The sequence below is a fragment of the Rhinatrema bivittatum genome, chromosome 6 (assembly GCF_901001135.1).
Source record: "Rhinatrema bivittatum chromosome 6, aRhiBiv1.1, whole genome shotgun sequence".
Classification (NCBI taxonomy): Eukaryota; Metazoa; Chordata; class Amphibia; order Gymnophiona; family Rhinatrematidae; genus Rhinatrema; species Rhinatrema bivittatum.
This window is the reverse complement of record NC_042620.1, coordinates 267685843-267830021: the sequence shown is the minus strand read 5'-3', so window position 1 is coordinate 267830021 and position 144179 is coordinate 267685843. Positions and strand designations below refer to the sequence as shown.

The 144179-nt window shown below is 43.7% G+C and overlaps 1 protein-coding gene across 1 annotated transcript; it reads right to left on the bottom strand.

Moving 5' to 3' along the window:
* Positions 1-45901: 45901 nt before the first annotated feature.
* Positions 45902-143856, bottom strand: LOC115094705 (zinc finger protein 85-like). The gene is made up of 8 exons (XM_029607957.1): positions 143679-143856; positions 140105-140231; positions 112931-113044; positions 92350-93568; positions 72076-72103; positions 59700-59826; positions 52418-52534; positions 45902-51255 (listed from the first exon to the last, which is right to left on the bottom strand). The coding sequence occupies exons 1-8, from the start codon at positions 143802-143804 to the stop codon at positions 49775-49777; spliced, it is 3339 nt and encodes a 1112-aa protein (XP_029463817.1). The 5' UTR covers positions 143805-143856; the 3' UTR covers positions 45902-49774.
* Positions 143857-144179: the final 323 nt, after the last annotated feature.

Sequence of the window (144179 nt, the reverse complement as noted above, 5' to 3'; positions counted from 1 at the left end):
GTTGATATCTGGCAACTCTGGGCATTAGCATTGTGCCTTTGTTTGCAGACACATGGTTTTTTGTTTTTGGGTCCTGTAGGCCCACTGCAAGCATTTGTTTTATGTTACTGGTTCAGCAGACCTGTGAAAACTTGTAATATACTTTTAGTATTTCAGTAAATTGTTGATTCTCATTCGTCAAAATTACAACTTGTATCTGAATAATCACTGTATATTTTTCCATCAACAAGCAGAGCTGAATTAGTCATATCGTTTGAATGATGTCATCTAGCTTAGTAACTGTTTACTACTGAACATGCGTGGGAGTTCCCAGGCATTGCCTCATGAGCCCCCTCAGTCTTTTTTTGTCTAAGCTTCTGCATGCATATGTACCCTCTCTTTTTGTTTCATTTTTCTTCTGCTATCTGAAGTTTTTCTTCAAAATCAGATCTTTTTTTGAGTTGCCTCAGCAGCCCCTCACTAGCACTTTTCAGTGCTACATCTAAAAAAATAATGAATAATTTGAGATGTAAGAGCGAGACTGTAGATGATCGGTGAGTGAAACTGGTATTTTACTCCAAGGCATGGGGAGGGTTGAGGGGGGGCACCAATTTCAAGTTGTTGGTAGAGCTAGTCCTGATTTGGACACCCAAGCTGCATTGTCATCTAAAAGCAGGGAGGTCCTGAATTGTCTGCAGGGAGAACTGGTAACAGAACTGACACACAAGGGAGTGGTATTAAACCGGATGCTCACAAATGGGGAGAGTATTTCTGATGCTATAGTGGACGATCATCTGGGATCCAGTGATGGTCCCAGATGTCAGGAAAACTAATCTTGTTAAAATGGGAAGTACCTCAAGTAGGCAGTAACTGGATGCGATACACTCGGGGGAAGTAGAAGAGCAGTGTGCAAAACTAAAAGGAGATATTGTAACTACAACACATTTTTTTGGTGAAAAGTAACTAAAGGTAAGAGGAAGAAGAGGGCACTGTGTTTTTCTAAAGAAATGGCTGAAAATGTAAGGAAGAGGTTATATTTTATTTTATTTAAAAACGTAATCACTGCATAAATCAAATATATTGTGTTAAGCGGTTTACAGGCAGACATATCATCAAACACATCTAAAATAAAAGATTTACATAAAACACAACCTTAAAATCACAATAAACTAAATATCATACTCATAGCTGCTACAATAAACTGCTTCAGAAAATAAAAACAGTTATAGTTAATATAACTATTTTTTGATGCCGTGGATTTATAAACATAATTGTTGATGGTATCACTTAAGCGGTTTGGATATTCAAGGACACTATATATATGGAACTGTTTCATTTTTTTTTTTGTGCAGCATACACTGTTTTTAAATTGCTTAAAAAATGTTTTAAAAAAAATAGTACATTTTTGGAAGGAGGTTGGCAGTTGATGGATAGACAACGGCTCTGATCACCTGGGGACTATCAGCGTTAGCCCTAATATGAAACCACCAACCCTTTCTATATAAAAGTTTTGAGATAGTAAGATATTGAATTTTGTCCGTTTTTTGTAAAGTTCCAAGAGGGCGCTGGTTTTGAATTTAACTGTTTTTCGGAGTTACACCTTCCAGTGGTGAGTTTTTTGTTTCAGCAAATAAAAAAAAAAAGCATTAAAGCTGCTGACGATACAGTTTGATATCAGAGATGAAGAGTAAGTCCTTTGGACCAACTTCCACAAAACTGGGCCAATCACAGAAAAAGCCCTGAAGAAGGTTTAACTAAGCAATTCTCTTTTAAGGCAGGAACAGTTAAATAGTTTTTCATCCTAAAACCCTGGCGGGTAATGCCTCATAAACGAAAAGGAAGGGTGAGGGGGTTCCCATCCGAAACCCACCCTTCCTACGGATCAAAGACTGATAGGGGAGTATGCAGTAGCTACTATAGAGCAGAGGGCGTTACCTCCCGCTGGCGGAGTAGCTAGAGGAGACTTACTTTCGCCAGGAGAAATATTTCTAAGCCCTCCGGACCCGCGGCAACTGCTACCAGCTTCCTTCTCAGGAGACACCGAAGCTACTGGAACACTTGGAGGTAACCCTAGAGATCAGATTGCAAAGAGATCTCAAAACCTTTAAGAAAAGTTTAAAAACATGGCTTTTTAAACAAGCATTTTATAAAGAGACTGGAGAATGAAAATATACAGGAATAGGCAGAAGAGCACCAGCACACAGCACTATTCTAAGAATGCACATTTCAATAGTCTATGAACTCTACCTCACAATAAACGTAATTGTAAACACTATATATATGATTTTTACCCGTTAACAGTTCCTTACAGGTACACCTGGTCATGACCTACTTCACTAAACAAGTGATTGTCTTTAACGATTTATTGTAACTGAACCTTTTGTGGCACCTGTTAGAATGTACTCCAGTATGCACCCACCTACATTAATTTATGTGCCTACATGTAAACCGTTGCGATGGTATATTAGCGACAGTATAGAAAAGATTTTAAATAAATAGTGTATTCCAGTCGGATGGAGCCGTAAGAGTTACTCCTGAGCTAATGACGACATCGACCCCGAACTGGCATCATGAAGTCTCCGGAGGGATTAGAGAGGAAGGCGGGGATGCTCTGCTGGAGGCAGTAGAGGGGATTTGTTACTACGGCTGGAGCCAGCGAGGTGAGTCAAGTTGCACTTGGGATAAAAAAAACCTTCAGTTGTCACATTAGACTCCCTATGGGATCTTATGGCAGGACTGGCTATCAATCTTCAGGAGCAATCCCAAAAGTTGCATGGCGTTTCCACTAAGCGTGACCTGATTGCACATGACCACCAGCAAATATTACAAGATCAAGGGACAGGTCTTCAAAAATTAGAAGAGGAAGTTAAAAGCTTGAGAGATATTGCTGCAACATTTTCCCGAGAAAGGCTGGCAACATTAAGAAAGATGGAGTTTCTTGAAAATTCGATCAAACATTTAAATCTTCGAATCTTAAATTCCCCCAAAATAAAGGATGAGCCAAGCCTGTTAACTCTTAAAAAATATATGGGAGATATCCTGAAAATCCCCCATGAAAAGATTCCTGTGATAAAGACGATCTTGAACCTTTCTCAAAGGCAAAACCCATCTAGAGTTAATTTGATGGAAAATATTGCAAATTTGACTCAATACCTAGAGGAATCTGGATTGGAGATCACAGGCAGAGAGACACTGCTTGTGACTTTTTATACAGAGGAAGATTTGAATCTAATTATGCGTTCTTATTATAAGAATTTAACAACATCATTTTGTGGTGAACTGGTAAAAATATATCCTGATCTTGCCAAGTCCACCCAACTTAGATGCAAGGCATTTCTACAGATGAAGTCTGAAGTTATCTCTTTAGATGCAAGTTTTATTGTGAAATACCCCTGTAAATGTGTGGTGGGATTACATGGCAATACTTATATTTTCTTTGATATGCCGCAATTGAGGGACTTCCTGAATGCTAGACGGCGTGAAGTCATTACTAATATAGATTTGTTCCTCTTTGTTTCAGTACGCCCCTAGCTTTTTTCCTCTATGATGTTGATAAGTGCTAAACTTAGTTTATTATTTTATTTCTTGATGAAGAATATATGATCAATGTTGATTATTTTCCTTTTATAAGCACTTTATATTTCTAATAACAAAGAGTGAAATTTTTGTTGTAATATGTTAAAATGAATAAAGAGATAAAAAAAAAACCCTGGAGGGTTGATATAGGGATAAAAGTTCAGACAAGTATGGAGGACCAACACCTGTAGTAATCTTAAAAACAAGAACCAAGATTTTGAGCTTCATTCTTTGTTCTACTGGCAACCAGTGCAGCTGAATCAGCGACGGAGAGATATGATTATCATTTTGGAACAACTGAATAGTTCTCAGATGACACTTGGGCAAACCAACTAATAGGGAGTTACCATGGTCAATCATAGTTAATGTAAAAGCCCGACTTACATTTCTAACGTCAGATACAGATAATAAATATTTTAGATTTCTTAGCAAACGTACCCCTAGATTCATCAAAATGCTATAATTTTGCATGGATAATGCCCACGATAAGATAATTTGAGAATCTGAAGAAATCTCATCTTTGTGTGACTTTACTCACTCCAAATGATGCCAGTTCTTCACTGAAGTCTACTGTGCTCTTCATTTGTCTCTGCATGTAAAACTGGCCTCAAAACTAGACCATCACCAAAACCTCATCTCAAGTTACTAGCTGGCCCTCCTATAGCAGTATGAATAGGTGACTACTATGTGTGCCACCCAGAGTCTCTCTCATTTCACACAGCTTAAAGGTGTAGTTATTTCTGGTGTTAAAAGTGTGCGATAGCACCTCTCAATTGTATTAATTATCCATTTAAATCATTTGCATTCGCGCTACCATAACTATCGCATGTACTATGGCGTTAACTCCATAACGCATTTTGATGAATGACCCTGGTAGTTTACAGAACCCAGCTCACAATAATTAATAACTTAAGTATATGATGTATAATGGTCACATTATATTCTAAGCGGAATCCTAAATTGCAAGTTGAATCTAAAAAGGGAACAAAAATTCCAGCAGTGCTTAAGCCCAGACACACTGCAGGAGGAGGAGCATAAGAAATCCACATGGCTTCTGTCTTCAAAAAATTCCGAAGTAGTTGGTTAAACCTCATCCAACGTTTGATGAGCTGTAAACAATTCAATATTAGTTTAATGGCCTTTATCTTTATTTAAAATTTGTTAATCACTTATGCTTGGTGCGCTAAGTGATGTACAAAAATACAAACATAAAACGTAAAACAATAAAGTACAAATAAGATAAAGCATAAAAACAGGAAAATACAGATAGCGTTTGAATGATGTCATCTAGCGGTGCCATCTCTAGCTTAGTAACTGTTTACTACTGAACATGCGTAAGAGTTCCCAGGCATTGCCTTGAATAAATTATACAGACCAGAGATTTGCTTACAGTAAGCCTATTTTAAAAGGAACTGTCTTTAATAAAATTTTAAAATTCTTCCCACAATCTGTTAAACATAAGGTCTCAGGTCATCATTTTACATAAAACTGTACACACTGGGAATTTGCTTAAAAATAGGCCTTTTTATATAGAAACGTCCTTGAAAGAGCTTTAAAATGTTTCCCACAATCTGCCAAATGTAATGTCTCAACAAGTTCCAAAGAGTAGGAGCTGCAATGGAGAAGGCACATTCCCTTGTTTCTAGCAGCCTAGCCTGTCGGATGGCTGGTATATCCAAAAATCCTCTTTGGGAAGAACTCAAGAGACCATGTGAAACAATACATACGTAATAAAGCATTTCTCCATGATGAATCATTGGAGATAATTAACTTAAAAACTGTCCGACAAATTTTATATTGAATGCATTAGCTGACAGGCGGTCAGTGTGGGTCTCTATCAGATCTTTATAAAAAGGAATATATTTATCCAAAATCACTGTAAGAGGACTAATTTAAAGGATAAGCAGCGTAGTCGAAAGTACGGATCCCTGATTCACCCCAACATTCAAATTATGCCAGGCGGAGTATTGCTGGTTTGCCAATACCTGAAATTTGTGGAAGAGCTAATTAAGACATAACACAATTGTATACTTGACCCCCTAAGGCCTATATCATGTAATCTAGCTAACATCCTTGCGTGCATTAATATCTATTTTAAAATATAGCAGCAACTGTCTTATGAAGTTCCACTTTACGAAGCAAGTAGTCAAATACAGATTCTAGAAGCATTTCAATGCTAAGATCTTATCTAAACCTGCACTGGTGGAGACTTAAGAAATGGTGATTGTCCAAATAAGCTATTAGTTGATGCAAGACTAATTTTTCAAATATTTTAGCAATTGTGGGCAAATTGAAATAGAACTGTAACTACAACAAAGATCGATAGGGAGAGGCTTTCGTTTTACCACAGGATGTACTATAGCCTTTTAAAATGCATCCAGAAAAATTCTACTCGATGATGGACCTTGTGCAATATCAGTAATAGTCTTCAGAACTGCTTTTTGCCCATTATTATTACTCCTACAGGGCAAGGATCAATTAACTTGAATGTCTAATTTGATAAAGAACATTTTAAACCTCAGTAGATGAAGGTAAATCAATGTATCCCAGTTGGCATCAGTAATCGCAGACAATGGTTCCACAGATGGGAAACCTAAAGAATTATCAATTTTTTTGCAGAATTGTATCAGTCTTAGTTACACAATAAGATGCAATTTTTCACAATCTAGCTCTACCTTACTTGTTTTAGACTTTGGAAAACTGGTTAAATTCTTCACCTGATAAAAAAAAGTTATTTTGGTCTATTTAAAGAGCTATTCAATAGCTTACTGTAAAATTCTTTTTTTTTTGACTGATTAAAAAACCATCTATAAATCTTTTGAGTGGCAATAAATGACTCCTTATTAAGCAGATTGGGATTTTTCTGCCATTTCTGCTCAGCTTAAGTCTCTTACTTTCAATCAACTGGTTAGTAAACCATGGCACAGAGCTACAGGGAAGGATAACATTACAGATTTTTTGTTGAATTCACATCATCAAGAATCAAAGTTAACTGTGAGTTAAAAGTATCAACAAGGTTAGCGTTAATGAATTTCAAGAGATTCCAGGTGACGATATCTGGAAAAGCTAAGAGAATCCGGGAAAGCTGTCAAGCGAGTGAGGGTACTAATGGAATTAACAAAATAGCTAATAGGGTAAAACAGGGGGACAAGATTGTTTTTTTAGATATATTGGTGACAGGAGGAAGAGCAAAAATGGGATTGGAAGACGCAAAGGTGAGGATGGGAATATGTGGAGGCTGACAAGAAAGTGTAATTGCTTAACAAATATTCCTATTCAGTAGTCATTGAGGAAGGGCTTGGAGTAGGACCACAAAAGCTGACATGAACAGAAATGGAAGTGAGATAGACTTGAATCAATGTTTAGAAGGCTGTGTTTGCAAGATGTTAGCACAGCTAAAAGTAGACAAAGCAATGGGGCCGGATGGGATACATCTAAGGTTACTAAGGGAACATAGGGAAGTTCTGGCAGCAATGTTGTCTAACCTGTTCAATGATTCTTTTGAGTCAGTCAGGAGTTGTTCCTAAAGACTGGAGACAGGTAGATCTGGTTCCTCTTCACACGAGTGGAAGTAAGGAGGAGTCTGAAAACTACCGGCCACTTAATCTGACCTCGGAGGGGAGTAAATTAATGGGATTGCTGCTAAAACAGAGGATAGTGCAGTTTCTGGAATCCAGTGGATCTTCAGGATCTGAGATAGCATGGCTTTACCAGAGGTAGGTCTTGTTAGATGAATCTAATCCATTTCTTTGGGTGACCGGAGACAGTAGGTCAGGAGAGAGTGTGCTAGATGTAGTACTTGGCATACCTGGGAACTCTCAGGATTTCAGCCTAAGACTTAGGGAATTTTTTTATTTCTTTTAATTTATAGTTTTTATTAAACACAACAGAACGTACATTGAACCATATACAATGAGAAATTGTTCCAGTCATGAGAGACAACAACATTTCAAAAAGACAAGTGTGCTTCATACAGCAATAAAGACTCAGGGAATTTTCATCAATTGCAGGGTCTCAAGAGAAACACTAGAAATCTCAGGGCCTCTCTGTATACAGCTCAGCCACTCCCCCTCCTCAGTAAGCCTGCAGAGAACAGGAGAAGTAGGGCGAGCCTGGAGCAGGCACTTGCGAACCCCAGCCACGGGTCGCTGCAGCCAGGTCCCCCTACCTGTGCCGGCAGAGCCGGCTCCAGCCTCTCTCCGCGGCAGGCTGCCCTGGGGCCCTGCCACAGCGTCCTTTCCACGAGGCAGATGCCGCTGACTTCTTCCAGGGACCTGCCCCCCTAGGAGCACGCGTGCGGCCAGAACTGCCTTTTAAAGGGGCCGCGGCGGAAAACCTCAGCCCGGCCCCCAAAGAGGATGTCATCAGCTGGGGCTATTTAAGCCCACTCCTTTCGTCCATTCCTTGACTTGGCAACGGGTCTGCTCTTCGGAGATTCTAGTTGCTGCATTCATGTGTTCCTGCTTGTTCCAGTTCCTGCTGTTCCTGATCTCCTGTTCCTGTGGTTCCGCTTCCCTCTCCTGGTTCCTAACCCTCGGATTGTCTTCTCGGTTCTGACTTCGGCCTGGTTTCCTGATTCTTCTGACTGCTGCCCGTCCTGACCTTTGGCGTGTTCCCGGTTCCTGCTTGTCTTCTGCCTGCCTCGACTTCTGGCCTGGTTCCTCGTGCTGCTTCTTCGCTGCCTGCCCTGACTCCTGGACCGCCCTCGTTCATCCGGATCTCCGCAAGCCTCAAACCGGACTGTCTACACTGCTTCCTTCCTTGGTCTTCTCTTCGCCAGGAGACCCTCGCCTAAGTCCTGAGGGCTCAACCTGAGGGGAATGAGGGCTGGTATAGGTGAAGTTCCTGTCGGGTCTCCTGGTTCTGCTCCGCCTCCCGGCTTTGAGTCCTACTGGGGGCCTTACCTCAGTAGAGGTTCCAGCTCTCGTACTGGCTCAAGGGTCCACAGCGCTGACAGACACTGCAAGCAGCATGTGGGGAGAAACTGGAGAGGAGCTGCAATACACAAACAACTCAGTCTGCAGCTGTGATTCCAGTGCTTGGGAATCACTCAGCGAAGGGTAGAGTGAGGATACAAAAGTCATGTAGCTGAGACTTTGGGGGTGGGAGAAAAGAGAGTGCTGAGGTCGGGGAGAGATGGAGGGGAAATGAAGGGGGACGTGATGGTGACAGGTGAGAGAAAAATAAAGTGTGGATTAGTTGGGTGGGAGGGGGTGAAGAAGCAGTGGAAGAAAGAAAGCTGGAGCATTTTATTATTCCATTCCTTCCCCCTCCCCGTCCTCTGCTAATCAACAGCAATCTCAGGGTGACCTCAACTCTAAAATTCCCAGGTGATGATCTTAAGGTGGCCAAACAGGCAAATAAGAATGCTGCAAAAGACAGAAAGTTGCTTGAGTGCATAAAGGTGAATTTTAAAAGCCTGATGCGCCGAAATTAAGGGATGTGCGAATGTTGGGTTTGTGCATGCCAAGCATATTTTTAAGTGCCAGGATGTGTGCGTACATGCCACTGTGCACACAAAAAGTTTCCAAAAGGGGGTGGGGCATGGGCATTTCGGGATGTAACCATGGAATTTGTGTGTAAATATTCACAGGGTCCCCTACTGCTATGGATGACGTGTAGGTTGTAAAACAAAAAGTTCTAGGCAGACAGCGGGGTTTTAAAGATCAAGGCTAACAGGGGAGAAGGAAGGCTATTAAACTAGGGGGGTTTGGAAGTTCTGTCCCTTAACTGGGTGAACTGGGAATGAACTGGGAAAACGGCCAATAGCGTCAGCACATGAGGCTTTTAAAATTCCCCCACTTACGCGGTAGAAGTGGCATTTGCGCATACAGGCATGCGTTCACTTAAAATTGTGCGCACATGTGAGCGTGGTCAGGCTATTTTATAACGAGCGCATATACGTGAGTGTTATGCATGCTGTCCGCGGCAGACCCGCGGCACGGCCCTCTCACCTTTCTTTAGTGACTCCAGCTCCTGGTTCCTCTTCGCTGGTGGCAGTGGACTATCAGGTTCGCCCTCGGGCCTCCCCTGGTGCCTCCGGCCTAGCTGTAATCCCTGGCATTCCCGAACCTGCTACCACTTCTTGTCGGGCCTCTCCACGTGGCCCGCGGAGAGGCGTTGCTACTCGTGCCATGCCCCTCCCTAGGCGTGTGCACGCACCACTGATCTTTAAGTAGGGACTGCGGCAGGACCTGGCCGTGGCTCGGATGATGATGTCAATGTTGCTACAGTATTTAAGCTCAGGCTCCGCTCCCTAGCATTGCCTTTGCAACAGGTCTCCTCGCTGGTCGAGTACTCGTTGCTTCCTAGAGATTCGTCTCATCTCCTGCGTCCCTGCTCTTCATTGTTCCTGGTTCCAGTTTCCTTGCTCCTATCCTAGCTTCATCCCTCGAATTGATTACACAGACTTTGACTCTGCTTTGCCTGACTTCGCCATTGACTCTCTCCAAGTCAGGACCTCCGCTTCGCCTGACTACGCTATTGCCTATCTCCAGACCCAGACCTCCACTTCTCCTGACTACGCTATTGCCTATCTCCAGACCCAGACCTCTGCTTCACTTGACTATGCTACTGACTATATCCGTGATCAGACCTCAGCCTTGCTTGCCACTGCCTTCAGATTGCAGCCAGTCCTGACTCAAACCTGCTCTTTGACGCCTCTTCAGCTTACCCCCTGGATGTGGTTCATTCAGGCTTTGACCTGTTCTTGCTCGAGTGCCCCCTATCTGCCTCTGTTCCATTGGCGCTCGAGTTTCCCGGACACTACCCTGTCCAGAGTAAGACTGCACCATCTTTCACCTGCTGTCTCTGGGCTGAATCGACTTTCACCTCGAGGCCCACCTAAGTCCTGCCGGCCCTGGCACACAAAGGCTCAACCCGCGGGGAATGAGGGCTGATATAGGTGAAGCTCCAGCAGCCTCTGACTATCAACTCACTCCACCTGCCGACGGTGGGGACCCGAAGGTCCCTACCTACGGGTTGCATCAACCCCACCTCAGCCTAAGGGTCCACCTCCAACACAACACGAGTATGTTATAAAATGACTGCGTCTCTGGGTGCAGGCCAATGAATGCATGCACATGTGTGCTCGTGCACCGGTTTAAAAGTTACTATCCCTGACTAGGGATGTTCATTCGTTCAGGACACTGAATCCTGAATTAATTTTCCCTAAAATTTTGGGGAAAGTTCATTTTCGGGTTAGCGCGAAAGCCAAAGGAAAAAGGAGGTAATATTGCCTCTGTGTCTCTGATGAGACCAAATTTGGACTATTGTGTACAATTCTGGAAACCACACCTTTTAAAAGGAAATAAACCAGAGTCAGTCCAGAGGGCAGCTACCAAAATGGTCAACAGTCTTCTTCATAAAGCATATGGGGACAGACTTACAGATCTAAACATGTATACCCTGGAGGAAAGGAAGAGGAAATATAGAGACATTTAAATATCTCCAAGGAGGTGTGGGCCTCTTTCAACTGATAGAAAACTCTGGAATGAGATGTTATGGAAAAGGGTGGAGGAGTAGCCTAGTGGTTAGAGCAGTGGGCTATGAACCAGGAGACCAGGATTCGAGTCCTGCTATTGCTCCTTGTGACCTTGCGCAAGTCACTTTACTCTCCATTGCCTCAGGTACAAGCTTAGGGGTGGATTTTAAAAGGGTTATGTGCGTATATCCACTCCTGTGCGTGCCGAGCCTATTTTGCATAGGTCTGACAACATGCGCAACCCCCAGGACGCAAGTATGTCCCGGGTCTTGAAAAAAGGGGTGGGGGCCTCCCATCCCATCCCCTAGGGCCTCTAGGCCAGGGGATCAAGCGCCGGCACTCGGCCGGCGTGCACAACCTATGCCTGCCCAGAGGCAGGCGCAACTTCTTTAACAAAGGTGAGGCGGGGGGTTTAGGGAGGGGAAGGTGGGGGGGGGGGGGGGGGCCGGAAGGAAAGTTCCCTCCGAGGCCGCTCCGATTTCGGCCTCAGAGGGAACGGGGAAAGTTATTGGGAACGGGGAAAGCCATTGGGGCTCCCCTAGGGCTCGGCGCGCACAAGGTGCCCAAGTGTGCATCCCCTTGCGTGCGCCGACCCCGGATTTTATAATGTGTGTGTGGCTGCGCGCGCATGTTATAAAATCGGGCATAGATTTGTACACGCTGGGTTGTGCGCAGAAATCTACGCCCGCACATAACTCTTAAAATCCGGCCCTTAGATTGTAAACCCTCTGGGAATAGGGAAATACGTACAGTACCTGAATGTAATTCACTTTGAAGCACTGAAAAAAAAGTGCAAAAAGCAGAATATAAAATCTAAATAAATCTAGAGTGTAAGGAAGTAGATCTAAGAGTATTCTAAGGAAGTATTTCTTTACAGAAAGGGTGGTGGATGCATGGTACAACCTCCCTGAACAGTGGTGGAGACAAAGATAATATCAAAATTCAGAAAACATGGGACACACACAGGCAATCTCTGAAAGAGAGGAAGGAACTATAAAGCTGTGCAAGGGATATGGATTGGCACACTGGATGGGCTGTATGATTTTTATCTGCTGTTATGTTCTATATTTCTATGCTTTTTTTCTGACTTTTTCAGTGAAGGAGGACCAAACACACATTTAGGTTCTTAAATTTGTTTTCATCCACAAGCAGCAGTGCTGTATATTATTGCACCGCAGGAGTTCTGTAGAGGTGGAGACATTGCTCAGGTGCTACTAGAGGCCATATTTGAGCTTGCCATATAGCTTAGCATGAGAGATTCAGCGATGTGGAGGTCAGTTTTAAAAAGCCATTTACCCAGATAAATAAAGTGTTAACTTGGGTGATTTGACATCTTAAAATTGTGCTCCTCAGCCTGGCTAAAACCAGGGGCTTTCACAACATGCATATATTCAGCCAGATTGCAAGGAGGTATTCCTGGGAGCGTCGTTAGGTCGAGGAGGAACGTGGCACATCTCCATGTGATTCTCAAAAGTGCAAGCACTATTTTACACCCCCTTGCTGAAACAGTTTAAAGATAATAGTTTTCATTGGAAAAGGCTCTATATTGGTTGGTTGGAAAGGGCCAATGCAATCCAGATGAATTGGTTACCCAGGTTTTTATTTTTATTTAATATGCTGCTTTTGGCACTGCCCCTTTTTTCTTTTACTCCCTTAACAAGATTGTTACTGGTCTATTGTGGAACAATAAGATTTCTAGGGTTAGTCTGAAGACTCTACAGAGAACTAAAGTAGATGGGGGTATCAACCTTCATAACTTTTATGAGTATTATCTAGCCTCTTTATTTAATTTGCTTTCTCAGTGGAATAATCCCAGTGATAACCAGTATTGGATAGAACTTGAAGAATGGGTCCTGGGCACTAAATGGGGATGATATCCAAGGAGTTCAAGACCTACTAATATACCATTTAGTTCTGCATTTGCTTCAAGGAAATGGTTGTCTTTTCTGAAATTAGGAAAGTGGATTCATATCTTGGGAGTACCCCCAATATTGGATCGTAAGGACGTACGAAGCATTTGGGATTCTATTATCTGCAAAATGATCCTGCATTCAAAGGTGAAGGTTTTCTTTCAGCTTTTTTGAGAAAGGAATTTACTATAAATGGGCTGACTTCAAAACTGAATTTTGAACAAGAGAATTTTCCCCTTTTTGCTTTTTTTCAGCTTTGAGATATACTGTAGCTACAAAATCAGAGTCAAGGAATGTTGGCTCTAGTTTTCCTTCATTACTGAAACATAAATTTCTTAAATACAAATTTTAGAGGCTATATAATCAAAATTTATAAAGTCATATAGTGGCTCAAAGACTTAAAACAGTTAAATATATGGGATGTATGGGGCAAAGAGACAGGATGGGAGATTCCACAGGAGAACTGGGATCAAATCTTAGATGGGATCTGGACTTGCTCTAAATCACTGAATATTGTAGAACAGCAATTCCGTATCTGTATGAGGACTTCTTTGACACCAACGTGCTTGAAAGCCATGGAACCAAGCAAGTCAGAAGACTGTTGGAGAAGCTGTGGTATCAAGAAGAACTTTTCACACAGGCTGTCTTCTTGCCCGGTCATTGCATCTTTTTGAGGCAATGTTAAACGTGCTGTTGTAGCGATGATGGGGGTAAAGATGCCGGAAGACCTGAGGATTTTTTTTACTCTGCTTTTTACCCTCTGAGTTGGGGGGTGGAAGACTACAAGAATCATAAAGAACTCTTTGCAGTTGGAAAGAGATTGCTTTTATTTTTTTTCCAAAATATTTTATTGGTTAACATTTCCGAATACAGCAACGGGTATACCATCTTGCAGGCTCCAAATAAAAACCAAGAGATACATCAAAAGAAACACAGGACCAACAGACAGTCGGATACACATGCATGTTAACAATTTTTTTTAACTATTTCTTCCCAAATATTCACCCCACCCTCCCCCTGTATTTCTGGTTTAAATTACCATTCATAAAATAAACACATGAGAGAAACCTATCTATTACTTGATATCTCCATACTCGAAGAGGAGCCACTCCCGAGAGGTTATGGAAATCATACCGTTATTACATCCCAGAATCAAGGGCACCCAGGTGAAGCAGTATAACTGGAAGCTGATGCATTATTGGATCTCGATTCTTCAAGAGGAAATAGTTGTCTAATAGCTAGTTGTAGTGTCAAATAGAAATGGTGCCAAAGATCCCAGAAAAGACCCTTTTTCCTATAAGACATATTAGCATACAGGGACCCATATTCCATCTGAAAGAGATGTGACATCTGTGTAACCCATAGAGCCCTAGTTGGTGGAGTACTTTCTATCCATTTCAACAGGATACATTTTTTCACAATCAAACATACTTTAGAAAAAAATATAATATTGTCATGGTTCAGCGAGGACTCTCCATTGTCAATATTCAATAAACAAAAGGCCTGAGACCACTTAATGGACACGGAGACCATATCAGAGACAAGTGAACGAATCTGATCCCAAAACGCTTGAATGGGAGGGCACTCCCATAAGGCATGTATTAAAGTAGCAGGACCTTGGGAACATTTTAAGCAAAATTCAGACCTGGCAATTCCCATACGGTAAGCAGCTTGTGGAGTGTAAATGATTCTATGAAATATTCTCCCCTGTAGTTCCCTGAGAGACACATTATTTGTAATTTTAAAAATGGATAAATAGCCTTCCTGGAGCATGATATGGTCTAACTCTTCTGAAATATCGTCTCGCCATTTTAAAATTAAGCGGTCATATATAAGATATATAGTCACATTTTGACAGAACTTATATAGTAGAGATAACGAACCCTGTTTCTCTTTATATAATTTTAAAAGGAAGATATATTGTGAATTGTCTAACGGCCCCTGGACATCTTTCAATAATGTAGAGACATAGGCTCGTAACTGCGCATATTCCAGAAAAAGGGAGTCTACCAAACCTAGCTGATTCTGTAATTCCGGGATTGTTTTAAGACTCCCTGAGTTAGGGTCCAAAAGACTCCCCACCGTACTACTCGTTGGAGTTTGAGTACCCCCTGTAAACAATTTCGCAAACGGCGGAGTTAGTGGGTTGTTGTGCATTGGGTATTGAGAAGAAACCTGAACCGGTAGTTTTAACACAGTCCGTAGAACCATCCACGCCCGCCGTACAATATAGACCAATGTGGCCTTAATACCCCTATGAGCAAGTTCTTTCCTTGGTAAATGTAATATTAACTTGGGGTCTAGCGGATGACACAGGTCCACCACCAGGGAGTAGTCAGTAAACTCTGAAGTACCTTGCAACCAGTCACCAAGAAATCTGAGATGTGCTGCCCACGCATACTTTTTAAAATCAGGCAAGTTAAGCCCTCCCTTTGCCTTTGGAGCTGCCAGAGTCTGATAAGCCATTCGGGCTTTTTTACCTTGCCATAAGAACCGAGAAATAAAGCGTTGAAGGCGCCTTAAATCTTTCTCTGCTAAATAAATGGGCATCATAAGTAGGAGATACAGTATTTTGGGAGCAATAATCATCTTTATAACCGCTACTCTCCCGTGTAATGTTAAAGGGAAATATAACCATGCTTCCAATTTGCTCTTAAGTTTATCTAAAAGAGGAGGTATATTAGCACGATACCACTCTTGAGTATGCCTATGAATTTGTACTCCCAAATATTTAATCGTGTCCCCTGCCCATTTAACCGGTAACTCAGTCCACTGCGACCTCAAAGCTCCCCCTACATCTAGGGCCTCCGTTTTGTCTAGATTTAATTTGAAACCGGAGACCGTTTGGTAGTCCGCAAAAAGTTGCAAGGCCACTGGAAGAGATTTACGTGCCTCCGTCATTAGCAACAATAAATCATCAGCAAAAAGTAAAGTCTTATGAATGTGGGACCCCACCCGTATACCCGCAATATCCGGGTTGGAACGAAGTGCAATGGCCAAGGGTTCAACCGACAAGATGAACAAGAGAGGGGATAAAGGGCACCCCTGCCTCGTTCCTCTGCATAATGAAAAGGGATCAGACAAGGAGCCATTCACCATAATTCTAGCTGTGGGATTAGTATAAAGAAGTGTTACATATTGAAAGAAATCCCCCGCGATACCAAAACGCCCAAGCGTCTGTCGCAGAAAGTTCCACTCAACTCTGTCGAATGCCTTCTCTGCGTCACATGCTATCAATAAAGGTTCCGGTAAATTCCGAGAATGACACATCTCTAGAGCACACAGTACCCTGTGAATGTTTACAGTAGCCCGCCGTCCTTTAACGAACCCTACTTGATCTTTAACAATGAGGGAGGGCATGACATTTTTCAAGCGGTTAGCAAGAATCTTGGCATAAAGTTTAATATCCAAGTTTAACAAGGATATTGGTCGGTAGGAACCCGTGTTAAGCGGATCCCTCCCAGGTTTCGGAAGGACTACTATGTTAGCAGATTTCATAGTTTCTGGCATCTGGCCTTTATCTTTCATAGCTATGAAAACCTGGGATAGCGTGTCTGGGAGCTCGGAAATCAGGGATTTATAAAATACCGAATCAAATCCATCAGGTCCTGGGGCTTTATGTGACGGCAAAGCTTGAATCGCTTCTGTCACTTCTTGCACATTAATTTCTTTATTTAAATGGAGTCGTTGAGCTTCTGAAATTACTGGACAGGATATCTGGTCCAAAAATTGAGTTATCTGGACAGGATTCGGGTCTTCAGAAGAGTACAACTTCTTGTAATACTGAGAGAAAGCATTAGCAATATCTATAGAGGCAGTTTGTATCTTCCCCTGAGCGTTCCTAATCGCCGGTATAAACTTGCTAGGCTCTTGGCTCTTAAGCAGATTGGCCAAAATCCTTCCTGCTTTATTAGCATGATGAAATAGCCTAAACTGGTAATGTTTCATAGAGGAGATAGCCTTGTTATGTAAGATATTATTTAAGGCCACCTGAGCGGCCTTGTATTCCTCAAGTGTGGAATCAGTGACATTGCTGATGATCAGTTTTTTCAGGCGGCTTAGTGTCTTGGTTAAACGAATAATATCAGCCTGTTGCTTCTTCTTAACATAACTCACATAACTTATTACATGTCCCCTCAACACAACCTTGGCTGTTTCCCAAAACAGTATTGGCTGCTGAACATGTTGGGAATTATCCACTACAAATTCCGCCCACTTTTCTTTCAAAAATTTTGGAAATCCCTTGTCGGAAAAAAGAAAACTGGGCATTCTCCATTGATTCCCCCTAGCAGGTGGTAACATTTCCAAAAGAGCCGTCACCGGGCAGTGGTCTGAAATAACTAAGTCAGCAATCTTGGCATTAGAAAATTTGGACAAGATAGATTCAGATATCATTAAGTAATCAATTCTTGACCACGTCTTATGTGCCCTGGCCAGGTGGGTATAATCATGATCCCCTGGATTTAAAACTCGCCAGAGGTCTAACAACTTTAGTTGTGCACATAAAAAGGGGGGTCCCTTATTATCACTTACGGGTTGCCCCTGTTGACCTGGGCGCCTATCTATTTGGGGGTCTACAACACAATTTAGGTCTCCACCCAGAATAATAGGCCTATCTGCATATGGTGAAAGCTTAGAAACTAAATCCACAAAGAATAAATGATCATATTGATTAGGCGCATACACGGAGACTAGAACCACTGCCATCCCCATAAGGACCCCAAGCACTATAAGATATCTGCCGTTTGGGTCAGTAAGCTGTTTCTGGAACTTAAAGTCAAAAGTTTTATGTAGTAATATCGCCACTCCACGGCTCTTTGAGGTACCGGCTGCCGAAAAAACCTGATTGAATCCTTTCTTCGCCAATTTACTAGCTTCTTTTTGGGATAAATGAGTTTCCTGAAGAAAAATGAGTTTCGCCCCCACCCTATTTAAATGAGATATCACCTTTTCACGCTTGATAGGTGTACCCAGGCCCGCCACATTCCAGGTAAGTACTTTCCCAGCCATTATTGTAAGCAACTAAAGAAAAAGAAGCGGATATGTACCCAAACTGCCCTTCCCGAGAGTTTCCCAGAATCACCCACACCGGGATAGCGGAGAATTTCCCGCCCCTCATGTAATAGGTTCCCACCTAAAAGTATACCAAGAAAAAGAAACAAAAAGAATAACAAAAAGCAATACAGTCCATGAAGCCCCCCCCCTTGTCCTCCCCCACCCTCCCATTCCCTTCCATACCCCTGCCCAACACCCCAACACCCCCTATGATAACTCATTTCCGTCTCTATGGCGAGACTGGGAGTCATCTCATTGACGTGCACAGCCATCTCATCATGAAAAAGGAAAACATAAATACAATTTTACATCGGCTAACCAAACTGGGTTAGATGCATGTATGAAGTATAGAATAATAATTAACCATTAGGGACTCAGTCAGTAGAAAAACGGCTTACACTCACTGATAAGCATTAAACTCGGGAAAGCAAAACTTCGCCTTCCCCCAACGCACTTATGAGAGAAGAAAAAGAAACAAACAAAAAAACAAAAACGTCTCAAACGTGGAACATCAATCTTCGTCCCAAAACTGTCCCGGCACAATTTTAGAGCTTCATGATTGAAATATTAGAGAGTCTATTTCGTTCTAAGCTCCCTTACACTTGCACCACAAAGCAAAGGGTACAGCAAAAACACCACCCTTCGTCTTCGGTTGTGGTCCTTGGAGCCTCTAATCTATGCAGACTCTTCAGACTGTGGGATCTTGGAAATAAACTCCTGGGCTGTCGCTGTATCCTCAAATAGTTGTTGAGCCCCCTGGTGCCATACCCTTAATTGTAGAGGAGCGTAAATCGTACCTTCTTTTTTGCCAGCTCTGAGCAAAGAGGTGTAAAAGCCTTCCGCAGCCCGGACACATGCGCCGAAAAATCCTGAAAAATTAGTATTTTCTGGTTTCCATATTTTAACTCCCGATCTTTCCGAAAATGCTGTAAAATAATCATTTTGTTGACATAATTCAGAAATCGGGCTATAATCACCCTCGGCCTGGTCGTTGCTCCATCCACACTTTTTGGGCCCAGCCGATGAGCGCGTTCCATAAGCCCTCCTGGTGTGGTCTGCAATGCCGGGATTAGAGAGGTCAGCCACGTCTCCAGAGTATTCATAATTTCAGCATCTGCGATCGATTCGGGGAAACCAACGAACCTCAGGTTATTTCATCGCGCCCTGTTTTCTAATTCGTCGAGCTTGTCCCCTTGTTGTTTATTGGACTTTTCCAAAGTTAGAATTTTGCGTTCCAGGGCCCCTACATCGTCCTCTAAAAGGGACACACGCCCTTCGACTCGTTCCACACGATTTTCCGTTTCAACTAATGTAGAACGTACTTCTGTAATCTGCTCCGCAATTTGGTGAAGTCTTGCATCAAGAGCCAGAACCACCACCTGAGATATACGTTCTTCAAGCGAATCTTCCGTCGAATTATCAGGTACTTCAGGAGAAACCGGCGCCATCTTGGTATCAGGTTGTTTGGCTTTCTCCTTCTCTTTTCGCTGTATTTTGGTCGCCATATCGCTGCTATTCGCTTCAAAATGCGATTTTGTGGAGGGTGGGCACCGTATGAGATTAAAAGTGAGATAAAAAAACGAAAGTTTCGGTCACCCACCCGCTTTGAAAAGATGAGACGGCTGGAGCTCGGTCAGTGCACGTCCTGCCGAGTTCACCACATCACGTGACCCCAGAGATTGCTTTTAAAAGGAGAGAGGAAAATTAACTCACCCTCTATAAAGGATTAGTATCGAGCCATGTCTTCGGATTGAGATGGAATTGCTGCTAGCTAAATGTAAAGAAAACTATTCTAAGGTGCAAAAAGAATGGGAGCAGGTTTAAGGGATTGAAAGATTTCACTATTAATGTGTAGTATAAACATTTACATTTTTTTTTTTTATTTAGGATGGTATAGCTCTATAGAATCTCACACGAGCTGGGGAGGCAGGTTAGATTATGCAAACATAACTTCCACTGATGATAATCTGAACTGGTAATGCTGTGGATAGTGGGCTTTTAGGATAATGCAGAAACAAATACCTCATCTCGTGGCTTTTGAAAAGTCTCTGGATTCTATCTGGTGGATTCCCATCATGAAAGAAGCATATTTTCCACCTCAGTAGAAAGGCCTTATTAGTCTTTTGAATACCCTAGAGAAGAGGATTCCACTAAGGAACTTCCTCCACTTTAGAGTCTGTCAACCTAAGAGAAGTGACCACCGGAGAAATAAGGGAGGTGATTTAATTCTTGTAAAACAGATAACTATCATCAGTACCCTCTGAAGATAATTCACCATCCTCTAGAGCAGGGGTAGGCAATTCTGGTCTTTGAGGGCTGCAAAACGGTTGGGTTTTCAGGATATCCCTAATGAATGTGTATAAAATAGATTTGCATACTGCTGAAGCAGTGTGCATGCAAAGCTCAAACAGCAAAAAATTCTCCCCCTCACTCAAAAAAACAGTGGGTTAAGTCAGCAATTACCAATGAAAACTGTCCGGCACACTGTTAAACACTCTTTTTAAATTTTAAGAGAAAGGCAAAAAGTAGAGAGGTGGGCTGGGGGAGGGAGGAGAGAAAGGAGGAAAAGTTTTCTGCACAGAGGTTTTTCCAACCCTACCAAATCCCCTCTGGGGTGGAGTCTCCTGGAACGGCTCGCTGAACTGGTAACAAAAGCCAGCACCCTGGCCCACACGCCAGTTAAAAAAAAGCTCTAAATCAGGGTAGGCAACTTTGATCCTGGAGTGTCACAAACAGGTCTGGTTTTCAGGACATGATGAATATGTATGAGGCACCTTTGCATGCACTGCCTCCATTTTATTTAAATATATCTCAAGCATATTCATTATGAATATCCTGAAACCTGACCCTCTGTGGCACCTCAGGACCAGGGTTGCCAACCTCTGCTCAGGACCAGTGGATTATGCACTTCTACCAGCAGATGGAGATGGAGCAAACTGATGTATATATACCCCTGCAGTGGCATCAGCCTGCCAGTATTCTCTTCAAAAGCCAACTGTGGACAGACTAACAAAAACTTGATTAATAACAAATAACCATTTCAGTACTCAACCAACAGGAAACACTGAACTCAGGCAAATAATGTATGACTACTAATCTAGGGACTGGATGAACACTTACCAATAATCCCTGGAACACATAGCCACACAGGAGGACCATAACACAATCCTTCAGCAGCGAAGGGCAGGAAGCTGAGTCTACACTAAGGAAAATTAAATTATCAGGTAAGTAGTAATTTCTCCTTTCCTAGCTTGCAGACAGATGGACTCAGGACCAGTGGGATGTACCCAAGCTACTCCCGAGTAGTGTGGGTGGCTGCCCGCAGCCCAGTCAAAATGCACATGCAAAGGCTGCATCCTCCTAGGCTTGCACATCCAGAGGATAATACATGGAAAAGGTATGTAAGGAGGACCAGGTCGCAACTCGGCAAATGTTAATGGGGACAATCTAACCGCTGTCCATGACACTACCTGAGCCCTAGTGGAATGTGCCCTAATTTGACTAGGCAACGACTTTTCAGCGGCCACATACGCGGCCGTGATTACTTCCTTAATCCAGTGAACTATTGTAGCTCGTGAAGCTGGCTCACCCTATTTACCTCCACCATGAAGGAAAAACAGGTGATTTGTCTTTCAGAAAGGTTTAGAAACCTCCACATAAGTTATAACATGTCTCTTGACATCCAAGGGCACAACAGGCGATATTCCTCCATTTCCTTATCCAGATGGTAGGGAAATGGATTGATTCAAGTGAAAATCTGAAACCACTTTAGGCAAGAGGGAATGAACAGTACGCAGCTGTATTGCCTCTGGAGTCACTCAAAGGAACAAGACAAGGCCTGCAGCTCGGAAATACGATGTGCAGAACATATTGCCACCAGAAACACTGTTTTCAAGGTCAGTAACTGCAAGGAAAGGCAAAGCAGTGGACGAAATGTAGGGCCCACCAAGAAATCCGACACCAGATTAAGACTCCACAAAGGAACTGGTAACCACAAGGGAGGACGAAGATGCTTTAGTCCTCTCAAGAAACGGGTCACATCTGGATGAGCCAACAAGGGTCCATCATTCACCTGGCCCCTGAAACAGGCAAGAGAAGCTACCTGTACCTTCAAGGAATTAAGGGCCAACCCTTTATTCAATCCATCCTGCAAACATTTCAAAATGAGTGGTATCTTAACTGATCAAGGAAACACTCCTTGATCTTCACACCAAGCAAACACTCTCCAAACCTGCACATAGCCTAAGGAAGTTTAGTTTAGTTTATTAACATTTCTTGATTGCTTAATGCATATTCTCTAAACCAGCGATTCTCAGTTGGTGTGTTGCAACACACCAGTGTGTCACCAAGCACCGGCAGGTGTGTCGCGGCTCCCAGTGTCCCACTGCCCAGTTGTGCTTCCCTTATCCCTTTTTCCAGGACCCCCCCCCCAATGGGCCAATGGGAAGCCTCCTCCCTTGTGCCTGGCCCCGCTGGCCAATCAGAAGCCTCCTCCTTCTTCCTAGAAGGGAGGAAGCCTCCGATTGGCTGGTGGGGCAGGAAGAAGGGGCATCCCATAGCTAGGGGGTGGGGTGGTTTGAGGGGTCTGGGAAGATTGGTGGTGAAGAAGCCCAAGCCGGCCGCACTTAAATTAAACATGGCGGTGAGCTGCAAAGAGAAGAGACCAGCCGTGCCAGGATTTCCCTCTTCTAAAGAGGTAGAGAGCCACGATAGAGTAGGGATTCTACAACATGGCAGTGAGCCTCAAGCACAAATAGGCCGGTTACTCCCGGGATTCCTCCCCCCACAATGCAACTGTGAGCACGGCAGAGCCACAATTAAAAGAAAATTGGCACTCAGCCATGCTGGTTACAGATGGAGCCATTAGAGCTCCTAGCAGCCATAAAAGCAGGCAGATGGGGGCTGTGGGAGCCTGGAGATTGGATGGAGTTAAATTGTTTTCTGAATTATTATAAATGATTTCATTTCTCACCCGGGGGCAATCCCAAACATAGATAAGGAATAAAATTAAACAAAACTCTTCATCTTGGTCCCTAACATGCCTATATTGCAATTATGTTGCACTTCCCTTTATTTCAATAACTGTAAAACTTAGTTTGCACTGTGCACAGAAGTCGCATTATTATCCACCCGAGCAATAATGTTCTGAACTGATATGTTACCTGGGATGATTTGTGCAATATAGTTTGCACTGTGCACAGATATCCTGGCAGCCAGAAGCTCTCATTTACGCCCTAGGCACCCATTCTACCACCCACACAAGCTCTCACACACCCAGGCCCCCATTCTACCACACACACACAAGCTCTCACTCACGCACCAAGGCACCCATTCTACCACAGACACAAGCTCTCTCTCATGCACCCAGTCACTCATTCTACCACACACACAAGCTCTCATGCACCCAGGCCCCCATTCTACCACACACACAAGCTCTCACACACCCAGGCCCCCATTCTACCACACACACAAGCTCTCACTCACGCACCAAGGCACCCATTCTACCACACACACAAGCTCTCTCTCATGCACCCAGTCACTCATTCTACCACACACACAAGCTCTCATGCACCCAGGCACCCATTCTACCACACACACATGCTCTCACTCACGCACCAAGGCACCCATTCTACCACACACACAAGCTCTCACTCACGCACCAAGGCACGCATTCTACCACACACACTACCCAAGCCCTCACCCCATCTGGGCTGAACTGGGACAAAAGAACTGAGACCTACCGAAAGGCCAAGTCCTCTGAAAGGTCACTCTTCTATAGGGTTGAAAACGCTTGGATCCCCTAGCACGACCCCTCACGCTAAAGGAGTGCAGTATCTGCTTCTTATCCTCCAGCAACTAAGGAACCGGTGATTCACCCCACTTACTGGCTAGTTTCTCCAACTCGCTTCCAAACAGGAGTGAGCCTTCAAAGAGCAATTTCATATGGTTTCTGCCATAACTGACTCCTGGCCGTTATTATAGAAGCCACCCCTCTGGCTGAGGTGCGGACAAAATCGCAGCCCACATCTGCCAAAAAGGCGGCTGCTGGTTCCATAACTGTTCTGGAATTCATTTCAGAGTCATTGACCTCCTGAGAGAGAAATAAACAAGAGCAAGCCACCAAGGAACAACAAGAATCTGTCTGCAAAGTCATTGCCACTGCTTCAAATGCTTGTTTAAGGATGGACTCAATTCGTCTATCGTGTACATCCTTCAAGGCCGCTCCTCCCTCCACGAGGATAGTCATCCACTTGGAGACTGCACAGACCAACGCGTCCTCTTTTGAAAAACGCAGACGCTCTCTCACCACTGGATCCAAAGGGTATAGGCCTTCCAAAACCCAAGCCCCTTTCAAATTAGCCTCCAGGGCACTCTACTAAAGATCAATCAATTCTTGAATGGCCTCCATCACAGGGAAAAAGCAAGAGGATTTATGCAAGGAAACCAAAATGGGATTATTCTTTGGCTCAGAATTGGCATCCACCCCAGGTACTCTCCCAGCATTTTCAAAGTCTGGGAAATCAGAGCTGGCAGCTCATCTCTATGAAAAAATCACAACATCGTCCTATACAGTTCTAGCCCCGGAGGAATTTCCTTATTCTCCATCGAGTCTGGATCAGCTTCGTCATCTGTGCCATCCGGATCCTTATAGGGAAGGCCTACTGCTGATCTAGATGTACTTCGGCGCGTAACAGCAGTACTGGGCTGCAGTTCTGCCCTAACAGGATGGGGCTGGGCTGAGGACTGCGCCTGAAGAACATAAGAAATTGCCATACTGGGTTAGACCAAGGGTCCATCAAGCCCAGCATCCTGTTTCCAACAGTGGCCAATCCAGGCTACAAGTACCTGGCAAGTACCCAAGCACTAAGTAGATCCCATGCTACTGATGCCAGTAATAGCAGTGGCTATTCCCTAAGTCAACTTGATTAATAGCAGTTAATGGACTTCTCCAAGAATTTATCCAAACCTTTTTTAAACCCAGCTACACTAACTACTAACCATACCCTCTGGCAACAAATTCAAGCTTAATTGTGCATTAAGTCTAGAGGACGTGAAAGAAGAGTGGGTGGCTCGCGGGAATGACGGCTACTACCTGGAGATAATACCCTTATTCAATAAACATACACACGATTAATGTGACTCCAACATTACTCTAAGCTTCAACGGCAAGAGGAAATGTGGAAAAAAGGATTTGCATTCACAAAAAAGTAGGGAGTAGCTTGCTTGTTATGGTGGCTACTACCCCAAACCAAATAAGCCTGATACTTCACTTTCAATGCATATCCAGCATAGCTCTCTGCTTCAATGGCAGGGGAGAAAGTCTGATACCTCACTTTCAATACATATCCAGCATAGCTCTCTGCTTCAACGGCAGGGGAGAAAGACTGATACTTCTCGCAATCCAGCATAGCTCTCTGCTTCAACGGCAGGGATGAAAGTCTGATACTTCACTTTCAATGCATATCCAGCATAGCTCTCTGCTTCAATGGCAGGGGAGAAAGACTGATACTTCACGCATATCCAGCATAGCTCTCTGTTTCAATGGCAGGGGTGAAAGTCTGATACTTCACATTCAATGCATATCCAGCATAACTCTCTGCTTCAACGGCAGGGGGAATGAAGAAATGTGGATCTATATACAGACAACAACCAACAAGGACTGAATTATTTAGTCTGGGTGGGCAGGTGGGCGTGGGTGCTTATTGCGGCGGTTGCTACTCTAACTAATTGGGCTAGATATTTCACTTAGATGCAGTTCCAACACTGATCTCTCATTAATGGTGGAGGTGGAAGGGTGGAGGTGGAAGGGAAATAGAACCAAAAGGTTACTAAGAGCCAAGAGTAACATAAGTATGAGAAAAAAAAAGTGCAAAACTTGCTGGGCAGACTGGATGGACCGTTTGGTCTTCTTCTGCCATCATTTCTATGTTTCTATCTTTCTATAAACGTGCTACTTGATAATTTCATGGAGTGACCCTTGAAAAAACTGTACCCAAGAAAAGGCAGAAGGATCCATACCAAAACCAGGAGGCACCTATGCTGTGCCCACCAAGCTACCTTCCCCTGCTGACGAACCAGTTAAGAAGGTTCCAATATCAGGCATCTCTCTTGAAACATCTTTACCTTCATCAGACTGGGAAGAACCAGGCTTAGTAAAATCAGAGGAAGATAATTCTTCCTGAGCCTCCAAACAGCACTGGCACAAGTAAGAGGGCATGTCAGGCTGAGATGCCCGAACATGACAGCCAGTGCACAGAGAAAGGCACTTAGGTTTCTAATCTATAGGCCCCAATATATATATATATATTTATTTTTTCTATACCGGTGTTCGATTTTACATATATTATTAAATATATTTATTTTTATGTATGGTCCAAAATTTTAGGCATCCCAAAACTATGTGCCGCAAGTCTAGGCATCCCAAACTTAAGCACACAAGTAGTGCGTCCAGTTTGTGTGTGCAGGTAAACATACATCCAACCCAGACACCACTGTGACCTGGATGTCCAAACCGATGCCCGACTAAGCATCCAAAAACTGGATGCACTGACCGAACCAATGTCCTTTAGAGGGCAGCCGTACACTCAGGCAAAGGCATGTCCACCGCAGCTTATCACACGGAGCACAGAGAAAAGCCTCAGAGCGGGGCCTAGCTGATAAAGGCTCCTGAACCTGCCAGGATACCGATGTCCCCGACCTCCCCCGGACTGGGGCAAACGTTGGAACGGCGCCCCGAGCACAGAGACTGGGTAAGGAGGAAGGCCTACACAAAACTCTACTTCTCTGTGTCTGTTTTTTTTTTTAACCTTATCTGAGCTCAGCCCTTCCTGGCCAAGTACAGAGACAGTCTCCGGCTGCGGGGGGAGAGAGTATATGCCGTCACTGACGTGCTCTGCTTCCTGTACCTGCTGCCTTTCAGCTGTACAATCAGCTAAGTCCCTGCCAGCTGAAACCAGCTACCGGACTAAGGCACTCATCTGAGGGACCACAGAAATCACCTCAGGAATTCTCAACTGGGGGAGGGACCAATTGGTATCACCACAGGAGAACGGGACTAGATCAAATTTTCCTTTTATTTCTCCTTCTACAATTTGAAGCAGTCCCCACTAGGGAGATACACATCCAACATCTGCTGGAGACAGAGAATAATGGCAGGCTGTCATCACTGCAGGGGAATATATACTGTGATGTCAGTTTGCTCTGTCTCCATGTGCTGGTAGAGGTGCATAACCCACTGGTCCTGAGTCCATCTGTCTACATGCTAGGAAAAAATAAATAACTAGGCTCACTGGGGACTGGGGTGGAAGTTTGGGTATCTTCAGCAAGAGATGGCCACAAAAACAGAATTGACAGCACTGGACAGAGGGCACACCTTTTCCTGTGATATTGTCACTAGATGTTAATAGAGGTGTGCAGGGGTAAAACATGTTTCATTTTTGAGGGGTTTTTTTTCCCATGAACTTCTTTTCTGTTAATGTTTATTTCGTTTCCTTAGTTTTAAAAAATGAAATAAACATTTTAAAAAAATGCAAATAAACAAAAATGGAAACAAAAAGAAACAGAGCTTCCCGTCCCCATCACCCATCCCTCCCACCTGGAAAAATGCCGGTGCCAGATATCCTCCCTAGCCCCCACTTACCCGATCCAGTGGGATCTGCTGGTAAGGCCTCGGCCTTGCGTAGGCCTGGGCTGCGGTAGGTTGCTATTACCTCGATCTAGGCCAGATGCAAAGTCCAAGCTTGGAGGCCTGGTCCTGATGCCTCAATTGGCCCAGTCTGTAGGTCAGGTCCCAATGCCTGGGTCTCGGCTAGGCACAGGCCTCACACTGGAACCTGGCCTTGAGGTGGGTCCTGATTGTCCATTGTGAGATTGATGCCTTTTCAGGCCTTCCAATAAATTTATTTTTTTTGTTGTTTTTTTTAATTGAGATTTCTGGTGTTGATTGTTATTTGTTCTGTGTAGGTAGCTGAGGCCTTCCCTTGGGCTTACGAGCTAATAAGTCCTTCTTCCCAGGTTTGTGTGTGGTGTCTACTGTTTAGCCGGCTAACCATCCCTGTTCTGCTGCTGAACATCTTCTTTTGATCTGCATGCCATCATTGCCAATGCCTGTCTCCTCATCACCTGGGGTAGCCTTCTGCCAGCTCCGCCTTCTGCACCTAGAAGACTTCCCTAGTGTGGAAATTTAAGTGACAACAGCCTCTTCCCTTTTATAGCAGTGTCAATCACACTTTTCTGTGGGTAGCCAAGTTGGACAAAGTGTCTTTCTCCTTCTAATATGAAGTCCTGAGATGGACTGCAAAAGTTGTTGTACATTAAAAAATAGCATGCAACTTTTGTGATATGTTGTGTCACTCATCTGCATAATACATTAACATACAGAGGTATGTCAGCCCAAAGTTACACAGCATAAATGGTTTAGGGGCCAATTTTCAAAGGGTTTAAGTATTTAACTTTGGAAGTTAAAGGCCTAAATTGGCCCCTTTGAACAAATTCTTGGGCTGAGCACCTAACTTTAGGATCCTAAAAAGGGAGCAGATATGGGGTGGAGTTAAGACAGATAAAGAAATTAGACACTTAGCACTGATTTTGGCCCATAACTTTAATCCCTAACTCTAGGTAAATAAATGACATCACTAAATTTAGGACTTAAATTTTAAGGGAATGATATTCTGCTACTATACGGATGCACAGATTAGCCAGATAAATTTATCCAGCTAACTTTAGAGCAGCCAAATGGCAGCCTGAGACTTATCCGGCTAATTAAGCTAGGATAAAGCTGAATACTGGCATTTATTCAGCTAAGTTAGATGTGTGCTTCTGACCTTCACATAACCAGCTGATGTGCCCGGCTATTCAAATGGCATCACTTAGCCAGCTAAGTTCAAAATTATCTGGCTAAATGGCTTTGAATATCAGGCCCTTGATACCTAAATTTAGAAGAATTTTCAGCTGAAAATTAAGGTCCCTAAATTTGGCTGAAAATCCACCTAACCTTTTTTTACTTAAAATTTAGGTAGGTAATTTAGGGCTGAGGGGTCATTTTAATTTTAACCGGTTAACTTTGGGGTTAATATTCAAATAATTTATGTAGTTAAGATCAGTTTTGAACCAAATAATCTAGCTGGTTAGCTGTGTCTAAATATCCAAAGTAAACTAGTTAAAATTGACCCCTATAGAAACATGGCAGTGATTTATGCTGGCATAAATAGATGTTTATGTGTGCCTGTTAATGAACTTTAGTGAAGCAACCCTTTTCTTAGCATTCAGACAGGTTAATCCACACCACTGGGGTTATGCACCTCTACCAGCAGATGGAGATGGAGCAAAGCTGAGGTCACAGTATATATACCCCTACACTGACAGCCCGCTAGTATTCTCTGTCTCCAGCAGATGGTGGAAGTGCATCTCCCTACTGGGGATTGCTTTAAAAAAAACAAAACAAAATGAGAAAAGAAGAAGGAAGGTAATTCACTTTGCTTTCCTCTAGTGATACTTTATGGTCCCTCCTTCAGTCAAGTTTTCCTGAGGTGATATCTGCAGATCCCTCCCTCAGTAGCGTGCCTTGGTCCGGTAGCTGGTTTTCTGGCGTGGATTTATCTGTAGAGAGAGAAACAACTGAGAGGCTAGCGGGTGTAGGAAGCCGATCGTGGCAGTGAAGGCCTTTGCCCTCTCCCCATGCAGCTGGAGACCAACTCTGTACTTGGCTGAGATGGGCTGAGCTCATGTAAAGAGTAAAAAAAAAAGAGAGAAAAGGAATGAGGGTTTCCATTCGCCTTCTTGACTCCGGGGCTCAGCATGCTGATCTGACATCCATTCACACTTCTGAGGGAGCTTTGGGAGTTGTGGCAGCTTGGTGGATTGAGCAACCTTTTGGCTAGATTCCGCTGTCAGACTTTGCTTAGATGCTACGTGGTAGGCCGCAGCAGCGTTCACGCATTTTTCTATGTACAAGTCTGCCGCGAAAGAGTGTCTGATGTCAGTTCACGTTTGTGGGCTCAGGTGTGCGCCTACCTGGACTGCGTATTGTATGCCTATATTGTGGTTGCTTATTGGACAGACCTTGTTTTTGGGTGCTATGTTCATGCTCGCTTGTGTGGGCACACGGCTGGCCGCATAATTGTCGGGTGGTTTGGTAGCATGCTGCTAGCGGGTGTTTACCTTTGTGCTGCTTGCCATATTCAGGCACCTTAGCTTGGCATCCCCCTAACTTGTGTCAGTGCTAGTTGGAGGCTCTGGGAGAGTTATCTCCGGCTGCTTTTACTGACCCCATCCTTCCTAGCATGATGCGGGAATGGGGCTGTAGGGGGCCTGTCATAGGTTTGCCTGGTTTTGGGGCTCCTCTAACTGGTTCATCAGCGGGGGAAGGCTACTCCATGGGCGCAGGACCAACGCCCCCTGGTTCTGGTATGGACTGCGGTGGCGTTCGCGCACGTTTCTATACACAAGTCTGACGGAAAACAGCTTGGCGGGTTGAGCAGCCTTTGACTAGGCCGTGCTCTCAGGATTTGTTCAGCCACCAATATGGTAGGCCTAAGAGTTCAGGATCACAGACTGGTGCCACAGGTAAGCGTTGGAGTACATCTACACCTGCTGTGGGTGATGCTGATAGGGACCCAGGTGGCATGGATGATGAAGGCAATCCTTACTCCCTGGAGGATGGAAAATTCCTCAGGGGTTGGAGCCGTATGGAACAATGTGGCGTTTCTTTCATAGAGATGAGGTGCCAGCTCGGATCTCTCAGGCACTGAAGATGCTGGGGGTGCCGGGTTTTGATTCCATGTCTGAGCCAAACAAGAATGCCATTTAGATTCCTAACATAATGCAATATGGATGCAAGTCAAGAACTGATTGATCTTGAATGGGGCACCCCGGAAGCTAATTTTAAGGAAGGATGAGCCTTGGTAGCGCTATACTGTTATTATTTGTGATAATTGTGGGTGGATCCTTGGGCCGGTGGCAGATGACCACGCCCACGGGGGAAGATCCCGAGAGGGGCCACCGGTCAGGCTCAGAGTTGGGAGACAGACACACACAAGTTCTTTTATTAAACTGTTTCAGAGAACCACCAGAGGTGGCAGTAGTGAGCTGGAAGAGCCCGGCTGGGCTGTAGTCCCTCAGGCACTGGAACAGCGCGATCCCAGGATGGCTGAGCTGTAGAGAAGCTGAGATAGTGAGTAGGCAGAGTATGCAGAGTTCAGGAACAGAACCTTGATGGTAACACTCACACAATAGTCTCTTGGAACAGCCCAGGAGCTGGAATGAAGGAGGCCCTTGAGGAGCGAGTACCTGGTTCCAAGGAAAGCTCTGAGAGAGAGATGGTAACTCACTGGTGTTGTAGGCAGCAGTGAGTTCCTGGCAGAAGTTATATTCAGTAGCAGGTCCGGGAATGTGGGCCCTCGAGGAGCGAGTACCGGTTCCAGACTGCGACCTGAATGCAAGAGAGAGAGCGAAGCCTCCGAGGAGCGGGTACCCCTGGTAAAGTCCGAGGAGGCAGAGTAGCAAGGTAAGCGGAGAGCGAATCCCATCCGCAGCGATACCTGGAGGCAGCTAGGAAGGGCTTTGCTAACTCGAAAAGCTAGCAAAACAAGAGACCTTAAATATCTAGCGATGATGATGTCATCTCAGGGGGACGCCCCTGAGGTTCGCGCCACAGCTGGTACTTGAGTCGGGGCCGCACCACCGCACGCCCTTAGGCCTCAGGGGAACATGGCGGAAGGCAGCGTCTAGCTGGTTCGGGATGCCGGAGGAGGTCAGCAAAATGAAGCCGTGGCAGCCAAACTTCCATCAATCAAAGAGGGAGTCACCAAAGAGGTAAGGTGGGCGGAGTGGAGACGTTGGGCAGCGACGGTCGCAACATATACCCCCTGGATCTGGCAGAGAGAGAGCAGTTGCGATTTCTGAAAGTAGATGCACTGGTGTGTGCCATCACCAAGCAGCTAACTATCCCTGTGGAAGGGGGAGTGGCTTAAAGGAGGCGAAAGATAAGAGAATTGAGGCTATCCTTAAACAGGCCTTGAGGCGGTTGGAATGAATTGCAGATGGCCTCTTGCTTCTCCCTGGTGGATTGCTCTTGCTTGGTCTCTTCTCAGGAGGTTGATGAATCTGGTTTGAAGTTCAGGGCTATGCCCTATGGCCTCATCACCCTAGATGCGCCTGATCTCATCTGATCTTGGAAGCTAAGCAGGGTTGAGCGTCAGCTATGGCTGATGAATTGGTGCCAAGATAATTTCAAAGTCTATGCTTAAGGAATGGCCTTTTAAAAGATCACTGTGGTTTGAGAGCGAGTTAAAAAAAATGGCCAATAATTGGGGCGAGTCCCAGGTTCCTCAGTTACCAGAAGATTAAAAGCAGGTGCCATGCTCGTTCGGTGCGAGAGATTATGCTAGGGGTTTTTTAACACTTTCCTCCCTACAGAGGAACGACTTTTTGAGGGCTTGACCTTTGGGTAGGTCTCAGTCCTTTGTCACAGACAGCCCAGATGGGGCACGGACTCGCGTGGTGGTACCCCCTTGACCCCTCAATGAGGGTGTGCCGACCCACTCCTGGGAACAGGAGATAGGGGGTCATCTGTCTCTCCTTTTATAGAAGGTGGGTCGAGATCACATCAGACCAGTGGGTTCTGGAGGCGATAAGAGATGGCTATGCTCTGGAGTTTCTCAGTGTTCCTTGGGACATTTTCATGGTGACTCCCTGCAGCTCTCCACAGAAGAGATAGGCAGTGGAATATACATTTTCAAGACTTCTCAGTCTGCGGCCTGCGATCCCGGTGCCCATGTCACAAGAAAATACAGACTGATATTCCAATTATTGCATTGTACCTGGATCTCAAGGGAGTCGACCAGCTTTTGCAAGTGACTTGTTCCCACATGGAAACCTTACAATCGTTGATAATGACAGTATAGTCAGGAGAGTTTCTTAAGTCTCTGGATTGTCAGAGATTTATCTGCATATTCCCATCCAGCTGGAGCATCAATGGTTTTCTGCATTTCGCTGTTCCAGGGTGACATTATTAGTTTTTGAGCGCTATCCTTCAGTTTGGCCACTGCGTCCAGGACCTTCTCTAAGGTCATGGTGGTAGTAGCGGCAAAGTCCAGACTTGACGAGAAGCTGGGCGGAAGGACATTGGCACTATCTCTCAGGGCGCCCTACTCAGCCCACCTGCGGGACTGAGTCGCGGACCACCCTGTCCCACTGCGCGCCCTACACAGCCCAAGGAGGGTGGTCGCGGACCACGCTGAGAACGGGATGAGCGCAGGGAAGGATCCAGTTGAAGCAGAACTCCAACGACGGAGCCGGTGTCGTCCAAAGCTCCACCCACGGCTGGCAGGACATGACGGCTCAGGAGCACAGGACAACAGTCCACCTGCAGGCTAGTCTAATTTACACATGCTGACTTCAATGTAATTTACACATGCTGACTTCAATGTAAAACTTATTACTTTGTTTTTGTTCAATGTAAAACTTCTTTTATTCTGTTCTATGTAAACCGCTATTTGTAGCGATAGTTACTGTTCTTTGTGAACCGGGGTGATATGTATATTATACAGGAACCTCCGGTATATAAATTAATTTAAATAAAATAAATAAAATAGTCCATGCTTGGGCACACATCATCCGAGGGACCCTCGGCCAGACAGGTACCAGAAGGCTCAAGAGCGCTGAAGACGAAGACGCAGGAAGGGAACCAGGAACAACAGGAACAGAAGATCAAGATGAGACATGAGGACACCTGGACGGGGACCTCAGGCAAGACATCAAGACATGGTACGAAGGCAGACGAGATGAGGAGCTCCACGAAGAACAGATGACCTTACAAGGCTCTGGCAGGAGGGAGCCTCCAGAGGGAAGTCACATCAATGCCAGGCCAGGAACAGACTGACGGGGCAGCCCTTTATAGGGCTAGAACAGGAAGTCCACTTAAAGGTGGGGCCAGCATACTTCCTGTGCCTGGCCCTTTAAATCTGGCACAGAGGCGCGGGCCAGCGCCTAAGAAGCAGCAGGAGCAGGGCTGTGCAGGACCGTGGACAGTGGCCTGCACAGCGTCATCGCGTAAGACGTTGAAGGAAGCAGGACTGAGCCTGGACGTAGGCTCCGATGTTGACAGCAGCTCCAGCCGCTGCAGGAGGCCCCGGGGGCAGCTCCAGCCACCACTCGAGCCGGGGGATGCGGCCTTAGCACCGCAAAGAAGCTGGTGACGTCGTGGGCGGTCCCAGCCCCGAAAGCAGGTGCAGGAAGGCCACGGCTCCGACCGCGGAGCAGAGGAGGAACCAGGGCGGCCTCCGGGCCGCAGGGGCAGGCAAGACTGCGGCTCCAGCCGCGTTAGAGGCCCGACGGCGGCGTCCTGCCGCATTGGGGGAAGACAGCACGGCATGGTGAGTGAATCTGCTCACAGGGAAACCTGCAGGCAGCAGTTCATAACATCGGTGTTCGTTTTTGACACAAAACAAGACAGGATGTTCCTGCCGGAGATCCTCATTCAGAAACTGATTGCACAGGTGAGTATTGAGAGAAACAATTCGCCCGGTGGTGTGGTCTTATCTATAGGTGTGTGGGTTGATGGCAGCCATCTTAGAGCTGGTTTTGTGGGCAAGGGTGCATATGTGTTCTCTTCAGCGCACACTGCTTGCACCTTGGAGTCCACAGTCTCAGGATTACTTGATATAACTTCAGTTACCAGTGGCGATCAATATCCATCTGCAGTGGTGGTTGCAATTGGATCATCTAATGAACAGCATTCCCCTACAAACACGGGACTGGCTACTACACGTGATGGATGCAAGCCTCCAGGGTTGGAGGGCTCACTGTCAGCAGTTGGCAGCGCATCAATCGATTGGCATGTCTACAATTCTTCGAACATTGTCAGGGTTGAGCAGTCCGAATGATGATGGATAATGTGACAACGGTGGCTCACATCAATCGTAAGGGAGCAGCCAAGATTCAGCAAGAGTTGTAGGAAATAGTCCAGCTCATGGAAAGGGCAGAAATACATCTTCAGGAGATTTCAGCCTCACACTTTGCAGAAAAAGACAATGTAAGAGCAGGCTCTCTCAGCAGACAGAGTCTGGATCCCGGAGAATGGGAATTGTACAATGAAGCGTTCCAGCTGGGACCTCCCGTTTCTAGGCTTGCTGGCGACATCACACAATGTGAAGCTTACTTGCTTCTTCAATCGCAGAAGAGATCTGAAGAAGTCAGGCATAAATGCCCTCCTGCAGGAGTGGCCAGGAGGCAAGATTCTATATGCCTTTTCCCCGTGGCCCATGTTGGGCAGAATGATTCAGAGGTTCAAGAGTCACACGGGGTTGGTACTTCTGGTGGTGCAGATCTGCATACCACAGGAGGCTGTGGTATGCAGATCTGCAGAGGGTTCTGGTAGAATATCCTCTCTAATAACCAGTCCATAGGGATCTGCTATGGCAGTGGCCTATTATTCTCGAAGATCTGACTTGATTTTTGTCTTATGCTGTGGCCCTTGAAAGGGATCAGTTGCTGCAGCATGGGTAGTCCGCTGCTATGATTTCCACCTTGCTTTGAGCAAAAAAAATGATTCACTTCCTTAGCCTATGCTCACATTTGAGGCTTGGTGTGAGGGACGAGAGGTTCATCCTCATTCGGTTAAAATCCTGCTTGGATTTTTGCAGGATGGGGAGTTTAAGGACTTGGCCCTTAATTCCTTGAAGGTACCGATGGCAGCTCTTGCCTGTTTTAGAGTTCATGTGAATGGTGAACCCTTGTCGGACCATCCAGTTGTGGCACGGTTCTTGAAAGGGTTGAAGCATCTTCATTTCCCCTTGCAGTTGCCAGTGCCCTTGTGGACTCATAATCTGGTTCTGGATTTCTGGTGGATCCCACCTTTCCATCACTAAGTAGTGTATATAGGCCTTAAGCCTGAATGTGTATTTCCTGATTCTGCTGGCAACATATTCCACAACCATGTGCTTTGGCAAAGCTCAATACCGGAAGATGGCAACACCCCAGAGACGGTACCTGATTGGACAATAAAGCTACGTTCATAATTGGATATTGACTGAAATTAATACACCCAGGATGTGCATCAATGTATTTCTATTGGACAGTGCAAAAAGTTTAAAAACTCCAGCCGAAGAGCTCCGCATCTGAGAAGCAAGCTGATGCCCAGTTGCCACTGATCTGCGTCTCCAGAGAAACAACGACTTCCTCTTTCCTTGTTCCTCTTTTTAAATTGTCTATATTGTCTTTGTATTGCTATCAATAAATTTGCCTTTTAGATCAAAAAGCTGTCTGAAGGTGCTTCCTGAATACCCGCAGAAAACATATGGTCCTTTGAGCCGGAAAACGGAAAGGAAAGCCTAACGCCTGATGCGGGTATCGCGGGCTAGCACACCTTCAGGGATACCTCATTGCCAGCATCGAAGGAAGTGAGGGTGCCATTGATCGGGAGTGGAAAACCGCCCTGAAGCATCCTGAATCTACTTTGAGATTTTTGAGACCTGAAGCACTTCAGTAACCACTTTGAGGAAGTAAGTCTTACTCTCAAAGAAAAGAAAAAAAAAACTGTTCATTAACTTTTATTATCTCTCCACCAATATCTCCTAGACCTTAGCGCGCACTGCTATCTGGCAGATCTTGTACAGTACCAATCAGTTACCCCAAGCTGAATACTGCGGCATAACTACCTGGGACTTTTTACCTGGAACCCCCGAGGGAACACGTACAGGGACGGAGTGTCAGGTGGACCCCGAAGCGGGATTACATGCCGCACAACACAAAAGAAGCCCTCAGATCAAGCATTCTACGGAGAAACATACGTGGAGCTGACTGGAGAGGTAAGTAAAAACTTGTCTTATACGAGTGAGTCATAGGTTTTTCCGTTAGTGTACTAATAAGTTCGAAAACAATTGGCAGACTTGACGCTGCCTTTTGGCCCTATCCCGGTTGTTTCGGCGGTAACGCACTGGAGCCCAAGTAATTTAAGTAGGAACAGGTAACCAGTCGAACGGAACGGAAAGGAGTAGATAGGTCTTCAGTACTCGTCTGTCTGCAGGCTATCTCTCCCTAGTCCCGCTGTGAATACCTTCGTGTTTGAAGAAGTACAGCACACCGGAAGCGTGAATTCACGGTACGGTGAAAACTACAATTAAGGTAAGGTTGAACCACTCTTTCTTATAAGAGAGTGGCTACACGAAAATCATTTTTAAATAATTATGTCGAAGTTTTGGTCTGCAATATTAAGAGGTCCCAAGATAGCAGGGGAGGTCTGTCCGTCATGTCCCCTGAGCAGAGTCATTGCTCTGCATAAGCCCAATGAGAAATTAATTCGCAAATGCCACTCTAAGTGGGTTGCGTGGGCAGCAAGGGATAGTTCCCTAGAATGGCCAATAGGGGGCTCCTTTGAACCGTCCACGCTCACACAGCTAATAGCCTATTTTAAGAACAGATATAGCAAACCAAGGGCAAGATACAATAAGAGGCTAGCGGACCATATACTAGTGTCCAGATGGTTCGCTATGACAGGAACATATTTAGTTGCTATTACTGGTGATAGAGAGGTGTCACCACCCCCATATGATTCACTATATGTTCCTGATTGTTTAGAGCCTGAAGAAACAGTGACTGCAGTGGGTAATTTACATACAGATCCTGCTGTACCTTCAGAAAGGGAAGGAGAACCCCAAGTAAGTCCCACAGTTCCCACAAGCACACCCCAACTCAGTACAGTTGAAATTGAAGATGACCTTTTTGAAGATGCTGTTCCTGCATTTGAGGAATACGGCATGTGGTTAGTAGACCCAGTAGAAAGCCCAGCAATTGTAGATGTGCACAATTCAGCAGACACTGGAATGCCAGTAGATTCTGCACTGAGTACTATTCTTGTGCCAGAAGATTTATCACCCCCTCGTCCACCATCTCCTCCCACACCTCTTCCCTCTCCTCCTCCTTCACCTCCTCCTACACCGCCACCTCCAGTATTATCACCACCTTCCGAGATTCCTGAACTGCCATTAATTCCTGAACCTTTTGACCTGTCACACACTCCCTGCCCCCGATCCATGCCTATTCTAATTGCAGATAGCGGCGAGGATACGGAAAGTAGTGAGGAAATTGAACTAGTCACTGTAGCTTCAGCTACTGCTGGTCCTCCAGCAGCCAAAATTGCTAAATTAGATCATTCAATTTTTTATGTCACTATTTGGATTGATTCATTTCATGGATGGACACTTGCCTTAAGCCCACAGAAGAGAGTCTGTCCTCTAGAAGGATCTTTGACTGCAATTGCTCTGAACACTGTTCGGAGTGCTGGAAGCCGTAACCACGCTTCCAAATGCATGACCAGATACATGACCTTGGGCCAGATAACATCACTACTGACATCGCAGTGGCATAATAAACAGAAACAGTGTCGGCGTGAAATAAATGATTTGGTGAGACAATATAATGGTCTGTTTCAAACCAGATTACGCCAAGTAATGGGGCAAGCAGAAAACATGTGGAAGAAGTGCCTTTCATGGGCCCTTGTATTCCGTTACAGGAAACCTGAGTTATTAGAGAGCATGTCCCCAGATAAAGTGAGTTCACACCTGTCAGAGAAGGTATCTGCGTATGTAGGACCTTACATTGCCACCTTAGTGAAGCTTGGACAGAACACAGTGTGAACTTAATATAAAACACAGTTTTAAATGGAACCACATTTAGTACGACCATCCTTTAGGATGATCTCCTTATTCTGAGCCTTATTTTTATAGCTATTGCTTGCTTTACTGCAATATTCATTTCAGGACCAAGAAACTAAGATAAGAATTTGCTTACCTAGGATATTTGCGTACATAAGACTAGTAAATCCTTGCCAGCCTTCCCGATGTCTGTCATGTAAGCCGGAGTGACACGCGTTGCATACAGGAACCCCCGGTATATAAAATCCTCCGGTATATAAAATCCAAAAATAGATATGTCTCTATAGACTTTGTCTGACTAATTACGTGCTGTCCCTACTACAGAAGACAGCAGCCGTGCACTGGGATCAGATGCATGTGGTCAGTCAGTTGTTATCTGATTGAGAACTTTTGTAGTGCCATCACAGATGTTAAACGCTCTAAAAGTAATAAGCTTGTGGACAGATATAACGGGTTGCTAGGCTTCCCATGTTAATGTATTTACTGGTCTTATTGTTCAAGCTATTAAGATTTATTTGTGTTACCATTTGCAGGTATATTTTTAGTATAAGCATTTTTAGTATAAGTAAGTTAATTTTTAAATGGTACCATATAGTTTTAAGTTTTAAGTGTAAGTTCCTCTTTTCAATATGAATGTATTTTTATTAAGGTGTTCACCAAGCGCATGCGATACCTTCCTCTTACAACATGTTATTTCCTTTCTGCTTTAAACTGTACATTTGTGGTATAAGAGGGATCAAGGGGGGGAGCGAGATACATCTCCCACCAAAATAAATCCCCTTTGCTCTCAACTTTACATACTGATTCTTTATTACGTTACTGACTTCACATTCCTTTAATACTGAACTTGAGTACTGACAAGAACATATATTAGTGTTAGAATTTAGAGTCTGAGCTGCTGAATTATGATTCTGAAAAGAGAATTATGAATTTGAAAGGACATTTTAACTAAAGAGTCAAACTGTATCTTTACAAAAAAAAGGGAAGTTGTCTCTTGCAAACCTGCAGAGTACAGCTTATCTGTTCTGCCAGCACTAGCTGTGCTACGAACGGAAGAAAAAAAAAAAAAAAGGAGAAATAGTTTCTAGTTTAAAATGTAGCATATTTAAGTATTAATTATTTGATATTTGAGTTCTAATTATTTTAATTATTTGATATGACACATTGACTATAAGCTCAGAACATTATTGATTAAATTTATTTAATATTATTGGTTGGAAATCTATATGTACAATATTTGTTAATTTGATATTTCAATTGTATGCTAGTATTTACTTTTCAGGTCTTCAAGGACTTCTACCTTTTCGATAGGACTTCTACCTTTTTGACAGAATTCTGAACTTTTATTTTTCATACACATTTTTGAATTTTTGATTTTTGATCCACTTTTCTTTTGATACATTTTTTGATATGACTTTTGAGCTCAAATTATATGTTATCTGTTGTTCGTCCTCTGTGATGAAGACAAGGAAAGTATATTTGTTGGATGGATGAGTGTATGTCAGTCCAGTGTGACATATGTTTAATGTAATGTCTGAAATATTTGTTATTTGTGGTTTAGCTTACCACAGATGACTTTTCTTTAAATGCTTAATTTGCTTTTATGCTACTTTACCATATTAGGTATCTGAAACTATTAAAGAAGCACATATCCTCATTAGGCCGTGATGAATGAAAAGTTGATACATCTCACTGAAAGCGTGAAAACAACATTTATGGGACTCACTCCATTCTTCCCATCCCTTCTGTGGAAGTCTCGGCCTTAACACAGAATTCATCTTCCACTCATCATTGAACTTTATTACTCTTGCTTGATTATATTTTGCCTTTATGTTGTTGTACTCTACATTAATGCAGTTCTCATGATTGTGTGAATCTTATTGCCCTGATCAGATTAGATCCATTTCCAATTATTGTCATCTCTTTACACAAAGACTAACTGTTATGCATTACACCACACTATGCTCTGTCGAATGCCAGTGATAATTGATTGCCATATACTCCAAGCCCATATGCCATTTTGCAAATGCCATGATTTGGATATCTACATACATCTACATACACCTACATGTTGCACACCACATTAATTTAAAATACTAAAGTTTTGCTGCTATTCCCAGTTCTCTCATATCCATTATATGATTAATTAAGATGATCATTCATCCCTAGGTCCCATAGATAACTGGTTTGACTTACCATCTATGATTTCATTATTGCTTTCCACGTTATATTCATCTCCAGTTGATATACTCTGCCCTTTTTAGTCCAGACTTGTTCAGACATCTGCGTGTCAGTGAAAGACCGGCGCAGTGTGCCGCAACATAGTTTGTCAGTTCAGCCTTCACACCGTTCTTGGGCAGCTCATGTGAATAGGCTGCACAGACCAGCTATAGCTATGCCCAAATTGAAGAGAACATGCATGGCTAGTGATTCTAGAGGTTTAATGTAGTTCCAAAATGTTTATATAGTTATTCTTGGTGATTGAAGACAGAATTATGACATTTATTTGATCTCCCTATTCTTAAACATCACATTTAGTAGAGTTTGCAGATACTATCCCATTGGTTACTGAGATTTCTTATACCTCATCCATATTGATGTCTCCTTCGACATCCTACTCCTAATTTAGATTTTAAGCATTTGTTTATATTCCCAAAATGTTCAAATGCATGGTAGGCTAAGACATAAGTAATAGTACTTCCAAGCATGGTTTTGCTTCTATTAATTAATTCTAACTATTGCTTCTGCTATGTCTCAAATACTCTCAAGTTACTCTCATTTCACCGCAGTTAGACAACGTCTAATGATGAACATCTCCTTCTGAAGCTAATCTCCTTCTGAAACTAATGAATGAGATTTTCCAAGGGAAAAGATTGCATTTCCACATAATTTGGTTTAATTGATGGGAAACACAGTTTAAAGTGGCTTACATTTCTAAAGTGAGTTTGCAATGGTTAATTGTGAGAATGAATGAAATTTGTTATTTTAATGGCCTACGACATCATCCTGCATTACTGTGAAGACAACTATGAACTCCTATACCATATTAAAGGAGGCCTTTCATTTATCAGCAGCAATGTTACCTCCTCAGGCTGTTATGCTTAACGATGACGGGTAAGCACCAGGTAGCAAATCATTAGGATTGCGTACCCTGGGCAACCTAAGACAGTGGCATTAACCCTGAGTAGAATGATGGATTATTGCTTCAACCATTCTAACCATTCATTTACAATCAATAATCAATCATTAAGTAGATCTATTGATTTATATGCTGCTAATAGGACCACATTACAGAATCTCGGATCAACTGGAAGGAGGCCAGAACAATACCTGAATGAAGAATGAATGTGAGATTGAATGACAATAAAACAAAGTACAAAATGAGTATGACTGAACAATTGTGATTGTGAGTGTGAGTTATATAAAAATAATGATTCAACACCATAAAGAATATGGAAGCCATTTTTAACAGTCCAAAGGGTGGGTCATACTAAATTGATGCTATGACTATTACAATCCAGGAAATACAATCTCAGCCTTTCATTAGTGAATCGTTCCCGAACGATTCAAGGGGGGGAATGTATATAGGCCTTAAGCCTGAATGTGTATTTCCTGATTCTGCTGGCAACATATTCCACAACCATGTGCTTTGGCAAAGCTCAATACCGGAAGATGGCAACACCCCAGAGACGGTACCTGATTGGACAATAAAGCTACGTTCATAATTGGATATTGACTGAAATTAATACACCCAGGATGTGCATCAATGTATTTCTATTGGACAGTGCAAAAAGTTTAAAAACTCCAGCCGAAGAGCTCCGCATCTGAGAAGCAAGCTGATGCCCAGTTGCCACTGATCTGCGTCTCCAGAGAAACAACGACTTCCTCTTTCCTTGTTCCTCTTTTTAAATTGTCTATATTGTCTTTGTATTGCTATCAATAAATTTGCCTTTTAGATCAAAAAGCTGTCTGAAGGTGCTTCCTGAATACCCGCAGAAAACAGTAGCCTCTCCTTGAGGTTAATTTTTAGAGGATGTTGTTCTGCACGTAGAGTTTCTGAACTGTGGGTTCTGATTTGCCAGGAACCATTTCTGCGAGTGACTCTGGGGGCGGTCCAGCCACGAATTGTTCTTTCTTTTTTGCCGTAGGTGGTCTCGGATTTTCATTTGAATCAATCAGTTCCCTGCTGACTCTGGACAGGAACAGAGATGTAGATGAATTTCCCCTTGTTATGGACCTTGGATGTCAAACTTCCAATATCATGAGGTATTGGAAGTTTCTAAACCTCTCAGGAAGATGGACCGGCTGTTTATACTCTATGGTGGGAGTAAACAGGGTGAGCCGGCGTCGCGTACTATGATAACCCATTGTATTAAGGAGGTTATCACAGCTGCATATGTGGAGCTCAGCAGCTGTTGCTTAGGCAGATTAGAGCTCATTCCACTAGGGCTCAGCCAGTGTCATGGATGGATTTTAGATGGCCGGCTCCTGTGGAGATTTGCCGAGCTGCGACATGGACTTTCTTATGCAACTTCCAGGCATTATCGCTTGGATGTGCAAGTCTGAGAGAACGCAACCTTCGCACGTATGGTGTTTATCAGACTGTGTGCAGCCTGTTCGGGAGTAGCTTTTTTAAATTCCACTGGTGTGGATTAACCTGTCAGAATGCTAAGAAAGGAGAAATTACTACTTACCTGATAATTTCCTTTTCTTAATGAAGGCAGGTTAATCCCCCTTCCCATCCTTGGCTGCAGGATGGTGGTGCTATTGTCCTTCTAGGTGGCTGTGTTTTCGGGGATTACTGGTAAGTGTCAGATCCAGTCCCTAGATTAGTAATATTACACTCCTTGTCTGACCTCAATGTTTTTCTGTTATCCACAGTTCTGTTATCCACAGTTGGCTTTTGCAGAGAATACCGGCTGGCTGATGTCAGTGCAGGGGTTTATATACCGTGACATCAGCTTTGCTCTGTCTCCATGTGCTGGTAGAGGGGCATAACCCACTGGTGTGGATTAACCTGTCTTCATTAAAAGAAAAAAAAAAGAATTTATCAGGTAAGTAGTAATTTCTCCTTAGGCTGGCCAATTTACTTCCTGTTAAAAATGCCATAAAATTACCCCATCTTCATGATCCCAGACTTTGTCTTCACAAATAAGGATTCTTTGTGCTTATTCCATACTTTCTTGAAGTCTGTTATTGATTTTGCCTCTACCACCTCCGCTGGGAGGCTGTTCCATGCAGCCATCACTCTTTCTGTGAAGAAATATTTTCTAATACTACTCCTGAGTATTCCCCCCCTCGAGTCTCATATCATGGCCTCTTGTTCTAGAGTTTCCTTCCCACTAAAATGTTTTTGTTTCTTGTGCATTATATATAATAGATTTCGGGAAGCCTTGCCTTAACAATCTACTAGATTTTTTTGAAGGTGTTAATGAACATTTGGATAAAGGTGAGCTGGCTGATATGCAGAATTTTTAAAGGTATTTGACAAAGTCCCTCATGAAAGACTCCTCAGGAAATTATATTAGACATCAGACATTCAGAGTAGTTAAATCACAAGCGGACTGTGATACATTACAGGACCTTGCAAGACTGGAAGATTGGGCATCTAAACAGCAGATGAAATTTAATGTGGACAAGTGCAAGGCATTGCATATAGGGAAAAATAACCCTTGCTGTATTTACACGATGTTAGGTTCCATATTAGGAGCTACCACCCAGGAAAAAGATCTAGGCATCATAATGGATAATACTTTGAAATTGTCGGCTCAGTGTGCTGCAGCCGTCAAAAAAGCAAACAGAATGTTAGGAATTATTAGGAAGGGAATGGTTAATAAAACGGAAAATGTCATAATGCCTCTATATCGCTCCATGGTGAGACCACACCTTGAATACTGTGTACAATTCTGGTCACCGTATCTCAAACAAAATATAGCTGCGATGGAGAAGGTACAGAGAAGGGCAACCAAAATGATAAAGGGGATGGAGCAGCTCCCCTATGAGGAAAGGCTGAAGAGGTTAGGGCTGTTCAGCTTGGAGAAGAGACGGCTGAGGGGGGATATGATAGAGTTCTTTAAAATCATGAGAGGTCTTGAATGAGTAGATGTGAATTGGTTATTTACACTTTCGGATAATAGAAAGACTAGTGGGCACTCCATGAAGTTATCAAGTAGCACATTTAAGACTAATTGGAGAAAATTCTTTTTCACTCAATGCACAATTAAGCTCTGGAATTTGTTGCCAGAGGATGTGGTTTGTGCAGTTAATGTAACTGGGTTTAAAAAAGGTTCGGATAAATTCTTGGAGGAGAAGTCCATTAACTGCTATTAATCAAGTTGACTTAGGGAATGGCCTCTATTACTGTCATCAGTAGCATGGGATCTTCTTGTTTGGATACTTGCCAGATTCTTGTGGCCTGGTTTGGCCTCTGTTGGAAACAGGATGCTGGGCTTGATGGACCCTTGGTCTGACTCAGCATGGCAATTTCTTATGTTCTTATCACCACCTAAGAAATTAATTTTGAAGTTATTAGCAAATAGAAAATAGGGAAGATTAAGAAAGGAATGGAGAATAATATGGAGACTATCATAATGCCTTTGTATCAATCCATTGTGCAACCACATTGAGATGGGGTGATGAGAAATGCACAGTACTCAAAAAAGATAAAATGGAACTAAAATGTACAGGAAAGGACACAAAAAATGATATTGGGATTGGAGAAAGGTTAAACAGGTTAGAGCTCTTCGGCTTAGAGAAGAGGTGACAAAGGGGATATGATAGAGGTTTATAAAATCATGAATGGGTGGAACAGCTAAATAGGGGACAGTTATTTACCCTTTCAGATACTACTAAGACTAGGAGACTCTCAATGAAACTAATAGATAGCAGATTTAAAACAAATTGGAGAAAGTATTTTTTAACTCTGAGTGCAATCAAGCTGTGGAATTTGTTGCCGAAGGACATGGGGTTTGGGCAGGTTCCACAGGAAAAGACCACAATCCATTATTAACCAAGTAGATTTGGGAAAGCCACCACATATCCCTGGTAGCGAGCAATAAGAAGTGGATCTCCTCTTTCAGATTTGCTGGGGTACTTGTGATCTGGATTAGCCATTGTTGGAGACAGCATGTGAGCTCAATGGACCTTTGGTCTGACTTGGCATGGCATATCTTATGTTCTTGAATATCTAGCATACACCATCTCTTTTTCATCTTCTCTAGGGTACACATATTTAAGTCCTCAAGTCTCATTTCATAAGGTATTTATTGCAAAATTATTTACTGATCTGGTACCCCTTCTCTGAATTGCCTGTCTTTATCATTTTGGAGGTACAGCCTCCAGAACTGGATAACAATATGCCAAATATTGTCTCAACAATGATTTTTACAGAGGCATTATCATTACTTTTTTCTAAATTCCAGTTATGTCACTGCCTTGTTGAACTATCTTGCCATCTTGAGATCATCAGATATGATCACTCTGAGATATCTCTCCTGTTTGATACACATCAGTATTTCACCACCTATCACATACTGTTCCCTTGGATTTCTGCAACCAAAATGCACAAATATACACTTTTTAGCAATGAATCTTAGTTGACAAGTAGTTGACTACTGTTCACATTCCTAAATTACTCATGTTATTCATTCTATCTGGTGTATTCACACTACAAAAAGACAAACCTTTTTCTACTAACCTTTCTGCTCATGAAAATATTGAACACCAGTGGTCCTAAGACTGACTACTGAGACCTCCATTGATACCCCCTCTCTTTGATAAAAGGAGTTCACTTTAAGTAGACAGGGGGTATCAGTTGAGCACTGCAGGGATTAGTGCTTGGTCGATTTAGATCTGTTTTTCTACACTAGGACTATAATGGGTTTTATGTAATGAAAGTTTCTTCATACTGACCAAATTTGGACAGTTCTGGTACATAATGGTACATAGCCCTGAGAGTTTATACTTTCTAATCTGGTTTTACTGTATCTTTGTCTATGTAACCTTCTCTAAGAGCAACACATCCCATTCCAAGTTGGGAAACTGTCAGCAGTTCTGTGCTATAGAAGCTGTAATTGGATGTACTTTTCGAGATGCTGCAACTGATCATCCTCATGATCGCTACCCTTCATTCCTGCGCATTAGGTCTCAGTTCTGTTTAGCATGTGAAATCTTGGGTCTTCATCGGCAAGCAAGAGGTACATGAGGAGAGGGCGTTTCCTGCTGAAAGTTGCTGCATCTTCATTGGTTAGATATCTGCAAGTACCATGAAAGGACTGAACCTAAGTCTTGAGCCTGTTAATGTTTACATGTCTCTCTCTCTCTCTCTGTTTTTCTGCAAGGGTTCATTCTCATGGGATCAGTGTCTCAAAAGGGATTCATTCTTATGCATCCCACTCCAGGAGTAAGCCTCATCCTTCAGCCAGGGCTTCTTTGGTATGGTCATAATTTTAGCTTTAAAGGAGATGCATCCAGATCTAATAAAATTTATTAGGTATACCATGATCTTTGAATATGGCCAGTGAATCATTCCCAACATCAAAAGCCACTGAAGAATATTCCAGGAGATTCCTCGTCACTGCCCTTATTTTGTCTTTTACTGTACATCAATATGTTCTCTTCCTCTCTTTTAAGATCTCCAAATAGGTTTGGCAATGAACCTCATTGTTAATTCTAGGAATGTTGGTTATGATCTCAATCTCTCAAATTTGCCACTAGTTTGCTTCTCTTTTTTCAGTCTGGCAGTTTCCTTTAATCCTTTGAACTTCTAGCTTGGTCATAACTAGCCTACACTGGAGCTACAGTGCCATGAAACTTCATTCACAACTACTTGAGTTTTCCTTCCATTTTTAACCTCTTTTCTATTTAGTCTGGTCACCGAGATGAAAATCCTCAACTGAGCCACAGTCCTTAGCACCCTCTGGAGCCCAGTATGTGCGTTTCCCAGCTGTGCCCAGTAGATGCCACAGTTCTGCGATGGCTGGGTATCTTTCTCCTACAAGGCCATGAATATTGCCTTCGCAGGAACCAGGCTCGGCAATCAAACCTGGATTTTCCAAATGGCAGCGTGCAGCACTACCACTGCGCTTTCCTTAACACTGTTCTAAAGATAGCTTCCTTTTATAACTCATCAGACATCACAGATATAAGCAACATATATGCATCAGGCCTTTAGTGTTTATCTGGTACTAGGATGTTGTAGTATTTCCAGCAGATGAGCTGTGATAGCTTATTGTGCCTTTCTGAATACAGGTCTTCTGAAATTATCACATGGCATCCAGTGACAAAGTGGGAGACTGTCTTCAGTTTGTATTACATATTTTTTTCCCACCGTTTTCTGTGCTTGCGGCCTATCATCCTGGGTTGCTATTATCAATGTCTCATTTGTAGGTTTTTACTTCATCTACCTACCTAGACGGATATATTATATCCTTTTGTGCGGTATATTAAACTTTTAAATAAATAAATAAAATAAATACCTGTGGTGCCCTGAGCAATAGGGCCCAGCTCTGGTCTCAGAAAGGGGGTCGTCTTGTTCTCAGACGGGTAAACATACAACTGAGTTCTCGCAGTACTAACTAGCAAGGAAGTGTAAACAAAGGAATGCAACCTAGGCCTAACACTAGTTGAGCTTTGTAAATCTCAAAGTTCAGATAGAACCAGGTTAAAAGTCCTTCTCTGGTCCAGCAAATCCCTTTAGCTATTCTTCCTGGCATAGCAAAGGTTTCACCAGCAAGTGAGCTCTCCCTCCTGCTCCTTTTGTGTATGGACAGAGGCTTTTTATCTAGGAAGGGAAAAGATGAGGTCCAGTGACTCGGCAGACTCATTTGTCCCACCCTGTGTGTGTTTATATTTAAAGGTTTTGCCCTCTTTCACTGGTGCTTCTAATCAAGCCCTAGAATCCTTCACACTCTTTTTTGCCATTTGTGAGTTGGGTCTTAGTCTACATGTGGTTGGTTCACTACATTTTTGCATTTTCTACTGTATTTGTGATCTTTACTGGTTTAAATATTTTGCTTCTTTTGTCGCTTTGTGAATTCAGGTGTCTTTTATACACATGCTAGCGAGTTATCACACTTATCTTCACATTTTTTGGAAGGATTCTTCAAGTACGATGGTGCATATTTCCATGGGCTTTTTTCTTGGTTCACACTTCAAACCTTATGAACATTTGACCTTCCAAGGCTGTGGCTATTTCTAGAAAACCCATACCTAAGTTAACTGCTAGGATTATATAGTATTGTTGAAAACCAGCTGTCATACATCTCCTAGTGAGCATGCTAGTTCTCTTGTTCTTACATCCATCTGATCTAGCTCATTCTGGGGTTTATGATTCTAGAATTGTAAGGAATCTCAGGGAATGGAAGTCATTCTATTTGATTCTGTTCTGCAAAAGCACTAGCCAAGATAGTATTGGTTTCAGTTTAAATGCAAGCAGAAATGGAAAACAGAAACAGACTTCTGTAGTACCATTTGCAAAAAACATTTCTTTCATTGTTTTAATGTTGGATTACTGCAGCTTTCTGTATCTGTAGGCATTTCTCCATCAAGGTCTTGTGCTGCAGTCCTTAGACAGAGAGATGTTCTTGGTATGGTTCAATTGTTCTTTATTACTAGATGCTTCATCACACTTGTCTAGGCCAAAAGTTGCCTTGATCTCAAAGATGTTTTTTCATTGATTTCAGGAACTGTAGCATTTTAAATATTGTCCACAGATAGCAAGAGAGATGTTACCTGTGGTTCTTCTAAGTTTCTGGAACCAAGACTAAAAACTCATCAGTCAAGGATTTAATGAGAAAACTCAGAGGGTTTCGTGCCAGATAGAACAAGAGCAGTGATGGAATACCCCTGAAATATTCCTCCACTTATATTCACTAGTGTACAATGAGAAATGTAATTAGATCTTTTCATTCTGAACATAATTTTCTAGCTATTGCAAAGGATATTTATTTGAATTGCCAATACCATCACCAGAATGCCCACTAATCATACCGCTTTTCCAAAAGGCAAAAAGGAGTACATTTAAGATGATCATAGGCTAAATCTGAATTGAAAATAAGGCTCCTTGTGCTGTTCTGGCATGGAGAAATTTTAGCATTTAATGAGCTTCCGAAGAAGTCTTGCTACTTTGGTTCATGGATCTTTTTGTGTTTATTAAGACCAGAGCTCTGACTGAAGCTTTTATCACAGTCTTTACACTTATATGGTCTCTCCCCAGTGTGAGTTCTCTGGTGTTTAATGACAGTTGAAAGATCGCTGAAACATTTTCTACAATATGCACATTTATATGGTCTTTCTCCCGTGTGGATCCTCTTGTGTCTAATGAGACTTGAGCCATCACTGAACCTTTTATCACAGACAGCACATTTATATGGTTTCTCTTCTGTATGGATTCTTTTATGCACAATGAGATGGGAGCTTTCACTGAATGCTTTCTCACACTCTGAGCATTTGTATGGTCTCTCACCTGTATGTGTTCTTTTATGTTTACTGAGAGTGGAGCTGTCACTAAAACTTTTTTCACAGTGTGTGCATTTATATGGTCTATCCCCTGTATGAATCCTCTTGTGCTCAATGAGGTGTGAACTTCTGCTAAAACATTTTGTACAGTCAGTACATTTATAGGGTCTCTCTCCTGTGTGTATTCTTTTGTGCAGAATAAGGTGGGAGCTGTCACTGAAGCTTTTCTCGCAGTCAGTACATTTATATGGTCTCTCCCCCGTGTGGGTTCTTTTGTGCACAATGAAACTTGAACTATTACTGAAACTTTTCTCACAGTAAGTGCATTTATATGGTCTTTCTCCCGTGTGGGTTCTTTTGTGCACAATGAGGCTGGAACCATCACCGTAACTTTTCTCACAATAGTCACATTTATATGGTCTTTCTCCCGTGTGCGTTCTCTGGTGTGTTGTGAGGCTTGATTTGTGGCCAAAAGTTTTTTTGCATTCCTTACACTTGTGTGGTCTCTCTTTCGTATGGGTTATCAAGTGTGATGCGAGCCCTGATTTTTGGCTGAAGCTTTTCTTACAGTCTTTACATGTATGCCATTTCTTTGCTCTGTGTTTTTTCTGGTGCACAGCAAGTCTAGATTTTGTACTGAAGCTTTTTACACACTCTTTACATTTATATTGTACCTTTGGGTGGGTTTTCCGGTGTCTAATATATCTCAATTTATAGCAGAAGCTTTTACTACAAACAGCACATTTATATGGTTTCTCCTTTGTGTGGGTTCTTTGGTGCTTCATGAGAGTTGAGCTTTGCCTGAAGTTTTTCTCACATTCAGTACATTGAAAGGATTTTGCATCTTTGTGGTTTCTCTGAGCTGTAGCTCTGTTTGTATACGTGCATTTTTTGGCTCTGTTGTGGCTTGTTTCCTGCAGGACAGTAGCCTTGGTTGCTTTCCGGTAATTTCTTTTATGCATAATAGATTTATCCAGATGTTCTTCCATGGGGTTTCTGTGATGCTGTTTCATCTTTGGCTTTTCCCCATGGGTTTTGGTCTGGACTGAGCAATGATGAGCATTCTTTTTGGCTGCCTCTGACAAAGTCACTGTATGTTTTTGGTGATGCTTGCCCTTGTTTGTGCTCCTGGATCCAAGCTTTGCTGGATTAAAGTAAGAACAGAGTCAGTATGTATTTTATTTAATCATGATGCACAATCATCAGCACATAGTGTGCAGTAAGACAAACTTACCCACACTCTCAGAGTGTGGAGGAATCATGTTCTGCTGCTGAGTATCTTATACCAACTTGGGAGGTGTAATAAAGTCTGTATTATCAAGACACTCAGAGGCAGGTAAAGAGGAATAACAATTAAATCAAAGAAAAATCTTCACCTTACAGATTTAAAATATAGGGGCCACAAAAATTCAATGAAAATGGGAGGAAAAGACCTCAGAAATGACATGCCACATTGCTTAAAGCAACTGATGTGGTCCATGTTTCGTGGCGAGTTGCTTCACGGCTTAATCTAGAAATAAATCAGAGAGCAAAATGTCTGAAAGTTCAATTAAAACAATTCTGTCCACTATCTATAATAAAAAAAAATTACATATTCCACTTATTACTCGTGATTACTCATCTTTCCTTTATCTCAGAGCAACCGCTATCATGAAGTGTATCTTCCGAGAACTCTCACACATGCACAGTTACCCACAGCTTTTTAAAGGCTTTTAGTGAATACAATTGGAAAATGCTGTAATGATTAATCAAGTTTCCCTATGTGGCCTATGATCTAATTAGACTATTAATCATACCATGCCATGTCTTACTTTCATGCATAGTTAATGTTCACAGGTTTTAAATAAGTATGCTAATTCATCCAGGTAAATTATAACCCCCAAACCCTTAACTCTTTCCGGCATAAACTTATTTCCTACCTTTACAGTACGAGTGTCTCACACTCTACATGAGAGGATACCTTTATTGATCTATTAAAGCCATTTCCACTGAAGAAGTTAGAAGAAAATTCATCTTACACAAATATGGGCCCCAAGATTTGTATTCCATGTCTCATATAACCATTAGTAATCAGGTTAGGGGTTTGCTATCTGTCTATCTGGGAACTACCTGCTCCTTTTGGTAAAACTATAAAACACCAAGTCACTTACATTTCCAAAAATATACTCAAAAAAGCAAGGAGAATAAACAAACAAAAAAATAAGCCAATTAAATGTACCCATAAATTATTTGCAGTGACCCACAATAAACGCTAAAATCCTTTGGAAGGTGATGGCTTGAAGGACTGTGCCCCATCAGTAACTTACCTTTGGTGGGACATCCGATAGCAGGGCTCCCCTTTGAGCCAAAGAGATTGCTGCTGACCAGTGACTGTTTCCCTTGTTCAATTTTTGATATAACATCAGGTTTCACAGTGGTATAGCCTATATAGAATGGAAAAATAAATACAAGGAAATGAACTAAGTACCAGTATCCATGGATGTCACGTTCAATGGTACACACACACACACATCATTTTTCTGGTTATATTTATGTAACGACTGCATATTCCCTCATCATTTATTGTGAATCAAAGCTGTTATGTATATACCTCAAAATATTGCTGAGGGGATTAGCATAGGCATACAGAGCCTTTCATCTCTTAAAAAAAAAAGGGGGCCCAGAAGATTGGCACGAGACCTTTCACCTTTAGGTCTTCGGTTCAAATATGACGCAAGCTGTAGTAGCTGAAGTCATTACCGTCTGAAAGCTGTTTGGTGTCTGTGATATGGAATATAATGTTCAGTAGTGCAGCATGTCTAATGTTCAGCCAGAGTCTGTGTTAAATAAAGTTGTCAGCTAAGGCTCTAGGACACCAGCAGCCATCCTGGGAAATAAGAAAGATGGCCTTTTTTTCCTGTTCAGACTGTTTGGTCTAGTATCTCTGGAATGGGGGCCTATTATACCTAAACAAGCCGTTGAGCCCGTTAAAACGGGCAAGATATTGGTGCATTCGCAACACGTCTGTCAGAGCTCACATGTCCTTGTTTGCCACAATGAATGTCATACGGTGAAGTGTCAGCACCAGAGGGACAGACATGGTGGTTTGGTGGTTGCCTTGCTGTGCTCATGCTTGGTCTGATCGGAGATGTTCCTCCCTGGAGCTCTAGTTGCGCAGGTGGAGGAGGAGGAGGAGATCGAAGGGCATTGGGGCATGGTGCCATGTACTCTGCACTTGGCACTTCTGTTGATCTCGTTATCTCACTTTAAAAGCCTGTGTGTAATCTAACAGAAAATGTGCTTCTCGGTGGCTGCCCGGCACAGCACGTCTGTCAGAGCTCTCTGGTCCTCGCATGCGCGGCACATCGGTCAGAGTCGCTCTCTACTGCGCATTCGCGGCATGTCTGTCAGAGCCCATTTGTCTATATTTATTTATTTAAAAAGCTTTTATATACAGTTTACAATATTAGTCATTATCTAACAAATAACAAGCAACAATACAATAGTCAAAAACGTCATTCTTCATTCTTAAAAATTAAACAAAAATTACAATTTAAAATCAAGTTTGACTCATTCATCTGAACATTCGTATCTTTAGCAGTCTCAAAACCTATACTGCATGCTGTATTCACATTGCTACTGAGAGTATTTATTTTTTCTCCGTTTTGTCTGATAAGTGTAGAGCCTGCTGGGTAGAGATCATGCATGTCCTTTGTTTTATTGCTTCCCCATGTGGGCTGCTCTATTGGTAGTGTCCGGATTTATAAAAAAACAAAGACACCAATTTAGGGTGTGAATTTTTAGTTAAGCTTTTTCAGAAGGCAAGATGGGTTGCTTTGCTTCTGTTTTTCTTTTCTTTTCCTCTTGGAGGAAAGAAGGAGCTTAAACTTTATTGTCCTGAGGTCAGGGTTCAGAAAAAGAACAGAAAATATGTTCTTCCCTCTTGTAAAGGAATAGCAAATGTTGCTTACCTGTAACAGGTGTTTCTCCCCAGGACAGCAGGATGTTAGTCCTCACATTATGGGGTGACATCATCAGGTTGGAGCCCAATCATGGAACACTTTTGTCAAAGTTTCTAGAACTTTGACTGGCCCCTACTGGGCACTGCCCAGCATGGCACTAACCCTGCAGCCAGCAGGGGTCTCCCTTCAGTCTTATTTGAAGGCTACAGGCAGTGCCGAAAAATAAAATAACAAACATTATGAAACCCAACACCGCGGGGCGGGTTTCGTGAGGACTAACATCCTGCTGTCCTGTGAGAACACCTGTTACAGGTAAGCAATATTTGCTTTCTCACAGGACAAAGCAGGATGGTAGTCCTCACATATGGGTAGAGTACCAAGCTGAGGATGTCCGAACATGCACCAAATGCGCCCAAAGGCGTGCAACAGGCACAACGACTGGGGTGGAATTTGGTAGAGGGCATCCTGAACCCCACCGGGCAGGCGGAAGGGTGTGGTATGTCACGTTGTAAATAGGTTACGAAGGACAGGACTGGCCGAAGATGGAATCTTGTCTTCCGGCTTTGTCCAAGCAATAGTGGGCTGCAAAGTCTGGAGGGAACTCCAGGTGGCCAGCCCTGCAGATGTCAGGAAGTGGCACCGATCGCAGGTTGTGCTACTGAAGTCGCCATGGCCCTCACAGAGTGTGCTTTAACACGGTCTTGAAATGGAATGCCCGCTTGCTGGTAGCAAAAGGATATGCAGTCCGCCAACCAGGAGGAGAGAGTCTGCTTACCCCACAGGCTTCCCTAATTTGTTTGGGTGGAAAGAGACAAACAATTGAGTGTTTTTTCCTGTGGGTCGCTGTACGGTCTAGGTAAAACGCTTAGAGCCCGTTTAGTCAATGGTATGCAGAGCCTGTTCTCCTGGGTTGGCATGGGGCCTGGGAAAAAAAGTAGGTAGTATGATGGATTGATTTAGATAAAAATCCGAAACTACCTTAGGTAGAATTTGGGGTGAGTGCAGAGTACCCGCCCGGTCCTGCAGAAGTTTAGTGTAAGGCGGATAGGTAAACTAGAGCCTGCAATTCACTAACTCTGCGAGCTGAAGTGATAGCCAAAAGGAAAATCACTTTCCATGTGAGATATCGAAGTTCACAAGAGTCAGGAAGCGGCACGATCGCAGGTGTGCGACTTCAGTAGCACACCTGCGATCGGTGGCCGCTTCCTGACATCTGCAGGGCTGCCACCCTGGAGTTCCCTCCACACTTTTGCAGCCCACTGTGGTTTCATGAGCCGACCCAGAACTAGATTAAGGTCCCCATAGAAGGGGCCGGAGGACGCAACGGGGGCTTGATATGGAGCAAGCCCTTCAAAAAACATGTGACAAGGGGGTATTACTGATATAGAGAACATCCCCGATACCTTTATGGAAGGCGGCTGACCGCACTGACATGAATTCTAATGGAGGAAGTCTTAAGACCTGACTCTGATAGGTGCCAGAGATAGTCCAGAAAGTTCGGGGATTGGACAGGAAAGGGGGGTCAAGGGACCGAGAAGAGCACCATGACATTAACCTTTTCCATTTGTAAGAATAAGCTTTTCTCGTGGAAGGCTTCCGTGAAGCAATCAAGACACAGGAAACTGGCTCAGAAAAGTTAAGTGGTTGAAGGATTAACCTTTCAACATCCATGCCATCAGGGACAAGGGCTTGAAGATTGGGATGTCGTACGGTACCCGTCGTTTTGAGTGATCAGAAGTGGGTCCTTTCCCAATGGAATGTGCTTGCGGATGGAGAGATCCTGAAGTATTGGAAACCAAACAGGTGGAGGAATAGTGACGGTTAAAAGCCAGAAAGATGCTTGGCTGCAAAGGGAGAGGAATGGTCATCAGATAATAGGGAGGTGGTATTTCCCCTGTATTGGTCCCTGGTGAGACCCCACTTGGAATACTGTGTACAGTTCTGGAGGACTTCACCTTCAAAGGATATAAAACAGGATGGCATCGGTCCAGAGGTGTGGCTACCTAAAATGGTCAGTGGTCTTTGTTCTAAAGCATATGGGGATAGACTTAAGGATCTAAACATGTATATCCTAAAGCAGGGATGATGAATTGCAGTCTTTGAGTGCCGCAAACAGGCCAGGTTTTCAGGATATCCACAATGAATATGCATGAGAAAGATCTGCATGCACTGCCTCCACTGGATGCAAATCTTTCTCATGCGTGCTCATTGTGGATATCCTGAAAACCTGGCCTGTTTGTAGCACTCAAGGACTGGAGTTCGCCATCCCTGTCCTAGAGGAAAGGCGAGATAGGGGAGATATGATAGAGACATTCAAATATCTCAAAAGGTTTCCATGCACAAGAGGTGAACCTTTTTTAATGGAAAGGAAGCTCTAGAACAAGGGGTCAAGCAATGAAGTTGAAAGATGGTAGATTCAGAATTAAGCTAAATATTTCTTTACAGAGAGGGTGATGGATGTGTGGAACAGCCTCCCAGTGGAAGTGGTGGAGACAAAAACAACAATATCAAAATTACTGGTACATCAGGTATATCTTAAACACCTCTAAGGTTATCTTAGCCAAATATATGTAGGCCCCTTACTTCGAGGGTCTGTATTATGTGACAGACTCTACTATTGTGCAGGGTCACCTTACTTTAATTTTAATTTTCACTCATCAATCCTATCTTTTTAGTAGAAATTTTTCTTTATCATAAAATCAGTCATTGACTGTCAAGCAATCTTCACGAGTACACACAAGAGACACTAATACTCATCTACTCCATTCCTGGTAGTTCACCCGACACAGCTGTGTTTCGGACATCATCGTCCTGCTTCAGGGGGTATCCTTCAGTATCTCCTTATGAGAGCATTGTCACGGAGCCTTCTTTAATTTATTGGCTTGCTTCTTCTTTTAAATATTTCTTTACAGAGAGGGTGATGGATGTGTGGAACAGCCTCCCAGTGGAAGTGGTTGAGACAAAAACAACAATATCAAAATTACTGGTACATCAGGTATATCTTAAACAGGGGCTGTCGTGGAATTAAAAAGAAGAAGCAAGCCAATAAATTAAAGAAGGCTCCGTGACAATGCTCTCATAAGGAGATACTGAAGGATACCCCCTGAAGCAGGACGATGATGTCCGAAACACAGCTGTGTCGGGTGAACTACCAGGAATGGAGTAGATGAGTATTAGTGTCTCTTGTGTGTACTCGTGAAGATTGCTTGACAGTCAATGACTGATTTTATGATAAAGAAAAATTTCTACTAAAAAGATAGGATTGATGAGTGAAAATTAAAATTAAAGTAAGGTGACCCTGCACAATAGTAGAGTCTGTCACATAATACAGACCCTCGAAGTAAGGGGCCTACATATATTTGGCTAAGATAACCTTAGAGGTGTTTAAGATATACCTGATGTACCAGTAATTTTGATATTGCTGTTAGACAGTTCGGTACACTGGAATACAGTGGTTTTGGGTGAATGGGAGACAAAAACAGTACAGTATCTGAATTCAAGAAAGCATGGGATGATTACAAGGGATCTCTAAGGAAGTGATAAGAATTATAATGCTAAATTAATTGGATGGATGGTTAGACTGGATGGGCCATGCTGTCTTTTTCTGCCATCATGTTTCTATGTTTGGAACTTGTCTTCCGAAAGTTGGTGAAGCCCAGGTTTTTTAACCAGGTCTTTGGCGACCAGAGCATTGGTAAGAAAGATACCGAAGTTATATGTCCTTCAGTTGTCGCTAGAGTTGAGAAAGAGCACTTGGGTCTTGATTTACCATTAAGGTTTACTTTTATAACTATGATATTCTGTTTCATAGTGGAAAAAGGTAAACAGTGGAGTGCCTCAAGTATCTGTACTTGGACCGGTGCTTTTTAATAAATTTATAAATGATCTAGAAAGGGGTATAACAAGTGAGGTAATCAAATTTGTGGACGACATAAAATTATGCAAAGTAGTTAAATCTCAAGCAGATTGTGATAAGTTGCAGGAGGATCTTGTGAGGCTGGAAGATTGGGCATCCAATTGGCAGTTGAAATTTAATGTGGACAAGTGCAAGCTGATGCATATAGGGGAAAATAACTCTTGCTGTGGTTACATGATGTTAGATTCCATCTTAGGAGTTACCACCCAGGAAAAAGATCTGGGCATCATAGTGGATAATACATTGAAATCGTCGGCTCAGAGTGCTGTGGTGCTCAAAAAAGCAAACTGAAGGGTAGGAATTAGGAAGGGAATGGCAAATAAAACGGTGGATATCATAATGCCTCTGTATCGCTCCATGGTGAGACCACATCTTGAATACTGTGTGCAGTTCTTGTCACCACATCTCAAAAAAGATATAGTTGCACTGGAGAAAGTGCAAAGAAGGGCGACCAAAATGATAAAGGGGATTGAACAGCTGCCCTATGAGGAAAGGCTAAAGAGGTTAGGGCTGTTCAGCTTGGAGAAGAGATGGCTGAGGAGGGATACGATAGAAGTCTACAAAATCATGAAAGGACTTGAACAGGTTAATGTAAAACAGTTATTTACTCTCTCAGATAATAGAAGGACTAGGGAGCACTCCATGAAATTAGCAAGTAGTTCATTTAAAAGAAATCAGAGAAAATTCTTTTTCACTCAATGCATAGTTAAGCTCTGGAATTCATTGCCAGAGGATGTGGTTATGGCAGTTAGTGTAACTGGGTTTAAAGAAGGTTTGGATAAGTTCCTAGAAGAGAAGTCCATAAACTGCTATTAATCAATAAGGAATAGTAGCTTGGAATCTATTTAATGTTTGGGTGTTTGCCTGCTAGACACAGGATTCTGGGCTTGATGGACCCTTTGTCTGACCCGGTATGACACATCTTATATTCTTATGTAGTATATTGTTTAAGTATAAATGGCTGTTGGCTTTTTTTTTTTCTAGTGTTTTTATTTTATTTGTACCCTGTTCCGATTTGTGTCTAGTTACTTTTAAATTATTTATGTTCTCTTTGAAGTGAACCGCTTAGATGTGTTTGCAACAGGCAGGATATCAAAATGAATAAATAAATACTAATAACCAGCCAGGTTGATGCTGGAAGGTTAGTCATAGCCAAATACTATCCAGCAAGGTTATGGTACCTGAGGAACTAAATGTTCAGGCACCAGTTTCACTATTTTTGGTAGCTGATTAGATTATTAGACAGCTTGGTGGTGAGACATGGGATGTTGGGGACCGCTGGATATTGGATTAAGTATGGGAACTAGTGTGCTCATCTACCCGAGATGGTAGAGAACCGAAAAGGAAGGCCACAAAAACTAAGTTGGATAAGGAGTGATATTCTACAAGCAATCAAGCCTCTATGGCAGAGCTGGCCAACTCCAGTCCTCAAGAGCCACAAACAGGCCTGGTTTTCAAGATATCCATAACGAATATGCATGAGATAGATTTGCACACAATGGGGGCAGTGCATGTAAATCTATTTCATGATGCATAATCATTGTGGATACCCTGAAAATTAAGCCTGCTTGTGGCTCTTGAAAGCTGGAGCTGGCCACTCTTGCTCTATGGCTTCCAGCTGGGATATATCCTTATCAGGTAGACCAGAGTAACTAGGCAGGCTGAATTGCTAATTCAGGCATTTCAGAGATAGTGACTCCACTAGTGAAATACAAAACATTGTCACTTTACCCAGAGACATTAGAGTTGTATAGTTCTCTTTCATCACATTCCTGTATAGCTCCTTCTGCTGTTCTTCTAACAACTGCCACTCCTCTTCAGAGAAATAGACAGCAACATCACTGAATGAAAATTTCACCTGGAAAACAAAGGGTTTCATATTTGTTATGTCCTCAATCTCATTAAATTAACTATAGTTACAGTGCCTGGAAACATAGACTTAGGTGTGTTACAACGTGGATTAAAAACTGTCTTAGTCAATTAAAAAACAATGATTTTTGTCTATTAATATCTGGTTGTCAAATAGGCATCTGACACAGCTGATTTGGTTTGAATATACAAATTGTGTTGTCCATCTAAATATGTATATTCAGGCAACACCATTTGCTAAAAACATAAAAATGAATTCATTTTGAATGAGTTCTTAAAGAATATGCTCAAAGATGAATCCTAACAATTTCTGACACAGGAAGAAATTCAAAAGGAAACGTATACATTGCGAAATAGGCAGTTTGCCCTGCCCAGGACCATTAGTCTGGGAGAGTCTGATGTAGATCTCAAAAAGCTAAACCGCATCAGGGCTGGTCAGTGCCTGGATTGGAAGCCACTAGGAAACACCCCACACTGTGTGCTGAAGGTGATGATGGCAAACCTTTGGCAGTATCCTGCCAGGAGAAGAGGTCGCGGGGGCATTGTAGTGGGGGTTGTGAGTGTCTAACCCTCAACACCCAGAAATGAGGATAGGAAAAACAAACTTTGTCCTACTGCTGTAAAGGTTGAGCAGCTGCATTTTGGTTGGTTACTAACTTCATAACATGGCTACCAAAATGTAAATCAAATAGGGAACTCCTGGGCGTGTGCTGCATGACCTCAGAGGTCCTGGTTTAGGGAGAGACCCATGAAGGATTTAAACAGCACTTGCATTATCATCTTTTGGGAGACAATCTTGCAGTGACATATAGAGTAAGTACTAATATGACTTAAAGAGGCTGAGCTAATCCTTAAGGATTTTAGCAGAATTTTCTAATGTACTGCCATTTTTAAGAGCATCTAGTTATACCGTATTGGTAATTAAGAAGAAGTATTTCTGCTAAAGTTTTTTGGAGCAAGTGCTTAGGTGAGATTAACTAACATGTACAATGTAGCTCATTTGAATGTAACACATTTTGTGTAAATATTTTTGCATGCATTAATGCAGCCATTAATGCAAAACCTTACCTACACTTCCAGAGGGATAGTTAAGTGTATTAAATGTGTGCATTAGCAATGCTTTTAATGCACAGCTCACTAAAGGCTTTACAGCCTTTACAGGCATATTAGTGAAGGAACATTAAGCGTTAACATGCCAAAATGCACATTTTTAGTGAAGCAGTCTCATCTAGGTCTGTATTCAGAGGCATTTAGCCAAACTCAGAATATGTGGTTAAATTATAGCTTGGCATCTTATGATTTGGCTAAAATAATAATTATAGCTGAATAATTTATCTGGCTAACTCTTGTTACACCAAAGAATTGTCCGAAAGTTAGCCAGATAAAGCTATTCATTTATCTGACTAACTTTGCCACCCAGACAGTGACTGAATATGTACCCTATTGAAAATAATAGGGCCTGTGGTAAATAATGCACATTTTGGCATTTTAATGCTTAATGAACATTTATAAAAAAATATGCCCATTAATCAATCATTAGTTGTGCTGCTAATATGCATGCTAAAATTGCATATTAACGTGTGTACTTAGTGCATTTTGATTAATAGGCAGCAAATGACAACAGCAAGGGTAGAAAATTATGTTTTATTTTTGGTAGTTAGAGAAATATGTAGCAATCTGCAGTATTAAATTGTTATTATCTTTACAGTTTATAACTGCTTACATTTATATCTATAATAACTTGTCAAGTACACTGCTCTACTACTTAATAAGACATTTTTGACAAGCCATTTATCTGGAAACTAGAAAATATTGTTACCAAATTTTAAAACATTTTTTTGTCTCTACATGGGACAGGAAAAGCAGGAAGATCTTACCAGAGATGTATGCTATGGTCCTGGGGGAATTCTGCACTACTGTGGTGCGCAGAATTTGTGCAGAATTCCCCCCCCCCCTGCACAGAATTGCAAAATTCTGCGCAGAAAATAGCAGAGGAGACCCGGTCATGCTGCGAACAGAGCGCGTCCCGTTTGTGCTGCGGGATGCGCTCCATTCGCAGTGAAGATAAAGGCCCGGGTGCGCCGTTCGCGGCGAAAATGTAAGGCCCCCATGTGCCGCAAATGGCGTGCCCGGGCTTTCATCTTCGCTGCGAACGGAGCACGTCACGTGGCACACGCGGGACGAGCTCCATTCACGGCATGCCAGTGAGAGAGAATGTGTGTGAGAGAGAGGGGAGGGTTAGAGAGAGCAGGAGGGGTGTGAGAGAGAGCATGGGAGGTAAGTGGGGGGATGCTTGAGTGAGGGTTTCAGAGAGGGAGCCTATATGAGGAGATTGTGAAGGAGTGTGTGTGTGTGTGAGAGAGAGATTGGGAGCTCATGTGTATGAAAAAGGGATTGTGTGTATGTGAGGGTGCTAGCCTGGGTGAAGGGATTGTGTATGTGTGAGACAGAGCCTGTGTGAAGGGGTGCGTGAGAGAGAGACATAGGTAGCCTGTGTGAGGATGTATATGTGAGAGAGAAAGGGAGCTTGTGTGGGTGTGTATGTAAGAGAGGGCCCTGTATGAGGGGATGTGTGTGTGTGTGTGAGAGAGTGAGGGAGCCTGTATGAGGGTGTGTGTGTGAGAGAGGGAGGGACAGAGGGAGCCTGTGTGAGGGGCAGTACTGAGAACAGGGTCAAGGTCTGGGACTAGCAATAGAATGGAAGGTGTTGAGCCTAGAGGTGGAGGGGAGAGATACTGGCAGGTGGAAGAGTTGGGGCCTGAGAGGGCAAAGTGGCCAGGGGAGTAGGGAGAGCAAGTGGAAGGGACCCTTACTGTGAATATCTAGGGAAATTCTGCTCAAAATATTTAAAATTCTGCATCTCTAAGTAATAACTTTGCTCTGTATTAATTTAAAATGTAATTGCTTAAAGACTGTCATGTAAATTGTGTTATTTTGACCAATATAAAGTTTGCAGAATTTAGCAGAATTTTAAGTTTTTGTGCGCAGAATTTTACATTTTCTTGCGTAGAATTCCCCCAGGAGTAAATGCTAGTTTCTCAGAGGACAAACAGGATGGTAGTCCTCACACATGGGTGACATCATTGGATGGAGCTCGGTCAGATTCTAGAACTTTCAAACATGCCCTACTGAGCATGTGCAGTTGTAGTTATCACCTTGCCCCCTAGGCAATCAGTCTTTTTCCGCAGAGCCGTGTGGTTGTGGGAGCCGTATGTGTCACGATACTCAGTTTTACTCTTGCCTCACAGTTTATGTAAGTGATTTTTTTCTAGTGTTGCAGCTGTTTTTCTTTCCTTTACCTATCGTAGTTTTGGTTTTTTATTTTCCTTTTTTCTTCTTTCCACTGTCTGCCAGCCCCATGGCAGGCCTTAGCTGCTGTGCAGCCTGGCAGTCTAATACTATCCCTTATTAAATAAATACTGTACTTGCAGTTTAGTATCTGTGTCCTCTTCTTGCTCTGTCTGTTTTTGTATGTTTGTCAGGTGCTGGCAGGACTGACAGAATGCAGTCCTTGGGTGATTATATAAGCCGCTGACCCCTGGGGACTTGCCTGAGTTCTACCCAGGCAGGAGTTCCATATTGTTTCACTGATCGATCGGCATCGATGGAGGTTTGGACAGTGAAGAGATCGAGGACTATACCGTTCCTGTGGCAGGGGAGAGCTTATCCTGCCCACATTCAAAAGGAGCTAGTCTCCAGGGGCAGGAGCCCTGCCTCCCCTTCTGCTTGCCTGTGATGGCAGAGCAGTCTTCTTGTGAGAGAGCAGAAGCCTGGGCAAACAGCTTGCTGCTGCACTTTCGATGCCATGCCTAGAAATGTTTGCAAAGCACATTTGTGACCAGAGCACCGATGATCTGACATGTTGATGTCAGGTCCGCATCTGGGATCAGGACTACTATTGAGCGCCATGGTCACCCTTGACGCCGTTGAGGTGCTGGGGTGCCCTCGATGCCATAGAGGTGAGTGACTGCCCTCGATATTGTAAGGGCCTTCTGTGCCATAGGCATCTGTGGACACCGTAGAGACCCAATACACCGGAGTCATCGAGCGCCTTGGGTCTCGATGTTGCGGATTAGCAGCACTGACCTCTAGTGTCAGAACCAGGACTGTCATTGAGCACCATGGTCCCCCTCAATGCCTTCGGAGCTGTCCTCGAGTTCATCGATGCCATCAATGCCCCTCGATCCCATCAAGGTGCATGCATGGCTGCCCTCAATGCCATTAAGGTGCGTAGCCTCAATGCCATTGCCACCCTCGATGCCATCACGGTGCGGAACTGCCTCGATGCCATGGCCGCCCTCAGTGCATTCTTGGTGCGGAGCTGCCTCAATGCTGTGGCCGCTCTCAATGCCATCGCAGTGCAGAGCTGCCTCAATACTATCGAGGTGCAGGGGCCACCATGGAGGTCATCGAGCATGTTTGCCAGCGATGCCATTCATTGCCACTCTTGACGATGTCGAGCATCATCATTGAAACACTGGGATCATCGAGCCCATTAACCACCGGGGCTCCTGAGATCCCTCGAATGCCAGTAAAGCCCTTGGGCGACAGGGATTTCAGCCTTGGGTGACCTTGGGCCATCTACTCAAGGGACCCTGGAGCCCTGAGGCAGCCAAGTGCAGTGGTCCGGTGCCCTCGAGGCTTCTTTGCAGTGTCCAAATGAGGCACCAAGAGGCATCATGCTGTCCTATCACTGGCCTACAGATATCAGGTACCATGGATGCCGATGATCTCGGGGGCCCTGAGCCACTGGGTTCGGGAGGCATTGGAGGCCCCACCTGGTTCGTGAACCATTGATGCCAATGAGCACTAAGATTGCTGTCAAGGCTATTGTCAGCCATAGCCACTGGTGAGGGACACCATCAAGCTTGTAGCATCGATGCCCTCAGATGTATAGGTGAGCCGAGGGGAAATGTCTATGGCACCAGCAGTCATTGGTTCTTTTGGGCACTGATGAGGTGTTTCAGGGCTGTGTTGGGGCTGCAGAGCCTCTGCCTGCAGGCACCTCTGGCGTCCTCGGTAGCATCAAGCCATTGATGCCTTCGGGCACTGGGGTCTCTGTCAGTGCCGCTGGGCTGTCTATGTCTGCGAGCACCAGGGATGGCACTATATACTGTCAAACGTGAGATAACTGTGTGGCCGGGCTTTGTGCACACCGCAGGCGTTTTCAAAGATTCGTGGCCACGAGCTTATTTCCCGGTATGCATGGAAGAGCCAGTAAATAAAAAAGGGGCGGGCTGGGACAGCACCATTAGGCGCTGTCCTGCTGAAGCGCGTGCCGGCACCCAGCCAGCTTGTGCAACTTACTACAGCTCAGAAGAGCAGATAAGTTGAAAAAAAAAAAAAAAAAAAAGGGTAGTTGGGGAGGGTTTTAGGGGTCGCGGAGGAGAGGGGAAAAGGTAGGCAGGTTAGCTAGGGGGTTAGGAAGTTCCCTCCCAGTCCGCTCCAATAAAGGAGTTGACTGGGAGGAATCTGGGTAAATGCCCTGTCGCGTCAGTGTGCATTTCTTAAAAAATTTACCCCCTTGTGCACACTGGTTGGCACCCACACACACATGCGTGCATGTTATAAAATCAGTGCACCCATGTGTGCGCACCAGGAACCGTTTGCACATGGACACCCGCACATGGGTTTTAGAATTTACCCTTATATTGGGAATTAGTGTGACAGAGGAGTGCAGCACGCGCAGTTGGGTATGGCAAGGGTCCTCTACTCCATGCGCCTTGGGCGCTGGCAGGAGGCATTCTCTCTTTCAGAGCAATACTCAGCCATGCCAGGGTTCTGCCATCTTCGCATCAAGGTATCAGCTTCCTCGTCTGTTGTGCAATATAAGATTCTAGGGAGCACTGGCGACGAAGGTGCCATCACACATTCTATGATTGCTTTTTGGCAGCGCGCAGCCACTGACTCTAACAGGTGGTGCTCGGTCCTTACTGTACTGTGGGATTCTACCAACAAGCATGGCAAGTGGGGTTCATAGGTGTGCTGCCATCCGTGGGATGGGATACCACTGTATGAATACTAGTCAGCCAGTTGCCCTCTACAGTATGGGTGGGTATGTGTTTCTCTCATAGCAAGCACAGCAGTTGGCCACCACAACCACAGGACTGACCTAAGACTGCATTCCTGGTCAAACCCCTAGAGACGTGGATACTAGGAGGGTAGTGTCGGGAATCATCTCCTTCCTCAGAAGAGGACTATGTCTCTCATGTTAGAAATTCCCTTTGCGGGGAAGCCCCTGGGGCTCCGTCCCTCACAGATTTAACGCTGAACTGAAGCCTCAATTCTTTTGAGTTGGTGCATCTCCTTGTAGGCCAGGATTGGAGGACAGCTGCGGTAGTCACTGGACCATTTTTGCTGAGGTCTCTCCGTTCATTACCTTGGTGGCCTATTCCATCTGAGAGTACCTGCAAGAGTCAGATTTGGTCACTTCCGAACCTCAGGAATCAGTGACTGTAACCCAACTCTCACCTGGAGAGTTGGAAGGTTTTTTGGGATCAGGAGGCCCCGATTCCACTGCTTTCTTGTCCCTACAGGAAGGGGGAGATACAACTGAGTTTCTAGTGTGGCCCTGGTCTTTCACCCCATTCACATAGTTCCTCTGGATTTCTGCACTTTAGATGCAGGATTGAATTCCAGCTGCCAACCCTTTGACCATTCCTTGGGCTTTCTTCGATCACTTTTCATTCAGTCTACTCCTTCAGGTGCGTCCACTCTGTTGCACATTTTAGTGCCACCTGCACAACAACACTTTTCCTTCTAACCCTTCAGCTATGTCACTTCAAAGATATTAAACAGAACTGGCCCCAGAACCAATTATCACTTTTCTCTCCTCGAGTAGGTTCCATTTATTGCCATTTATGACTCACTGTCATCTGTCAGTCAACCAATTTGTAATCCATTCCACTACCTTGGGACCCACTACCAGGCTTTTCATTTTGTTCACGAGTATCCTATGCATGACCGTGTCAAAAGCTTTGTTGAAATACAGATAAATCACATCTAGTCCTATATCTAATTCACTAATTATCCAAAGAAATTAATCAGATTCATTTGACATGACCTTCCTCTGGTAAAACCATGTTGCCTTGGATCTTGCAACCCATAGATTGTAGATAGTAGACTATCCTTTCCTTCAGCACGCCGTCATTAATTTACCCACCACTGAGGTAAGACTAATCAGCCTGTAGTTTCCAACCTCTTCTCTGCTTCTTTTTGTGTGTAATGACTGTCAGCTGCGGCCAACTCAACTCACATCCTGCCATGCCTGGCCCTCCACTCCAGGGAAACTCGTGGCTCTGGCCAGCCATTGTCGCCGCACTGCTCCTGGCCCTCCTTGCTCCACATGGCGGCTGGGACTTCGCCGGCCCACGCTCCGACTCCGGAACTTCCTAGGCGCGCGCACGTGTCATCTCTTCTCTATTTAAAGGACCATTGGTGGGAATCTCTGGGCCGTCCCCGACTGATGACATCATCACCTTGGGATATTTAAGCACCGCCTTTGGCCTAGGCAAACTGACTTGGCAACGAGTTCCTTCGCCTCACTGGTGCTTGTTCCTGTGTCTCCAGACCCGTGGTTCCTGCCTTGGATCTCTACCTGCTGATCTGGACTCTGGCTCGGGTACCCGCTCCTCAGGGGCCTGCTTGCGCTTCCTTCGGGAGACCTAGTCTCCAGGCTTCCCCGTTTCTCGGGGTAGCTTCTGCGCTCATTAGAGGTCCTGCTGACTCGCTTCTCCGCTCCTTGGGGTTGCCTCAGCACTGCCTTTCAGAGATCCCATCTCTACGCTAGCCTGCTCCTCGGGGCAGCCCCTACATTACTTCATCAGAAACTTTGATTCTACACTTCCCCGCTCCTCGGGGCAGTCTCCACGTCACTTCAGAGACTTTACTCTACGCTCCCTGCTCCTCGAGGCAATCTACATCACCACATCAGAGGCTTGATTCTGCGCTTCCCCGCTCCTCGGGGCAGCCTCTACATCATCACCAGAGACTCTATTGCTGCGCTGCCCCGCCCCTCGGGACAGTCTCCGCATTACTCCTTCAGAGATCCTGTCTCTGCGCTCCCCACTCCTCGGGGCCTGCCCAGCACACCTCTGCCTTGGAGCTTCCTTCTCTGGTACATCGTACCTTCAGCCCTGCCTAAGTACTGTGACTTCTTCGGACTGTGCCTCTCTGTCCCGCTCCTCGGGGCACCTCACAGTATATCTCAGTGCAGGTACCTGCGATCAAGTGGCAGTGAAGCAGGACGTTCTCACTTTACTGAACTATAGTTGTGTCCCTGCTGCAGCTGACCTCGCCTCCCGACGGTGAGGACCTGTGGGGTCCATCCCCCTCAGGTAGCATCAGCCTCCACCTCTGGCCAAGGGTCCACGAAACCACGAATCCTAACATTGTGAAGTGGGATCATCACCACCACCCTTCTCCAGTCTTATGGCATCACACCTATTGAGCAAGTCTTTCAGCAAACCCACCAGCAACTCTCTGAGCTCTTTTAGCATTCTGGGTTGTATCCCGACAGGCGCCAGGGCCTTGTCCATTTTTAGTTTTTCTGGTTCCACCCAAACATTCTCTTCTGTAAATGGGATTGTATCTACCCCACTCCCAGCCATACTCTTGCCAACCAACAATGATCTTCCTCCAGGTTCTTCTTTAGTGAACACCTAAATGAAGTACTTAATATTTCTGCTCTTTCCTCATCTTTCTCCGCACAATGATCTGTATTGCCTTTCAAGTTTACAATACCATCTCTGGCCTTCCTCCTTTCCCTGATACATCTGAAAAATGTTTTGTTACCTCGCTTTACCTGTTTGGCGATCCATTCTTCCACCTGAGCTTTGTTAGCCTGATTTCTTTCGTCTATTCAGCTTCACCAGATATTCCTCCCTGTGTTTCTCTTTTTGAGAAAAAACACGTTGAAGGGCATCCACAGTTTCTCTTCTTCTTACAGATTCTGAAGCAAGGATACTCCAATCCACATTTTAAAGACACACAGAGTAACTTGCACAAGATACACCTTCTATTCGGAGGGTTATACGTGTGTAACCCCCTCTTGGTTTTAGAACACCTACTCCAGAGGCTAGAGCAATACTTAGGGCCTTTCTCACTGCTCTGTCCTCTAATCCTTCACTCATGCTTCAAATTTCTGGCCCTGGGCACAGAGGTTCCACTGGCGTGGAAGAGGATCTAAGCCTCCAGGGCCCACGGTGTTAGGGATAGGTATTTATTTATTTAAATTTTTATTTATTTATTTAAATTCTTTTAATATACCGATGCTCAAGACCATGTCTTATCGTACCGGTTTACAATAAACTAGGGGGGTACAACCGTTAACAAAGAAAGCAAAAAAAAAAAAAAAGGTATATCACTCAGTCTCTCACTCCTCACTCTCCCTGCCCAAATGGTATTCACTTAGGCCATCTCCAGCAAGCAGGTCTTAAATAGGAGATGCAAACAAAACCACGCAGCAGACTGGGAGTGGTGTTTAAAAGAAAACTTGTTTACTGTAACTTAAAGAACAATTTCCATGCAAGGGTAGCAAAATCGTCATCAGAAACAAAAGAATGACTCCCTCCAAGATCAGTCTTTTTGTCCATCTCCCAGCCTGAAGCAATGCACTTTTTCCAAAAGTTGAAAAAAGGGAAGTTTTGCATCAAAAATGGGGTAGAAAGGCAAAGGCTCAAGCAATTCCTCCCTGGGGAAATAAAGCTGGAAAGACCAACACTTCTCTTGCCCAATAACTCTCCTGCTAAGCACCTGACTTATATAGACAGGCAGTCTCAATCCTGCTCCTTCTAGGAAGGGAGGCTTCCCTGCAAGGCTGTTTAGGTCACAAAACAGCAGGCCCACTCTCTATAAGACAAAAATCTCTTCTCGCTTTTCTCCACACAGGGAAAGTCCCTTCTGGTTCGGGAAGGCAAAAAATAGGATTTCTCACTGATATCCCCTTCTGTAGGCTGTGGAGCCAACTGGGATTACCAGAAACATAGAAATGACGGCAGAAGAAGACCAAAACGGCCCATCCAGTCTGCCCAGCAAGCTTTCACACTTGTTTTTTTTTCTCATACTTATCTGTTACTCTCGGTCCTTAGTAACCTTTTGGTTCCAATTTCCTTCCACCCCCGCCATTAATGTAGAGAGCAGTGCTGGAACTGCATCTAAGAGAAGTATCTAGCTTAATTGGTTAGGGGTAGTAACTGCCTCAAAAAGCAAGCTACTCCCACGCTTATTTGTTTACCCAGCCTGTGCAATTCAGTCCTTGTTGGTTGTTGTCTGAATATAAATCCACCTTTCTTCATTCCCCCCTGCCGTTGAAGCAGAGAGCTACGCTGGATATGCATTGAAAGTGAAGTATCAGGCTTAATTGATTCGGGGTAGTAACCGCCGTAACAAGCAAGCTACACCCATGCTTATTTGTTTACCCAGACTATGTAATTCAGTTGTTGGTTGTTGTCTGAATATAAATCCACTTTTCTTCATTCCCCCCCTGCCGTTGAAGCAGACAGCTACGCTGGATATGCATTGAAAATAAAGTATCAGGCTTATTTGGTTTGGGGTAGTAACCGCCGTAACAAGCAAGCTATTCCCCACTTTTTTGTGAATGCAAATCCTTTTTTCCACATTTCCTCTTGCCGTTGAAGCATAGAGCAATGTTGAAGTCACATTACTGTGTGTATGTGTATTGAATAAGAGTATTATCTCCAGGTAGTAGCCGTCAATTTGTTACAACTGTCGCTGCCCGACATCTCCACTCCGCCCTCCTTACCTCTCTGGCATCTCCTTGTGTGGGTTAACCTTTGCACATACTTTATAAAATCAAAATGTATGCATATAAGTTTCAGCTCCACCCCCCAGAATGCCTCAATCCAGTTTACATAAAAGTTCACAAGTAACCAGGTTATATGTGCACTCAGCCCCTTGTGTGCATAAAGCACAGTTTCATGCACATATATGGCTTTGAAAATTCAGCCCCTAGAGAGCAATTTTCAAGAAGCCATTTTACCCAAGAAAAGCAGGCTTTGCCTAGGTAAAACTGCCCGCGCTTTACATGGCTAAAGTAGGTGCGTTGTTCCACATTGTGCAGACTTTAGGAGCACTGTGTGGAGGCATTTCTGGAGGCAGAGTTACAGATGGAAATGCAAAGTGTGCACATACTTTGCAAAACACACTTCTGTTTTGCACAGGAAAACTACCCACAGAAAAAGAGGGTGCATATTTCTGCAGGTATGTTTTCCTGCAACAATTTTCAAAGTGACTTCATATTGAAAACTGATGCAAAGTCCACAGGTAAAGAGTACCCCATGGGCTATGCACCAATACCGGTAATTTTGGAAATTCTGCTAAGAACTGGCAACCATAATGACAACAATACACATTTCAGTGCAATACTTATTTCCAAAACTGTATATCAAAGCTTTCAAAATTCTGCAAAATGTGGCAAAAAAAAAAAATCCACAGAAATGGTTAATTCCAAATTCTTGCAGTTAGATGTTGAAGGCTTCCTAGCCTTTCTTATCTTAATATTTATGTAACAGAATGTAGACCTTTCAGATTAGTTTGCACAAACCTCAAATTTGATGCAATGTAAAACGTCACTGCTCTAGTTACCTGCATCTTTAGAGTGGGGGCAGAGCAAAGGGATGGATTTTTTGGCCCACTCTTAAATCTGAATTCTCCTGGAGAGTCTCAGGAACTTTATCTGGAAATGTTGCCGAAGTCTTAGGAAAGAGTTTATTACTAAACATACTGTCCGGACGCATGAAGGATGGAATCACAGCACCTTACTCGCTATGTTAAACATGCAGAATTCATAACAATTACTATAGTAACATTATACCGTACTGATCAGAGGGAACTGTAAATAATGTTCCTCTGCGTACTGCTTCTCCAGAGTGCACCGGTCCATTCTGCTTACACATCCCTTTCTATCTATTCATCGCAAAATGTGTCCCTTCAGCTTTTAATACTTGCACTGAAGGTACTTCACCTACAGTGGCTGACTGCGGCAATCTCACGTCCCTCTCTGTGAACAATAGTCCTAGGGATTTAATGCTGATATTCTCAGGCTCGGCTGCTTCTCCGATTTCTGATGCAAAAAGTGATGTTTATATACCAGAGACAGATTAAATGTAGCCCAGGGATGACCCTGAGTAACATGGCTGGTCTTTCCTTCCCCCCACCCTCAGAGCAGAGCATTGTTCGGGCTCTGCCGCATCACACACACACAGCAGGCACTGCTCACCGTGTCAGACATCTTCCTTTCTGGCTTCCTTTAGAATTCTCCGAGCGTAGCTTTAGGAGCCCTGAGAGCAACCAGGACCCAGACAGCAAGAAACAAGTCCCGTCTGCATTCTCCTTCTATGCAGCAAGCACTCCGACCCTAGCTGACAAAAGCTCGGCCGGCCCCTGCCGTCCCTTCACTTTCCCACCCACCAATAGAAATCCTTGAGCGGGTCCCCTCCTGCAGAAGCTTCCTGCGGCCTCCTCCAGCCGAAGAGCCTATCACCTTCCCCGCCCTGAGATTTTGACATGCTAATTAAAATGGGAGTCCATGCTTTATCCAGACGGAAGCGCGGAGGGTGGGAAGGAGAAAGCGATCCGACACTACAGTATGCAAGGAGACAGAGCCAGGGGAAAAGCAGCTACTGTTAGAGAGTAAACCCACAGCCCCCTAAAAAAACGGGGGACATAGCTTTTGTTGAAATTTAGCTGTAAATAGTAAGTACAGGTTGGTATTGTTAATAAGAGAAGAGTAGAGTCACCTGCTAGTTAACCCTTTGATTGCCACAGTGTTTGTTACCTATATAACTAAAGAACATGCCATACTGGGTCAGACCAAGGGTCCATCAAGCCCAGCATCCTGTTTCCAACAGTGGCCAATCCAGGCTACAAGTACCTGGCAAGTACCAAAAAAACTAAGGGCTAGATTTTTAAGCTTATGCACGGGCGTAGATTTGTTCACGCAATCTGGCGTGAGCAAATCTACGTCCAGTTTTATAACATGTGCGCGCTGCCGCGCGCATGTTATAAAATACAAGGTTGGCAAGCGCAAGGGGGTACACACGTGCACCTTCCGCGCGCCGAGCCCGAGGGGAGCCCCAATGACTTTCCCCGTTCCCTCCAAGGCTGCTCCGAAATCGGGAACTTTTCCTCCGGCCCTTCCCACCTTCCCATCCCTTATCTAAATCCCCCCCCCCCCCACCTACCTTTGTTGAAAAGTTACACCTGCCCGAGGCAGGCGTAACTTGCACACACCGGCTCGCCATCCCCTGGCACAGGCCGCTGTGCCAGAGGATTTGGCCCCGCCCCTGGACCGTCCCCGAACCACTGCCACACCCCAGGACCCACCTCCAGACAGCCCATTTTTGAGAGCCCCGGGACATACGCGCGTCCGGGGCTTGCGCGCGCCGCCGAGCCTATGCAAGCCAGGGGCAAGGCAGGGGTAACGTATGTTATGCGCGTAACCCTTTGAAAATCTGCCCCTAAGTCTATCCCATGCTGCTGATGCTAGTAATAGCAGTGGCTGTTTTCTAAGTCAACTTCATTAATAGCAGGTAATGGACTTTTCTTCCAAGAACTTATCCAATCCTTTTTTAAACCCAGCTACACTAACTGCACTAACCACATCCCCTGACAACAAATTCCAGAGTTTAATTGTGCATTGAGTGAAAAAGAACTTTCTCCGATTAGTTTTAAATGAGCCACATGTTAACTTCATGGAGTGCCCCCTAGTGCTTCTTTTATCCAAAAGAGTATATAACTGATTCACATTTACCCATTCTAGATCTCTCATGATTTTAAACACCTCTATCATATCCCCCCTCAGCCGACTGTTCTCCCAGCTGAAAAGTCCTAACCTCTAGTTTTTCATCATAGGGGAGCTGTTACATCCCCTTTATCATTTTGGTTGCCCTTCTCTGTACCTTTCCCATTGCAACTATATCTTTTTTGAGATGCGGCAACCAGAATTGTATACAGTATTCAAGGTGTGGTCTCACCATGGAGCAATACAGAAGCATTATGATATTTTCTGTTTTATTCACCATTCCCTTTCTAATAATTCCCAACATTCTGTTTGCTTTTTTGACTGCTGCAGCACACTGCACCGACGATTTCAGTGTGTTATCCACTATGACGCTTAGATCTCTTTCTTGGGTGGTAGTTACTAATATGGAACCTAACTTTGTGTATCTATAGCATGGGTTATTTTTCCCTATATGCATCACCTTGCACTTATCCACATTAAATTTCATCTGCCATTTGGATGCCCAATTTTCCAGTCTCACAAGGTCTTCCTGCAATTTATTACAATCCGCTTGTGATTTAACTACTCTGAATAATTTTGTATCATCTCCAAATTTAATTACCTCACTCATCGTATTCCTTTCCAGATCATTTATAAATATATTGAAAAGTAAGGGTCCCAATACAGATCCCTGAGGCACTCCACTGCCCACTCCCCTCCACTGAGAAAATTGTCCATTTAATCCTACTCTTGTTTCCTGTCTTTTAGCCAGTTTGTAATCCACGAAAGGACATCGTCACCTATCCCATGACTTTTTTTTTAATATCTTTATTTATATGCTTTCAATTTAACAACCAAATTAAAGACTGAACAAGTTAACATATAGTTCTGAAACAATTTTGATTCTTAGCAGAGCTAAATCCTAAACATAGCTGAGTCCTTGCCTCCCCCCTCTTCCCCCCCCCCCTGTATTATCCCGTTATTCCCCAGTATACGCTGTCCAGAAAGGTTATAATCCATGAAATCAATCTCCGGTAGTCCCGGAGATAATAAGGCGGCCAATTTGGATTTGCAGGGTGGTAGCCTCGGTGACAACATTAATGACACGTTGAGTAATAACCTTCCAGAAAATGCGCAAAAGACATCCGTCCAAGAGGATAGTGACAACGGGTCACGTGGTAAAATCCAAAATTTTGCTTCTTGCCCGATGATTAAGAGTCATAAGGTACGGGTTCCAGATGTCAAGAAATTGGTCTTGTTTCCTGGGTGAGGAAACCGCTTTTGCCGAGAGCTGTTCATAAACGACCATTTGATCGAGTTTCAGGTGCCACTGAGTAAATGTCGGAGGTTCTTTACCCAACCATTGAGTCAGTATTGACTGTTTAGCCAAGAGAAAGCCCTTGCTTAAAAGGTGGCCAGAAGCCGGAGTGTACACTTTTAAGGTTGAGTTCCCAAACAGATGTAAAAGGCACAATTGCGGGATTTACGGGATGTTACTATTTAAAAGGCGGCCCAGAAATCCTAAGATTTTGGTCCAAAACCGATGAATAACAGCACAGTCCCATAAATTATGACAAAGTGTCACATTTTCTGCTCCACATTTGAGACAGGACAAGGAGGAGGCCATCTTCCATTGAAAAGCCTGTAAAGGAGCAACATATATTCTATGTAGCATTTTATACTGCACTTCACGCAGTTGTACATTTTGGGGCGGATTTTCAGAGCCCTGCTCGCGTAAATCCGCCCAAAACCGGGCGGATTTACGCGAGCAGGGCCCTGCGCGCCGGGAAGCCTATTTTACATAGGCCTCCCGGCGCGCGCAGAGCCCCGGGACTCGCGTAAGTCCCGGGGTTCTCGGAGGGGGGCGTGTCGGGGGCGTGTCAGGGGCGGGCCCGGTCGTCGCGGCGTTTCGGGGGCGTGTCGGCAGCGTTTTGGGGGCGGGTGCGGGGGCGTGGCCGCGCCCTCCGTACCCACCCCCAGGTCGCGGCCCGGCGCGCAGGAGGCCCGCTGGCGCGCGGGGATTTACGCCTCCCTCCGGGAGGCGTAAATCCCCCAACAAAGGTAAGGGGGGGGTTTAGACAGGGCCGGGCGGGTGGGTTAGGTAGGGGAAGGGAGGGGAAGGTGAGGGGAGGGCAAAGGAAAGTTCCCTCCGAGGCCGCTCCGATTTCGGAGCGGCCTTGGAGGGAACGGGGTAGGCTGCGCGGCTCGGCGCGCGCCGGCTATACAAAATTGATAGCCTTGCGCGCGCCGATCCAGGATTTTAGTGGATACGCGCGGCTCCGCGCGTATCTACTAAAATCCAGCGTACTTTTGTTTGCGCCTGGAGCGCAAACAAAAGTAGGCTGTTCGCGCTTGGTTTAAAATCCGCCCCTTTCTGTGCAGCAAGCAACCGACTGGAAACAACTTGTCATTTGCCGCGAGGAAATCTGACATTGCAGATCCTTGGCCCAGGTGGCTGTTAAGTGATTAATCCGATCCGAGGGTTCCCATTGTAATAGTTTCTTTAACATTAAAGAACAGGACGTGTGTTGCGAAGAGGAGGGGAAAAATGCTTCCAATCTGTCCACAGGGACCTGTTTCTCAGGCTTCCCCCTCCCTAACCCATGACTTTTTACTTTTCCTAGAAGCCTCTCATGAGAAACTTTGTTAAATGCCTTCTGAAAATCCAAATACACTACATCTACCGGTTCACGTTATCTACATGTTTATTAACTCCTTCAAAAATGTGAAGCAGATTTGTGAGGCAAGACTTGCCTTGGTAAAGCCATGGTGACTTTGTTCCATTAAACCATGTCTTTCCATATGTTCTGTGATTTTTATATTTAGAACACTTTCCAGTATTTTTCCCAACACTGAAGTTAGGCTCACTGGTCTGTAGTTTCCTGGGGTTACATTAGCCACCCTCCAGTCTTCAGGTACCATGGATGATTTTAATGATAGGTTACAAATTTTAACTAATAGATCTGAAATTTCATTTTTGAGTTCCTTCAGAACTGTATACCATCCAGTCCAGGTGATTTACTTGTCTTCAGTTTGTCAATCAGGCCTTTCACATCTTCTAGGTTCACCCCATCAAAATCGTTACCCATGAAAACCTTCTCCCCAACATCCTCTTCACTAAACACCTAAGCAAAGAAATTGTTTAATCTTTCCATGATGACCTTATCTTCTCTAAGTACCCCTTTAACCCCTCAATCAGCTAACGGTCCAACTGACTCCCTCACAGGCTTTCTGCTTCGGATATATTTTAAAAAGTTTTAAAGTGAGTTTTTTCCTCTACAGCCAACTTCTTTTCAAATTCTCTCTTAGTCTGTCTTATCAATGTCTTACTTTTAACTTGCCAATGCTTATGCATTATCCTATTTTCTTCTGTTGGATCCTTGTTCCAATTTTTGAATAAAGATCTTTTGGCTAAAATAGCTTCTTTCATCTCACATTTTAACCATGCCGGTAATCGTTTTGCCTTCCTTCCACCTTTCTTAATGTGTGGAATACATCTGGACTGTGCTTCTAGGATGGTATTTTTTAACAATGACCACGCCTCTTGCACACTTTTTACCTTTTCAGCTGCTCCTTTCAGTTTTTTTCTATTACACAAACACTAACTTCTGTTTATTCGTAGCCTTACTGACTATTAAAAGCAGAAACAAACACACTAAATAATATTCCCAATGGTTTACTTCGCCCCAATACTTAAAAAAAAAAAATTCCCAAGCAAAACTTACCAGTAAGGTGATTCTCTCCTCTCAGTGCTCCCACTGGATTGTTACTTTTTCTTTTTGTAATAAAGTTTTTAATTTAATTTTTATTTATTTATTTGGATTTGTTACCTGCTTTTTTGAGTACATGAATGAACCAAAGCAGTCAACAATATATTAGAATAGCAGTGTATGAGGAAAGGACATTTGTAGCTTTGCAATACTAAAGGGCTAATTTTAAAAGGCCTACGCTCGCCGAATTGGGGAGACCCGTGTGTGGCTGGGCTGCACAGGCCCACAGCCATGCGTGTATCTCCTGGTACATGCACTGGAAAGATTTTTGCTAAAAGAGGCGGGCCAGGGGCAGGGTCTGGCCAAAGCATGGGCGGGGCCAGGACAGCGCAATTAGGCACAGTCTCGCTGAAGCGTGTGATGGATCCGACCGGGCCTTGTAAGTTGCCCAGTGCTTCGAAAAATGGGCGGGAAGGGTGCGGGTCTAGGGGTATGGCAATGGTCCAGGGGCGGGTTCGGGGGGGTCAGGGGCGATCCAGGAGCGGGTCTGGGGGCTTGGAGGCAGTATGGGGGCGGTCCAGGGGCGGGGCCAAATCCCCGGCACAGCGGCCTGTGCTGGGGGATGGCGAGCCGGCGTGCGCAAGTTGCGCCTGCCATGGGTTGGCGTAACTTTTGAAATAAAGGTAGGGGGGACGATTTAGTTAGGGCTGGGGGGTGGGTTAGATTGGGGAATGGAGGGGAAGGTGGGGGGGAAGGTGGGGGGTGGCCGAAAAAAAGTTCCCTCCGAGGCCGCTCCGATTTCGGAGCGGTCTTGGAGGGAACGGGGAAAGCCATCGGGGCTCCCCACGGGTTCAACGCGCGCAAGGTGCACAAGTGTGCACCCCCTTGCGTGTACCGAGCCTGGATTTTATAACATGTGCGCAGCAGTGCGCGCATGTTATAAAATTGGGCGTAGATTTTAAGATCTGGCCCTATGTGTACATTAATTTAGCAGCAATCACATTTTACTTCACAATTCAATGGTGCAACTTAGGACTAATTTTTGTATAAGAAATATTAACTACAACTCTCTACAATATCATAGAGGAGAACACTAATGATTAACTTGAAAATAACTACTGTATCATTAATGTTCATTCTCAGCAAAGCATTTAAAGCATTTGAGATAAAATGTCATGTAGTGTCATTTAAAGTCTTTGCATGTCAGGCTTGACAGCAAAAGCTTGACAGAAGAGTCAAGCCTTTAGCTGCTTTCTTAACTGGGTGTAATTCTATATTCTTGGAGCTGATCTGGGAGAAAGTTCCAGAAGGCAGGTGCTGCTGTTCCAGCACGATTCGTCCCATAAGGGATCCAGGCACCAAGAGAGTTTAAGGGAACTATGAACTGCGAGTAACAAATCAATTGAGAATACTGAGGACACCACACAGGAACCTTTGCAGCTGGGGAGAGAGAAGATTTGCAACCCTCTGTGCTAAGACTGTTTTTGCCTATTTTTATCCTGGGTCAAAGGGGAATCCCTGCCACACAACAAAAGCGAATACCTTTTCCACCCAGGGCCTCCACTCCTCCACTCCCTGGGAAGTGGGGGATACCCCGGGTCCCTGTGCGGGATACTTCTGCACAGATTGAGTGAAAGAACGGTATAGTGAACAGCTTAATTGTGGGGCTGAGAACTGAATCAATTGTGCCCATATACCACTGCTTATATCTGCAAGTAAACTTTAATTTTGAACACCACCTCGGAGTCTGGAGAGAGTTTTGCACAATGGGTCCACATTGTGAATTTTCTCATGGGATGCTCCTCTCCCGGGAGCACACAGACCTACCAGAGACACCCTTAGCCCTTGGGGCCTTGAAAAATAACCTTCCCACCATACAACAAAGGTTGAACAAAAGAATAGATGCCAATGGTCTTGAAAGCAACTTTATTGAAGTGGAGACACAAGATAGCCCGACTCAGGCCGAGTTTCGCCGTATCAGGACGGCTGCCTCAGGGGCTAAAACATAAATAAAAAATCATATAAATACATCTTTATATAATAAAAATAAAATTTATAAATTGACTATACATTTGTGCTAACCGTGAGTTTATTTAATTAACAAATTTACAATTTTTAGTTCCTGTATAAAATGTTTTATGTGTCACCATCATTGTATACATGTACAATACACATACTTTGCTTTTAATCATTGTTTTATTTTATTTTTATTATATAAAGATGTATTATATGATTTTTATTTATGTTTTAGCCCCTGAGGCAGCAGTCCTGATACGGCGAAACTCGGCCTGAGTCGGGCTATCTTGTGTCTCCACTTCAATAAAGTTGCTTTCAAGACCATTGGCATCTATTCTTTTGTTCAACCTGACGGCTTTTATAGATCGCCTTCCTTTGTGCTTTTTGGGTCCTTCCACCATACAACAAAGGACTTTCACCTTGGGGAGAAAAGGGACAGTGTTTTTCTGCTAGATTGGGTCCCTGACCCAAAGAGACTCTAAATAAGTTTATGGCCCCATCCCTGTAGTATAGGCACACCGGGGTGGGGGTTACACTTATTTTTCTATTACATTCAAGGGTGGTGAGGGCACCCTCTGTCTGTGGGCAGAAGCAGTGCTGGCCTTTTCACAGACATTTCCATGTTTTTATATGTCTTGTCTAACAGTTTGCTTTGTAGGGTGAAGCGTGCAGGCCGTGAATGGTAGTGCCTGCACCAGGTGTAAAGCCTGTTTGGTGATGGGACCTGATTTGCTCTTCAGGGAATTATATGCTCGTGAGTGTCCTGTTATGTGTGTGTATTGCAATGCAATAATGTGCTCTGCTATTGTGCAAGTCTGTGCACGAGTTTCTACCCATGTCCAGATTTTGGCTAACTGGGAGGGGGGGAGGGGGTGTAACTGATAGCCTTCAGCTGAGCCGCCGGGGATGGAACTGTTAACGGTACTGGTAGTGGAGGAAGAGGTTGTCGGCCATACACCAATTGGAATGGAGACGTCTTGGTGGCTGATGAGACGTGAGAATTCAACGTGAATTCTGCCCATAGCAGGTGGGATGCCCAATCGCTTTGACATGCATTGATGTAGCTACGAAGGAACTGTTTCAGGGTTCTGTGGGTCCTCTCCACTTGTCTAGCTTGTGGGTGATAGGCCATGGTGAAGTCTAGCGATATGCTAAACATTTTGCAGAGTGCTCTCCAGAACTTGGCTGTGAATTGTGTTCCCCGATCTGAAACAATATGCTGCGGAAGACCATGGAGACGGAAAACTTGTTGAACAAACAGTTGTGCCAATTGTGGGGCAGTGGGAAGAGTGGGCAGAGCGACAAAGTGCGCCATTTTCAAGAATCGGTCTACTATCATCCATATGATGGTGTTGCCTTCAGGGGGTGGTAGGTCGACCATGGCACCATGGGTGCTGGAAGAGGTTGAAGTAAGCCCCAGGGTTGACCTGCAAGTGGTTTTTGCTGGGTGCAGACCGGGCAGGAGTCCACATAATCTTTTACGTCGCGTCTGATTGTAGGCCACCAGTAGAAGCGTTGTAACGCCACTAGGGTACGAGCTCTCCCGGGATGACTCGCGGTGCGGGCATCATGGGCCCATTGCAGGACAGTGCTCTTCTTCCTCATCATCATCAGTTTCATCTCTCCCCTGCTGCACTGAAGTGGAGGCTAAGACAGGACTAACTAATCCTCTTAAACCTTCTTCATCTATTACTTCTTCCATTTCTGATGATGAGAATCCCACACAAGATGATTCTTCATCAGAATCAGAAGCAAACAGTGCCTGTGCTACATTGTCAATGTTAAGTCGAGTCTGCTGTCACACTGTTGCTTTTGGATGTCGCCATTTTGTCTGGCATGACTCAGCCTCCCCTTCCCTCACCTCCAAAACTACAGGGTCAGAAACAGGTGGTGGCGATGCATCATCTTGAAATTTCATTTTTTTCTGGATGGAACTGCCTGCCCCTCCAGAGATTTTAGATTGGAACCGGTCCCTTTTTAACTTTAATGAGGGACTGGCACTGCCTTTTGAAGTGCCTCCTCTGCCAGTCCCAAACACTCGACTATGTCTAGCTTTCCCTGACATTATGGATTTAATGTCACTGCCTACTAGGGATTTCAATTAAAATAATTATTTCCAAAAGAGGCCCACTGGGGACTTGGCTTCAGAGAGCACCGCTGTCCCAATATACATGAGTCTGCTAACCGCTCCCAGGCCCACGAGGCTGTGCCTGGATGTACACTAAAACTGGGACTGCTGTATGCACACACCAAGCTTATAACTACAAAAGAGGCCCACTGGGGATTTGGCTTCAGAGAGCACTGCTCTCCCAATAATATATATGTGAGTCTGCAAAACTGTCCAATGCCCACTGATGCCCAGTAAGTGCACTGTCTTCTTGACTTAAAAGAGCACAAAGAGACAGCCTGAGTTCAATAAAAAAAAAACCTGCAGTTAAATAAAAAGGATGGCTTGCTTGGCACAGCAGCAAAAAGGAAGAAATATCTTTTTCAATGGAAAATTCTAGCAAAGTAGCTAACAATTGAATATATCTCCCATCCACAACACCCAAATCCTGCTTGCAACCTACCCCAGGGGGTAAAATATAAAAATAACCAGCAACATGCCACTGCTAGCAGCTTGTCTCAGTGGCACAGACATAGAGACCTCTGAGATCAATAAAAAAAAAAAGTGCAATCAAATAAAGCATGGCTTACTTGCGGCACTGCATCCAAATCAAAGAAATATCTTTTTCAATGGAAAATTCTATTAAAATAGTGAGCAATTGAATACAGATTTCAAACATCAAAATATGCTCTGAGTGCAGCCACCTCCCCGGACCATCCCCACAAAGAAAGTGCGTGGCACGCCATGTGCTTAACGTATAAATAGTGCTGCATCATCAGGAATAGCGTCACAGAGCACTGAGTGAGAGCGGCGTTTGGCTGCATTAGAAAAATCCTTAGCTCTGATAGGTTGTATTCTGGTCTCCTTGCCAACCTGTCTGACCCACTCTGTGACAGGGCTGTGAGGTCACTTATGACTCACAAGAAAGGGCTAGTTTTTGCTATCTCCTATTTCAAATGGCCGCTAAGAAATCACTGCGAGCCAAAAGAATGAAACTAATATGATATGTTGTATTCGTGGGGGATCGCGATGCATTTCGTGAACCCATGAATACAACGAAAAGGGACTTATGCGTTGCGGATTGCCAATGCATTGAAAACAAATGCACATCCCTAGTTCCTGTAGTAACACGGATCAGTCCAGAATTCTGTCCTTCTTGGATACGGAGACAGTTTGAAGCATAGAAATAATGGAGAGTCCGCTCATTTAGTGTTGATTTATTCTGGTCTGCAGATCAGTATTGGTTACCCTGTTTTCATGGGTTAGGGTCACGCTTGGGGTTAGTGATCCGGTTCAGTTTATGGTTCCTGTATATAGTTAGTTTGTTGGACCATACTACTTTGAAACTGAGTAATACTGGCAGGCTGTGGGTGGCACCCAGGTATAGATGGCAGAGTCTGTTACAACTTTCTCTGTCTCCATCTGCTGGAGGGGAGGCAAAACCCAGGAGTCTGGACTGATCCGTGGTACTACAGGAATGAAAATTATCAGGTAAGAACCAATTTTCTTTTATTGTAAACAGATGTGATTGATTTCTGATACGTCGGTATATAAAAAGTAATAAACTATAAACTATGTGTGTGTGTCTCATCATGTGAGAAAGCGAGAAAGTGAGTGTGTGACTGAATATGTGAGAAAGCAAGCATGTGAGTGTGAATGATTAAGTATATAAGAGTGAGCGTGTATGTCTGAGCATGTGAGAGAGAACGTGAATGTGTGACTGAGAATGTGAGTTTGTGAATGTGCATGACAGAGTATGTGTCAATACAATAGCAGGACCTTCTATCTGGAATAACATTCCCTCAGGCCTCAGATTAGAACCCTGCCTCTTAACGTTCAGAAAAAAACTCAAAACGTGGCTATTTCATCAAGCCTTTGCTGACCCTCCAGACAATCTCTAGTCACCATTATTCTCTCCTGGACAAATTTATCCCCTCCCAGACGAATGGTTTGCTATCCTCTCGAAAGATGGACTTCCAGGTTAAAGCACCTTAAGCTTTAACCCACATCCTATACTATTATGTTACAATACTTCCTGCCTTTATTTTTTTCCAGCTATTTAGCTTCCAAGTTCTACACCCTGTTGAATGTAACTTTACCTTTTTCTCCTCTATTGTTAATCACTTTATTTATTGCTTCAGTTATCCTTGTTATATGTAAACCGATCCGATATGGTTATCACTATGAAGGTCGGTATAAAAAAGTGTTAAATAAATAAATAAATAAATAAATGTGTGTGAGAGAGAGTGTGCTTATGAGTGTGTGTGCAACAACCTCCTAGTCTCCCCCTACTAAACCATGACAGCCTCAGAGCATCTGGAAACAAGCAGTTCCCAGGTATGGAAAGCCAGAGATTTTTAAAAATCCTTATTTGTTTTAATTATTGGGTACCATTTACTGTATCTACTGTTTTGAAATATTGTATTGGTGTTTGGAAATGTTTTATGAATTTTTAATTATTGGAAGTTCTATTTGTCAACTGTTTTGAAATATTTATTCTTTGTATCAGCATGATTTTATTGTTTGTTCTGTTTTCCTAATAGAAAGTGTGTTGGTATTTTATGGCCAGGTATATTTGCAATGTTGCCTTTTCATAGATAGAGTTGTTACTGTTTGGGTGTTGGCAGTTAGTGCTGATTTGGTATGTGAGGTTCTATATTATTGTTGTGTCCGTCGCTGCTCGACTCCCTCACTCCGCCCTCCTTACCACTGTGGCGACTCCCTCCGGGCCTGATGGACGGGTTGCTGCCGCGACGTCTTCTTGCTGTCTTCTTCCGGCATCCCCAGAGCGGCACAATGCTGTGGATCCGCCATGTTCCTGATGACGTAGGGCACGCGCGCTCCAAATGATGTACCAGCAAGGGTGCAAACCTCGGGGGTGTCCCCCTGAACTGACGTCATCCGCTTCCAATATAAAAGGTCTCAGAAATTGCTAATGGATTGAGTTAGCAAAGGTTTACCAGACAAGGGTTTCGTTACCTAAGCTATTCTGCCTCCTCGGACTTACCAGGGGTACCTGCTCCTCGGGGGCCTCGCTCTCTTTTCTCTATTTCAGATTGCCGATGGGAACCGGTACTCGCTTCTCGAGGGCCCATGTTCCTGAACACTCTGAATATTCTGTAATGCCTGGAAGCTATCACAGATACAGACAATTGTGAGTTCCCTTTTAGATTGCCGATGGGAACCGGTACTCGCTTCTCGAGGGCCCATGTTCCTGAACACTCTGAAGATTCTCTACTGCCTGGAAGCTATCACTGCTACATACAATTGTGAGTTACCATCGCTCTCTCAGAGCTCTCCCTGGAACCAGGTACTCGTTCCTCGAGGGCCTAACCCTTTCCAGCTACTGAGCTTTCTAAAGACCTTATGTGAGATCTGTCATCCAGTTCTGGCTATGAACACAGTATACCTGTCTACTCACTATCTATAGTTTCTCTACAGCTCAGCCACCCTGGGATTGTGGTTCCAGAATCTGAGGGACTTCAGCCCTGCAGGGCATAGCAGCTCACTACTGCCACCTCTGGTGGTTCTATTACCTGTCTAATAAAAGAATTCTGTGTGTCTCCATACTCAAGCCTGGCCGGTGGTCCCTCTCGGGATATCCTTCTGGGGGCGCTGTCATCTGCCATCGGCCCAAGGATTCACCTATCTACATTTCTCTACAGCTGAGTGTCCTTTCCAAGCACTCCACTGGTAACAGATGGCTACTCCTTTCCTACCAGGAGTCTTCAGCAACAGATTCATAACAGCTTGCTAAACCTCCTGCTGGAACTAGTACACTACAGATCGTACTTCTAGCTCTAACCAGAGCTTTCCTACAAGAATGCTACTCTTCCTCTCTCAGGATTCGAAGCATAAGAGATTGCTAACTCCCTAGCAGATCCATAACAGATTGCTACTCCTATCTGATGCCTCTGCCCATCCGGCATCAGATCTACAATAGATTGCTAACTCCTCCCCTCTGGAGGAGTAGATCATATCAGATAGCTAGCTCCTCCCTCCAGAAGAGCTCGCTTCATACCAGAGTGCTAGCTCCTCCCCTCCAGAGGAGCTCGCACACATCAGATTGCTAACTCCGCAGTCTGATTCCTAACAATTATAATTCTAATTCAGTTTACTCATGGCTTTTTCAAGGCCAAGCCCACACCCAACATGCCATGGGCTTGCCATAAGGGTTCCAAATGTCTTTTTTTTCTCATTTTAGCAGGGTTTTCTGGTTGGCACCACAATAGTGCATGTAATTCTAATAATATACATGTTGTAGGGAATATTTTTAGTCTCAGAAGACTGTACTTTGAATGTTTTCCTTATAAAATTGTATGCATAATTTTTAATTCTATGTGGGGAGGGTGTGACCGGGGGGGGGGGGGGGCAGGTACAAGGCTGTAAGGGGGAGAGTGGAGCTGACGAGCAACTTGCTGGGATTTCATTTTGAAATTCCTGCATGTGCTTTACAATGTTGATCTTGTATTCGGTACAAAGCAGGTGCAAAGTCTGTGACTGTGCAAGTACTCCTGGTTCCAGCTGACCCCCAGATTTTCAAAGAGAAACTTCGTGGGCAGTTTCCCAGCTTCTTATGTTAGGCACATTGGACATATCTGATGATACTGAAGCCTCTCATCTGTCCATAAGCTACAGATACAAATATTTTGCATATTCATTATTTGAGCATTGGAAACCTAACTAATTTAAATATGATGAGCAATATTTGATGCATGGCTCTATAAATATTTTTGTTTGTGTATCTTTTGATGGTTATAAAAGTTTTAATATATATGTCATTTTGTACCCCGCCTAGAATTATATAGAGAGTGAGTTATACATTTTTATAAATAAATAAGGCTTATGTTCCGATTGAGCTAGAAGCCCAAAGGAGCACAAGGAAACTCTGGGTCAAAATAAAAAGTAAAGCCCCGTACATTTAACAGAGTTTCCCAACTGGTGGTGGTGTGTGGTGCTCAGGGTGAGGGCGCATTTTTTCATTTGGCCATAGGTGCCAAATGGCCTGGGTATGGCTCTGGTAATACATAGACCAAAACACATGTATTGTGATCGGGTCATACATACCATAACTTACATTTTATTGTTTGTGTCACAGATATATCACTATACAACAACAAGTTCATAATAGTATAATGCAGCACACATCCGTATCCAATAATAGCAACAAAAACACAAAAAAATACATAGCCATGGCATTGTAGTCTAGTACTTAGGACACAGAGATATAAACCTGGAAACCTTGATTCAAGTCCCTGTCTTATCACTCCACCTTTGAAACAGGGCAACCATAACATGGGGAATTTATCTATGTACTTTGATAGCACCATATAAATAAGAAATAATAACTGTAGAAAAACCTCAAGGGATGCAAGTAAATAAGTACAAAAGATAATCCTAACAAGTCTTCCACTCTAAAAATAATGCTATTTCATATAGTGTCATTCATACCTATGTCTCAGATGGCTTCACAATCACTTACAGTACAAAGGACAGTGCAGTACATCAACTCACGAGAACAGATCCAAGCAGACAAGGAGTGAAGAATAGGAGCTGGAGAGAGGTAAAATGACCCGACTAGCTCGTTCCAGACTCAGGAGGCAGCAGCAGAGAAGCACTTGCCTCCATCTGTGACTGGGCTGCTTGTAGATACAGAGGGAAGACATGACTTAGGACAGTAGGCAAGAAGGATAAGGATTAGAAGTTCAGAAGGATAGAAAGACAGGAATAATTTGGGTTGTAAACTCCAAGCAAGATAAAATTGAGGAAAAAATGGGCTGTTAGGAGGGAACATAATGATTTCTGATCTAATGAAGAACATGGCTCAAGAGAAGAAACACCTACAGTACCTGCATGTAATCCACTTTGAAGTGCCTGAAAAGCGGAATATAAATCAATCAGATATGTTAAGAGAGTGGACTTAGGGAATGGATGTTAGACAGGAAGTTCAGGGAGGATTCTGAAAAGAACATGTTTGATTTAAACTGCATGAGAGAGAGAAGGCAAGGTTTCCCAAGGACTGTGGTGATATTATAACCTCTCCTTCCCCTCACATTTTAAAACAGATGAGGAGGTGAATGCAGTATTTTGGACATACTGAAGACTTGAGGCTAGATATTTTTTCACTACATGGTATTCTTAAACAATAGTAGTCTCAGGGCAATGTGACAGTCCACAATACACAGTAGAACTATATTTCATGTCAAAAACAGAGTTGCAAGCTAGGTATATGACATAGCGTTCACGCTATATGTAGATGTGCAGGCGGAGAATGAGATGTTGCTCATGTTAGAAGAAAACCTGCAGGCAGGGCGTATGACAAACAGTTCTTGTTATAAGCAAACATGCAAGTGAGGCATTCAACTTGCAGCCCATGATGTAGGCAAATATATATGTTTTATGTTTATTCTGATTGTAAAGCATGTTATTGATTCCAAAGGAGAACTGTACGTTCATACCAGGAAGGATCCTTACGCTTGAGCCAGAACAGGCTGAGCTTCCTAAATCTCTTACTAGCTCTGCAGATTTTTGACACTGAATGTAACTGTAACTGAAACCTTTGTTTGCATTCTGTAAAATTAAAGATCAAGAAATAAGTTGTAGGTAATAACCTTTTTATTGGACTAATGTAATATGTCTGTGACTAGTTTTAGAGAGTTATCCTCTCGTCATCTGGTTAGTGAAGAAAGAGTGCAATTACATGGCGTTTAAATAGCACAGAATCATCTAGGTCAGGGTTGGCCAACTCTCATCCTCAAGAGCCACAAACAGACCTGGTTTTCAGGATATCCACAATGAATATGCATGAGATAGATTTCCATGCACTGCCTCAATTGCCTGCAAATGTATCTGATGTACATTCATTGTGGATATCCTGAAAACCGGGCCCGTTTGTGGCTCTGGAGGATGGGAGTTGGTCATCTCTGATCTAGGTCTTAGGCATATGTCGAGTGGTGCTATAGAAGTGTTAACTAGTAGAAGTAGCATATCCATTACAGCTCAGGAAAGGAAAGAAGGGGTGAGGTTGACCAAGACTAGAAGACAGTAACATATGACAGGTGAAAGGGCTCGTATCTGATGTGTAACTGTGCTGTTCTTCATTGACCCGATGAAGCAAGGATAACATTCAAAAGTTAATCACAAATGATTTAAGTTAGTCCAGTAAAACGTTATCACCTACAGTTTGTTTGTAAACCCTTAATTCTACATATCCAAGTGGACTAACACGGCATGATTCTCTGCTTTCTCATTCTGCACATAAAAAGTGTCCTTCCCGTGTGGCTCATTCAGTAATCAGGGCTAGTCTTAGGGGGATGAGGGGTCCAGGGTGAATCAAGTCAAAGCAACCCCTCACTTCCCGAGGACGAAAAGAATAGGGGGAGGTCCTTAAGTGAAGGTTAGGGGGATCTCTCCATACCTGGAGCCTGTGTCACTTCCTGGCCCTCTGAAAATGATGGAGAAAAAAAAAATATATAGCCACTCACTATTGTGTCAAACACTGAATAGCACCTTCAAAGTGGAACATCACCCTCATACTCGTAAGGATGCTTGCTGTATCATGAGTGTACAGATACTTCCCACTGTAAGCGTCTACAATGCTATAATGATTGGTCATGTGTGGAACTTTTTTGTGTGTGAAGTTTTTATAAATGCAAATAAAAATGATTTTGTGGGGACACTTATCTCTCGTAACGCTGTATGTGTTCATGCTGAAGTGTCTTCCCGATAAAGCATTATAATCCTAGTATAGTCCCTGGTATAATCCCGACATTGAACAGCTGAATCAGTGTCTTGTCCCATTTGGTCCAGCATTGTGAAAAATGTCATCATCAATTTTCAGATTTACAATAATTGAGAAAATTATTAAGTCACACAGAGGCAGCAGTTAGTTGGTCTATTTAAATTTATATGAGCAATATTACATCAAGATGGTAACTTTATAACAAGTGTGCGGACGCCCATACTTATGCATATGGGCATGCGAGTGTGCATACACTGGAATTATAAATCATGTGCACACTTGCGTGCGTATAATCTAGAACATGCCTACAATGCATATGTCTGCTTCTGCATCCCAGACGGTAGGCGTGCAGGGCGAGCCATCAGGTTCTTTTAGCCACTCCTGCTGTGCGGGCTCCCCTATCTCCCATGAGTTCCGATCAGCGATTTGGCAGGCAGGGGAGGGAAAGGAGCTAGCATAGAAGGAGCAGAATGGAAGCACCTGATAGCCAGGCCACAGACAGGGTCAACACTGCTTCTCACGGTTTGTGGCCCCAGTGGATCACAGGAAACAGCATTCTTCAGGCTGCCTTAGAATAAGGGGAGTAGTGATAGTTTATGGAAGGCTGAGTCTAATGATATCACCCCAGGGCATGGCTACTATGTGGCCCCCCCCCCCCAAAAAAGTATGGTGTACAACTATTTCCCCTCCCCTCCCTACATATGACCATGCCAATAGCAATATGGGAGTTTGTACAACTTTTAGAAACGTAGAATATGATGAAAAATCGACTGCCAGACCTATTCTATCAGGTTCCCCTTCCCACTGCTTATCTTCAGCTTTTCCCTTACTGCTAAAGATCCTGTGCCTGTCCCATGCTTTCTTGCCGCTTATTTACTTCTATGATTTCATATGATCTCTTTCTATGATCTCTCAAGTTTATTTTCTTCCAGCTGGATAAGTTTTTTTTTTTTTTCAAATGCTATGATAACAGAGGGTTTTTTTTGCTCTTGAGGTAGACTCATTGGTACTTTTTAATGCTGTGAAGACTCTTCTTGCTTTATACTAAAACGGTCCCGGGGGCCAGCCCCATGGAATAAGTTGTAGTACTTTATGCTTCAGTGCAGCAGATTTGGGTTCCTTCACGTAGGGGTTATCTTGAAGGTGATATTCCTCCAACTCTTGGGTCTGGCAAGGATTCTCACTGCCATCCAGGAATGCCATCTGGGGTGGGAGGATTCAAGAAAGAAAAAAAATGGGGGGTGGGGATAGATTCTTTTTGGGGAGGCCTTATGGGTCTGCGGTTGTGTGAAATGATCTCTGCAATATTAGAAGGCATTCTTGATGTTGTGCCTATGAGGACATCTTTATTTATTTATTTATTTATTTCTACCTCACGCCTTTAAGCTGTTTAAATGGTAGGATAAGTCTGCTGGCTAACAGCTTTAACATTCGCATAAACCTGGAGTTCTCAGGTTGTGCTCCCAACATGGTTTGCTCAACTTTTCATCATTCAGCTGTGAATACCAGTTCTAATTCATTAATTACTTTTGTGCTACTTCTGTACATTTTATCTCCTGTCTGTAACAAACATACAGTAGTCAATTAGCGCTGATAATTCCATTACCAAAGTCAATTCTGTTTTTTTGTTTTGTTTTTATCACAGAATTATACAGTATTTCAGGTTATAAACTTGTATAGGGATGTCAGTTGGAATCATGGCATCTCTCTAGATCATAGCTTACAGCACTGGTGTCCAGGGCTGCTGATGGGTGCACTGGGGTATTCTGGTGGTTAGAGCAATGAACTGGGGGCCAGAAATAGAAATGCAGAAACTCAGGGATGCAAGTTCCTTTCTCATTGAGACCTAGATTCATCATTTTGCTATAAATATAGCAGAAATAACGTGCGCACTAAAAAAAAGGGGCGTTGTTAGGCTAATTTTCCTGAGGCTGTGAGAGAGAGAGGATCACAAAAAAGTTAACTTCACTAATGGTAACTGCACTGTTCGTGCGTATGACTGTGCATGTAAAACTGCCCCTCCAAAACCCACCCCACCTCACAAACCTCATCCTGAGTTCATAATGCCCCCTCTTACAATGGTATAAAAAGTTCAAATATAAGTGAGCCTCCACAGATCTCTATCTCTAACCAGCAGTGGCGATAAATACCGTTTCGGCCTGCTAACGCATGCATAATGCACAGAAAATACAGAATAGTTATTTCTGTCGTTAAATCCCGCGATAGTGTGCGTGCCATGTTAACTGAACCTCATTTCCATTTACTCCTCCCACTCAAATACTAATTTTAAATTTGCATATACATTTTGCGATGCAGTATTTATAGTGGGCGTTACGGCATTATGGTGGGCGTTAGAGCCCTAATGCGCATGATAACGCATTTTGATAAATGACCCTGTGAGTTTGGGTACCTTTGGGCAAGTTGTTTTATCTCCCTGTAGGTCACGTTACAAAGCCATATTTAGTAATGACATCATTGTTTCTTCTCACTTTTAGAAATTGTCATACAAGACAAACATCAAAGTTGGGAGCTAGACTTCTCACTCCAGTGTTGGCCGTATTCATGTTTCTGAAATATATTATAATGTAAAGGAGATGGAAGATGCAGAAAGAATGTAAATTATTATTTTAAAATTCACCCACAGCAACCATTGTTCAACTGGGGTCCAATGCTCACTTGTATTTCAGCATCCACACTGGAATAAATGCTCTGCAATGTATTATATTAAGTGTCAAAGAAAAAGTTCATTGCCTTCATCTTGTTAAGCCTAAAAAAGTTGGATATGGTGACATATGGAGTAGCAGAAGAAATCTTATTCAGATACATTTGTAATAATTAATACCAATAAATAAAATTTCATTTTGGCTCTAAGTTTTCTTCTCTCCTCTCTTATCAACATTATGTCAGGGCTGGAACATTATTTTTTATTTTTAAGTTTTCAAAAGCTTTTCAGCTTTTCAGATAGTATGGGCATCTTAGGACCCTGACCGCATTATGTGCAATCCATTGCATATTGTATGGATCTGCCCAACCTCTTGACCCTGGCCTGAAAATGTCCCATTTTTCATTGCATTGCCATTGGTACTTGCAAACAGATCAGACTATTTTTTGCAAAAGCAAAATGACTTTGGAAATGGGACCCCCAGTATGGGATTTTTCTTTGCAATGGCCAAGTCTTGCTGTCTTCTCTTGCTCACTGTCGGCTGTGGATCCTTTGGTGTTTGATAAGTGCAGAGCTCTGATTAAAGCACTTTTCACAATCTTGACACTTATATGGTTTTTCTCCCGTATGGATCCGCTGGTGTTTAATGACACTTGATAGGTCGCTGAAGCTTTTCTCACAGTATGCACATCTGTATGGTCTCTCCCCCGTGTGTGTTCTTTTGTGTCTGATGAAGCTCGAGCTATCACTGAAGCTTTTCTCACAGTCAGGACATTTATATGGTTTCTCTTCGGTGTGCGTTCTCATATGTACAGTAAGATGGGAACTTTTAATGAAGCCTTTTTCACAGTATATGCATTTATATGGTCTCTCTCCTGTGTGTGTTCTCTTATGTTTAATGAGAGTTGAACTGTCACCAAAGCTTTTTTCACAATGTACACATTTGTATGGTCTTTCTCCTGTATGGGTTCTCTTATGCTCATTAAGATGTGAACTTCTACTGAAGCATTTTTCACAGTCTGGGCATTTATATGGTCTCTCCCCTGTGTGTGTTCTCTTATGCAAAATGAAATGTGAACTATCACTGAAACTTTTCTCACACTCTGTACACTTATATGGTCTTTCTCCTGTGTGTGTCCTTTGATGAGTGATGAGACATGATTTGTGACCAAATGTTTTTTCACATTCTGTACATTGGTATGGTCTCTCTCCTGTGTGGATTCTGTGGTGGGTGATCAAGCTTGATTTATGGCAGAAGCTCTTATCACAGTCTTTACATTTAAATGGTCTCTCTCCTGTATGATTTCTCCTGTTGACAATCCAATGTGCACTTTTAATGGAGCCTTTTTCAGCATTCTCCTGCTCTTGTTGTCGTTTCTGTGCATGAGCTCTCTGATGGTTAAGAAGAGTTGAGCTGTGACAAAAGGTTCTCTCACATTCAGCACACTCATATTTTCCCCTTTTATTCTGGGGTCTCTGGAAGATGTATCTTTCTATGCTTATGTCTGGGGTCTCCTCTGTGTAGGTTCCTAGTTGCATAATGGGGATTGATAGTTTATGGGGCCCCCTTTGACTCTCAGTGGCTTTCTTCAGCTTGTATTCTGCAGGATGCCTCCTTGACTTGTATTGCTGTTTGCAGGTCGTTCCCTGTTCTGAACAATGTATAGCATTCTTTTTTAATGTTCCTTTTAATTTTAGCTTTTTTGAACATTTTTTGTGATTCTTCACCTTGTTTGTGTTCGCAAGACTGTCCTCTGTTGGATTAAAGGATAACAATTAGTATTTACTTCATATACTGATTATAAACACATTATAAGAACCAGCCAGAAACAATATGAAATGCTGAGCAGCTGAGATTTGTCGAGAATAACCAGAGATAAAACAACTTCAGATATATTGGTAATTAAAGATAGGTGCAAAGTTAATTGCTCAGTATTTCAAGGTACAACAGCACCCATGGGAATTGTTGGGTGACTGTACAAACATTAGTAAGGCTCAAAAGATCAGGATGAAACCTCTAGCATGCAGTTTTCATACACAAACCTTTCTACTGATGCATTATTAAAAAAAATAAAAAATTCAGTTCCAGATTAGTCCAGCTTCATTATCTGTTGTTTTCAGACTGTGAAACTACTGCACGATTAAGAGGCTTATGAACTAAAGCTCAGCATGCACCCTAAACCAGACTCAGAGGTTAGGACTTTTCAGCTTGGAGAAGAGACGGCTGAGGGGGGATATGATAGAGGTGTTTAAAATCATGAGAGGTCTAGAACGGGTAGATGTGAATCGGTTATTTACTCTTTCGGATAGTAGAAAGACTAGGGGGCACTCCATGAAGTTAGCATGTGGCACATTTAAAACTAATCGGAGAAAGTTCTTTTTTACTCAACGCACAATTAAACTCTGGAATTTGTTGCCAGAGAATGTGGTTCGTGCAGTTAGTATAGCTGTGTTTAAAAAAGGATTGGATAAGTTCTTGGAGGAGAAGTCCATTACCTGCTATTAATTAAGTTGACTTAGATAATAGCCACTGACATTAGCAATGGTTACATGGAATAGACTTAGTTTTTGGGTACTTGCCAGGTTCTTATGGCCTGGATTGGCCACTGTTGGAAACAGGATGCTGGGCTTGATGGACCCTTGGTCTGACCCAGTATGGCATTTTCTTATGTTCAATGCATATATGCTAAAATTAGTACCGAAATGCATGTAAATGAAGGGATGTTATATGCAAATTAGGATTTTGTGGGTTTATGGCAAATAGCATGATATGCTCAAGGCCTAGAATTTAACACCTATCTTGAACCAGATGCTAAATTTTTAACATACACACTATTTAGGAGGCAAATTTTGAAAAGGATTTTCTGTAGATAAACAGTTTACCCATGGAGAAAGCCCCTTTAAAAATTGCTCCCTATCCCTAAGTGCAGCAGTATGGTGAGAAGGGGCAGGAGGCCATCCTGGCAAAGTACACACAGGAAGTTTATTTTTAACTCCCTGCACGGACTTTCTGAAAGGGATTTTTAACCTGCGAACTGTGTGGGGACTAATTTCCCAGCTGGGCAAGACATTTTCCAAGGGATACTTCACAGGGAGTTTCCCTTTTGAAAACAAGCTTGCAGGCCCATGGGTACAAAGAACCTGCAAAATATGTGGAAAGGCTGAAAATTGTCCTTTAAAAGGGGCTCAACTGATAACATGCACTGTGAGTTTCACTATGAACGTGCTGTGCTTTTTTTTGGGTAGGACCATGTTCAGCAGGGTAGGATAATTCAAACTCTGGGTTTCTCCGGCTAAGTCCTGAACTTAGCCAGTCAAACCCTTTTGAATATCAACCTCTATGTGACCTGCATGAAGTGACAGGCACAGCCCACAACAGTAATTGTGTTTTCAGGAAGGCACTGAGGTAACCTGCAAGGGGCAGTATTTGCAGTCCTAAACAGCAATGGTATAATTGCATTGGGCCTGCAAGAAGGCTGGGGGACCTACATGCAAGGGCCATGGTTAAACCCAAATTTCAGTGAACACAGGGAGGCCAGACTTTAACATGGAAGCTGCCTGGGTGAAGCAAAGCTGAAGTAGCAAGGTCTGGAATGGCCTACTTGTGGAAGTGACGGGAGCCATCACTGCAACAGACTGCGGGTATGCTGAGGAAAATATGAAGCGACAGAAAAAGGGTTGAGAGTTCAGGGAAAAGATGTGGGGAGAGAGGGGTTGGTATTGGGTTGCATGTGGGAGGTCATATGTGCATCTATTCAAAGTGCTCGAATCAAAACTATGCAGACTAAATGGGCCATTTCGGTCTTTATTTTGCATCATTCTCTATGTTACTATGATACTAAATATGTTACAATATGTCTACTTACTCCATAATAGAGCAGTTATTTGGAGTGTTATCAAGTCACTTCATGCGTTGGGATAACACGTGGGGGGCAGGGGGCTTTCAATACTTCTCAGAGTATGTGGCTTTTACTGTGTTCACCTGCTGCATTGTTCATAACACTGCAGCAAAGTACCACATCAAAGCCAAGGTTAATCCCCACCCAAGCTGAATCCCATGTCCCTCTGCTAGACTTTGGGGTAGCACCATGAAGGGGAGTCAGACCAGAAGTCAGACATTTGAGTTGTGTCACATTTCTTTAAACACACCACACCCAAAATGGGCAATCTGTCATGAAAGATTTCATGAATAAGAGCATAAGAATTGCCATGCTGGGTCAGGCCAAGGTCCATTCAACCCAGTATCCTGCCTCTGACTATGGCCAATCCAGGTCGCAAGTTCCTGGCAGATCCCATAAAGTAGATCTAATTCTTGTTACTCACTCCTAGGGATGGCAATAGCTTTCTTTAGTCTACCTGACTAATAATTTATTATGGATTTCTCTTCCGGGAATGTGTCCAAACGTCTTCTTAACCCTGCCTTGCCAGTTGCCTTGACCTCATTCTCCAGCAACAGATTCCACAGCTTAGGTAAAGAAGTATTTTCTAGGTTGTTATTTCCATGGACTGTCCCCTTGCCTCAGTATCAACCAAAAAGGTTCTTTATTTGCCATTCCAACCCACTCGTGATTTTATAAACCTCCATCATGTCCCCTCTCAGCTGTCTCCTTTCTAAGCTGAAGAACTCTAGCCTGAATAGGTTCTCATCATAGCAGAGATGTTCCATCTCCTCTTAACGTTTTCGATGTTCTCCCCTGCACCTCCTCTAGTTCCACCCATATCACTCCTGAGATAGAGCAACCAGAACTGCACACAGTACTTAAGACGGGGTTGCACCACAGCTCATCATAGAAGCAACATGAAAATTTCTATTTAATTCCTCATTCCTTTTAGATCATTTCTAACATTCTATCTGCCTTGACTGCCACTGTGCTCTGAGCAGAGGATCTCAACATATTGTCCAGAAAAACTCCAAGGTCCCCCTTCTGAGTAGTGACTGCCAGTATAGAACCCAGCATCATGCACCCTACACTTTTCCACATGTGCAACACTCTTTACTCTCCATATGAAATCTTATCTGCCATTCAGTTGCCCGGTCTCCTTGCTCACAAGGTCCTTCTGCAATTCATCACAATCTGCTGCTGTTTTAACAAATTTGAACAATTTTGTGTCATCTGTAAACTTTATCACATCATTTGTTGCTCCCTTTTTCAGATCATCTATAAGAACATAAGAACATGCCATACTGGGTCAGACCAAAGGTCCATCAAGCCCAGCATCCTGTTTCCAACAGAGGCCAAACCAAGATACAAGAAACTGGCAAGTACTCAAACAATGAATGTGTTAAACAGCACAGGTCCCAGTATTTATTCCTGTGGCACTCCACTAAAGACCTCTCTCCCTTTGAAAAACTAATCATCCAGTCCCATCCTCTGTTTCTGGACTAACCAGTTACCAATCCACAATAGAAAACTGTCTCCTATCCATTGACCCTACAATTTCCTGAGAAGTTTCTTATGGGGACTCTATCAAATGCCTTTTGAAAATCCAAATATATTATATCAACTGGTTCAAAAATTTCTAAAAGATTGGTAGGACATGACTTCCCTTTGCTAAAACCATGTTGACTCTTCCCCATTAACCCATGTCTATCCACATGGCCTGTGATCTCATTTTTCAGAGCGGTTTCCACCATCCAGCTTGACACTGAATCTGATTTATAGTTTCCCTGATCACCCCTTGAGTCCTTTTCAAAAATCATCATTACATTGGCACCCTTCAGTCTTCAGGAATCATGGCTGTTTTAAGCGATAGGTTATAGATTACTAGTAACAAGTTAGCTATCTCATGTTTTAGTTCATTTAGAAATCTGGGGTGGATGCCATCCAGTCTTAATGATTTGTTATGCTCAGTTTGTCAATCTGATTGATTATATCCTCTATTGTCACATATATTTGTTTTAGTTGCTCAGAATTTCTACCATTAAAGAATGTTTCAGGTGTGAGTATGTTCTTAACAGACGTTTGTGTGCTTCATATTAAATAGGTAGTAGGAAAGGCAGGCAAAAAACAGAAGTTTGTGTGTTTGTGTTCCCCACCTCTCCCACCCACCTAGCTCATCCTTTAATTTATAGGCAGGTAACACTTTCACACAAAAAAATAAAATAAATAGAAAAAAAAATCAGCCTTAACTTAAATTCAGAAATTCCCCACACCATACTAATATATTTAAAGGACCCTAATTGTATGCAGTTCTACTCCCGAAGCAAACTAAAACTTAACTAGGAATTGAACAAATTTAAGATGAAGGCAGCAGTCCAGCAGCAAGAGGGGGGCCTCCCAGTCTTTTGCATCGAGTGTCACATGTATAATGTTTTACCTGCCGGTGAGAAATTGTACGTGTGCATCTGATGCAAAGAGCTCCTGACTCTCAGAGAATGAGTCTGATTTCTGAAGGCTAGAGTGGCAGACTTGGGGGAGCTAATGCAGACAGATGAGACCTTCAGGGACAGAGTAGCCAAGTCCCAACTACAGTCTGGCAGCCCTGGTGGGAGAAGGAAGGTCTCATGATCGGAGAGCATTGGCCTGGTGCAGCAGGAAATGATCCTGTAGCAAGGACCTGCTCTCCAGGTGGTGCATTGTGTCTCCCAGGGCTACTGCCCAGGAAGGAAGGATTATGTCGGCCATTCTAGTTGGTGATTTGATTATTAGGAATGTAGACGGGCTGGTGGGTATGAGGATCACCTGGTAACATGCCTACCTGGTGCGAAGGTGACAGACCTTACGCGTCACCTAGGTAGGATTTTGGACAGTACTGGGGAGGAGCCGACTGTCATGGCACATGTGGACACTAACTACATAGGAAAATGTGGGAAGGAGGTTCTGGAAGCCAAATTTAGGCTCTTAGGTAGAAAGCTGAAATCCAGAACCTCCAGGGTAGCATTCTCTGAAATGCTCCCTGTGTTATGCTCAGGTTGTGAACCCTTGGGCCGACGGGAGGATGGTGTACCTTAGGAAGTGGATCCGTAGGTTCTCCCGTTGGGTGGCGAGGCAGGACAGAAGATGCGACCAGCTGGCCCTCAGCACTGGAGATGAGGCGACCGTGGAGGCAGACGGAGAGTCGTGACGTCGAGAAGCAGAACTGTGTCTTCGCCACTGGAAGCCCGCGGTCCCCCCAAGAGCAGCCTGTAGGGACCAGGACCGCTGGGACTTAGGTGGACCTTGGAGAGGTCAAGGAGTCGACAGCTCAGTGCAAGGGCTAACTGGAGCTTCACCCCTGGAAGCCCGCGGTGCCCCCGGGAGGAGCCCGTAGGGACCCGGGCCCTTGGAGACGGTGGTCCAGAAGAAGTCTGAGGTCAAGTGCCAGAGGGTCGTCGCTTACCAGTCCGAGGTCTTACACTGAGGGATCGCCACTTGCCAGTCCAAAGTCACACACCAGGAATCACTGCTTGCCAGTCTGAAGTCAGGAACCAGGAACACCAAGACAAGACAGGAACAAGGATCCAAAGTAGAAGAACTCACCGAAGCAAGCAGACCTGACTACGTGGGACGTTGCCAAGTTGAGGAATGAGCAGAGGAAGCCTCCTTTTATACTTCCTCTGCTCTGGCTGATAGGGAACAGCTGTAGATGGTTAAAGGGATCAGGTTCCTTTAAATCTAATGAGGAGGCGCGGCCTCGCGCCTAAAGATGGTGGCGGCCATCTTGGATTTCCTCTGCAGAGGACACCGGCTCAGGGGTTATTCTGGGAGCTGCCGTGGCGGGTCGCCGCGCCCATGGCCGTCCACAGGTGCGGAACAAAACACCCTGTTCCATGCGCAGGGCAGGCAGAGCTCCGGAGTCTCAATGCATGGATGAGACGATAGTGCAAGGAAGAGGGATTCAGTTTTGTAAGGAACTGGGGAACCTTTTGGGGAAGGGGGAGTCTTTTCCGAAGGGATGGATTCCACCTTAACTAGGATGGAATCAGGCTGCTGGTGATAACTTTTAAAAAGGAGATAGAGCAGCTTTTAAACTAAATTAAAGTGGAAAGCCGACAGTCACTCAGTAGTGCATGGTTCGCAGGGAGGTATCTTCAAAGGATACTAATGAAGCATTAGAGTTAAGGCATCCCAACAGAGAGTTTCCAATAATAAGAAAAGTAGTCCAAGTGCCTAAAATTAAAAATTCACCTGTGCTAAAAGATTCCAATTTATCCCTGTCAACTGAAAAGCAGAATGTTAATACAAAAAAACCCCACACTTTGAAATGTTTGTATGCTAATGCCAGAAGTCTAAGAAATAAGATGGGAGAATTAGAGTGTATAGCAGTGAATGATGACAGACTTAATTGGCATCTCAGAGACATGGTGGAAAGAGGATAACCAATGGGTCAGTGCTATACCAGGGTACAAGTTATATCACAATGGAAGAGAAGAGCATCTTGGTGGCGGAATGGCACTTTATGTCCGGGATGGCACAGAGTCCAACAGGATTAAGATCCTGCATGAGACTAAATGCACAATCAAATCTTTATGGGTAGAAATCCCTTGTGTTTTGGGGAAAAGTATAGTGCTAGGAGTATCGTACCGTACACCGGACCAAGATGGTGAGACAGACAGTGAAATGCTAAGAGAAATTAAAGAAGCTAACCAAATTGGTAGTGCAGTAATAATGGGAGATTTCAATTTGCAAAAATACCAGAAGCACCTTGCACATCAGGTAATCCACAAAGTCACAAGTGCAAGTAAAGACATCAAGTCCCATTCACGTAAAATAATAATTTATTAACCACGAATAGAATTTATATCTTAATTTAAATCGGCAACTCCATATCAGTAATAACAAGCATGTAGTTTTCTATGTCCCCCGACACGGTCCCGTGTTTCGCGGAGGCTGCATCGGGAGGGACCCAAGGAAATCATTCATATCTGGAAAGTGATATAATATAGTATAAGAAACGGAACACATACTGCCAAACAGGTAATATCTTTAAAGTACACATACCCATTCCATTCTTCTCAGGAGCGCGCTCACCCTGTAGTCTGACAGCCATTTAAAAGGGGCAGAAAAGGCGCGGAAAACGAACTCTCGCGAGATATAACAATCAGCAGGCACCTGTCAATAGAGACTACCAAGGTGTTTAATAGAATAGGTGCCATTCAATATCTTTATTGAGGCCAGAAGGGGCTACTGTATTTAGGGTATGGATCCATCGCTGCTCCCTCCGACCCAACGCACCGGAGAAATCTCCTCCCCTTGAAGGCGGCGAGACTACCTCCAATACGGAGTAAGAGAGAGAGTCGATGGAATGTTCTGCTTGGAGCCAGTGAGACACCAGAGGTTCATCAATCCTGGAGGATCTTATATTCGAACAGTGTTCAATCACCCGTGTCTTTATCATTCGGGATGTTTTCCCCACGTATAGCAATGAACAGGGGCAACTTATCACATAGATCACTCCTTTTGTGCAGCAATTGGATTGAGAATATAGTTTGAACACACGTCCTGTCACCGGGTGTATAAAAGAGCTAGCCCGTTGTGTATGCCTGCACATAGTGCAGTGACCGCACGGAGAATGTTGTCCGTTTGTTTTATCCAAAAATTGTGTCCCTGATGCTGTATGCACTAAACGGTCTCTAAGATTCGTCGCGCGTTTAAAAGTGAATCTCGGCGGACCCTGCATTATAGTGTTCAGAGACAAGGCTGACCAGTGTCGTCTGACCATCTTCGCTATGGCCCTGCCAACAGTGGAGAAAGGGAGAATACAGTTGTGGGTGACCTCATCTGATGGGGGAGGAGATGTGAATAACCATTCTCTTTGTGCATAAAGGGCACGCTTAAAAGCCCTTTTAATGACTCGCATAGGGTAACCTCTTTCTGTAAAGCGGTCAACCAACCCATTAGACTGGGAAAGGAATTCCTGGCGTGTGGAGCATATCCGACGGAGTCTCAAAAATTGGCCTGTGGGAATATTATCCCTTAATGCCCGCGGATGACAACTGTTATAGGCCAATAAGGTGTTGCGGTCAGTATGTTTTCGAAACAAAGTGGTTTCAAAATGGTCCACCACCCAAGATACATCAATATCCAAAAAAGAAATTCGCGAAGGATGGATGCAGTAGTTGAACTGGATGTTGGCATTGACTGTATTGATCCAGTCCAGGAACAGATAGAACTGAATGTCTGTACCTGTCCAGACAATGAAGATGTCGTCAATGTAGCGCAGCCATACATGGATGAACTGTGACCACATTGAGGAATAAATGTTTGAAGTCTCATATTCAGCCATGTATAGGCACGCCAGACTGGGGGCCATAGTCGACCCCATTGCAGTCCCCTTTATCTGCTGATAAACAATGTCCTGGAACTGAAAAAAGTTTTTTGTCAATGCTAATTCAGCAAGTTGAACTAAAAAGGTAGTGGTAATCCTCTGTGGAGCAGGGCGTGTGTTCAAATATTTCTCGATTACTATAAGGGCCTCATTTTGGGGGATGTTAGAATACAGAGATATTACATCAAGTGTGATCAAAAAGATTGAGGATTGAAGAACCTGCAAGGATGATAATATAGTCATGAAGTGGGACGAATCCCGCACATAGGAGTTGATCTGGGGTACCATGGGTTTTAGAAACACATCTACAAACTGTGAAAGTGGCTCTAATAAAGAGCCAATTCCAGATACGATGGCACCTATTCTATTAAACACCTTGGTAGTCTCTATTGACAGGTGCCTGCTGATTGTTATATCTCGCGAGAGTTCGTTTTCCGCGCCTTTTCTGCCCCTTTTAAATGGCTGTCAGACTACAGGGTGAGCGCGCTCCTGAGAAGAATGGAATGGGTATGTGTACTTTAAAGATATTACCTGTTTGGCAGTATGTGTTCCGTTTCTTATACTATATTATATCACTTTCCAGATATGAATGATTTCCTTGGGTCCCTCCCGATGCAGCCTCCGCGAAACACGGGACCGTGTCGGGGGACATAGAAAACTACATGCTTGTTATTACTGATATGGAGTTGCCGATTTAAATTAAGATATAAATTCTATTCGTGGTTAATAAATTATTATTTTACGTGAATGGGACTTGATGTCTTTACTTGCACTTGTGACTTTGTAGATTTCAATTTGCCCAATATTGATTCGGTAAGTGAAGCATCAGGACATGCTAGACATATAAAGCTCCTGGCTGGAATAAATGACAGTTTTATGGAGCAATTGGTTCAGGAACCGACAAGAGAGGGAGCAATTTTAGACCTAATTTTCTGTGGAGCATAGGATTTTCTGAGAGAGATAACGGTGGTGGAGCTGCTTGGCAATAGCGATCATAATATGATCAAATTTGAAATCCACGGCTATAGCACTAAACTTTCAAAAGGGAAACTTTAATAAAATGAGAAAAATAAGTTAAAAAACAATTAAAAGGTGCAGCTACAAAGGCAAAAAGTTGTGCAAAAAGTTGTGCAATAAGGGGTAGATTTTCAAAAAGTGCGATTTGGCGTACTTTTGTTGGCGCATCAGGCGCAAACAAAAGTACGCTGGATTTTAGTAGATACGCGCGTAGCCGCGCGTATCCGCTAAAATCCTGGATCGGCGCGCGCAAGGCTACCGATTCCGTATAGCCGGCGCGCGCCGAGCCGCGCAGCCTACCTCCATTCCCTCCAAGGCCGCTCTGAAATCGGAGCGGCCTCAGAGGGAACTTTCTTTTGCCCTCCCCTCACCTTCCCCTCCCTTCCCCTACCTAACCCACCCCCCAGCCCTGTCTAACCCCCCCCCTTACCTTTGTCGGGGGATTTACGCCTCCCGGAGGGAGACGTAAATCCCCGCGCGCCAGCGGGCCGCTAGCGCGCCGAGACGCGACCTGGGGGCGGGTCTGGAGGGCGCGGCCATGCCCCCGGACCGCCCCGGGCCGTAACCACGCCCCCGGACCCGCCCCCGAAACACTACGTCCCGCCCCGAAAACGCCGCGCGGATCGGGCCCGCCCCCGACACGCCCCCCTCGGAAAACACCGGGACTTACGCGAGTCCCGGGGCTCTGCGCACGCCGGTAGGCCTATGTAAAATAGGCGCACCAGCGCGCAGGGCCCTGCTCGCGTAAATCCGGGCGGATTTACGCGAGCAGGGCTCTTAAAATCCGCCCCTAAGCGTGGACATTGTTAAATACCATCCTAGAAGCACAGTCCATATGTATTCCATGCATTAAGAAAGGTGGAAGGAAGGTCAAACGGTTGCCAGCATGGCTATAAAGTGAGGTGAAAGAGGCTATTTTAGCCAAAAGATCTTCATTCAAAAACTGAAAGAAGGATCCATCAGAAGAAAATAGGATAAAGTTTAAGCATTGGCAAGTTAAATGTAAGACACTGATAAGCAGGCTAAGAGAAAATTTGAAAAGAAGTTGGCCATAGATGAAAAAACTCACAATAAAACCTTTTTAAAATATACCCAAAGCAGAAAGCTTGCATGGGATTCAGTTGGACAATTATATGATCCAAGGGTTAAAGGGGCACTTAGAGAAGATAAGGCCATTGTGGAAAGATTAAACCATTTCTTTGCTTTGGTGTTTACTGAAGAGGATTTAGATGAACTGAACCAAATCACAGTGAACCTGGAAGATGTGGTAGGCCATATTGACAAACTGAAGAGTAGTAAATCACTTGGACCGGATGGTTTACACCCCGGGGTTCTGAAAGAACTAAAAAAATGAAATTTCAGACCTATTTCAATTAATTTGTAACCTATAATTAAAATCATCTGTCGTACCTGAAAATTGGAAGATGGTCAATGTAACCCCCGATATTTAAAAAGGGCTCCAGGTCCAGGAAACTATAGATAGACCGGTGAACCTGACTTCAGTGCCAGGAAAATTTATGGAAATTGTTATAAAGAATAAAATCACAAAACATTTAGATAGACATGGTTTAATGGGACACAGCCAGCATGGAATTACCCAAGGAAAGTCTTGCCTAACAAATCTACATTTTCTTGAAGGGGTGAATAAACATGTGGACAAAGGTGAACCGGTAGATGTGGTGTATTTGGATTTTCAGAAGACATTCAACAAAGTCCCGCATTAGAGGTTTCTAAGAAAACTAAAATGTCATAGGATAGGAGGCGATGTCCTTTTGTAGATTCAAGCTAGTTAAAAGACAGGAAACAGAGAGTAGGATTAAATAGTCTGTTTTCACAGTGGAAAAAGGAAAACAGTGGAGTGCCTCAGGGATCTGTACTTGGACCGGTGCTTTTTAATATATTTTTTAATGATCTGGAAAGGGGTGCAATGAGTGAGGTGATCAAATCTATGGATGGCACAAAATTATGCAGAATAGTTAAATCTCAAGCGGATTGTGATAAATTGCAGGAGAGCCTTGCAAGACTGGAAGATTGGGTTTCCAAATGGCAGATGAAATTTAACATGAACAAGTGCAAAGCGATGCATTTAGGGAAAAATAACCCTTGCTGTAGTTACACAATGTTAGGTTCTATCTTAGGAGTTACCACCCAGGAAAAGATCTAGGCATCATAGTGGATAAAACATTGAAATCGTTGGCTCAGTGTGCTGTGGTGATCAAAAACTTAGATTGTAAGCCTTCTGGGGATAGAGAAATACCTATAGTACCTGAATGTAAACCGATGTGATATCTCGATTGAGATTAAATGTCGGTATATAAAAAAAAAAAAAAAAAAAAGCAAACAGAATGTTAGGAATTATTAGGAAGGGAATGGCAAATAAAACGATGGATGTCATAATGCCTCTGTATTGTTCTATGGTAAGACCACATCTGGAATACTGTGTATAGTTCTGGTTGCCGCATGTAAAAAAAGATATAGTTGCATTAGAGAAAGTGCAGAGAAGGGCGACCAAAATGATAAGGGGCATGGAATGGCTGCCCTATGAGGAAAGGCTAAGGAAGGTAGGGCTGTTCAGTTTGGAGAAGAGACGCCTGAGGGGGGATATGATAGAGGTCTACAAAGTCATGAAAGGACTTCAAGTTAATGTAAATCAGTTATTTACTCTCTCAGATAATAGAAGGACTAGGGGGAACTTCATGAAGTTAGCAAGTAGCTCATTTAAAACAAATCGAAGAAAATTCTTTTTCACTCAGTGCATAGTAAAGACCTGGAATTCATTGCCAGAGGATGTGGTTACAGCAGTTAGTGTAACTGGGTTCAAAAAAGGTTTAGATAAGTTCCTAGAGGAAAAGTCCATAAATTGCTATTAATTCATAAGCAATAGTAGCTTGAGATTTATTTAACATTTGGGTACTTGCCAGGTACTTGTGACTTGGATTGGCCACTGTGGAAACAGGATACTGGGCTTGATGGACCCTTGGTCTGATCCAGTATGGCATATCTTATGTTCTTATGTTCCTATCCTCCTCCAAAAAGACCAAGACAAATAATTAATTCAATTTTTCTATTTCCTTGTCCTCCCTTAGCACACTTTCTGCTCCTTGGTTATCTAGTGGTCCAACTGACTCCCTCACAGGCATTTTGCTTCTAATGTACTTGAAAAAGTTCTTATTAGTTTTTGCCTCATTGGCAAGACCTTTCTCAGAGTCTCTCTTGGTCTGTCTAACTACTGCCCTACATCTAACTTGCCAGTACATATTCTCTTTCTATCATCATTTGGGTTTGCTTGCCATTTTCTGAATGATGTCATTTTAGTTTTAAATGCCCCTCTCACCTCACCATCAAACCATGCTGGCAGTTGTTTGGTCCTCCATCGAACCTTTTTAATGCATGGAATACATTTTGTCTGGGGTTCCATAATGGTATCCTTAAATAATCTCCATACCTTATGCAAACACTCACGTGCCGATGCAATATCGGGCGCTCAGATCAGCTTGCCGCTAAAGGCACAGTTGGATGCATGTTTTTGACGTGCTGGACTTAGGCCCGGTGCAATACCAGGATTAGTGTGTCCCAAACATGCGTCCAAATCAGCATGTAGCTAATAGCACTCATCATATGTAAATTCCACATAGATGAGTCTATTAGCTATTATCCCGCAATTCAAAAAATTCCTGCATGGCCAATGCACAGATTGTAACACGGCAAATTTAACAACAGCCCAGGAGCGGGCGCGTTAAGGCATGCTACGCTCAAGGGGCTCAACCAAAAAAACCCAGAAATCCTGTTTTCTGTGGTTCCTCCTGTTATTCTCTGACAGTGCTCTATGCTTCAACGGCAAGAGGAAATGTGAAAAAAAGGATATGCATTCACAAAAAATGCGGGGAGTAGCTTGACTGTTATGGTGGTTACTACCCCAAACCAAATAAGCCTGATGCTTCACTTTCAATGCATATCCAGTGTTGCTCTCTGCTTCAACGGCAGGGGGAATGAAGAAATGAAGAATGAAGAAAAGATGATTTTTATATTCAGACAATAACCAACAAGGACTGAATTCCACAGTCTGGGTAAACAAATAAGCATGGGTGTCGCTTGCTTGCTACGGCAGTTACTACCCCGAATCAATTAAGCCTGATACTTCACTTGAAATACATATCCAGAGAAGCTCTCTGCTTCAACGGCAGGGGGAAATGAAGAAAAGTAGATTTATATTCAGATAACAACCAACAAAGACTGAATTGCACAGGCTGGGTAAACAAATAAGCGTGGGAGTAGCTTGCTTATTGTGGCGGTTACTACCCCTAACCAATTAAGCTAGATACTTCACTTAGAAGCAGTTCCAGCACTGCTCTCTACATTAAGTTATGTCTACCCATGTTTCTATACCTGCTTTCACCCTAGTTATGTTATCCAGGTTTCTCTACCCTGTTCAATGTAAGACAAGACTGTGTCACTGTTGTTTTTTGCTGGTTGTAATGTAAACCGAAGTGATAATTAATCCTGTTAATTGAACCTCGGTATATAAAAGCTATAAATAAATAAATAAATTAATGGTGGGGGTGGAAGGGAAATAGAGCCAAAAGGTTACACTAATGGCAGGGAGTGGAAGGGAAATAGAGCCAAAAGGTTACATTAATAGCGGGGGTGAAAGGGAAATAGAACTAAAAGGTTACTTAAGGCCAAGAATAACAGATAAGTATGAGAGAGAGAGAGAGAGAAAAAAATAGTGTGGAAGCTTGCTGGGCAGACTAGATGGGCCATTTGGTCTTCTTCTGCCATCATTTCTATGTTTCTATATTCCTCACGATAAAGTAGGAGGAAGCACAGAAAGCAGCAGCGTGCAAAAATGAAAAGTCTTGGGAAAAAAAATTCTGGGAGCCCAATATACAATATACAATATACGCGGTCCAGGTCGTGCATATTGTGCCGGTAGCGGGAGAAAACGGATGCTCGTATTGAGCGTCACTTTTCCGAACCCGCACTGACAGCCACATCTCCTGGGCGCCCGATGCTGAGGAGGCGCTAGGGATGCACAGATTCCCCTAGCGCCTCCTTTTTTAACGCAGTAGCTGATTAGCCTACTGCTTCGCGCGCGCGGGAGAGGTGGATGAGCGCGCGTTAGGAAAGCGGGCACTCAATCATGAGTGCCAGTTTTTCGCGCACCGATATTGTATCGGCCTGTCAATGTTTGGAACTGCTCCTCCTAGCATTTTCTGGTTAGTTTCCTCCTTCCATCATAATCTCCCCTTCAAAACTACTGTGGTAGTTCTCCCTCCAGTGATCATGTCAAATTTGATTGCATTATGACTGCTATTGCTTAGCTGCACCGCCATAGTAACCCTTTGAATCATATCGTGCGGTCCATGGAGGACTAGAGCTAAAGTAGCTACCCCTCTCGTCGGTTCCCAGGGCCAGCTGCGCCATGAAGCAGTCTCTTAAAGAAGAAGAAGGAGGAGGAAATGCCAGCAAAAGCGGCATAGTGTGGAAGGAGAGGCCCTAACTTAATCAATCTTGGCTCTTTACACCATTTATTAGAGATTTCAGCAATGTTTGTTTTAAAGCTGTAAATCAATTTGAAATATTGATTTTAAATGTTTAAGTAAATATCGCAGTTGAGAGAGCAGTGACTTTTTTTTTTTTTTTTTTTTAAAGTTAGAGTCCATGAATGAGGCCACTCTGAAGTAATAGTACTTCAGTAATGCTGGAAAGGACACAGGCCTGAAGCATCAGTTGCTACATCGATTACACTGCAAATAACATAGGTTCTGCCTGGACTGCTCCTAGCGTGCACAGCACCGTGCATGATAAGTAATAATTAAGTTATTCCAAGGATGCAATGCGTCAGCCTAAGTTAAACGCACATAGCAGATGAAGCGTGCCGCCTCCCAAAGTGTTGGTGTGAATACTGGGGCCGTCATTAGAGCTGTAGTTTCAGCTTGTTACTGATCAATAGCCAATGACAGTCTCCTAGAGATGGCTATGTGCACATTTCGGAAGTTTTAAAAGAGATGCTGCCCCCTTTAATTAGATTTTCTTGTTTTACTTTTATCCAACTGGACAGTACAAAATTAAACATTTGACTAGAAACATAAAATCAGTTTTTCCTTTTCTATGGATAAATTAAGACTGGCTTGAAGTTTCAGTTATCTGTAATTTGCTTTTTATATAGAAAAGCATGAAGCAATGTGACATATTCTAATGATATCGGATGGTTTGGGGGTGAATTTTTGTTCCTGTAGTATGTATACTTGCATTTTCCTGATCATAGAATACTTTGGATGATCTTTTCTACTGAGAAGGCTGTTTAGATTTTTTTTTTTTTTTTTTTTTTAATAAAACTAAATAAAAGGTAAAAAATTGGGCTTCTTCTGTACAGGAATTAGGGGACACCTTAATTAAAAAAAAAAAACAATAAGGGAGGTAGTTTGCTCAGGATCACAAGTGGCTGCAACAAATTGAAAAGACACCAGGTTCAGTAGTTTCATGAATTTTTTTGTCCATCTGTTTCCATTCTTCCAAGATCCACAGTGTAATATAAACAGGCTGCGCTCCCAAGAGCCTGGAAAAGTGCACATCACATCACCCCCCTCTCCTTTCGTTTCCAGTTTTGATCTCTTTAGCTAGTTCACCGATAAAGAATGTTCCCGTAAAACTATGACATTAAGGGGCCTGTGCGATAAACTTTAGTGTGCGCGTTTAGGGACTCTCAGGCAGGCTAAAAACAGTGAGCTAGGCAGAAAGAGCTTCCCCGTACATACTAAAGGAGCCTGCATGCTCATGACATTGGCATGAGCATGCAAATAAGGAACTAAAGCAAATAGTGGGGGCATGCTCCCCCTCCCTGCTATTTAATACCTGCTTGGACCTGGGGTTAACTTAGTAACGTGAGCATGTTACTCAGCGAAGACAAGCTAGATAGCATGATCGTGTTAAACGCAGCACACTTTTGAACTGGCTTGGCCAACTGGAAAGAGAGGGCTTGAAAAATGAATGCCATGGTCAGGTCATCACCCTATACATTGTACCTATCCTGGGGATGAAGGCCTTTCACCACACCTCTCTCTGCCAAAACACAGCTAACATGCACGTTTGCATAAAATCTTACACACATTTTATTTATATATATTCGTACTACAACTAGGTCTTCTCAAGCAAAGCAGTGACACATCACTGAGACTTTAAGCACTGATGCACACTTCACAATGAGCTGGGGTCCGAGATATTGACATGATTCTCACGATAGCTGCTGTCTTCACTACAGTTAGTTTGGCCATCAAACCTTCCAGGGCTTTAAAAGGACCACATCCTGAACAGCAGTGTTTGTGGGGGCCCCAACCTCATCCCCTGGCTCGTTACGATAACAGAAAGGGGCTCTCCATAGAGGCAAGCTTTCACAGGGCACCAGCAGGCCAGGGGAGACAGGGAGGAGAGGGAGAGAATGACACAAAGAGAGAGAAGGAGGCGACAGAAAAAAAAAAGTCCACATTTCTTCTCCACAGGCAAATATATTTCCAAGCAGTAGGCGCCCACAGGACTGTCATTGATAGTGTAGCCAAAGACCACTACAGGCAAACAGAGGCTGGAAGCTGAAGAGCATTACAAGCCTCAAAAGCTGTTTTTGAGCTTCACCCGTTGTTTTGGTTGGAGCGCCCAGCTCACATCTGTGAGCTCTGAGGCAGAAGCAAAAACTGTGCGGTGCCTACATGACGGGGTAATCATCAGAGCCGGATTTAGGATTTCGCTGTCCATAAGCAAAGTGTCATGGCAATGCCCCTTTGAGGCTGTGCTGGCACAAGGCCCGAACGTAAGAAGCAGCAGGCTCCTCTTTGGCCTGGATGTTTGGCGCCTTGAAACGTTGGCGCCCTAGGCAGTTGCCTAGGGCGCCAATGCCTAAACCCAGGCTTGATTATCATAGAAGGAGGAATGGTCAAAGGCCTGTGCCCTTCTCAGTCTGGACGTCCAGATTTCTCCCTGGGTATCGCATGCTCCTTGATGTTCCCAACTATGTCCTGGCACACCACTCTTTCTAAACATGCAGTCATGTTAGTTTTCTGCTCTCCTTCGATACCCTCGCATGGAGCATATTAGCACTTTCACTTCTCCCCTCTGCACTGACAAGCAACCCCCACGTCCGCGGGAGGCATAGACATACAACCCCCTCCCTGGGGGCGGATTGCTACCTAAAGAGACCATAAAAGATTTGGAAGCACTCCTGAGTCCTGACTAGCTCGTAAAACACGGTCTCTTTTCTCCAGGGTCTGGATCCTTGGTTGGGTGGGGGGAGAAGGTTATTCTTTCAGGGCCTGGAGTATTAGAGATGCCTTTCTCTTTAATCCTTCTCCCTGGGAGAGGGGTATTCTTCCCTTTCATGCACCGTGTGCTGTAGTGCCAATAAAACACTGGAGACGTTTTGTTAGTGTCCAAAAATGAAAGACTTTACTGAAGGTGAGGCAGTTGGTGAATGGAACAGTTAATGCAGTCCGCAGCACCCAGTGGCTTTTCAATTACTGACTCCTCCAGCAGTCTGTGCATAGATAAAGAGAACGTCCACCCTCCAAGGCATAGATAAGTGGAATCCCCGGATGGGCAGGGGATCCTTATGGAAGTAGGAAAACCCCCCTTCCAAAATCTGGTAAAACTTGGAAAAAATCAGTCACTGCACAGAGAGTCCAAACCTCTCTCTGCCCAGGATGGGTGTCCTCCCGGTTCTTAACCTTGCTTTTACTCCCAGTTTGTAGGTATTCTTCTTTATATCTCTGTCCTCCTCTCAGGATCCCAGATGGGAGGGATCCACTTGGGAACAAGCTACTCCAATGCAGGCAGGAATGGAGCAAAACTCTTCCTCCTGGCCAGCAACAAAAATCTCTCTGTCTCAAATCAGATTCAACGCCAGCAGACACTGCATCGAGTCACTGCCATTCCTCTGCTTCCTATGCAGGTCACAGCAGGGTAGATCTTCCCTACCTAGGACCCCCACAGAGAGAGGCTTCCCCAAGACCTCTTCCTAAGCAACACCCTGGGGTCTCACAGTCCTCTTACAAGAAAAAAAAAGGTAAAAATTGCCAAAACACAACCGAAGACAACCACCCTGCACCTACGCAGTGTACTGCAGGAGTGGACTTCCCGACCTAATCCAGTTATCCCAGGCAAGATGGAGCCTATGCCTCCGGGTAGGGCAAAATCCGAACTCAGAGCAAAACAAGCTCCACCCTCCTCCAAGACTCCGAACTAAAACTGCCCCCCTCCCCTCCCGAGCTCCTTGTAGAGAGCGGCTTATAAACCCAACAGAGGGGGACAGCCATCCCTGTACCCTCAAAGGGAGAGGCTGCACCGAATGGCTCCTCCCTAATTATTTCCTCTAACTGCACTCTCTCTAGTTAAATAAAGTAGTTTACCCAAGGGTTACAGATGATGCACCGGGAGGGGCCTCTTGGAAGCCAGCTAGAGGATTTAGGAGGAACAGAGAACTGAGCATACTTAGTTCATTGTGCTCATGCTATTTAGTGTCCTGGGTAAGTAGCATGCTCACTAATTAACCAATGCATTTTTACGTTTCTGGGCAGGAGAATAGCAGGACAATATTATTTTTGACATTTTTTTTCTGCAAGCAAGCTAAAGCTTTTTTGGCTTTTTAACAAGGCTATTCATTTTTTTTTTTTTTTTTGCAAGCCCATGCTAAATTTGGTTTAGTGCAAGTTTTGTTTCACAGGTCCCTATATAAGTCCTCACTTAGAGGTTAGCTCATAGTTTTATGCGTGAGATTTTGCTATGAATCTATCTATGGATTAATACTAAAATTCCTTCTGTGGAATTGCATTAGGTCTGCATCAGTGTCAGCGAGTGTTCCTCACCTCGGATGAAATGTTTAGTAATGTTCCTTCTGTTCAAGTTCCAAGGATCATCGAGCCATGGTGGATCTTCTTGTTCAATCCATGATATAATGTCAGGTTTGATGGCAGCATAACCTGTGCATGAGAGGACATCAGTTACTTTACAGACATCTTGGTTAGCCAGGTTCCTTTCTTTAACTTGTCAGCACTTATGTATACATATAGAACATGCAACGTAACTAATGCGTGGCGGACATCAATCACTGGTCAATATATCTCAGTGGGAAGGACTTTTATTAGAGAGACACATCAGTGGTGTACATTGGAAAAATATCACAGGACCCCTGTATTTACATTATAAACCATGATATTTTTCCAATGTACAACACTAATGTGTCTCTACAATAAAAGTCCTTCCCACTGAGATGTAATGTCTGCCACGCATTAGTTATGATGCATTGCTCTATGTGTGTGCATTTTACTCCGTCTCTCGTGTGACATATAGAATATGACAGCAGATAAGATCCATTAGGCCTATCTAGTTTACCCAATTTATTTTTTGCTGCATACCATAGATCCAAGCTGATTGCTGGTTTTCTCCTTTTTTTTTTTTTTAAATGCCATACTGGGTCAGACCAAGGGTCCATCAAGCCCAGCATCCTATTTCCAACAGTGGCCAATCCAGGCCAAAAGAACCTGGCAAGTACCCAAAAACTAAGTCTACAAAGACTACAAAGCAACAACAAAACCTTTAGAAAAAATCTAAAAACCTGGATTTTAAACTAGCTTACCAAAAAGAGAAAGGAGAATAGTACTCAAGGGAAAGCAGGTACAAACAATTGAACAACAAACACATAACCAAAATCAATATGTGTGTAATTTTTAATCAGATTAAGATTCATTCTTTTAAAGCTCAGCAAAAAGGTAAAAGTACAATGTTAAAGGTAATCTAGTAACCTAAACTGTTACAATGTGAATTGGAAATGAATCATTACACTTATCAATTAATAGTGTTTACAAACTATGTTACCGACCCTCAAATGGCACCTATGTAACTTAAGATACGTTAACTTCATTTTTTATGTGCCTTAATGTAAACCGTTGTGACGGTTCCCACCAAACGACGGTATAGAAAAATGTTTAAATAAATAAATAAATAAAACAAATATTCCATGTTATCATTGCTAATGGCAGTGGCTAATCTCTAAGTGAACTTAATAGCAGGTAATGGACTTCTCCTCCAAGAACTTATCCAATCCTTTTTTAAACACAGCTATACTAACTGCACTAACCACATTCTCTGGCAACAAATTCCAGAGTTTAATTGTGCGTTGAGTAAAAAAGAACTTTCTCCGATTAGTTTTAAATGTGCCCCATGCTAACTTCATGGAGTGCCCCCTAGTCTTTCTATTATCTGAAAAAGAGTAAATAACCGATTCACATCTACCCATTCTAGACCTCTCATAATTTTAAACACCTCTATCATATCCCCCCTCAGCCGTCTCTTCTCCAAGCTGAAAAGTCCTAACCTCTTTAGTCTTTCCTCATAGGGGAGCTGTTCCATTCCCCTTATCATTTTGGTAGCCCTTCTCTGTACCTTCTCCATCGCAATTATATTTTTGAGATGCGGCGACCAGAATTGTACACAGTATTCAAGGTGCGGTCTCACCATGGAGCGATACAGAGGCATTATGACATTTTCCGTTTTATTCACCATTCCCTTTCTAATAATTCCCAACATTCTGTTTGCTTTTTTGACTGCCGCAGCACACTGAACCGACGATTTCAATGTGTTATCCACTATGACGCCTAGATCTCTTTCTTGGGTTGTAACACCTAATATGGAACCCAACATTGTGTAATTATAGCATGGGTTATTTTTCCCTATATGCATCACCTTGCACTTATCCACATTAAATTTCATCTGCCAGTAATTTTTTGTGCTTATACCATGAATTCCAAAATTGTGAGGTATAGACCCTGTTGAAGGGAAGTACCTTTGGAGCAAATTTTCAAAGGGATTACATGTGTAAAAAGAGCACATATGCATGTAAGTAGCCTGTATTTGCATATATGCTATTTTATCAACGTAGAAAGTACACACATATTTTCGGTTTCAAGCATGCGGTTACCTGTGCAAAAAAGGGACAGTCTAGGGGTGTTCTGGGGCAAGGCCAACAGGTACATGCAGAAGTTGCTATTTACTCAAATATATTAAGCAACTTAATTTGCACAATTTTACCCCTGCTAATTATCTAGCGCAGTTGATATCAAATTCATCTGTTTCTATTTTCAGGTGGGAGGACTAGGTGAACTGGGGTAGTTCAGGGTGAATTTCTAAGAGGATCTCAGTGAACTGGAGATGGACTGGGTGAACTGGCGGAGGTATCAGCAAACTGGTGATTTCAATTAGGCAAGCAAATTTTAAAATATACCCACCTTCACATATAAGTCAGGGTTTTATGAGTACATATTACTTTTTCGCATGCCTAAAATACATGTGCACATAAAATAGGTAAAGTATGTGCTTTCACTGCATTGCAAATATTTGTGCGTACTGAAACATAGATGTACACTTTCAATACAGAACTATGTGGTATTTTATAAAATATTAGGATATCTCTCCATGCATCCATTTACACACGTAAATCCTGTAATGCAAATAGGTTTGAAAGTTATCCTCCCTGTGATTCCCTGAAAATTAAAAGGATCTTTTCTTCTATATAGTACCACCCAAGCTTAAGTCTTATACTTTCTTCTCCACTGGATGGAACTAAAGGAGTGATTTTATTTATCTCTATCTATATACAGACAGATATATAAGATAGATATCATGTAAATGGCTGCAGTATTGTGATAAGGAGAAGACTTAACAGATATCATCAATGCATAACTCATTTTAGGTGCATTTTATAATAAATACGAACACATATAAGTTTCAGTAGTTTGTCTCTGAAGTCTACCTGTAGCCACATTTGTGCTGCACTCTGCTTCAAGGGATTTCCAGCAGTTTTTATTAGATGAATTATTAGGGAAATGGAAAACCAAAATGAGACCGTATTTGGAAAGTGTATCTAAAGTGATTAGTTACCTGTTTAAATGTTGCACATATATATAGAGCAGTGCATATACTGGTCCTTGTAAATCTCACGGCTGCACAAAGCTGCTTTCACCATCCCACTCAGCCCAAGACCCCACCCATACCATATACTGAAAGATCAAGAGAAATACTGAAACGTGAGAAGACTGTGAAATGCGCCTGCTTTGTGTTATGCTGGAACTGTATACGTCTCCAACTTGTTGTTTTTTTTTTTTGTTTTCTGGGGTTTTTTCTCTTTACTGCACCAGCTGTTACACTGTGAAGAGAATTTACAAAGCAATGAGGCAAAGAAAGAAGTGTGACTGTATTTCTTTAGTTTGCCCCGATCCTAAGAGGGCATTAGCTGATAGCTAATGTTGATTTTATAATATATTATAAAAGTTGGAGGCATTGTTGAATGTTGCTGCTTTGCATATGACTAGGAGAAAGGTCCTCTCTCTTCTGCTGTGCTCCTAGATATAGTTACTTCAAACTGCAGCAGTTCTTTCTCTGATGCTATATAGGCTACATTTTATAGCCATTTTAATCCATTTTGACAAGGTAGGATAATAAAGCCTTTGTTGAATTTGTGTACCCTTAGGCCAAGGTGGAGTTGACACAAGCAGCAGAGAGGAGCCCTGCAGGACCCCACTGTCGGAGGGCGGATCCAGATGAGGCAGGGGCCCAACTGGAACTTCGCTTTTACCAGCCCACATTCCCCTCAAGTTGAGCCTTTGGGTGTTGGGGCCGGCAGATCTTAGGTGGGGGCCTCTGCTGATGAGGGTGAGATCTGTTGTGGTCGCCAAGCAGAGAGATGTGGTACAGGAGAATCCGGAAGCAGACTGGGGTCAGTGGCAGGTGGTGTTCAAGAATGTCCAGGAGGCAGGCAGTGGTCAGTGGTAAGAAGCATTCAGGAATGTCCAGCAGTCAGGCCAAGGTCAAGGGGAATGCAGGATGCCTAGGCAGGGCAGGAAGGCAAGGAGCAAGACAAGTGGGTAGATGAGGAGACAAAGAAGAACTGAAGATCTGAAAACAATGGTGCTGGAATTGAAGAACAACGAGAATGCTGGAACTAAGGAACAGAGGATACAGAACTGACCTGAAGACAACAGGAACTGAAGACGAAGACCATAGGAACTGGAGATGAAGAACGCTGAAGCAACTCACACTACAAGTAGTAGAGAGACCTGCTGCTGAGGCAAAAAAGGACTGAGTAGGAGGGCCTTATATAGGCCTAAGCCTATGAGGTCATCGATGGACACCGCAGGGGATTTCCCGCCATGTATCCTTTAAGAGTTGTGCCGTCAGGCGTGCGCACGCCTAGGGAAGCCTAGCAGCCGCAAAGAACATTAGTGGTGTCCTGACTCGTGGAAGCACGGTGTCCTGCCGCTCGGTGGCAGCTGGAGGAGCTGGCCCGAAACCGGGTGAGTCGGGCGGGTTGCGGGAGGAGCCCGTGGACTGCCAAACATATTTTGTTTTTTTCTAGACACGTAATAGCTACAAACTTTTTCTTGATTTGATATTTTTTCCTAATTATATCTTGATCATTCTAGTTCTGGTTTGAAAGCTTTTTTTCTTTACTAATAGCTAGTTTTGAACAGAGGGATGGCGTTGAAATGCTCTGGAGGACAAGAATAGGGGATACTAGCTTAGATCAGAATTTATGAGCGCATCACTTTAACCTGCTAAGATTGGATATATGCAGGATTTAAAAAAAAATCGTTTTTATTTATATATTTATTTATTTATTTAAAAGTCTTTTATACCGATGTTAGTCGAAACATCACCTCGGTTTACATGGAACAAAAGCAACGGAAATTACAAGTAACAGGACTTGAGCAGGAGGTGCTCCTTATATAGTATCCTATATATAGAAATTATAATAAGGGGGGAAGAAACACCCCCCCCCCCAAATAAATGTGGTATGTACCAAGAGAATATAAAACCCCACCCAAACCTAAATAAGCCACCCCACAACATGTGTCTAAAGAATCAAAGGCATAAAAGCAGTATTACTAAAGTCTAGTAATAGAAAATATAGAGTTTTTGTGAGGATCTGTGAGCAGTGCTCCCCTCCCGCCAGCAGAGGCACTCAGTGAGCCATGTTCCCTGCTGCTCAGTCCTCCAAGCCTTATTGCTAGCAGCCATGTTCCAGCACTGCCCCATCTTAAAAGTCGGCCTCTCTGTGAGTACTGTGCCTTAGCTAAGCATCAACTCTAATCCTCCTCATGGCTTCTGATACTCCTGTTCTTGTCGAGTTTTTGTTGTAGCCTGGTCAGCATAGGCCCAAATCTTGGCCTCTCTGTATTTAATTTGGGTTTGTTCTTGTTTTTTAATTGCCTTATTTGTGTCTTGTTTGGTTGAGGCCCCAGTTTGTGGCCTTCTGCTCATTTGCTTTCTTTGTTAGTTTGGCCTATTCTGTTTTGTCTGACTGTCCTGTGGTGCACTTCCTGTCTTGTGTTTGTTTATGGGCATCTGTCTGTTCCCTCGTTTATTTCCTGCAGTCCAGCCCTGTGAGTGTCCTCCTGAACCTTCCTTTGGAGTGCACCTCCTGCTCAAGTCCAGCTGGCCACCAGAATCCGACGGCTGAACCCGAGGGGGAGGTGACTGTTATAGGTAGAAGAACCTGGTGGCAGGCCAGTCCTGGTCCTGTTCAAGCCAATGCCATCTTGGTCTCGCCCCACTCCTGCTCCAGAGGTTATTACCACTGACAGTCCTGCCAGGACAGTTGTAGAAACACATAAATAAACAAGCTAAATTTAATCTCTCTATATGTAATTAGTGCCGTCTGCATGTTGGTCACGCCAACCATCACTAAAAATGCTTATTTGCATTGCCTCTTCATCTCAGTTCCATAGGCTTTTCTTTCATTTCATTTATTTAAATATAATTATATGCCAATCAAGGAAGTATCTAGACAAGTTCCAATAAAACTATAAGTACAGTAAAAGCATAGGGCCGGATTTTCAAAAGACTACGTGCTTAAATTCCCGGCTCGCGCGTAAGTCCCGGGGACGAAGAAAAGGGGCGGGGAGGAGGTGGGGAGGGGCGGGGCTAGAGGCCTCAGCACAGCGGCCATTTGCTGCTGTGCTGGGGGATTGCGTGCCAGCACACGCAACCTGCCCCAAGCAAAAGGTAAGATAACTTTTTGGGGGGGGGGGGTTAAGAGAAGGGGTGGGAAGGATAGATTAGGGGATAGGGAAGTTCCCTCCCAGGCCAATCCTAAATTGGAGCAGCCTCTGAGGGAACAGGGGAAGGCCGCGGGCGTCGACGCGCGCAAGTTGCATTAATGTGCATCCCTTTGCGCATGCTGACCCCCGATTTTATAACATGTGCATTCCTGTGCACGCATGTTATAAAATTGGGCGTCCATGTGCGCATGTCTTAAAATCCACCCCATAATATACTAGGATAATTCTCTTGATGCTCTACCCAAAAATGTCCCTTAGGAATCATAAGACTTAGAGGTCTATTTTGAAAAGGTAGTATGTGCAAAAATGCTCACATACACAAATTTTAAAAAGCTGCAAAAAATGCGTGTATGTATGCGTACTTGAGGAATAAGGGGATGGGAAAGGAGCGGGTCATGGGCAATCTGGGGCGGAGCCAACAATTACGCATGTAACTCTGTATTTTAAAACCGAAATCCGCATCATGTGTACACAAGATATCCGTATAACTCTATTGCTGCCTCTGATGAGGAGCAAGTCTGTAGATCTTGAGTGTTAGGGCTTTATAGGACAGGGGGAGGGGGTCTGGGTCACCTGGGCAGCGTGCAGGATGAAGAACCAGAGTGGTCTGAAGGACCTCGATATTAACTGGACTGTGGGATAGCGGAGCATTCTTCACTGGCTGGAGAAAGAATTCATGCTGACTCCAGCCTTTCTTCTTGCAACTTAAACTTTATTCTTTCATTCAATCAGCAAACAAAACAGCCTATCTTCTTCTAGCGATGGAGAAGTTACAGAGAACGGCAAATAAATGATAAAGCGGTGAAACAACTCCCCTGTGAGGAAAGGTTGAAGAGGTTAGGGCTGTTCAGCTTGGAGAAGAGACGGCTGAGGGGGGATATGATAGAGGTGTTTAAAATCATGAGGTTAAGAACGGGTAAATGTGAATCGGTTATTTACTCTTTCGGATAATAGAAGGACTAAGGGGCACTCCATGAAGTTAGCATGTAGCACATTTAAAACTAATCGGAGAAAATTCTTTTTCACTTAATGCACAATTAAACTGGAATTTGTTGCCAGGGGATGTGGTTAGTGTAGCTGGGTTTAAAAAAGGTTTGGATAAGTTCTTGGAGAAGTCCATTACCTGCTATTAATCAAGTTGACTTAGAAAATAGCCACTGCTCACCAGGGATTAAAGGCTAAACTGCAGTGTGATGGCTTCCCATTGCCAACTAGGCCTGAGGTGTGTGGAGAATGTGGTGGTGGGAGTCTGTTTTCACTACAGACGCAATGAACCAGTGAAGTAGGAGAGGTGTGTGGGAACAAGCTGGCTAAGGCTGGCACTTAACCAGAAGAGCAGTAACTATCTCTGAGGAAAGAAGAGAGAATGCTTGCACGTATTCTCCAAAGAAACCTCTATTCAGAAATGGGCCGATTCAGTATGGTGTGCTCGGCTGAGCGCACCGTTAGCCCCAGTTTGGCTGCGCGTTTTCTACGCGCTATTTTTACCCCTTATACAGTAAGGGGTAATAGCGCGTGGAAAATGTGCGGCCAAACCCCCCCCCCAAACTAATAGCTCCCGCAACATGCAAATGCATGTTGATGAGCCTATTAGTTATTCCTGCGCGATACAGAAAGTAAAATGTGCAAAGCCGCACATTTTACTTTCAGAAATTAACGCCTGCCCAAAGGCAGGAGTTAATTTCGGCCGGCACCGTGAAAGTTATTGATATATAAAGATAAGGGAACATTTGTGGTGATGATTCTGTTAGATTTGTCTAGTGCTTTTGATCTGGTTGGTGCAGTGTTAACAGTTAGGGCCAGATATTCATACCTACGCATGGGCGTAGATTTGTGCGAGCAACCCGGCACGCACAAATCTACGCCCGATTTTATAACTTGCGCGCGCATGTTATAAAATCCAGGGTTGGCGAGTGCAAGGGGGTGCACAATTGTGTAACTTCCCTCCACCTCCCCCACCTTCCCCTCCCTAACCCACCCCCCAGCTCTATCTATACCCCCCCTTACCTTTAACTTATAAGTTGTGTGCACTGGCTGACTGCTGGCCCGTGATCCCGGGTACAGTGGCAAATGTCACCTGCCCCTCCCCGGACTGCCCCCGCCTCGCCCATTCCCCACCCCCTTTTTCAAGCCCCAGGACATACGCGTGTCCTGGGGCTTGCGCGCTTCACCGGGCCTATGCAAAATAAGCTCGGCGTGCGCAGGAGGGTTTTAAAATCCGCCCCTTAGGTTTTGGGGGCAAGGTTTGGGATTGGCTATCCTCTTTCTTGGCGGGATGTTCCTCGGTGGTACGTGTAAGGGGGATCTCTTCTAAACCTTATAGGTTAGATTGTGAGGTTCCACAAGGATCCCCTTTGTCCCCTTTGTTGTTAAATATTTTTATGCAGCCACTGGGATCATTTATCCGGAAAATCGGGTTTGACGGTTACATCTATGCTGATGATGCGCAAAGCATTTCTAATGATGTTATCCTGGTGACCCAGCCAGTGCCTGAGGAAAAAGTACACATAATTAAAAATAACACTCTAAGATCTCTCCCAGGTTCCTGATGGACTAAACAGGACTAGCAGCAGAGAAATGGTTTTTGTAGAGCTCTGCCACTTAGGGCTTTTTGGTGACATTTCTATTTCCACCGACCAATACCATACAGGGTGGGAGAATTGAAAGGCAACTCTAGTTACAGCAAAGGGGATGGCGTAGTTTCTCTACCCTCCTTCCTATTGAGGCTTCTCTGTGAAGGGGCCTAAGTGAGCACAGAGAGGGGCAGTGGGGCAACCAGGGACAGAGTCTCCGAGTGTGCTGGAGAACAAGGTACTGAAAAGGGAGGAGAGAAGCTGCTGCAGGCTGGAGAAGGGCTGATAGCAAGTGCAATAACGCTGTGGTGCCTTTTAGCCAGCCTGGGAGTGGGAGAGCGCATTCGACAACTGAACACATGAGCAACAGTACTACAGCAAAGATGTGTGTCAGAGAGAAAATGAATGAATGTGAGTCTGTGACAGAGAGAACAAGAGTGACTGCATTTCTGTGTCAGAGAATGTGTGTGTGTGATATCCCCTACCAATTACACCAACCTTTGGGCAACCAGAATTCAAAGTTTCCCACCCCTACTGGTGCCCCTGTAATCTATTTTTACTAAACCACTTTGGTATGATTCAGTCATCCCCAGGCAGAAGACAAATTTGGTTCAGTCTAAGAGAAGTGGGCATGCTCCTGAAGTGAAGGTCAGACTATGAGAAGGAGCTGTAGAGGAAGGAAGCTGTAGCTGACGTTATCAGTAAAATGACTGCTGTGTTTACCAATCCAGCTCTCTGGTAGAGCCCGCAACCGCTCTGAGAGAGGATTTGTCATGGTTTTGCCTGCTATGCAGTCTCCCCATGCCAAGGTTCCACCTGCTGCTCAACTTTCCTTCCACCAGGAGTCCCCAGCGAGCCTTGCTCTCTATCTTGCCAGTTACCTCCTCACTGCTCCTGCTACGCCCAAGCCTCAGCCCTACTTAAACCTGTTCAATGTCTCTCTGCCTCTTCATTGAGTCACCTCAGCTCTCTGACCTGGCCTTTCTTACCTTACTATTCTGCCTTGCCTTGAGGCCTATCCAGGCCTCCTGCCTTGCTTTGCGGTCTCTTGGCCTCTTGCACTGCTTTGCCCCTTCTAGGCCTTCTGGCCTTGCTCTGTGACCTCCCAGGCCTCCCTGCTATAATGTGTGCCCTCCTGAGCCTCCTTCTTTTATCTTGTGGCCTCCAGGTTTACTAGGATTACCTTGCCAGCCTTGTGCTCTGTTGGGCTTTCTTGTTTCCCGTTACCTGCCTAGTCCTATCCTTGTCCAGTCTTGTCTGGTCCCTGGTTAGCCCTGCCCTTGTTTGTACTCTGTCTTCAAGCCCCAGCCCTGCCTCTTCCAGCTTGATGTTCCACAGGAAGCTCCCAGATCCCAAGGGCTCAGCCTGCAGGGGAAGGGGTTGGTTAGGCAGAAGACCACCTCCAGCCCTGTCCTGCAGCCTTGTACTGCCTCTGTGGGGGTGCTCCCTGACTCCAGCCTGCCTGACCATGACAGGATTATGTACAACATTATATGGACTTCCAAGTGGAGGGATCTCTGCTGAAAAGTACATTTATGTGAGTACTAAGATGAGAGGCTGAAAGTGAATACAAATTGTGAATTGACTCTTGGACAGTTTTGTGAAATGCTGTGCAGATTTATTACAAAATTGAGATCATGGCTGGGATAGCAAAACTTTATATCATCTGAATCAAACAGTGATCTGTTTTTGTATCATGGAGTTAACATAATAACATCTTGCCATACTGCCAAATAAATTCAGCAAGTTTGAAACAATTTAACTGGTGTAAACACTGGCTTTCATAAATAACTGCACCAATACACTGAGAAAATTAGCAACTAGAATCCCTTGTGAACCCTGTTAACCCTCAGTGTGGCTGAAAGAAGAGTGTATACCTGTTGTGGTAGTATTGGGGTGTTACACCACCACACAAAAGCATGATTCTTGCTACTTTTTACCCAATCTGGTACTCTTCAAAGTGAATCTTGTGATTTTCTTTACGTAGAAGTTGGCCCTTCACATTCACTGATGCACTACTATCTGTCAGTCAGTCTCTTGTATTTGCTTGTGATTTTCTTTTGCACTGCAAGATAAGAGTGCGAGTTTTACAAAACTCTTTTAATTCTGTCCCTGTATTGCACTGATGTCGTATATGGTCAGGATCTCACTGTCAGGCTTGCTACTTAGGTCATTATTGTCCATCTCAACTGTGTAATGTGCAGTGACATTTATAGCAGGGCCTTCAGTCTTGCTCCCTCAAACCCATCCCCCCTCCCCGAGTCACTAGTAGTCTTGCTTGCTCTTGCTCAGTTCCCTCTCACCCAGGTCTCCTGCAGTCACACTCCCTCAACGCCCTCTCACCAAGTCACAGAAGATATTTGGTACCCATATGGCATTAGGCATATTTTAATATGTATTGGATATAGGTTTGGTCCTCAAAAAGCCATGAATAAACAATTATAAGATAGTAAACCTCTCAGACTAAAACAGAACTAACTGCCAGCACTTAAGTAGTAACAACCCTATCTATGAGAAGGCAACACTGCAAATATTACACCAGGCCCTCAACATCAAAACATCTCATATTAGGAAAAACAGAGCATGTTGGCTGCCTAAATATACCTGTAAAAGAAAAATGCAAGCATCTAAAAATATTGTACAAAAGCTTTCATAACTGCATGGTCCCTTTCTTTAGATGTCAGATCAGAGACATTCACATCTAAAGACTGATTCTACAATGTCTCATTAGCACATATACAGTATCTTTGGATAATACACAGTCCAATAAAAGCTATCACAGCTTGTCAAGAACTCAGTTTACCCCAAGAGATAAATCTGCTGTATCAAACACCACTAACTCCCAGGACTCAAACAGCAAAAACTCTACCCAGGAAAGAGCAGCAATGGAAACATTACAACAGACCCTAGAAAACCAATACACCTCCTACTGAAAACATAACAAGCCAGAACAGACCCCTACTCAGAAACTATACACTAACAGAATCCCTCCCCTTGGTCACACATACAGAACGTAGTCATGCTCCGCAGCCTCCTCTCTCCACCCAGATCCCCAGCTCCCTCTCCCCTTCCATACTCTCTCATTGTCACTCACCGCTCACTGTACTTTTTCTCAGCTCAATGCAATCTGCATGGGGATCCTAGAAGAAACAGCCACTCAGCACACTTAGTTATGCTCCTACCGCCTGCCCTCAGATTTGAATGGGCGTGGAAGCTAGCTCTGAGCCTGAAGAGGTCCCGTCTCAATCCCACACTCCCTGTTGGTCTGTGTTTCATATGGGGTGGAAAATCCCCCCCCCCCCCAAAAAAAAAAAAAAGCTCCAGAGCTGGGGATTCATTGAAAGTCCTGACCACACGCCACTGGCAATGTGTAATCTTTATTTGCAAACTTTGGCACAGTCATTTTTCTTACCACAGTTTCTCCATGTTGTGCCATAGGCTGAGCACTTGCCAGTTTCATGTCGTGCCCCATGGCAGTCACAGCTTTCAGTGCATGGTGAGCTGGCTCTCTCATTATGCTGCTTTGCTGCTGTCTCCGTTTTTGGTAGATTCTTGCATTTGTGTTTTGCTCACATGATGCACCATTTTGGGGTCTGATATGCTCAGCAGTTTAATCTGAGTGATTGTTCATCTGCTTTATACGTACCTATGGTGATATGCAGGGTTAATGTGGGGCTTCTGAGTATTTTCATGTGAACATCATCTTTGATGGGTCACACATATCAAATCCTCTTAAATCGCATATTCACATGAATCAGCCATTTTTCGCAGCCTCTCTACAGATGCTGCACACATTTGTAAAAGAGGAAATATTTATTTATTTATTTAGCAGTTTTCTATACCGACCTTCATAGTAGATAACCATATCGGATCGGTTTACATTTTAACAAAGGGTAAAACTGAGGTAACAATTCTGGTAAATAATAGATAACAAAGGAAAAGGAATAAGTCAAAGTTACAATCAACAAGGTATGGAAAACTTGGAGGCTTAAAGACAAGCTGGAAGGAAGATAGAGGCAGGTAGAATAAATATAACATGATACGAATAATTTAACGGGTTAGAGCAGGGGTCGGGAACCCATGGCTCGCGAGCCAGATATGGCTCTTTTGAGGGCTGCATCTGGCTCGCAGACACGTGTCGCCATACTTCGCGGTTCCCGCTGACCCAGCTGCTCCCCGGTCCTCCGCCGCCCGGGCTTAAAATGCTGTCAGCCCGGGCGGAACGCGGCAGGACAGCTGGAGTCAGCGGCACCGGCGTGCTCTCTTCTCCTCCCCCCCCGCGGCCCGGAAGAGGAAGTGGAGAGCATCGGGTGCCTGCGCGGGAAGAAGAGACCACACTAGCGTGGTCTCTTCTTCCGCGCAGGCACCCGATGCTCACCACTTCCTCTTCCGGGCCGCGGGGGGGAGGAGAAGAGAGCACGCCGACTGGAGTCATCCGGGTGCCTGCGCGGGAGTCATCGGGTGTCAGCCGGGTGCCAGCGCTGGAGTCATCGGGTGCCTGCGCGGGTCTTCCCGCGCAGGCACCCGATGCTCTCCACTTCCTCTTCCGGGCCGCGGGAAGAAGAGAGCACGCCGGTGCTCTCTTCTTCCCGTGGCCCGGAAGAGGAAGTGGAGAGCATCGGGTGCCTGCGCGGGAAGAAGACTGCAGCGCGGCTCGGAGGAAAATGAAAATCTTCAACCGCGGCCGATGGGACTCCGCCTTCGCCTCCGCGAGGGCTGAAAATGAAGGAGGTTAGCGTTGGGAGGTGGCTGCTGCTGCCGCGAGTTCCCGGGGGGGGGGGGGGGGGGGGGGGGAGAGAGAGAGTGAATGAGCGAGCAAGCATGTGTGTTTGAGATCCTGTGTGTGTGAGTGAGAGATTGCATGTATGTGAATGATTGAGAGCCTGTATATGTGAAAGAGAGTATGTCTGTGATTGAGATCCTGCCTGTGAGAGAGAGAGCATGAATGTAAGTTTACCATTGGGAACCTGTATGTGTAAGTTTGTAATTGAAAACCTGTTTGTTTGAAAGAGTATGTGTGTATGATTGAGATCCTTTGTGTGTGAGAGAGATCATGTGTATGTATGATTAAGAGCCTGTGTGTATAAGTAAGAGAGAGATCATGTGTGTCTGTGTCTGACAGCTGGTTTAGGTGATGGAGCATGTGAGTATGTGATTGAGAGCCTGTGTTTAAATGAGAGAGAGAGACCATGTGTGTCTGTGTGATTGAGAGCTGATTTAGGTGAGGGAGCATGTGAGTATGTGATTGAGAGCCTGTGTGTAAATGAGAGAAAGAGAGGACATGTTTGTAAGCATGTGAATGAGAGTCTGTGTGTGAGAGAAAAAGACAGCATGTATTTATGTGATTGAAAGCCTGTGTGTGTGTAAGCGTGAAAAGATAGACAGCATGTGTGTAAATGTGTAATTAAGAGCCTATATAAGTGAGAGAGAAAAAACATTTGTATATGTGAGTGACTGAGAGCATGTGTGTATAGGTGTGTCATTGAGAGCCAGTGTGAGAGAGAGCGCTGGTATGTGACTGAGAGAGGAGAAAGTTCCAAGCAAACCACCCCACCTCCTGCTAATTCAGAACAATCTCAGGACACCTGGATATCAAACGTTCCCAGGTATGCAGAGCAAAAAAATTTTTGTATCCTTATTATTTTTCATTACTGGATCTTTGTGTCTGCTATTTTGAAATATTTTGTTGGTATCTGGAAATGTTTTATATGAGTTTTTAATTATTGGATATTCCACTCATCAGCTGTTTCGAAATATGTTCTTTTTGTTAGTACAGTTTTACTGCTGATGATTTTATATTTCTTGATTTGTTTTATAAGGATGTGTGATGTTTCTTTTTTCCTTTGTTACACTGCATACAGAGACTCTGGCTTGTTGCAGTTTCCAATTCAGTTTTTGTCTGCATGCTTCTTGTTATGCGTTTTGGTCTCTTTATTCTATGTTAGGTGAGGGACAGCACGTGATTCAGGTGAGGTTTTCTGCTGGCGTGTAGTTTCTGTGTAGGACTCTATAGCAGCCTGACTTGGTCCGTTTTCCTAATAGGAGATGTATTGGTGTCTTAAGGCCTGGTGTAATATTTTCAGAGACTTATTGTACTTTAAAAGTGTGATCTTACATAAAATGCACACATTTACTTGTATTTAGTTTTAAACATATTGTATGGCTCTCATGGAATTACATTTTAAAATATGTGGCGTTTATGGCTCTCTCAGCCAAAAAGGTTCCTGACCCCTGGGTTAGAGCATATGCTTTAACCAGGAAATGCCAGTGTCCATTGTTCAGGAGGAAGTGTGTCAAGGTCCTTGTAAGAAGTGAGGCTCAAACTAGTGATTATCCGGTGGATCTGGGAAGGCTTGGTGAAAGAGCCACGTCTTTAGTCTTTTTCTGAAGGTTAAGAGGCAGGGTTCCAATCTGAGATTTGCTGGGATATTGTTCCAGATAGCTGGGCCTGCAATTGAAAAAGCTCTGTCTTTGGTCGTAGAGAGGCGAGTGGCTTTAGTAGGGGGAAATTTCAGAGTGCCTTTGTGGATATCTCTCGTTGGTCTGTTAGAGGAGTGGAGTTTGAAAGGGATATCCAGGTCGAGTTGGAGTTGCTGATGGATGGTTTTGTGTATTAGGGTAATAGATTTGTACAGGATTCTGAAATTTACTGGTAACCAATGTAGGTTTCTGAGGACGGGGGAGATGTGTTCACCGCGGCTGGTGTTGGTCAGCAGTCTCGCTACCGCATTTTGTAACATCTGCAGTGGTTTGGTGGTAGATTTAGGGAGGCCTAGAAAGAGGGCACTGCAGTAATCTATTTTGGCGAACAGAAGAGCCTGGAGGACTGTCCTGAAGTCTTGGAAAAATAAGAGTGGTCTCAGTCGTTTCAAAACCTGTAGTCTGAAGAAACTGTCTTTGGTAGTTGTGTTGACCATTTTTTTAAGGTTTAGACGATTGTCTATTATTACCCCAAGGTCTCTAACGTGCGTACAGGTGATGTGAGCATTGTGCGGTGAAGGTGGAGGAAGATTGTTTTCATTTGAAGAGATGAAGAGAAGTTCCGTCTTTGAGGCGTTGAGGACCAAGTTTAAGCTGTTGAGTAGATTAGTAATGGATAGAAGACAGTTATTCCAGTAGGTGAGAGCTTTTGAGATGGATTCTGATATTGGGATTAGAATCTGTACATCATCTGCGTACAGATAGTGAATTAGGTTGAGGTCTGTCAGTAGTTGGCAGAGGGGGAGGAGGTATATATTAAAGAGGGTTGGAGATAAGGAGGATCCTTGTGGTACGCCAAGGGAAGATTTTGTTAGAGGTGACTCCTTGTTATTGATTTTGACTTTAAAAGTCCTATTGCTGAGAAAGGACCTGAACCAGTTGTGGGCTGATCCGGAGATGCCGATATCCTCAAGGCGATCCAGGAGGATGGTGTGGTTGACTGTGTCAAATGCCGCCGAAATGTCTAACAGAACTAATAAGAAGGAATGTCCTTTGTCTAATCCCATTATAATATGGTCTGTAAGCGAAATGAGGAGGGTCTCCGTGTTGCGTGATTTCCGGAAGCCATATTGCGAGGGGTATAGGATCTTATGGTCCTCTAGATATTCTGAAAGCTGGGTGTTTACCAGTTTCTCTGTAAGTTTGGCAACGAATGGTAGATTGGAGATGGGTCTAAAGTTGGCTAGTACATTAGGGTCTAGATTGTGTTTCTTGAGGAGGGGCTTAAGAGAAGCAGTTTTTAGGCTGTCTGGGTAGCTTCCTTGAGTTAGAAGGCTGTTAATAATATTTGTTAGAGGTCCTGAGATCGTGTCTGGAATAAGCAGCAGGAGTCTTGATGGGATATTATCAGCCGGATGACTAGATGGTTTCTGTCTTTTTATGTTCATATGTTCATATATCACATTTCTGGTAGGCTGAAAATGCTTTTGAGGTGGATTCAACATTTTTCAGGGATGATCCCTGTTTGAATATAGCAACCCAACTAGCAGAGTCACAGCTTTTATTTTTTTAGCAATCCTGTTGCAATTTCATAATTCTTCACTGTGCTCTGCAAAAACGTCCAGTTGTTGAAGACATGACTTGTCATTTCCATGGGTCCAGGGATTGGAAACAGATTTGCAGCTATGGCCAGTGTGTGCATTTCTTGAATTGTTCTGGTTCTTTGTTTACCAGGGCACTTAGACTCCTGACACCATGTTTGTGAGGCAGATTTTTCTTTCTGTGGATAATACTGTCATCTTCCTGGTCCACCCAGTCTATAAGCTTAGTGTCATCTTCAATTCCTCTCTCTCAACACACATCCAAAACACTGCTACAACATGTTGTTCATTTCTCTATAATATCAACAAAATATGTCCCTTTCTTTCTGATTATCCTTAGCCACATTTTATTCACCTCCTGTGTAGACTTCTACATCCTGCTCCTAATAGGACTCCCACTGAAACACCTGTCTGCACTACAATCTATTCAAAAATCCAGCTGCATGACTTATCTTCTGCCAGTGCTGCTGCACCCATATAACTCATCTCCTCAAGTCACTCTATTGATTTCCTCTTCGTTCCCACATAATTCAAGCTTCTCTTACTCACCTACAGGTGTATTCATTCTGAAGCTTCTCATTGCCTCTTCTCCCTTGGCTCTGCCTATGCCCTTCCTTGTGACTTCTGCTTATCGAGCAAGTCACTCTTGTTTATGCTCTTCTCCTCCCTCGTCAATTCTAGGCTCCTTGCTTTCCAGCTTCCTACTCCGTGTGCCTGGAAGAGACTTTCTGAATTGGTGCATCATGCTCCCTCTCTGGCCTTATTCAAATCCAGCCTAAAACCCCACCTTGGTTAGACTGCCTTTAAATGCTAACCCCTGATTCTCCTGACTATACCCTTTGGTTTTAACCTTTGTCCATAATAAAAGAAACTCCCCAAGGCTCTCATTTCATTTGTCCTGTTTGTCTATCTTGATTGAATTGTAAGCCCTACAGAGCAGGGACTGTCCCTTATGTGCATTTGTACAGCGCTGCATATGTCTGGTAGTGCTATAGAAATGATCAGTAGGAGAAGGGGAAGTTAAAGAGACCAGAAAAGGGGCGGGATACGAGGATCAAGGAGGTGAAAAACTGGAGAGAGGGGAGAAAAGGAGAGAAAGTGAAGAAAAGAGATACCGAAGAAACAGGATGAGAGCGTGAAAGAAAAGGAGATGAAGAGAAGAAAGTTGAAGAAAGAAAAAGGCAGGACAAATAAAAAAAGAAAAAAGAAAAATGAGAACTAAATTAGAAAAGGAAAATGCAATTAATGAATTGCTTGTACAATTCTATGCAAATGTGCCACAGAATCTTGAAGACTGTAAATTTTCTAACCCTTGCCACAAAATCTACTCGTGAGCTGCCACAAGAACCTGGGGGCCATGACTGCAGCCCCATCCCTGCTTCTTCTGCTCTGTAGAGGGTCACAGCCCATAGCAAGACAAGCATCCATGGCAGGAGGAAAGGAACTGGCACATCTGGAGAAAGACTGGTGATTGCTGCCATTCATGCTTATTGCCCCTGGTGTACAGGCAACTGTTAATTGTGAGACTTTATCAGAGGATGTACTTTAGCTGTGGCTAGTGAGCTACAACAGATGTGGCCCCCTTTCAATTGCGCTGCTGCACCCATGAAAACAGAGCTGCCAAGGGGGCGTGTTTGATGAGAGGGAGATTTTTACATGCATTTACCGCAAGCAGGGGAGGAGGAGAGGTCACCATGCAATGAAAATACCTTTGTGTATATATACTCATACGTAAGCCTTTTGTGCGAGCAATTAAGGAGATGTGGGACATTAGCCCCGCAAAAAAAAAAAAGTTAAAAATGGGCCATTTGTTGACCGCTAGAGTCCATTTTCTTAAAAGAAAAAAAGAAACCCTGGTACAGCAAAGAGCTAAAACACACTAAACAGACACTGAGAAAATCTGAAAAACAATGGTGGAAATGCCAATCTACGGAATCCCTAGAAAATACAAATCCCAATTAATAAAATATCGTGAACAAATCAATAAAGCAAAAAAAGATTATTACACTAAACAGATTCATGGTGTAATATTTAATTCCAAGTTACTCTTCGAAACAGTTAAAAACTTAATCAAGGACCCATCTTCTGCAATCTCGAATACGACTTTTCAAAGAATCCCTACAGTGAATATACCCCTTTTCTGTTAGATAAAATCAATAGATTAAAAACACAATTCTCCAATTACCTACCAACAAAAGAACCTGAAGAAAAACATGAGCAAGCTAAATGGAACACATTCGACATAGTATCTAAACTTGAAATTAACCAAATCATTACAAAAATCAAGCCTGCTATCCACCCACTGGACCCAATCCCCACAAGTTCTCTGAAAATAGTAACAGCGTAATCACTCCAAAAATCACAACCATAATCAACCACTCGCTATCAGAAGGACTAGCCCCCACTGGGGCAAAACAAGCTGTGATTAAACAAACCAATCCTGAAAAATAAAACTGGAAAAATTGATGACTGGGACAATTACCGACCAATATCCAACCTGCCTTTCATCGCTAAAGTACTAGAAAAAGCAGTGTTATCACAATTAGAGAGCCACCTAGAAGACAACAATATTCTATACCCAAACCAATTTGGATTCAGAAAAGATCGCTCAACAGAAACCCTACTCATTTCCTTAACCGACCCTGTACTACAGGGGTTTGACGATGAATCCTATATCCTGTTACTAATTAACCTAACAGCAGCCTTTGACACCGTAGACCATACTTTGTTATGCCATCAGCTAAGGAAAATTGGAATATATGGAAATGTTATCAAATGGTTCTCTTCCTTCCTAGCAAATAGGTCATTTCAAGTCAAACTAGGCAATCACATATCTGACACCTTCCCAATAGATACGGGTGTCTCCCAAAGTTCAGTACTCTCGGCTACACTATTCAACATTTACATGCTGCCTCTATGTACATTACTAGCAGAGCTAGGAATCAACTTCTTCCTATATGCAGACGACATACAATTCTACATTCGATATAGCAATTGAAAAAACTGCATCGACTGTCAACATACATGAAGGCAATACAATAAAAATTATCCCAAGTGAAACTAACACTAGAAACAAAACAAAAAAAACGGAAATTGTGTGGTTAAAGAGAAATTCCTCCAACCCTAGACCTGGGAAATTTTGACATTACACACTCAGATCAAGTATGAGACCTAGAAATACAGATTGATGAAAACTTTACAATGAAAAAGCATATAAGCAAATTAATCAAAACAGGATACTCTAAGCTGAGAATATTACATCAGCTGAAATCATTACTAACAACACAGGACTTCCGTTCTGTTTAACAAATATTAATATTTTCTAACATAGATTACTGCAACTCCCTATTACTAAGCCTACCTTCAGGACTATTAAACCTCTACAGTTACTACAAAATGTCTCTGCTAGATTCGTACTAGGGACAAAGAAATTTGACATCACTGCACTGGCTTCCTGTACAATCCAGAATTTATTATAAAGTATTAACTCTAATTTTTAATAAGAACAGCATTAACCCCTGCTTAACAGGAGTGACACTTCAACCATCCACACCACAGAGAGCCTTAAGATCGCAAAACACAGGAGTTCTAAATGTGCCTACAACACGGAGAACACACCTAACACAAATAAGAGACCAAATGTTTTCCTTAGCGGGGCCCAAGTTGTAGAACTTACTTCCAGAGCCACTGCGTCAGATAACAGAAAGAAAGAGTTTTAAGCGTGAACTGAAAACATGGCTCTTTAGAAATGCATATGATTTAATGTAAAACACAAAGTGCCGTATACATCACTGTTAAAACTATAGATAATGTTAGTATAATGAGCAATAAGTATTGATTGACAAAAAGTGTAACATGTCACCTTACTGATTAATGTGTGAAGGATAATGAAATGGAAATTTCCGGTTACAAGCCATGATTATAGCCTGTAGTTAACTTGTACCTGATGTTGATGTGTTGACCTAGAATATGTAATTGCTGTTGTGTTGACCTAGAATAAATATATATGTTGTCCCCAAATATGAATGCTGATTTTGTAAACCATTGTGATCTTCCTTGGAAACAACGGTATATAAAAGGCCTAAATAAATAAATAAAATATGTAAAGTTCACCTGTTCAATAAAATTTTCAAAACACTGCATACTGGGACCAAGACCACACACACACACTTTATGCTCGAGATTTGAACTCGCTCTCAAAGCAAAAGCAAAGTACATGCCGGTCACTTGCCCCTACTTTTGCTACAGGTAGATATTTGCTGGAAACGTAGGCATGTGGATTTTGAAAACCTCATCAACACGTGCATGTTTCCTTCCCCACCTAAAACGCACCCTTGGGCCTGCCTCCTCGCGAGGTGGCTGCGTGTTGTTCCACGTGCTGCTTTCCTGCCCCAACCCCAGCACACCCCCAGGAACGTCTTCTCACCATCCAGCTAAAGGTTTGCATGCTATGGAAGCCCACGTAGGCTTTTAGTCAGACTGAGGAGGGTTACTGTCCTCATAATGCACAGCTGACCTGTGGAAATTGCTGCCACCTCATTCCAGTGACTGCCTGATGCTTGGGGGAGTGCCCTTTGGTCCTAGAGGTCATGATACCATTCGCTATGATCCTAGCCCTCAGGATAGGGAACGCTTGCTTCAAAACAAATCTACACGTGGCAGAAAGTCACTGGCCATATCACCAGGACTCCCAGGGATGGTAATAACAGGAAACCTTCAGGTATCCTTCCTCCGCTTCCTGATGGGAAGCAAAACAGTAACATAGACCAAAATGGCCCATCCAGTCTGCCCAGGCTTCCCTGCCTGCTGCAGGGATAAATCCCGCCAGTAGAAACGGGACCACTTTCAGAACATCACTGCTTTGCCAGTCAGAGTTTCTTTGCTTTCTCATTAATTCTCCACTGCCCTGGATAGAGGATGACACAAGATCCCATCCCTAATTCAACACCCAGACCCCTAGCACGCCTTACCACCAAATTCCATAACAATCTAGAGAGCTACACATCTAAAATTAATTTTTAAAATCAATTTATGATATTTTTTTTTTAAATTGTGATAAGAATAGGGAATTGCAATTACTGTCCTAGGATAGTAACTAATTTAGGAAGTTTTGGGTGTTAATGTATGTAATGTGTTTGGTGATTTGATTGTTTTTGATCTTGCTATTGTAAACCGACTTGATATGAATTTGAAAGTCGGTATATAAATCTGACTAAATAAACAAACAAACAAACAAACATCTAAATAACCAGCCTTCTTAGTCACTATGGCCTTACTGGACACCACCACCAACCTGACAACTCCAACATTGTTTCTAGGGAGTTGTAGCCTGCTGGTTACTCCACAGCCTAGAGAAGCGTTAGGCAGTACTTAATAGAAACAAGAGTATGTGATCTGACATAAGGAAAAGGGTTCTTTTTATTCTCACATAGCCACAAAGGTGTCTGCTTCCAACAGAAGCTCTCCTTCACTGTGTAATGAATAGAGTGGCGAAGAGAAGCATGAAAAATGATATTCATTATTCACTTACGGAGGCAACTCCAGTGCAAATCGTAACTGCCATGAATTGAAAATCTCCAAGTCATTCTTTCAGAACTGTGACATTGCAATAGGAAATCACTGCCTAATAATATCAGGTACTGAAACTAATTGCAGGGCAGTCGCTGGACAAAATGGCACTCAGGGCAAGGGCTGCTTTTGGTGCCCCCCATTCCCTTTTGGACTTATGTGCTGGCAGACTCAAAAAGGCGACGTAGTGCCTCCCTGGTTTGCCTCCCCAGTCAGTCGCCTTGCTTGCTCAACCCTTGCAGTGGTTCTGATTAGTCGGGTAGAAGCGATATTTCCTGCCCTGGACCTCCGAAAGCATCCCCCCCCAGACCTTAGTTCCAGTGAAACAATTAGGGTTGCCAACTTCAGCACACCTTGACTGGATATCCCAAACTCGAGGGACAGAGGAGTCCCTTCTAAGCCCAAGGACCGGGGGTGGGTGGAGAGCACCTACTTTTGGTTGCCATTGATGGCCACCACTCCTTGCTTACATGGAAAAATGAAAGAGCTGTACAGGTAGTGAAGCAAACTGCAGGAGCATCAGCCAGGGCAGCTTGCCATTCTCATTCCTCTCCTCCTGCCCTTACCCAGCATCCTCCTCTTTGTTTCTAACACAGCCCCTGCTGAAGAGCAGAGGATCGAGGAGCTCCCCCCTACCCCTTCCTTTCCTTGGATAACATTATCCCCTTCCCCATCCCACCATGACGGCCATGACACCTCCTATCTCTGATAGCCATGATGTCCCCTCCTGATGCCTTCCCTCTCCATGGCGCTCCCTCTTCACTCTCTCTGTGAGACAGCCAGAATGTCATCTCCAGCCCCGTGCTCTCTCACGCCGACATCAATGATTTACCCTCCCCTCTCCTGACAGCCATGATGCCCTCTCTTTTCCCCCTTCCCTTTCCATGACAACTAAGATGCTCTCATTCCACCCCTTCCCTGAGACAGCTTCGACGTGCTATCCCCACCAGCTCCCTCCCTCTGACGGCCATGATGCCCTGTTCCCACCTGCGTATGATGCTGCCTCTCTACCCCACCCCTTCCATGACAGCCATGATACCCATACATTGCATTTATAATGTAAACCGGTGGCTCAAGTCAAGTATTTGTTTATTTCACCTGATGCTGCCACTTTGGCAGCAGCCTCCGTGGCTGCAAAAGCCATTTTCTTTTCTGTGCAGGAGGAGTCCTGGGCTCAGCTGAGCCTATTGTTTTATTCTGCTGTGGCCTGATCCTTTGGCGTGAGGAGACAGCGGCCATGTTTGCCTGCCATCCTGGCCCGAACCCATCTGTTCAGTTTACTGGTTGAAATCTTTTTAACATGCTCAGGTACTGTACAGTAAGAACTCATTGGTACTTAGGGAAGTAAAACTTCAGTACTGTATTAACCCACCAAAAATAACATTTGTTAAAAGAAAATCAATAAAATAGTGAGGAAGAGATGATACCTGCATTAAGCTTGCATTTGTTTTCAGAAAGGGATGCACATTTTCAGGACTGCTAATGTCACTTTGTTAGTGTCTTCTGTCTTCTTTACTTAATGAAAAACATTTTTATTTTTGAAGATAAAAATATTGAAATGGGTACCAGCTTTCTTTCTCCCATCCTAGCCTTTGGCCCGAGTAGAAGATTTCATCACTTAGACTCCACTTAAATTATGACTGAGACAACGCCAGAGCAGGAGCAGTGACTAATATCTCCCCGCTGTTGGTAGGGACTACTGTACAAATTACCACAAATTTCAATTCCCCATCCTTCACACGTGAATTATTTTTTAAAATTATTTTTATCTTATGTATTTTTTTTACATTTTATATATTATCACACAAAACATATTGAAAGTAGGGAAACGATGGTTTCATACAATAACTGCAACCTGCTATAGTAAGCCTTGTATGCAGTATGAATTGTTAAATTTTGTAATCATGAACCAACCTTCCTCTTACCAATGTTTTATTTTTAAATTCAATGTTATATAAGATCAAAATATTTAAAAGTTGTTGTAATGTATCTTTTTGTGAGTTTTTGACTGAAATCTTTAAAGTCCATCAAACTTTATTGCATATATTTTATAGTTGTTTACAAACGCATTGTTGGATTTACTCATCAAGTGAAACTGCGATGTTAAAATATTCCACCACTCATAATTTGAACCACTTTCGGGTTTCATCAATTTTTTTCTCTTCTTTATACCTCCAAACAGCTGGTATTTTTGAATATTCACGATCAGTACGAATGCTTTCCCATACAAACTTTAACGCCGTTGCTGATTTAAATCGGCTCCCTCAGCTTCAATTACTTCCCGGCGTATCGGTATATTTTAAGTATTCACTTTCAATACAATTAATTTCTCATTTTGAACTTTTAAATGAACACCGCTTATAACTTTAAACGGCTCATAATTATTTCAATGACTGATCGGCTTCGTCGGAATTTCCTTTACCGGATCCAAATCTTCAGCGTTTGACTTCAATGATTTCCCCGCATCGTGAAACTTTCCTCTATCGGGTCCACCTCCACCTCAGACGACACTTTTAATTCTTCAGCGTTTTACTCACAATCATCCTAAAATTGTCATGTCTCAAATTCTTCAACAACTTTACCACAAATTCATCTAGTGCATTCCCGATCTACTTAGCTTGCTCTTAGATGTCTCCCGACATGGCCATGTTTCGATAAATGATATTTATCTTCCTCAAGGTAGTTTTCTTAACTTCTCCTCAGCATCGGGTTGCCTTCCTGCTTGAACAAGTTGAAGGGTGGGGAATTGAAATTTGTGGTAATTTGTACAGCAGGAGCAGTGGCAGATGAGGGCAGACGTTGCCCTTAGATACTGTCAGTGTTGGTGCCTCGCCTTCCATGACCCATGGCAAACCCCTGAGCCAAAGGGTTACACCTCAGGGTTTTGAATAATTGTCTTTCAATGCTTTGAGCAGGTCTTTTCCAAACAGCCCACGTATACTAAAGTCTGCAAGTACTGTTTACCTGCAAACTTTACCCCAAACTTTCACGGCTGTGCACCAAAGCAGTGCCATTGGACGCATGAGTTACACCTGCTCGGGAGCAGCCGGAACGCTGTGCGTGCATATTTAAGTGACTGCTTTCAAAATGAAAAAAATGCATGCACATCGTGTGCCAACCCCAATGTCACCTTGAAGTTTCGGCTTGTATTGCGTGCAAAAATACATGCAAAATTGCTTTTGCGCATACTTTTACATATACAACAACTCTCCCTTCCTCAAGAAGTTTTTAAAAGGCTATTTACATGCATGAAAGCAGATTTTATATGTGAAAATGGCTTTTAGAATTCCAATTAGACTTGATTGTTTTATATTATATTTATGTGCAAGGCTTATTTTATAATAATTCTTATATGATATTATTGGTCTTAAGGTTATCTAATTTTAAGATTAATGTTTTAATGTATGGGTTATTTAAGCTTCTATATTTGTTTTTCTGTACTTTTTGTTTGTATAGTTGTTAGGTTTTATGTTTCAAGTTTAAGGGTTTTATATATATTTTTTTTTGTGAAATATGTTTCAAGGGTTTTATATTTTAAGTCCCTGTGCTTTTAGTTATATTACCCTGTTGCTGATAATGTATTTTATATTCTTATGCGTGTTAGTCCGTCTTTGCAATTTCTGTTGGAAAGACAGTTTATAAATTTAAATAAATAAAATGTGATCAGAAAAGTCATAGAACAGCCTCGTGCAGCTAACAAAGATCTCGTTTTTACGTGGGACTTTTATCACCAGAGGCTTGCTTAGGAATTGAAAGGTTGGCAGTGATTAAGAGGAAAGTATCCCCATACCCAGTTCCATTACTGATGTGTTAAAAAGGAGGATGCACACTCGGAGGTTGATATTCAAAGGCTTTGTCTTGACAATGTTTGGCTTTACCTGGTCAAAAAAAAAACGAGATTTGAAAATTTCTCCCCGCTTACTGACAAAAGTTTTGCCTGGGTAACTCATTTTCTGCACAAAATTTAGCTGATAAAAACAGGCGGTAATGGAGGCATTCTGGATGTGTGGTTACATTTTATCCACTGATATATACATCTGGATACATCTGGTTGGAAAAATGCCTGTGCCAAAGTTACCCCAATAACTTTTCCAGCTAACTTTAGCAGGGTTCAGTGGCAGATGTTCGGATAAGTGCTGCTGAATACCCGGTTGAAGCTCCTTGGTTAAAGTTATTAAGGCAGATATTTAGTAGGCCAGGTAGCTCACTGGCCGACTGAATATCTCCCTCTCAATACCTAAAAGTTCCTTAATTTGCTTGGATCTGCTAACGCAGAAATTGTTTTTAAAGTCCTGACTTTGTCACTTAAAGGTAGCTCTTGCCTGTGAACGTATAAGATGACTGTGGCAGGCTCCCTCACTGGAAGTCCCAAATAGTCATGTTTCTGTAGGAAAATAACCCTTAAATTCAAGGATCTGCTAAAAGAAATAAGCTTGCTCCTTCTGTGACCTCTAGCAAACATTTAATTTCTATATGCTTCAATCTACTCAAATGCACAATAGTACTGTAATTAGTAAGATAGTAACATTTTGCTTGTTTCCCCCCTTGCTCCCGACCTAGTCCCCTGGTGGCTGTACCAGTGCTTCTGAGGGGTTTGGTTTCTAAAGGGCTTTGAGATTCAGTTTTGATAACTGAAGTTTCATAAAGTCAAAAACTCCTTTGTTATTTAGGTATATGACCACAAGAAAAGTTATGAGTCTCTCTCGAGTTAGCTCTAAAAATGAATCATAGCTACTATAAGGGAATACTGATCTTGACTTTACCCAGCGACATTAGAGTTGTATAGTTTTCCTTCATGACACTCTTGTACAGCTCCTTCTGTCGTTCTTCTAACAACTGCCACTCCTCTTCAGAGAAATAGACGGCGACATCACTGAACACAAATGAAACCTGAAAGTAAAAACAGAGTATGGGAGAAGCTTGCTACGATGCTGCCAAAAAAGGACTTGCAAGTCATATTTATTTACATATACAGACTTATGGTCAGATGTAGGAAAGGGTTATTCCATTTTGTGTTTATGGAAATTAAGGGTCAACAAATATGCTGTAGGTGATACCTTTTTATTGGACTTACTTAATATATCTGTGACAATTTTTCAAATCCTCTCTCGTTATAAGGTCGTTCATGGGAAAAATGCTTGGTACATTAGTTGTCATTCCCTTCTATATATCCCGTCACCTCTCTTGCCTCTTAACATCCCCTTGCTGCTTCTGAATTCCATATCTTTCAGTGTTGCCTTGCTCATTCCTCTATCTTCTTGTTATGACCGTCTGTTGCAGACGGCTGCGACCGATTCAGCTCACGTCATGTGTTGCCCTGCTCGCCTCTCCGGGTCTACTCACGGCTGTGGCTAGCTGCTACCACTGCATACCTCCAGGGTCTCAAGGCTCCTCGTGGCGGCCAGGATGCCCACGCCGACTCTGTGCCTTACTAGGTGTACATGCGCGCCACCGGGTCTCCCTTTAAAGGCCCAATGGCGGGAACCTCAGGGATGTCCCCGACTGATGACATCACAAGGTTGGGATTCATAAGCTCCTCCCTTGCCCTTTGCTAGCTGATTTGGCAACGAGTTTCTTCGCGTACTGGTGCTTACTCCTGCCTCCTTGGACCCGTGGTTCCTGTATCAGATCTACCTGCGACTCTGGCTCGGGTACCCGCTCTTCGGGAGCCTGCTCGCGCTCCAGTTGGAGACCCCCACTCCTCGGGCAAGCCCCTGCGCCTTCCAGAGGTCCTGCCTGCCGGCTTCCCTCCTCCTTGGGGTTGCCCTTCGTACTGCCTTACTGCCTTGGAGACTGCTTCCTCGGGGCAGTGCCTACGCCAGTGACTATACTCTGCACTTCCCGCTCCTCGGGGCAGTGTTTACGTTCTACACCAGTGACTGTACCCTGCGCTTCCCCCACTCCTCAGGGCAGTGGCTACGTTCTGCACCTGTGACTGTACCCTGTGCTTCCCCCACTCCTCAGGGCAATGGCTACATTCTGCACCTGTGACTGTACCCCACACTTCCCCGCTCCTCGAGGTAGTGCCACCGTTTCTCTACCTGAGATTCCAGCGTGCGCAGGCCCACTCCTCGGGACTGTTTACGTCATCACATCAGAGCCTTGCTTGCTCCGCTGACCCGCCTCTCGGGACAGTCTCTGCTGTACTCCTCCTGCAGTTCCTGACTCGTGTTCCTGCTCCTCGGGGTCTGCCTAGCGCGTCTCTGTCGGAGATTCCTGCTATGGCACTTGCCTGAATACTGTGAGTTCCCTCCGAATGTGTCTCTTTGCCCCGCTCCTCAGGATCTCTTACAGTACCCTCTCTACAAGCTCATGCGAGCACATGGCTGTGACACAGGACGCTCTCTCTCTCTACCACTATTACCGTATCTCCTGTTGCAGCTGACCTCGCCTCCCAATGGTGAGGACCTGTGGGGCCCCTCCCCGCAGGTGGTATCAACCCTCACCTTGGGCCAAGGGTCCACAAAACCCATGAATCCTAACACTTCTCCTCTTCTTTCCATTTGCCCTCTGCTTCTCCTCACCTGTGGATCTCCTTCTCACATGGTTCTCCATTGTGCATGCTAATGTTGTGGCATTAACAATTCATTGAGGAGATGTCTTTCCAGACCCTTCTGATAAGGAACCATGAAGGGCAACAAAACCAATCACATGTCCCCCACTGTGACATCACCTCATCATAATCCCCTTGTTGAACAGGCTGATGCTTTCTTAATTACTTTAATTTTTCTTAAACATAGAAATGATGGCAGAAAAGGACCAAATGGTCCATCCAGTCTGCCCGGCAAATTTATGGAAATATCTGCTGTGCGGTGTAGGTTACCCCTTGCTTATCTGTTTCCTAGACCATACAATCGAGGGCCCTCATTGGTTGCTGTTTGAATCCAATTCCCCGTTACCCCCGTGCTTATCAGTTTCCCACACTAGCCCTGGTTGATTGCTGTTGAATCCAGTTACCTGTTATGCCTTGCTATTGAAGCAGAGAGCAGTGTTATGGAGTTGTATCAAAGTATCAGGTTAAGGGTAGTAACCGCCGCATCAGTTAATTTACTCCTGCGTAATACTTGATTATTAATATTTTATGGTTATTATAGTTAATGATGTTAGCATATTTCCCTTGAAATCCAATGTTTCTGTAAAGCCTGTTGCTGTTAAATGTTTTACTGTTTAAACTGTTATATGTAAAGCCTGTTGCTAAATTATTGTTTAACTGTAAACCGAGGTGATGTATACCTATACGTACCGCGGTATAAAAGAATCTATAAATAAACAAATAAATAAATAAATCAGCAAGTTACCCCCATACTTGTTTCCCCAGATCGTAAAAGTCGGGGCTCTCGGTTGCTGAATGAATATAATTCCCCTTTCCCCCCTGCCGTTGAAGCAGAGAGCAATGATGGTGTTGCAACAACAGCATGAGGGCTTATTGGTTAAGGGAAATAACCACTGCCCCAGCAAGTTACCCCCATGCATTCTTTTCATCATTTCCATCCTTTAGCCTTTAGGGATCCAGAGTGTTTATCCCATGCCCTTTTGAATTCTTTCACTGTTTTAGTTTTGAGGAATTCAATTATCTTTCTGCAAACCTCTGGCTCATGCATGATATAATGATTCCTCAGTGACCTTTCTCTAAGGACTTTTCTTCAGAGTGATTTTAGGGTGACATACTTCAAATTACAAGATCTCTCTCTCTCTCTCTCTGCACTTACACATGCAAAATGCAAAAACAGGCACACATTTAGAAAAATGCCCCAGATTTCTTTCAGCTCTGAGCGGCTGCTTTTGGGTTCATGCCTTTCCTTGCTGGTGTATATGGTGCATTTGGTACATGATTTGTCTTGCCACTGCATCCCCTATTCCAAGATGTGTGTGTCGTCTCTGAAGGATCTGTACCCGAAATGGGTAATGCAAGGAAGAGACAGTGGACAGAGGCGAGGGGGGCCACGTGAAGCCCCATTAACACAAAGCTGCTGAGATGCATATCACATCTTCTAGTTTTGAACCTGAAATGCAGAATTTGTTTTACTTGCTGGTCCTTTTTGATGTCCTTCTGCCTGACTGTGCTCGCATCTCCAGATCTGACTGACTCAAGCCCGCTTTGAACATAAGCTGTTATTTTTATTAACTAGGAAAAATCGTGACATGCTGTAGAACGGGGATCTGATAGCTGGATTATCTCTTCAGTATTGAGCCGGGTCGGTTCCTAGCAATCTTCCTCAGGGCGTTGCTGATTTAGCAGTACCCGGTCTGTTCTATTGGCTGTTCGCATGCAAACCCACAGGGCATTTTTCAATGGATCAGGCATCTCGTCATTTCATCCGACACAGCCCCTCTTACCTGTTCAGACATTTTTTTCCTTTCTGCTCCCACTCTGAATTTTCTAGGTGAGTATTTATAAGAGTCCTGGCTATAAATAAAGGAAACAGAAACCCAGACTTGTCCTTTTCTGCCGCAGCAGTGCATGCACCGACAGCAGCTGTCTCTGCATTTAAACCTCCGAGCATTACAGCGTTTCCTGTCCTGCTCCCAAAGGGCAAACCTTCGTTCCACCCACCCACCAATAAGCGTCTCCGACACAGCCCCCCATGCAGAGGCTTCCTGCAGCCGCAGCCACTCAGCGAGCCCGTCACATCTCTCCTCTCTGCCGAGCTAGAACAGATCTGATCCACAAGCAAGAGAGAGGAGGAGGGCTGCAGTGCAGACTAAAAGCAGTTACGAGTAATTTGTGGGGGTGGGAGTGCACATATATATATATATATATCTGTAACCCCCCTTCTCCGGTTTACGAGCCAGAAGGGCAGGGGTACACGAGGGTGCCAGGGCCAATTCTTTAATCTT

Excerpts from the sequence above, each read along its gene's own strand:
- LOC115094705 (XM_029607957.1), bottom strand. The coding sequence starts at position 143,804 with ATGCACTGCTGCGGCAGAAAAGGACAAGTCTGGGTTTCTGTTTCCTTT. Across the intron at positions 140,232-143,678 it reads GGAAAAAAATGTCTGAACAG|GTTTCATTTGTGTTCAGTGA; the intron begins GTAAGAGGGGCT and ends TTTTACTTTCAG. Across the intron at positions 52,535-59,699 it reads TACAACTCTAATGTCTCTGG|GCTATACCACTGTGAAACCT; the intron begins GTAAAGTGACAA and ends CATTCTATATAG.